Source organism: Neofelis nebulosa, chromosome 11, assembly GCF_028018385.1.
Source record: "Neofelis nebulosa isolate mNeoNeb1 chromosome 11, mNeoNeb1.pri, whole genome shotgun sequence".
NCBI classification, from domain to species: domain Eukaryota; kingdom Metazoa; phylum Chordata; class Mammalia; order Carnivora; family Felidae; genus Neofelis; species Neofelis nebulosa.
In genome coordinates, this window is record NC_080792.1 from 94655762 (window position 1) to 94791121 (window position 135360).

Sequence of the window (135360 nt, forward strand, 5' to 3'; positions counted from 1 at the left end):
TGCCCTATTTATTTTGCCGATTGGTTGTTCCACTGTGCGTGCCCCCACTAGAACGGGAGCCTCACAGCTACTGAGCGCCTGGTCCTTCTCTTCGCTGACCCAGCGCAGGCGCTTCCTGCCGCCTCCCGAGCCCCCCCCCCCCCCACCCCGGACCGGAGATGAGGCACCTCTGCCACCGCCTCCAGCCCCCCGCCCCGTCCCCACAGGGCCCTGCTCAAGGTTTCCCCGAGGACTGCGCTCCCTCCCCGCCCCCCTCGCCCCCCCCCCCCCGACGTATGCCCCAAGTGCTCCCAACTGTGCCAGAACCAGCCCTGGCGCAGAGCAAACGCCTGCTACCACGGATCCGGGAGACTTGCAAAGTCTGAGGAGGCGTTGGTCTGCGCACCAGGACTGCTGCTGCGAGCCTCTAGGCCAGGGGCTCAGCGGGGGCCCTCTGGGGTCCCCTGGGGTCCCCCTCGGGAACGCAGGGCCCGCGGCGCTGGCTCCCTAGGGCGGGGGTGCAACCGGGATCCGAGCGTCCGCGCCCGCCCTTCTGAGCACCTGTCGGCACCTGCAGGCTCCGAGGAGCCGCGCGCCGCGCTTCGCCCCGCCCTCGGGCCCTGCATCGCCCCGCCCCCGGGCCTAAGCTCCGCCCGGGGGACTTTTGTCCGCGCCCGGTCGCCGTCCGCAGCGCGTTGCACTTCCGCCTTCGCCCACGTGGTCCGGCTCGGGCTCGTTCCGCCGCGCCGTGAGTGGGGCCGAGCGGGTGCGCGTCCTTCTGGTTCCGGCGAGAGTGGCCGCGGCCTCCCGCACTCCGGAGGGAGAGCCGGCCGGGCGGGGCGGGAGGGTCGGGCGGCAAGGGCCGGGGAGGACCCGGGGGAGGGCCGGGGCCGGGCGCGCGCCCCCCGCCGCCCCCCGGTCGCGCATGGCGATCCGAGTCGTGCGGGCGGCGGCCGGGGCCGTGAGGAGAGCCTGCGGACCGTGCAGCCCGAGCCTGGGACCGCGTCTGCTCCGGTAATGACGGCGCGCTCGCCCGGGCCCGGTCTCCAGCCTGCGCCCCGCCGCGCGCGGCCGCGTCGCTCACGCCGTCCGTGTCTCTGCAGCTTGCCCCCCATGGCCGGGAACGTGGAGGCCCCCGCACCCGTGGGCGCCCGGCCGGAGCGCGACCCGAAGGCCCGGGGTGGCTGGCGGGGCGGGGCCAGGATCTGGGAGGAAACGGAGCAGCAGGCGAAGAAGCTCCGGAGCGCCTCGGACGCGGAGCAGCACAGGAAGCTGCCCAAACGGAAGATCGTGCTGCTCATGGGCTATTCCGGGAAGGGCTACCACGGCATGCAGGTGTGCGGGGCCGCCGTGTGCCGGGGACAGGCAGGCAGGGCGGGTGAGTCCCCTTGGGCAGGATTTCGGTTGGAACCCAGGCGGCTCTGAGCCCTGCTCCGTCCCTGGGAGATGCCACGCTGGGGGGCTTTCACGGACCTCCCGGGCGTCCAAGGGGCCCCCTCTGCCGCTGACCATCGTGTGGCCACGGGCAAGCGATTGATTCAAGCTCTTCATGCCCTTTTCTCATCCATAGGCGAGGGGGGGGCGGCTGGAAGACTCGGCTGTCTTGTTTGTCAGATACATTGAGGGTCAGAGCCTGTGGGCAAGCAGAATTCTCTTTTCTGTGAGAATAGGAGGGCCACCTTGTTGATGTCACAGAGTCCTGCGGGTCCTGGAGTCTGGTTAGGGCAAGATCTGAGGGGCAGTATTATGGAGCTTCTAGAAGTCATGGGTGTCCTTTCCCAGCACGCATTAATCCCAGGAGGTTGTTGTGCAGGCTGGTCGTGTGAACTGAAGGGTTGAGGAAAAGCCAAGGATTCCAAGTCCAGCCCTGGCTGGCAGTGTCCTGGGGTGCGCTTCTCCCTGTGTGTCCAGAGGCCTTCCTCCCTGTGGGGCTAAGACAGGGTGTCCCTCTGCACCCAGCCGCTGCAGACAGATGGGTCTCCAGCAGGAGAGGTGCTGGTTTCGGATCTGACCAGGTGGGAGGAAGCAGCACCTCGGGTGATCCCTGCTGTTGGCTGTTTTCACCTGGCTGCCCGGGGTGGGGCGTTTCTAGAGACTGTGGGTACCCTCCGGTAACTGTCCTACCTGCCATGGGTGGGGAGGAACTGCGGTGTCGTCCCCCCCCACCCCGGGCCACAAGTGTGGACACAGCACACAGGCTCCCTGTGTGGAGCATCGCGGGCCCAGGTCTCCCACCTGTGGGCAGTGACTGAGTGAAAAAAACTGCTTTTCTATTCTTTTCTTCAGAGGAACGTTGGGTCCTCACAATTCAAGACCATCGAAGATGATTTGGTGTCTGCCCTGGTCCGGTCGGGCTGTATTCCTGAAAATCACGGTGAAGATATGAGGAAAATGTCCTTCCAGCGGTGTGCCCGCACTGACAAGGTAGGCCCCGTCTCTGCGCCTCCCCCGCAGGTTCGAGCAGCGCCTGAAGCTCCTGGGCGGCGCTTGTCCTTGACTTCACAGCTTCGCGGCTTTCCTTGTCAAGACTCGCGGCTGCGAATGACCGGTGCACAAACCAGACGCACCGAAATGGAAGGAACTGAGAAGTTCTGGAGTGTTTCTAGTCCAGGTGTGGCTGGACCTCAGTGCTCCCTGCTGCCCACACTTGGTTTGCGTCCTGTTTGTGAATCCTCCTCCCTTGCCCCTGCGGGTGGCATGGTGGCCACAACATCTGCCTTAGATACAGGTGTCTCAAGCTTGCCAATTCCTGTGGGATTGTAACGTCAGATTTTCTGAAAGGGGAGAGGAAACAGGTGAAACTGGTTTTAGTGGTTTTATTTGAGTCCGTATTTCCAAGATCGCCTTCTTTCAACACGTGGTCACCATAAGTACAGTTAACACAGTTCCTATTGCGACTGTGCGTGTGTGCGCATGTGTGTGCGTTTTGGCAGTGTGTTGGGTGCTCCGTGCTCAGGGCTCATCACCACCACACTGGCCACATCTGGTGGACTGGGGAGCCTCGGTGGCCGTGGCCCGGTGCTGTCCACTCAGTCCTGAGATCGAGTCCCACTCTGTTGTCTCATTGGCTCACGTGTCTGTCGTGGGCTCGGTCACGGCTGGCGTGGCAGCTGTGCTGGGTGGTCTTGTCCTGTCGTGGGACTGGCCTGGGCAGGAGCTCCCTAAGGAGACTGGAGGGGTGCAGGGCGGGTGGGTAGGGCAGAGGGCACAGACCCCAAGCTCTTTGCTGGTAGACGTGAGACGCATAGTGTGCACCAAGCCTTTTGCCCCTGCTCCGAGACCCTGGCCCTGAGATGCCTCTGTGGCTGCCTGAGGTCACCGTGGGTCTGACACAGACACGGGTAGCTCGGGGCCCTGAGCTGCTGAATAATGCCCCCCAGGGTCTCGAGGTACCCAGATCCCCCAGGCTTGCGCGTCAGGCCGGCGGGACCCTGGAAATGGTGCTGTTGAACAGACAGGGGAAAAAGGAAATGGGGCCGCGGGTTCATTTCTTGTAGGTGATGCGGAAACACTTCAGGGTCCTGGACTCCGTTACGGTTTTCCTCTTCTTTTTAACTTTTGCACTTAGGGTTCTCTGGTTGTTTTCAAGGCAGAAAACAGCAGATATTTGCTTGCGCTGACAAAGAGCATCTCAGAGCGTGGTGCTCAATTTCCACTGTTACTAGAGACTGCTTTGTCCGGGAGTGTTTCCTCTTACGCTTCGGAGAGCCTGAAGAAACCAAACTTCTGATACTAGCATCCCAACACTCGTGCCTCCGGCCCCTGGGATGAATAAATGACGACATTTTGTTGGTTTCTATTTCAGATTTTTATTTTTTTATAGTTTTAAAAGTACTTATTTGTCTCGAGAGCACGCAAGCAGAGGAAGGGCAGAGAGACAGAGAATCCCAAGCAGGGTCCGCAGTGTCAGCACAGAGCCCGATGCGGGGCTCCATCCCAGAAACCCTGAGATCCTGAACTGACCTGAAATCAAGAGTCGGACGTTTAACCAACCGAGCCATCCAGGCGCCCCTGATTTCAGATATTTAAATAAGTACCTTCGCTGAGACACAATTCACTGCTCACAGTTTGGCTACTCAAAGTGTGCGATTCAGTGGACTCGTGCGTTTGAAGAGTGGTGCAGACACCCCTGCAGCTGCTGTCGGTACTCATCTCCCTGGAAAGGAGCCCACACCCCTTGGCAGTCTCTCCTGCCCCAGCAGTGCGTCCAGAAGGTTCTCATGTCAGCATGTGACTGACACAGAAATGTAGCGGTGCGATCTGTTTTCATTCCTTTGTTTGTTTGTTTGTTTGTTTACTCTGGACTCCTGTCCACTTCCCTGTCCCTGCAAGAGAGCACATGGGGAGGGGCAGAAAGAGGAGACACAGGATCCCAAGGAGGCTCCCCGCTAATGGCGAGAGTCCAGTGTGGGGCCCGAACTCACAAACCGTGAGATCATGACCTGAGCCAAAGTCAGACGCTTAATCAGCTGAGCCACCCAGGCACCCCTCGTTCCCATCCTTTTTTTTCCCTTAAGACTTTATTTTATTGTAAGATTTTATTTTGAAGGAATCTCTACCTCTAATCTGGGGCTCGAACTCCCGAACCCAAGATCATGAGTCCCATGTGCTTCCAGCTGAGCCAACCAGGTGCCCCTCCTTTCACCCCCCCCCCCCCGCCCCGTTTGCTTGCTTGCTTGCTTGCTTGCTTGCTTGATTTATTTAAATTTTTTTTAATGTTTTTTTCGAGAGAGAAAGCGAGAGAGCGCATGAGCTGGGGAGGGGCAGTGAGAGAGGGAGACAGAATCAGAAGCAGGCTCCGGGTTCTGAGCCGTCAGCACAGAGCCCAACACGGGGCTCGAACTCCTGAACCTTGAGATCATGACCTGAGCTGAAGTCGGACGCTTAACCAACCGAGCCACCCAGGCGGCCCCAGTTTCCCGCTTTAAACAGAACCTTTGGAGAGTGAGTTGCAGACATTGTTCACCCTGAAATCCAGCGCCCCGGGCACCGCCTCAGTGTACCTGTCGCTCCTGAGAACCCAACACTTGCAGGATCCCACTACCCGCCTGCGTTGGTTTTGTTCCTGATCCAGCACCTAAACCCGGGTTCGTGCCCGGCCTGGCCTTTGAGCTCCCTTTCACCTAAAATGCCTCCTGTACCTTCCTGATGTGATGGCGTTTTGATGAATGTCCTCAATCCGGATTTGTCCGATTGTTCTCGTGGCTCAATTCGGATAAAGGTTCTGGACAGGAACGTTACACTCGTTAGAGTTGGTTTCTTCGCGTGTGTTAAGCCTTTTTTGGAAAACGTGATGGGTCCACGGGTGCACGCAGCAGCGTGCGGCGAAGCGGGTGATGCTGGAGTGGACGCCTGGGGGTCTGCACTCGGGTGAGCACCCCAGAGCCCGCCCGCCCCCCAGGAGCACTCCTGTCCACTTCCCTGTCCCTGCAAGTTCTGCCGCGTTGACTCTCGGTACAGCTTTTAGGTGAGAGTGCAGCATCGGGGGGGGGGGGGGGTGCACATCTGGATCCAGTCATCTGTGCAGCTGGCACCCCTTCCCTGTCCAGTCGGTACCCCCTGCCCCGGTCCCCACAGGGTAACTGCGGTCGTGACTTAGGCGGCGCGGTGGTCCCCCCTTGTTGGTGGAGGACCCGCTCCAAGACCCTCGGGTGCCTGAACCGTGCACGGTGTGCGTCTAGCTCTGCTGGTTGCCGTGCGTGTACCCCTGTGATGGAGGGTGCGCCCCGATTCGGCCCAGCGAGGGAGGAGCAGCGGTGGCTCGGGCTCAACCAGGACCGTGCTGGCGGTGCGCCGTCCTGCGAGCTGCGTGAATGAATGGGGTCTCACGGCGCCTTGGTGTGCCACGCCGCCCTCCCCGTGGGGAGGGGACACGGGAAGTGCCCTGTGGTGAGGCGAGGGGGCGGATGGCGTGTGTGTGGGCCGGAGCGTGAGCCCCCCGCCCCCGCCACGTGCCCGAGCGAGGGTGCCCGCAGGTGCCCGGAGCAGGGTGGCGGATTTTCCTAGCTTTGCCTCGCGGTCTCCCGACTAAATCGTATCTTCTTCTTCCCCTAGTTTAGGGTCCCATCCGAGGGGGACTGTGTTTCCTACTTGCCTGACGCGGTGCGGGTTTTGTTGGGATTGGAACTCGTTCGCACCGTTTGGGCAGCTGTGCTGCCGGCCCCCTGGTGGGTGCAGCGTCCTTTCCAAAACCGCAGCTTCCGGCCGGTGCCTGACCCCTCTGCTTCCTTTGCAGGGCGTGTCCGCGGCGGGCCAGGTCGTGTCCCTGAAGGTGTGGCTGATCGATGACATTTTAGAGAAGATCAACGGCCACCTTCCACCTCACATTCGGATACTGGGTAAGTGCTGCGCGTGCGGGGCCCTGACGTTTCACCAGGCTTCCCTGTCCTCCTGAAGGCCAGCTGCACAGACAGACCTGGAACCACCCTTCACGTGCTGCCGCACACGCCTCGCTTTAACCAAACGCTGGACGTGCAAGTCCAGGTTCGGGAAAGTTACAACGGGCGATTATTCCCTTTTATGACAAGCCCGGTGGGGATTTTTAGTCCGATTCTCTGCTCTTCGGTGGCCTGCACACGCGGTTCACGTTCGCCCTGGTGCTGGGATGGTTGGTGTCGAACTCGCCGTCTGTTTCTCTTTGTCCTGTCTGTTCTGGGTTCCCCTTTTTTTCTGTTTTTTCTTCTGGACTAACATTTTTCGTAATTCCATTTAATTAATGATCGTCTTGGCTGCCCCGTTAGCTGTAACTTGATGTGGTTCTTCAGTGGTTGCTTTGGGGCTGAGGGCGGCGGTTGTCAGACTCTGCGGACGGCCGGGGCCGCGTGGCCCCGGGACCTCGGTCTCGGCCGCACGCGCTCCCTGACTGTACCCGCCCTACCTCCCCCGCCGGCACCCAGGCCGAGCGGCCGTGGTGTCGTCTGTGTTCGAGCCTGCCTTGCCGCTTCCCCTCAGCCCACTTGTCGTGGAGCCCGAAAACCACAGTGGCGTGGCCCTGTCCCTTCCCTGGGCTTGGCGCCGATGGGCGTGTATGGCTCCGCCGGACGTGCCGCCCTGCGCGCAGCCGGCTAAGTGACCGGCCGGTCGAGGTACAATTGCCAAATGACCAGCGGCAGGTTTAAGTATACAGTTGGGAGGTTTTGACGTACCTCGCGTCCGCGGAACCTTCTTGGGTGAGACCCGCCCTCCACTGCCGCTCTGCTTCCTGTCGCCGTGGGGTTCTGTCTGCGGAATCAGGCAGCACGCCTGGGGCGTGGGCGAGCGCGAGTCTCTTGGGCAAAGCCGCCGCGAGCTGTGGCACAGACCAGACTCTGGGCGTGAGGCGGCCAGCACCCGCCGATTGCCGAGCCCGCGTGTGCTAGCGAAGCGGGGCCCTTGTTTGTCATGGGGGGCGGGCGCTCCGCCCCCCAGGAGACGGTCCTGCGGGTGGCGCCTCGTGGAGCCCATCCTCGCCAGGCCTCCCGAGGCCTCAAACAGCGCGCTTCCATGGGAGGCTCTGCGGCGCCTTCCACAGACGGGCCCGTTTCGCTAAAACAAACACCGCGTCGCGTCCCGTCCAGTCAGCTTAGTGGTCAGCGCTCCCTGCGTGGCATCACACGCACGGCGGCCCTGTGCACAGTGCAGCTTGGCGATGCTCGGTGCGGACGACCGTGAATTTGTAACTCAAATTCCCCCCCGGAGCGGGGCACCTGGGTGGCTCGGTCGGTTGAGTGTCCGACTTCCACTCGGGTCATGATCTCACGGTTCATGGGTTCAAGCCCCGCGTCGGGCTCTGTGGGCAGCTCGGAGCCTGGAGCCTGCTTTGGATTCTGTGCTTCCCTCTCTGTCTGGCCCTCCCCTGCTCACGCTCTGTCTCTTTGTCTCTCAAAAATAATAAACAAACGTTATAAGAAAACCTCCCCGTGGGGCGCCTGGGTGGCTCGGTCGGTTGAGCGGCCGACTTCGGCCCGGGTCACGATCTCGCGGTCCGTGAGTTCGAGCCCCGCGTCGGGCTCTGGGCTGACGGCTCGGAGCCTGGAGCCTGTTTCCGATTCTGTGTCTCCCTCTCTCTCTGCCCCTCCCCCGTTCATGCTCTGTCTCTCTCTGTCTCAAAAATAAATAAACGTTAAAAAAAAAAAAAAAGAAAAAAGAAAAGAAAACCTCCCCCCGAGCAGATGCAAAGGCCACGCAGACACGACCAAGAACGTGCTGGCTCCCCCACGGGACAGGCGTCTCCCGCAGACCTGGCCTCCTCGTCTTCAGGGGCTGCCCGCTGCTTCATCCCATGATCGTTCCAGAGCATCCTGGATCCGTTTTTCTGTGGCTGGGCTTTCTAAGTTTTCTTTGTTTGTTTGTTTGTTTGTTTGTTTGTTTGTTTTTGCTGTTAAACATGCTGCTGTCTCGGTGTCTTCGCACAGAACCAACTGCTCGTAAGGGGTGGTTTCCGGTCGCGCCACGCTTCCCGTCCGCAGTGTTGTGCGTCCTGTGGAGATGAGCCCTCCCGCATCTTGACAAGCCCTGGGTTTTAACACATGCCTGTGCTTTTGATGAGTGTGTGTGTGTGCGTGTGCGTGCGTGGCTGTGAGGTTGCAAGTTGGGCGGGTGCAGGCTTGTGCCCGGAAGTCGGGCCGTGTGCGGTCCAGACGCTCGTTGGCAGGAAGTGTGGTCCTCATTTGCCCCTTCTCCCCTCAAGGACTGAAGAGGGTCACGGGCGGCTTCAACTCCAAGAACAAGTGCGACGCCAGGACCTACCTGTACATGCTGCCCACGTTCGCCTTCGCCCACAAGGACCACGACGTGCAGGACGAGAGCTACCGGCTGAGCGCGGACACGCTGCGGCGGGTGAACGCGCTCCTCGCCTGCTACAAGGGCACGCACAACTTCCACAACTTCACCTCGCAGAAGGGGCCCCGGGAGGCCAGCGCTCGGCGCTACATCCTGGACATGTTCTGCGAGGAGCCTTTCGTGCGGGAGGGCATGGAGTTCGCGGTGATCAAGGTGAAGGGCCAGAGCTTCATGACGCACCAGATCAGGAAGATGGTCGGCCTGGTGGTGGCCGTGATCAAGGGCTACGCCCCCGAGAGCCTGCTGGAACGCAGCTGGGGCGAGGCGAAGGTGGACGTGCCCAAGGCGCCGGGGCTCGGCCTGGTCCTGGAGCGCGTGCACTTCGACAAGTACAACCAGCGCTTTGGCAACGACGGGCTGCATGAGCCGCTGGACTGGACCCAGGAGGAGGCGGGGGTCGCGGCGTTCAAGGAGCAGCACATCTACCCCACCATCATCAGCACCGAGCGCCAGGAGCGGTCCATGGCCCGGTGGCTGGGCACCCTGCCTGTGCATGACTTCGATGCCACCGCCCACGCGGCAGCCAGCCTGGGTGCCAAGGTGGGGTGGGGACCAGGGGCTGGAGGCGGGGGCCCCGGGGCCGCCACAGGCCTTCCCTTTCGGGAGCTCGGCCGAGCTTCTAGCCTGCTCTGCACCGGTGTCCCTGTGTCCATCATGCAGACAAGCAAGCTGAGCCCCAGAGGGGGGGGGCCACGGGGTCACACCACTGCAGACCAGCAGAGCCGGGGCATTGGAATGGGTGGCTGGTGACCCCAAAATGTTGCTTGGTGTCCGCTCCCCGCTCTGTGCTTAGTGACCTTGGACGAAGGCTGTGCTTGGTGGCTGGCCTTCCGATTGGTGAGAGGGAGGTGTCAGGGTGAGCCCTGCTGGGTCCTCAGCACGTGTCTGTTGTCACGCCCGCTCCGGAATGTCCCACCCGCAAGATCCTGCCAGGGCCATGGCTCGGGGGCGGCTCATCCCTGCCAGCTGCATTTAGGACGGGGCGTCTGTTCCAGGCCCTGGAGCTAGTGGGTCTGCGGCCGTAGGTCTCTCCCCTGCGGGTCCTGAGCCGGTGTTCTCGGGGCCGTCATCTAGGCGTCCACAGAAACACTGCTGCGGGCACGCCTGGGGTTGTAAACTGGTGCACGCGGGTGACTAGGCAAGGCGAGTGGGCCAGGTGTGGAAAAGCAGGTGTGCAGGTGGGGTCACAAGTCGTAGCGGTGTCTGCGCGGCGATGGGGATCGGTGGAGGCTGGCCGGCAGGAGCGCCCCTGTTCCGTCTCCCCGCCACCAGAGAGTGCCACTTCGGGTGGGGGGGCGGTGGGCCATCTCCGGGAGAGGGCCGCCTTGTGCGGGAGGGTCATGTGAGGAGGGGCGGGGAGGGCCACGTCGGGAGAGCCCCAAGTTTTTCCAAGAGAAAGTGGCATTCTGGAATTTTAAGTGAAAATTGCCACTCTAATTTGGCAGGGGGTGGGGGTGGGGTAGGAGGCGGCGCATGCGCAGATCTGATGGGGGGGGGTCAGGGCGGGGGGGGGGGGGCTGGGCCCGCCCTCTGCTCGCCCTTGCTGGAACCACCTTTGGCTGCTGGCTGGCTGGACACCTTGAGAGAGACCTTCCACATCCCGTCCCTTGTTCCCCTGGGTCCCCCGCCCCCCAGGGAGGCAGGCGAGGACACGTGTTGGCGCTCCTCCCCGACAGGGCAGGCGGGGGGGGAGGGGCCCTGGTGTGCGTCCCCGCGGACCGCCCCGCCCCACCCCCACTTTTGCTCTTGTTCCACAGGCACCCAGCCCCCTGGGAGACAGCGACTGAGGCGGCGGCCGGCCCACGGGTGCAGGGCCATCCTCGCCGACCCAGGGAGCCGCGCCGCGGCCCCGCAGCCTCAGGGTCCCGAGACCTGCGTCAGGTTGGGTTCCGTCGCCGGCAGGACCTGTCGCGACTCTGTTTCCAGCTCGTGCAGTAACCGCTCACACCTCAGCACGGAAAGACACTATTTTTTTAAAGAAGCAGTTTTCTTATTAAATAAGTACAAACTTTGCCTAAGGCACCCCTTGTTTTACGTTTCTATGTGTTTTGCGTCCGGAGAGGGAGGCAGCGGCGCGTGCTGTAAAGGGACAGAGTATGACGCTGGCAAGCTGAGCCCAGACCCGCGCCGGGCCCTCGGGGTGGAGCTGGGCAGTGCGGCGGCGCCAGAGAAGCCGGGCAGGTGGCCCTGACCCCGGAGCCGCCCACCCAGCCTCTGCACACGGCCTTCACCCGGTCACGTCCGCCCCAGTGCTGCCCACGCTCCTGCTGGGGGGACTGGGACAGAAGAGGGACAGGGCGGCCCCTCCAGGAGCATTCCTGGCAAAAGGCCCACCAGTAGCCTTTTCTCTCGTTGGTCAAGAGCGCGTCTCGCAGGCTGGTCTAACTGCGAGGGACACGGGGGGATGCATTTTACCCAGTGGTGTGCCACATGGCACGGAACACAAGTGACCTGTTAGCAAGAAGAGGGGGATCGGGTGACGGGTGGGCAATTGGCAAGTCTGGAACAGTTCGCGTGGCGGAGGGGTGCGTTTTGTATGTGCATGCTTGTGTATGTGCGTGCATACGATGCGTGTGTACCCCTGTGTATGTATGCACAAGTGATTGTGTGCGTGGTGCCTGTGTGTACGTTCAGTGTGTGCATGTATATGATGCGTGTGTGCCCCTGTGCGTGCACGTGTGATTGTGCGTGCGTGGCGCCCGTGTGCACGTGATGTGTGCCTGCATGTGATGCGTGTGCACTCCTGTGCGTGCACGCGTGATTGCGTGCTTGAGTGTGTGTGCGTGGCGCCTGTGTGCCCATGAGATTGTGCATGCCTGTGATGTGTGGGGTGTGTGCATGGGCATACTTGGGTGTCCAGGGGGGCTGGGCAGATATTCTTGAGGTCTTCTTGAGGGTTAATAGATGGGGTAGTTCGAGTAGGATCAGGAAGCCCTTTGAGGATGCTGGTGGTGACCTGGGGAGGCCATGTGCAGAGGGTGAGTGAGGTGTGTGTGGGGCCAGGAAAGTAGTTGGGCCTCCTGCTGCCAGGTGGATGGAGGTGAGCACAGAAGGGAGGATTTGGGGCTGACTTGAGCTTAGTTTGAGCACTGATGAGCTGGGGCGATTGACAGATGGAGCCCCCGGGGAAGGTGGGTTTGGAGGACGTCTGGAGGTTGGTTTTAGGCACGTCAATGTCCCCTGTGATAGCCAGGGTTCTCTACTAAGTCATTTCTGGGGGCAGAAATGAGCCGAGTAGCTACTGGGACCTTGGGTTTTCCTGTGAAAGGACACGAGGTCTTGGTTGGAAGATCAAACCACTAGAGAAGGTAACTCCCAGTTGTGACTGCAGGTAATTAGTGGGTGACCCATTTAAACCACCTTGGAGGACTCATGGGTACGTGGTATTTTAAAGTAATCCATACACTTGGGGCAGCAGTGCAGAGGAGAGCGGCTGCCTTCGGTCCCTCGTTCCCAGGGCCTCTGCAGGGCCCCTGCTCCTAGTGGTTGCCGTGGCTCCTCCCAGAGAGCTCTGCATGTGTGAGCCCCTCTGACCCCTCTCTTCACACCGATGAAGGCTTACGAGGCACACTGAACTCTCATCTCGACATAGCGTGGTTTCAGAGACATGAGCATCTGCGTGGTCCTTGCTGGTGGCTCATCTTGTAGACGGCCCCGGTCTCCAGCCTGCTGCTGGGCGTTTGTCCGGGCATCGCTGTACCTCCTTGTCCACATGCGAGTATCCCCAGATGCAGAATCAGTGGTCTGATGGGTCTCCGATGGCCACTTGGTTTTGATAGCTCTTGCCCTCCATGGAAGGTGCTTGACATTGGACCCCTGCCAATATCACATGACAGGAGCTGCCCTCTGCTCCTCCTCCAGAACCCCAGGGGAGCAAGCCTGACCTTGGGGCGAGCCTCTGACTGGGTTGCACGATCCCTGAGCGTGGGAGGCCCCAGGAAGCTAAGGTCAGAATCTGCATAGTCGGGGTATCAGATGCCAGCATTCAGATTCAAGCAGGAAAGCGGTGTTATCCCAAGGATGCAGGAAGGCAAGAACCCGCACCTCCTTTCCCTGGCCTGGCCCCTGGATGAGGGAGGATCCCGGCCACCTGCCAGATCCCCCGTTGGCCAGCATGTGGGGTGTGCACACGAGTCAGCCACCGGGGACACGTTGGGAAGCCATTTCAGCCGTATCAAGACTGCACACGGGTTTCTGGAGGGGAGGGTGTTATGCTCTGGTTCTGTAGACTTTCTGTACAGGAAATTTGGAGCTTACAGACCGGGGGGTAAGGTGGGAGGCTCAAGGACCTGGATTCGTACTGGACCAGGTCTGGAACGGTTTCCAGAACAATACGGAACTGACCCACTGAGGCACCTTTTCCTCATGCTCCCTCTGGAGGTGGGGGGACAGGAGTTCCCAGAGCTCCCGGCCCACGGCCACACACGTGGAGCTGCTGACAAGCTGCCCAGGGCTTTGGCCCAGGATGAGGGGTTCGTGTCAAGAAGTCACCACTGTCCACGGCTCCAAGTTGAAGGCAACCCACCACTGGGCCTCCCTTGCAGGGGAGACCCGAGTTCTACAGCCCTGCTGCAAGTATGGCCAGGAGCAGCGGGAGGGACGTGGTCACCTCCCTTCTACCTCCAGTGTCACACAGATGCGGCAACAGAAGGGGGCTAACTCCGCCGGGACCCTGGCGGTGAGGGATTGTGGCAGGTACGTTGTAAGTTTCCAGCCTCACCAAGCAGGAGAGCCTTCTGAAGGTTAAAAGAGCCAGACCCCAGGGCGCCTGCGTGGCTTAGTCAGTTAAGCGTCGGACTTCGGCTCAGGTCATGATCTCGCGGTTTGTGAGTTGGAGCCCCGCGTGGGACTCTGTGGCTGACAGCTCAAAGCCTGGAGCCTGCTTCGGATTCTGTGTCTCCCTCTCTCTATTCCTCCCCGACTATTGCTCTCTGTCAAAAATAAATAAATGTAAAAATAAATAAAAATTAAAAAAAAAAAAAAAAGAGCCAGTCCCCACCCAGGCAATTCAATCTGAGGGAAGCTGTTCTTTTCCATGTGGTTCTGGAACAACTAGTAAGTGCAGCTGCCCACTCGTCTCCTTTTTGTTATTTTTTAAATATTTATTTTGAGAGAGAGCAGGGGAGGGTCTGCGAGAGAGAAACAGAGAATCCCAAGCAGGCTTTGTACTGTCAGCACAGAGCCCGACACGGGGCTCGAACTCATGAACCATGAGATCATGACCCAAGCTGAAAAGTCGGACACTCAACCGACTGAGCCGCTCAGATGCCCCTCTTGTCTCCTTTTTATAGCCAGATTTTAGTTTTGTTTATTCTAAGGATTTTTAGTTTAACACCAGAGGGCCTTTGCACCTGCACTTTGCCCAGGCACTTGACTGCTCTGGCCTTCATTTTTGTAAATGAATTTTTTATTGAGATATAATTCACATACCATACATGCATCCTTTCAAAGTACACAGTTCAGTAGTTTTTAGTAAATTCACAAAATTGTGCAACCATCGGCGCTACTTAATTTCACAACATTTTCATCAACCCCAAAAGGAAATCGCACGGCCGGTGGCAGTCACCCCCCACCGCCTCTCCTCAGCCTGCCGCAACCACTAACCTACTTTCCACCTCTGCGGATTTTCCCATTCTGCACCTGAAAAAAAATTTTTTTTAATGTTTATTCTTTTTTTTTATTTTTTATTTTTTTTATTTTTTTATTTTTTTTATTTTTTAATATATGAAATTTACTGTCAAATTGGTTTCCATACAACACCCAGTGCTCATCCCAAAAGGTGCCCTCCTCAATACCCATCACCCACCCTGCCCTCCCTCCCACCCCCCATCAACCCTCAGTTTGTTCTCAGTTTTTAACAGTCTCTTATGCTTTGGCTCTCTCCCACTCTAACCTCTTTTTTTTTTTTTTTTCCCTTCCCCTCCCCCATGGGTTTCTGTTACGTTTCTCAGGATCCACATAAGAGTGAAACCATATGGTATCTGTCTTTCTCTGTATGGCTTATTTCACTTAGCATCACACTCTCCAGTTCCATCCACGTTGCTACAAAAGGCCATATTTCATTCTTTCTCATTGCCACGTAGTATTCCATTGTGTATATAAACCACAATTTCTTTATCCATTCATCAGTTGATGGACATTTAGGCTCTTTCCATAATTTGGCGATTGTTGAGAGTGCTGCTATAAACATTGGGGTACAAGTGCCCCTATGCATCAGTACTCCTGTATCCCTTGGATAAATTCCTAGCAGTGCTATTGCTGGGTCATAGGGTAGGTCTATTTTTAATTTTTTGAGGAACCTCCACACTGCTTTCCAGAGCGGCTGCACCAATTTGCATTCCCACCAACAGTGCAAGAGGGTTCCCGTCTCTCCACATCCTCTCCAGCATCTATAGTCTCCTGATTTCTTCATTTTGGCCACTCTGACTGGCGTGAGGTGGTATCTGAGTGTGGTTTTGATTTGTATTTCCCTGATGAGGAGCGACGTTGAACATCTTTTCATGTGCCTGTTGGCCATCCGGATGTCTTCTTTAGAGAAGTGTCTATTCATGTTTTCTGCCCATTTCTTCACTGGGTTATTTGTTTTTCGGGTGTGGAGTTTGATGAGCTCTTTATAGATTTTGGATACTAGCCCTTTGTCCGATGTGTCATTTGCAAATATCTTTTCCCATTCCGTTGGTTGCCTTTTAGTTTTGTTGGTTGTTTCCTTTGCTGTGCAGAAGCTTTTTATCTTCATAAGGTCCCAGTAATTCACTTTTGCTTTTAATTCCCTTGCCTTTGGGGATGTGCCGAGTAAGAGATTGCTACGGCTGAGGTCAGAGAGGTCTTTTCCTGCTTTCTCCTCTAAGGTTTTGATGGTTTCCTGTCTCACATTCAGGTCCTTTATCCATTTTGAGTTTATTTTTGTGAATGGTGTGAGAAAGTGGTCTAGTTTCAACCTTCTGCATGTTGCTGTCCAGTTCTCCCAGCACCATTTGTTAAAGAGACTGTCTTTTTTCCATTGGATGTTCTTTCCTGCTTTGTCAAAAATGAGTTGGCCATACGTTTGTGGGTCTAGTTCTGGGGTTTCTATTCGATTCCATTGGTCTATGTGTCTGTTTTTATGCCAATACCATGCTGTCTTGATGATGACAGCTTTGTAGTAGAGGCTAAAGTCTGGGATTGTGATGCCTCCTGCTTTGGTCTTCTTTTTCAAAATTACTTTGGCTATTCGGGGCCTTTTGTGGTTCCATATGAATTTTAGGATTGCTTGTTCTAGTTTCGAGAAGAATGCTGGTGTAATTTTGATTGGGATTGCATTGAATGTGTAGATAGCTTTGGGTAGTATTGACATTTTGACAATATTTATTCTTCCAATCCATGAGCAGGGAATGTCTTTCCATTTCTTTATATCTTCTTCAATTACCTGCATAAGCTTTCTATAGTTTTCAGCATACAGATCTTTTACATCTTTGGTTAGATTTATTCCTAGGTATTTTATGCTTCTTGGTGCAATTGTGAATGGGATCAGTTTCTTTATTTGTCTTTCTGTTGCTTCATTGTTAGTGTATAAGAATGCAACTGATTTCTGTACATTGATTTTGTATCCGGCAACTTTGCTGAATTCATGTATCAGTTCTAGCAGACTTTTGGTGGAGTCTATCGGATTTTCCATGTATAATATCATGTCATCTGCAAAAAGCGAAAGCTTGACTTCATCTTTGCCAATTTGGATGCCTTTGATTTCCCTTTGTTGTCTGATTGCTGATGCTAGAACTTCCAGCACTATTTTAATGTTTATTCTTGAGAAAGAAAGAGACAGAGCACGAGCAGGGGTGGGACAGAGAGAGAGACACAGAATCTGATGCAGGCTCCAGGCTCCAGCCGACAGCACAGAGCCCAAGGTGGGGCTTGAACCCACAAACCGTGAGATCATGACCTGAGCTGAAGTCGGATGTTTAACTGACTGAGCCACCCAGGCGGCTCTGCACATTTTATATCAATGGAATTACACGATATGTGGCCTTCCACGTCTAGATTCTTCCGCTGAGTACTGCTTTCAAGGCTCATCTATGTTGTAGCAGGTGTGCTAGACACCTGCTCCCTTTAATTGGCTGAGTAACAATCCATTGTATGGACACGGGCCACATTTTATCCATTCATTTGGGTTGTTTCCATTTCTTGGCTGTAGCGAGTAACACTAAGAGTATTTGTGTGCATGTTTTTGTGTGGACATGTGTTGTTAACTTTCTTGGCTATACACTAAGGGAGTGGAACAGCTGGGTGATATGTCAGCTCTGTCTTTAACTTGGAGGGGTGCCAAACTGTCTTCCACAGAAGCCGTATCATTTGAGATCCCCGCCAGCAGCGTCCGAGGGTCCCAATTTCTGCGGCCTCACCAGCACTTACTTTTTCCAGGTCGTCTTAGCAAAAGAAGGGGTTTTGGTCTGGATGATGTTGAGCGAGGACTCTGTTCTTTTGGGACATATCCACTCAAGTCTTTCGCCTGCTTAAAACTCCTTTGTCCCGGGGTGCCTGGCTGGCTCCGGTCCTGGTCTCGGGGTTGTGGGTTGGAGCCCCTTACTGGGTGCAGAACTTAGTTAAAAATAAACTATGTTAGCTAACTTGACAATAAATTACATTTAAAAAAAATGGTATGAGACACAGATGTAGTCAATAAACTAATTAAAATGCAAAGAAAGAAGAAACTTTAAATTTTTTTTTAAGTTCAATTTTTTTGAGAGAGAGAGAGACAGAGAGAGAATCCCAAGCAGCTGTCAGTGCGGATCCAGACGGAGGGCTCAATCTCACGACCATGAGATCACAACCTGAACGGAAATCAAGAGTCGGGGTGTCAACCCACCGAGCCATCCAGGTGCCCCGCAAACAAGCTCTTTAAAAATCGTTTGTTTGTTGATTGCTTGAGTTGTGAGCTCCCTGTCTGTTTTGGATCCAACTCGCTTATCGGGTGTATGCTTTGCAAATATTCTGACCCCTGCGATGTGGCGTCCCTTCTCAACAGCCTGTGGAAGCGCCAGCGTCCCGGTTCTCACGACGCGGGGTCTGGGGACGCCGCTCTAGCCCCGCCCACCCTCGGGGCCGAAGCGACGGCTGTGCACTCCTCCACGCCGGTCCGCCAACGGCCCGTCGGCCCGCCCCTCTCCCGACCGCTCTAGCCCTCTGGCCGTCTCGTCGCCTCCCTCCGTGCTACGTCACTTCCGGCTCGCCGTAGCGGGCGCGCCGCCGCTTCCTCCTCCCGCGGTCCCGGATGCGCCTAGCGGAGCGGCGCCGCCTCGACCGCCGCCCCCAGGCCTCAGCCGGACGCGGCCGGAGTGCGGTCCAGCCTCGGGTAGGTGAGGCCGCGGCGTGACCGGGGACGCTGGGGGTCGGGGTCGGGAGTCTTGCCGTTCGCGCCCGGCCTTCTTAGAGCCCTCCCCCGCCAGGACCGTGTAGTCGGGGGCGCGCCGGGGTTGGGGGGAGCTGCCGGGAGTTGGGGGGGCGCTGGCGCGGGGGCGCCGGGGGTGGAGGTGGCACCGGTTTGGCGCAGAGACGCGATACGCGGAGACGGGATCGCCGGGGGAGGGGCGCCGGGAGTCGGGCCTGGCGGGGGTGTGTGAGGGTCGCCGGGGCTGCGGGAGGGAGCGTTGGTGCGGCGCGGAGACGCGGCCCGCGGTGACGGGGCGCCGGGGTGGGTGGGGGGGCGCTGGCGCGGCGCAGAGATGGGGCCCGCGGTGACGGGGCGCCGGGGAGGGGGTGGGGAGGGGGCGCAGAGGCCGGTGGCGGCGCTGGCGCAGGGAGGTGGCCCGCCGTGATGGGGCGCTGGTGCAAAGATGCGGCCTGAGGTGACTGGGCGTCCGGGCGAGTTGGGGGGCGCCGGCGCAGAGATGTGGCCCGCCGTGATGGGGCGCCAGGGCGAGTTAAGGGGGCGCTGGCGCAGAGACGGCGCCCGCGCTGACGGGGCGCCCGGGTGGGTGGGGACGCCGTGAGGGTGGAGGAGGCACTGGCGCGGCTCAGAGACCCGGGTGCCAGGCGGGGCGGCTCTCCAACCCTCACTGCAGGCAGGCCGCGGGGTCCCGCGTGGTCTCAGTTAGCTGTTGGCTTGGCTCGATTTTTGTTTGGTTCTGGAGTCTCCACGTCCGACATACTCAGCAAGGATAGGCATTTCCCCGGTGCACAGGTCCTCCTGCGCGAGGCGTCCCTCCTTCACGGATGTGGGAACAGGTGCAGAGGGAAAGTGACTTGTTCGAGTCCTTCTGTGGGGGACACCTGGGCCGATGCAAACCCAGCTCATTTGGACGCGGCCGCGCGCCGCGCACTAGCGTAGTCGGAATGTTCGAGGCTCCGCTGTGTAGCCAGCCCACTTGGGCTCCTCAGATGGCTCAGCCTTCTTACCGCCAGGCCTTTGCGCTGGTTGTCCCCCGTGCCTGAGCACTTTTCCACAGAGATCGGGAGCCCTCCGTCTCTCCTCAGATGTCACCTGATCAGTAGAGAGGAAGGGGACAGCCAGTGCTAGTGGGTGCCCATCCCTGCTGTTGTAGATGTTTGAGTCTTTCTGTATTTTCTGATTGGCTTTTGAAGTGACACATGCAATAGAACGGTTTTGGTAACTGTTTTGAGTGGAGTCGATAAAACAAATATGCTCTCTGAACGGTTGCAGCAAATGCAAAACTGTATTTTGAAACGGAATGATTCTGCCGCCTAAAGAGAAGCACAACTGATGTTTTTTTAACGGCGCTTTGTTCTGTCCGTGTAATTTTTTTTTTTAATTAATTTTTTTTTTTTTTTTTTGAGACAGGGAGAGACAGAGCATGAACGGGGGAGAGTCAGAGAGAGAGGGAGACACAGAATCGGAAACAGGCTCCAGGCTCTGAGCTGTCAGCATAGGGCCCGACGCGGGGCTCGGACTCACGGGCCTCGAGATCGCGACCTGAGCCGAAGTCGGACGCTTAACCGACTGAGCCTCCCAGGCGCCCCTGTGTAATTTTTTTTAGTAAGATTGTATAATGCGGTTTTATGTGCTTTTATAAACACAGGGTGATGACACATTGTTCCCTCCCGGGCTAGCTGCTGGAGGTGCTGCAGCGTTCACGGCCGTTATTTGCTCTCTCGTGTCGGATGCACCGCGGCTCGTGTGCTCTAGGCCACGGCTCTGATGTTGTCTTGTCTTGAGTTTATCTTCGCTGCAGCGTATTTTGTCACGACATACAAATCTTCCAGCCACCGTTTCTAGGTCTTAGTTTCCTCTTACGCCAGATTTAGAAAAAATCCTGTCCTTCCCGTCGCCACCTTCTCTCCTCATTTGTCTTGAACCAAGTTCACTGAAGCTTTTGGTCCCACCTCTCCTCTGGAAGCGCTCCTGTTGGGGTCACCCGAGCTGTTACATTGCCAGGGCCCCTGTGGACAGCCTTTGACCCGGCTGCCCTTGGCTTCCGCCAAACTCCGTCTCCTGGCGGTGCTGGGACGCCACCCTGCTGGTCCTCGTACCTGGCGGGTCGCTGCCTCAGTCCCTCTGCCGGCTCCTTCCCACCTGCCTCGTATTAAACGTTATAACGCCTCAGGGCAGTCCCCAGGCCTCCTCGCCGGTCTGTACAGCCAGGCGGTCCCTGTGTCACGGCTGTAGCTCCCACGCCAGCATCGCCTGAACGTGCAGCTCCTGCCTGGATCTTCCCGAGCCAAGGTCCACGCCACACTTGCACTCGTGTGGCACCTGCCGCTGACACGCTGTGGCGTTTCATTTGGAGGCAGGTCCACATTTGTGGCTCCTCAGCTCAGGCCTCTGGCGTGATTTGTTTTTCTTGCACGTCCTAAATGTGACCTGTCAGCACTTTCGGAGTAGAATTCAAGCCTGGCTGCCCCTCACTGCCTTCTTGGCCACGGTCCCCCTCTCTTACCTGGGTTATTCTCCTCCCTGCTTTACCTGCTCACCTGAGCTGTTCTGCACTGCAATTTCAGCAAAGCAGCTGGGTGACGTTTTTATTTTGGTTTTTTTTTTATGTTTATTTAACTTAATTTTAATTTTTTTTAATGTTTATTTTTGAGAAAGAGACAGACAGACAGACAGACAGAGGGGGACGGGCAGTTAGACAGGGAGACACAGAATCTGAAACAGGCTCCAGGCTCCGAGCTGTCAGCACAGACCCCGACGTGGGGCTCTCACTCGTGAACCACAAGATCGTGACCTGAGCCGAAGTCGGGCATTTAACCGACTAAGCCACCCAGGTGCCCCCGTTTATTTATTTTAGAGAGAGAGAGAACGCGCACGTGCCGTGAGAGAGGGAGAGAGAGAATCCCAAGCAGGCTCCACGCTTTCAGTGACGAGCCGGACACAGGCCTCAGACTCATGAACCGAGAGATCATGACCTGAGCCAGAGTCCAGCGCTTCACCGACCGGGCCACCCAGGCTCCCCGAGTGACATTTTAAAAACAAATCAGGGGCGTCTGGGTGGCCCGGTCGGTGAAGCGTTAGACTCCGGCTCGGGTCATGATCTCTTGGTTGGTGAGTTCGAGCCCCGCCCACACCAGGCTCTCTGTTGGCAGCGTGGAGGCTGCTTGGGATCCACCGTCGTCCTCTCTCTGCCACTCCCCTGCTCACGTGTGCCGTCTCTGTGTCTCTCTCTCAAAAACAAACATCAAGACAAGACAGGAGTCATACTGTGCATCTCTTTTCTTGAAGCTCTCCATGGTTTCCCGTCTCCCTCGGGAAGAAAAGCCAGAGAAGTTCTTCGGGCAGTTCATGAAGTACCTGGCGACCAGGTCCTTACTGCTACTTCATGTCCCCCGCACCTTACTCCTTGTCCCCCGGCCCAGCCACACCTGGCTCCGGACCCGGGCGAGCCCTGGCCCTGTGTGGAACGTCGGGTCCTTATGTGGTCTGACTCTTTCTTTTCAGAAGCCCCTCTTCAGACGGGCTTCTGTGGGACTCTGCACCTTGCCCACGTCACTCACTGTCTTTGTCCCTTACCTTGCCACAGCTTTGCTGTTGCGCTTGTCTGCCAGCTACAGCTTCGCGTGTCGCCTTTCCCCCTTGTGGGTGCGGGAACGACGCTGTGTTCACTCTCGTACCCCCAGTGACTCACATAGTGTCTGGGGTAAGCGTGTAATAAATATTTATTGAGTAAAAATATTAATGAACAAATTTTTCTCTAAAGCAGGAGGATTTGGCAGGAACTAGGCATACTAGGTAACGAAGGATTCCGGGGGATGCCGAGGAATAGAATTCACATGCTTAGAAGAGGGAAACTGGCTCTTCCAAGAGGGACAGGCACACGCAGGAGGTGACGCTTGATGCAGGGAGAGAGGAGGGGGAGAGAGTCAGGTGGGAGGTGGGGGGGCTTGGGGCGTTCAAGGAGAGAGTCTGTCACCCGACCCTGCATTCAACTGAGGTTGAATGTCCGGCCGCCCGTCGCGTCGTCCGTAGCGCCGGTTCTGTGTGCGGGAAGTGAATTCTCTCTGTCCGTCCCCCTGCCCCCATTTTTATGTCCCTGCTCTTGCACGGGAGGGGAGCTTTCCTTCTCTGTCAGGGGCTTTGTGGCTGCCCAGCGGGGCCTCTGGGGTCCGCCACTCGTCCCGCTCTTGCGGTGCCCGAGGCTCTGCAGTCCCGGAGACGGGGTCTCGCCTGGCCTGCTGCCTTCCTCAGGTTCTGGCTGAGGCAGCCGAGCCCTTTCTCGGGTGGGAGGGAGCCTGGCTCTGCCCCTCAGCCTCCTGGAGAGGGACTGGGTGCCCGCTGCCTTCGGGGGCCGAGGTCTGGGCCTCACGTGTTCCCCTCTGGGCTGAGTGTCCTTCCGGCCTGTATTCTCAGCCCCGCCCACTGCGATTGCTGCTTTATTTCTGGTCAGTGGAATGTTTTATCTTGTTTTGGTGCATTAGGGTAGCAGTAAGTTTTTAAAATCATTCATGTACTGAGTGGGAGGGAAGGTCTTCGCATAACCTCACGGCCATCTCACTTGGCTTTCTGAGAGTTTTGACAGATGTGGTGTCGTTTCCGTAATAGTCAGGAGCCACAACAACGTCTTCACCCCAGACAGGTCCCCAGCGCTGCCAGCCTACCCAGCCCCTCCCGCCAGCCCTCGGCAGCCACTGGTGTCTGTCCTTTCTGGGCTGGCCGTGTGGACGCTCTCGAGTCTGGCTTCTCTCTCGGCGCGTCGTGCGTCTGCGCTTCATCCGGCTTCCGCCTGTCCCGGAGCTTCTTTCCTCCGATGCTGAGTGGCGTGGCCGCGCTTGAGCCGCTCCCCTGCTGAAGGGTGTTCGGGTTGCGGCTGGTCCTCTAGTACAGGCAGCGCGTGAGCAATTCACGTTGCGTGACGTCCACGCGGCACGGAAGCTCTCACGGGTTGCCGGAGTTGCCCTTCGCTCTTTTCTCCCCGTTCTCGACGTCCTCCCCAGAACGAACTGATGGGGTGTCCGTTCCTCCGGGTTTCCTTCTGTGCATTAGAAGCGGGACCACGGTACGCCTGAGGGCGGTGTTTCTCACAAGGGACTGAAAATGGGTGCTTGGGAGGAGGGTGAAAAAAGTATTAGGACAGTGGTTTAGGCCTCACACAGGGTCAGGCGCTTCGGTGGATATGTGCCGTGGCTGTGGGATTAAAATTTCACAGGGGGTGTGGGGGGATTCGGAGAGAAATGGCTAAGCAGGGCCTTCAGGGGCTGTGGGTAAAAGATTGAGAAACAACGGCAGTACGGTGAGGCAGGGGCTCGCACCTTTGTGACTTGTGAGGGGAGGGACGTCTTCAGTTTGTCCGGACTTTTCCTCTCAAGCTGAGCTAGATCCTGTCTGCCTGGGGAGCACGGAGCTCTGTGCTCCGTCAGGTGTAGGACCTCCGCCACTGCCACGACTGGAGACCCTTGGCGTCCTGGCCTGTTAAGTTAGAAGGGACGTGGAGGTCTCGGTCCCCGTTTCCGCGCTGTGGCGCTGCGGCACGACGCAGGGAATGCCACGTTGTTTTAAAACTCTGTTTAGCCTGCTTTATGACATTTGGAATTCACATACCTTAGGAATGAGTATGGAGCCTTCATCATCGGCTCTGATCAGGGCCAGAAAGGGTGAACGCTTTGTTGGTGTCTGGGACTCCGGTTACAGCCCTTGATTTTTTCCTGTAACGTCTTACTGTGAAAATTTCAAAGAAACACGGAGGCTGAGAGGATTAGACAGTAAACTACCAACATACCCATGACCTAGTTTCTGTTAGCATTTTTCTGTCTGCCTTTTAAAGTTTTGGGAAGCATTTCAAGGGAAATAAAAGCAGTGTCTACTATGTTTAAGCCTCACCCCCTCCTTTTTTTTTTTTTAGCTTCCCCAGTGTTGCCTGTTGTATCCTTTGTTTTTGTTTTTTTTATATTTATTTTTAAGAGAGAGCGCAAGCAGGGGAGGGGCAGAGAGAGAGAGAGAGAGAGAGAGAGAGAGAGAGAATCTGAAGCAGGATCCAGGCTCTGAGCTGTTCGGCGCAGTCTGACATGGGGCTCGAACCCATGAACCGTGAGATCATGTCCTGAGCCGAAGTTGGATGCTGAACTGAGCCACCCAGGTGCCCCCCCACCCTTGTTTTTGGTGTTTACCAGGTTACTTAGGGGAGTACTAGCCGCCTGCTAGAAAGCACTTCTCCTGGGGGAGCAGAGAGCAGGGGGCACTCTCTGCAGAGGGACGTTATGGAGAATGGCAGTGCTTTCTTGGGAGAAGAGGGAGGTTTCACGTGGCTGCAAATGGGTGTTTGTGGAAGGTCCTTGTGGCATAGCTGCTGCTACCGTGGGTTGGGGTTCGGTCTCCATCCTGGCCCTGGCTCTCCTTAAGCTGCTTCCTCACAGAACCGCAATGTGGTGGTGCTTGGATCTCCCAGGCCTCAGATCCGATCTGGCCCGCACCGAAGGAGTTCCTGTCCTGGCCTGTGGGGGCACAGCTCACCCGGAGCCCCAGCATCCTTCTTCACCCCGGTCTTTTTTTTTCCTCTTTAATTCTTTTTTTTTTTTTTTCCTCATATTTACTTGGGGGGGGGGGGGGAGAGAGAGAGAGAGAGAGAGAGAGAGAGAGAGAGAGAATCCCAAGCAGGCTAGCATCGTCAGTGCAGAGCCTGATGCAGGGCTTGAACTCACGAATGGTGAGATCATGACCTGAGCCAAGATCAAGAGTCAGACACTTAACCGACTGAGCCCCCCAGGCACCCCCACCCCAGTCTTTCTTTTTTTTTCTTTTTTAAGTTTATGTATTTTGAGAGACAGAGCAGAAGAGGGGCAGGGAGACAGGGAGAGAGAGAGAATCCCAGGCAGGCTCTGGGCTGTCAGCACAGAGCCTGACGTGGGGCTTGAACTGACGAACCATGAGGTCATGAGCTGAGCCGAAACCAAGACTCGGACGCTTGACTGACTGAGCCCCCCAGGAACCCCCACCCTGCTCTTTCTTTTAAAGAAAAAATTTTTTTAATGTATTTATTTTATTTTTAAGACAGAGACAGAGCATGAGTGGGGATGGGGCAGAGAGAGAGGGAGACACAGAATCCAAAGCAGGCTCCAGGCTCCGTGCTGTCAGCACAGAGCCCGACACGGGGCTCGAACTCACAAACTATGAGATCACAGCCTGAAAGTCAGGCGCCCAACCGACTGAGCCACCCAGGCGCCCCTCACCCTGCTCTTTTTTTTTTTTTTTTTTAATGTTTATTTATTTTTGAGACAGAGAGAGACAGAGCATGAACAGGGGAGAGTCAGAGAGAGAGGGAGACACAGAATCCGAAACAGGCTCCAGGCTCTGAGCTGTCAGCATAGGGCCCGACGCGGGGCTCGAACTCACAGACCGTGAGATCATGACCTGAGCTGAAGTCGGACGCTTAACTGACTGAGCCACCCAGGCGCCCCTCACCCTGCTCTTTCTTAACCCACTTGTACTTGTGGCTGCCTGCTCGACTCCCCCGCCTCCCCTCCGTCCCTTCCCCCGCCCCCTGCTGGTTTTTAGGAGTGTGGGGGTTGGGTGCACATCAGCTTCTCTCTGTTTGTAGAGAGGCTGCGGTGAAAGGAGCGGCTTTAGTTAATCTTCATTGCCTCGATTTGTTTTTATTCGCAAAGTTAACCTTAGTTTGAAATTCAAATAGCATTAAGTGAAGGTCTGACTACTCTTTCAAAGATGGGTAAGGTTAACACAGTCAGGAGCCCCTGTCCTCACATCTCCTAGCCCTTCTCGAACCCTTTGTCTTCTGTGGAGGCTGCTGCCTGCTTGCTGGTGGTGCGTGTCATCGTGTCCTGACCCCCTGCCCCTGGGGTCCTCCATTCTTCAAGGGTGTCCTTGCTTGTGGGCCATTTCGGTAGCAGAACTAGATGTGTTTTAAGGGGAAAAGCCGTGTTTATACTGACTCCTGGTTCTTGTCCAGCAGCACGGAGTTGTTCCATTGTCCCCTGCCTTCCCTTTTCCATTGGCGACTGTGTTGTCCTTTCTAGAGTTCCGTTGTCGTTTCTGTTTGTATTGGCTTTTAGGGAGTTCTTCGTCTTTGTTGGTTTAATTTTGCTTTTTGAAGATGTGACTCTTTCACACGATTCTGAAAATCAAAGTGATACACGATGGTGTGCATAGGAGTGTCATTGTCTCTACTGCCTGTCGCTCTGTCTACACCACCCTCGGCAGGTCATCAGCCTCCTTCATTTCTTCACGAGTACCTGTTTTACGTGAGCAGATGTTTATGGGACGTCAGTGCTCGTAGACTGTTGTAACGAACAGGACTAGGAAAGATGTTTCTCAAGAAAAAATTAGGTATGTACAGATATGTGTGTATCTGGGGGCTTTTTTTGGTAGAAGACCGTGCAGGCAAGATGTATCTATATGTCTCTGTCTTTTCCTCGTGGGCAAGGGTAGTGTTTCACACATGGTCTTTTGCACTTTGCTTATCTGACTCCGTGTTAGCCCTGCGTGAACGCACGAGAGCTTTCTCCTGCATTTGTGTGGCCGCGTGGTGCTGCACTAAATGGAGGGACCACATGGATTCAGCCCGTCTCTGAAACATGGATGGATGTGGAGTTTGGTCCTGATGTTCTGCGTTTACAAATAAAACTTTGTGCGGGCGTGTGGATGTGTTTTTGTACGGGAGGTGGATATTCAGGGCAAAGCGGAGCGGCGGCCTCAGTGCGTGCACGGCCACGTGCAGGTGTGCGCGGCGGCTCCAGGCCCGTTTGGGGGTCCCGCAGCTCCCCGTGGCCTCCCCAGCAGGCTCGCCGCCTGGCTTCTGAACTGTTCGGTCTGGTAGATGGGAAGTGACGCTTCGCCTCAATTTTAATTGCCATTTTCTGACTAGGAGCGATGATATACAGGTGAAATGTGCTTGAAAAATGCAGCTCCGTATCCTGGAGTTGTACCTGGTTTTACTGGTTTTTCGTAATAGGAAATCTCATTTCATAAGTAAGGGCTGGGAGCGAGTGAACGGAGTCAAACCTGTAGTCCACTACTTGTGAGCAGCCTCGGAGAGGTACTCCGTGTTTTGGTGGATCTCAAGGGCCAAGTCTAGGCCCTGGTTTTTGCATTTGGAGTGTTGGACTGGTCCTTATTTTTAGCAGCTGGACTGTCTTCTGACACCCCGTGTCTGCCGCTCTGGGTCCTCACAGCCCATAGGGGGCGGTGAGCATGCTCTGTGCACGGACACGTTGAGAAACACTTCCCTGCAGGAACAGCAGTGCTCCCTGCGTGATGAATGGTGCACGGCCCTGCTTTGGCCGGGGTGGGGCACCGTGACCATGGCAATATTATACCGCGGAGCTACCCGAAGCGGGAGATGGCCCCGGCCAGATCTGGGGAAGCGTGGGGGCAGAGAGGGATGTGGGTTTGGGAAGGCAGCAAGGCTCATGGCTTGAGCTCCCGACCTGTTGAAGGGGAGGAAGAGGGGTTCTGATCCCTAGCTGCCTGGACTCTGGCTGTTCCCGGATGGGAAGCTGGGAGTGGAGGGCGGGCAGCGGAAGCCGTTCCAGGCCTAAGCGAGCGGGCTCGGAGCAGCTGCTGTAAGTGTCCGGTCTCTCGGGCCCTCCACCCACCCTCTGAAGGGATCTGGCCCGGGCACCCCTGCCCTCCACTGATAACTGGGCCCAGGCAGTATTCCTTAGAGTGGCATCTTCCTGGTGTCCAGATGTGCCCCTTTATGATGTCATTGCCGCCCTGACAGAGCAGCAGCAGGCACAGATGGGCCTGTGGCTGGCACCGTCCTGCCGGTGGCACCGGTGAGTGTTGCGTGCAGCGGTCTTGAGGGCTTGCACTCGTGGTCTACTAGCCTGGTGCCACTGACCTTGGCCTCCTCCTGAGCAGTGCCCACATGGCCCATGCTTCAGGGTTGGCTCCAGCTCTTTCTGATAGACCTTGAAAGTAGACACAGCCGCCGTAAAAAAAAAAAAAATAAATAAATAAATGTTGTTTTGCCATTGGTGGTAGCTTTGCTCTCCCTTGGGGTACCTGTGGCACATTTTGGGGTAAAGCTGCTTTATGTAAGCAATTTCTTTACATTGTAGTCGATTGGCTTTATTTCTGTATCTTGACCATAAGCTCACTGAAGTCAAGATTCACTTTTTCAAAAAGCTGAGATGTAATTTACACGTAGCAAAGTTCACACTTTAGCATGTGGGCTCTGTGACTTGGGACAAACGTGTTTGTGACCATCCTCACAAATCAAGTGGAGAAACGGATCCACACCCCCAAATTCCCTCCTCCTCCTCCTCCTCCTCCTCCTCCTCTCAGGTCAGCTGCTGCCTCACCTGCAGCCCCCAGGGTCTGTCTGATCTCTGTCCCTTGGTTTTTCCCGTTCCAGGATATCACGTCATGTCAGTGACCTGCGGTACATGATCCTCGAGTCTGGCCGCTCCTTGGCGTCTCTCGACTGGTCCTGGTGTGGGCATGTCACTGGCTTGGTCCCTGCGTTGCTGAGGCTCCGCGTGTGGCTGCTCCAGCGCCGTGTGCCTTTGCCAGGTGAAGGTCAGTGTTTGTGTTTGACATGTTTCACTGGATCGCTGCGTAATTTATACTTTCAGCAGAGTGGTGGTTATATTGCATATCGGTGTCTCGCTCTTTTCACTTAACATGTTTGAACGTTTTTCGTTTTTATTACAGTCTCCATCTAGAACTTGGACACTGGATATTTCTGTCTTTTGGGGTTTTTTTACTGAATTTTACTGCAACGAATATTTTTACGCACAATTTAAAAAAATAGGTCAGTTTTCTCCGGAGAGATTCCAAGAGATAGTATTACTGGGTCAAAGGTAACGGGGTCAGATGGGTTGCTTCTGCTTTCCCAGCACCATCGCCCACCCCGTTAGGCATGCTCTGGGCTCTGAGCCCTTTGAGATCTCCACTCCGTGTCCCCATCTGCCTCCCACACCCCCTAGCGGGTTGGCAGGGCGCCTGCTGTGGGATTTAACATCTCGGCCAAGTGGGCCTGGGAGGTAGTTATTTCCGTGCGTGTCGCATTCATTAGTAGTGAGGTTGGATGTTGTCCTTCCAGCTGCTTAAGTACATGTTTTTCTTTCGTGAACCTTTGTCCTTGATTCATTTTTCTGTGGGGTTTGAGTGTTTTTCAGTTTACAGGAGTGCTTTCTGTGATACTGGTTGTAGTCCTTTGTTGTAATTACCCCAAATAGTCATGATTTTGATGATTTACTTTTGAGTTTTAAACATTTTTAAATTGCGTGTTTTCAAATCCATGTGTCTTTTCAGATACAACTTTACCGCGTTAAGTTTAGGGACTTGAATTCTCTTCAGAGCTTTAGTAAGTATTCACTTTTGTGTTCTTTACATATTTCCGTTTTGACTTTCCTACGTTTGGTAAAAAAAACTTGGAACGTTAGCTTGTAAAGTGCTTCATTTATTTTGGTGAACGATTTGTGGTGACACTTTAAATGGGGTTTTCACCACGTGTCAGTGATCCGTTCCCCCTCACTCTTACCTTCCCCTGGTTTTGTGAGTTGTGAGACATAAGAGAGTCTGTTCCTGGCCTCTGTTTTCTCTCACTGCTCACTCTGGGGACGTATTGTAGGGAAGTAACCGCAACTGTGCTCCTGTGTGCGTGTTGACCCTGTAGTTCTGTCTTTGTGCCATTTCCGCACTGGTCTTCGGTGCGTGCTTACGAGGACCAGGCGCAGAAGCTTGTTCTGAGAGCAGCAGGCATGCCTGAGGCCCCTCTGCGGGGCGCCTGTCGGGGTGGCTGCTCGAAGCCTTCCTCCCTGTGACCCTGATTTCCCGTGTAGACGCGTGCTGCTGCTGGCCTGTGATCGTTGGGCTCTGTCTTCAGAGGTGCCCGCCGAGCACAGAGTGCCGTTTCTGCTGTTTAAATAGGCCCTGATTTTCAGCTTCCTCAGCCTTTCCTCGTGTAGCCGTACGTCCTGTGGCTTCTGATTGCATGTATCCGTCTACTCCAGCCGGGACCTGGGGCTGTGGGGCACTCCACGCACATATGTGTCTTTGTCAGCTTGATAACTTCTGGTTTATGATGTTCGCATCCCTACTTTCTGTGAGATGAGCTATGAGGACGAGAGGGCCGGCCCTCTTGCTCGTTTTGGGGGGCAGGGATGGGAGGAACACCCAAGAAGCGGGGAGCCAGGTGGGAATTTCAAACCACGGAAGGGTGTTTCTGTGCCTGTGACCCTGCCACAGCAGGAAGCAGACAGCCGTGGGGGGCGGTGGGTCGGGGGGTGGGAGCTGTGGGTGGCATCCTGTCCCTTGCGGACATAGACTCTCTAGCCGGGTCTGACTTGGGAGCACTTTGGGGTCCCACCTCACCACCTGCTCAGCCCTGTCCTGAGAGGTGACCCCCAGCGGGTGTCTTCCTCTCCCCCAGCACCTCCCTAGTTCTGTGCACGAAGCAGTTTTTGGGTGGGAGCCCTTTGAAGCCATGGTACCGGGCTCAGACAGTTTGCAAACCTCTGAGGGAGACTCTCCCCAAGCAAGGGCCCTAGTGCCCACCGTTCCCCTTCTCTCCCTGAGGTTTGAGGCATCTTCCCGTTTTGTCCTGGCTCCCGCAACAGGTCTGAGGCGAGGCTTTGGCCCCAGGCCCGGGCCCTCTCTTTTAGGAGCTTAGAAGAGACTGTTTGTCTGATACGTAGTGGGTGCTCTGTGTGCTGGCAGTTGATGTAGCCCAGAAGTTGGTGGGGGCTGGTGGGGTGTTCTGTTCTGGTCATGGGGTGATGGCAGCATACAGCCCGCGCCTCTACTCGGCAGCGGTCATGCCCGCCGGTGAGCGGGGCGCCATCCCTCCACCGTGTGTGGGAACAGAGAAGGGCCGCGAGGCCAGGGGAAGGCCTCTGGGGAGAAACGTACCCGTCACCGGTGCCAGTGCCGAGTTCAGATCCTGCTTGGCCTCGAGCTGGTGATGCCGGTTACCGTCCATGGTAGCTGGTTGGGATCACCCGCCTACGGCCAGGCTGTGCCCTGGCCCTGGGCGCAACCGTGACCCCAAAGGACCCGTTCCTCGTCTGTGCTGAGGGACGTCGGCTCCAGCGCCGTCTCTTGCGTGGCTCGACGAGAATCTCAGACTCACTTGCGTCAGATGCCGGTGGGAGCGTGCCTTCAGAATCTCTCTCTGGTGCTGCTTAATGGCGCTCGTAGTAAGTGCCGATCAGACGGTTACACTTGACTCAAGTAACTCGATTTTAACTTTGGTTTTTTTCAGGAGAACCTTAAGTTGGATTAAAAAGGGGGGCGATAATGCACCATGGCAGCGGCCCTCAGAGCGTCCAGCACCAGCTGCAGAGGCCCCGGGCCTTCGCCAGCAGTGAAGAGGAGCAGCAGGCCCACCCAAATCCACCCCAGTCCCCGGCCACGCCCTTCGCGCCGTCGGCCAGCCCGTCTGCGCCTCAGTCGCCCGGCTACCAAGTGCAGCAGCTGATGAGTAGGAGTCCCGTGACCGGGCAGAACGTGAACCTCGCCCTTCAGAGCGTCGGACCAGTGGTGGGGGGAAACCCCCAGATCACGCTCGCCCCTCTGCCGCTCCCCAGCCCCGCTTCTCCAGGTTTCCAGTTCAGCGCCCAGCAGAGGCGCTTTGAGCATGGCTCTCCGTCGTACATCCAGGTCACTTCGCCGCTGTCACAGCAGGTGCAGACTCAGAGCCCCACCCAGCCCAGTCCCGGGCCGGGGCCGGGCCTGCAGAGCGTGCGGGCAGGCACCCCCGGCCCCGGCCTGGGCCTTTGTAGCAGCAGTCCCGCCGGGGGCTTCGTGGACGCCAGCGTGCTGGTGAGGCAGATGAGCTTGAGCCCGTCCGGGGGCGGGCACTTTGTGTTTCAGGAGAGCTCGGGCCTCGCCCAGATGGCTCCGGGCACCCAGGTGCAGCTGCAGCACGCGGGGGCTCCCATCGCGGTCCGAGAACGGAGACTGTCACAGCCCCACGCGCAGTCCGGGGGCACCGTCCACCACCTGGGACCTCAGAGCCCCGCGGCCGCGGGCGCGGCCAGCCTGCAGCCCCTGGCCAGCCCCGGCCACATCACCACCGCGAGCTTGCCCCCCCAGATCAGCAGCATCATCCAGGGGCAGCTGGTCCCGCAGCAGGTGCTGCAGGGGCCGCCGCTGACCAGACCCCTGCTGCCCGGGGTCGGGGTCGGGGTCGGGGGGGCTTCGGCCTTTGGGATGACGTCCCCGCCGCCCCCCACGAGCCCTTCCAGGACCACGGTGGCCCCGGGCCTCTCCAGCCTTCCTCTCACATCTGCGGGGAGCGCGGGGGTGAGGAAGGCTCCCAAGAAGTTGGAGGAGATTCCCCCGGCCTCTCAGGAGCTGGCCCAGATGCGGAAGCAGTGCCTGGACTATCACTACAGAGAGATGGAGGTGTTGAAGGAGGCCTTCAAGGAGTACCTGATTGAGTTGTTCTTCTTGCAACACCTCCAAGGGAACATGATGGACTTCTTGGCTTTTAAGAAGAAGCATTATGCTCCGTTGCAAGCTTATCTTAGGCAGAATGATTTGGACCTGGAGGAGGAGGAGGAGGAGGATGAGGAGGAGGAGGAGGAGGAGGAAGAAAAGTCTGAGGTTATCAACGACGAGGTGAGAAACGGCAGCGTAACAATTAGAGGACCATGCTACGCAGATTTGAGTCTAGGTGACTGTTGTTGACGTGTAACCTACGAGCCCGGGGTGTTTCTAGGATGTGGTCTCATCAGGATGTGATCCGGGAGTAGACCCAAAGGCATATTTTGTTGTTTCCTGAGGTGGGGGGGGGGAGGGGGGGCAGTTCTGGATGCTGGCAGGAAGATGCAGGGTGGCCCCAGGAGCACTGCTGTCCAGAACTGAGCACTTTCATCCAGAGAAAGGTGGTCCCGTTTCCCGAGGGCTACCCTGGCACGACCCAGCCTTCCCCTGTGCTCGGCTGGTGGCATGGGTCTTGGCCGGCACTGAGGCTAGAGGTGTGGAGACCTTCTGGCTGCTTGTCGGGGTTTCACATTTTACTCCTACGGGCCCACCTGTTAAAAACCCCACACATGTGGTTTTTATTTTTATTTTTTTTAATTTATTTATTTTTTTAACATTTATTTATTTTTGAGACAGAGAGAGACAGAGCATGAGCAGGGGAGGGTCAGAGAGAGAGGGAGACACAGAATCCGAAACAGGCTCCAGGCTCTGAGCCGTCAGCCCAGAGCCCGATGCGGGGCTCGAACTCACGAACCGCGAGATCATGACCTGAGCCGAAGTCGGACGCCCAACCGACTGAGCCACCCAGGCGCCCCACATGTGGTTTTTAAAGAAGGGATTTGAATCACTAGGTTTTTATAGAATACCAGTCATGATTTTAAGTCACTAGGTATATTTGTGTGGTGCCTTTGTGATTAAAACACAGTTGTTACAGCAAAATGAGAGTTTTTCAATTTTTAGAGGTAGTCTTCATTTTGAGAAATTAAGCAATTTTTTTTTCAATGTTTATGTATTTTTGAGAGGAAGAGACAGAGTGTGAGTGGGAAAGGGGCAGAGAGAGAGAGGGAGACACAGAATGTGAAGCAGGCTCCAGGCTCTGAGCCGTCAGCACAGAGCCCGACGCGGGGCTCGAACTCACGAGCCTTGAGAGCGTGACCTGAGCCGAAGTCGGACGCTGAGCCGACGGAGCCACCCAGGCGCCCCTTCAGTTGGAGAAATTAAACTCCCATGTGTGCAAGTACCTATCGAGTAGGATCTCTTTCAGATAGTGAAGTTTTCGGGTGCCCGGGACGGGTGCTTGTGAATCCCCCAGTTGAGGTTTTTCATTTCCATAGTGATCGCTGAGACCCTTTTACTTGTACTTCCTGAAAAAGAAGCTGATGAAAACAGGGCGGTAGTGAGGGCTGCTGTAATGTGCTGTACTTTGTGCCTTTGTGTTGTGTAGTCTACAGTACGTTGGTGGGACTGACTTTGTTTTACGATGCAGCTCAAGTAATCGAACTCACTGTCAGCTCTTCTCCTGCAAAGAAATCCGCCTTTGCTGACCAAACGCTGGTCTCTTTGCTCTGCCGTCCTCGTCGAGGTTTACGGACGTATCTGTGTGGCTTTGCCATTGTGTGTTTTCTTTTAACACCCTTTCCAGAAAGGACCATTTTTATGTTCCAAAAGTTTATATGACTGTTTTGAGGACGACACCTCTGTTGCCATGAAATAGTGAATTTCAGTTCTCTCTCTGGACTCCAGCGTTGTCCGAAAGGATCAGCCCCCCCTTATCTGTGCTAGCGAGGAAACAGTTCCCTTTTTGCACCTTCCTGCTGAGACAGACGCAGTAGGCCCCGGGGCGGCCGGCACGCAGCGCGGGTCGCCCGTGAGGGTCTCGGGGCTCTGGCGCCCGGACACCGCCTGCCGCTTCCCCGTTGACGGTTCGAAGCCGCAGAGGGTACGGGTGCCGCCCCGCGCTCAGACCGGAGGCGTGCGGCCGAGTCAGGTTGTTACGTGGCGAGTCCACCGTGAGTCAGTTCGGTGTCCTCTTACGGGAGGTAATGCAAAAGCGTTCCATTTTAAACACCAGACGTCGCCGAGCTTATCAGCGATAAAATTCTGACAAGATTTTGAGCAGTCTTAAAAATTATGTTGCCTTTTTTTCTCAAAATATTTCCTCTCAGGTAAAGGTTGTGACAGGAAAGGATGGGCAGACTGGTACTCCCGTTGCTATAGCAACCCAGCTTCCGCCAAATGTTTCTGCTGCTTTTTCAACCCAGCAGCAACCGTTTCAGGTACTTTTCGATGGTTCTCAAATGTAGCCTCATCCCAGACTTCCCTCCATCCAGATAATTTAACCTTCGATTTACTATTTGCTCTTCAGCATTTTTGTCCAGAGCCCATTCCTTATTTTTAAAAAGTTAAAAAGCCTTCCTGCATATAAGATGATAAAATTAAGTTGCATGAGTCAATGACAGCACAGACCTTAACGCATCATCATTTTTTGTGTGTCGACTGTAACGCAGTGGTAGCGCCAGCATGCATGTCATTTAACACCGTCCCGTTGAATGTGTGCTCGGGATTCCTTGTGCGCTGTGTTTTAAATGTCTGGTTCTTTCTTGTGTCTCCTACCTGTGTTTTTAAGAGCAGTGCAAAACAGAACAAGAGAAAAAAAGGTGTAAGCAGGTGGTAACTTGATGTTTTCCGCAGCCGGAAGAAGCGCTGAAGGGAGACAGTCTGGAGTCATCAGGACTGTAGGCTCCGCACGGTGTCCACGGAGGGCGAGCTGAGTAGCGTTAGTTGTTTGAGAAGCAGATCTCTCAGTGTGCCATCGGCGATGCCGAGAACCCGAAAGCAGAGATCAGATTCTACTAGGACGGAGTGGGCGGTTCTTGGGTCTGAAAGCACGAAAGTGCTCTCGTGTTTGTAGTGACACTGTTTTGTAAACAGTTTTTTTAGTTTTAAGTTTGCCACAGTTTCAAACGTACGTGTGAGTTGCAAAAACAGTTTTTGAAAGAACTGCCTCTATGTCCTTTACCTGGATTCCCCGGATGTGCACCTTTTGCCCCTCTGTGGTGTCTTCGCTCTCTCCTCCGTGTGTCCGCACACGTTTCCCCCGGAAGTGGGTGACAGGCAGGTGCCCACGCCAGGCCATGCGCTTTTATCCCTAATCCTCAGCATCTGGTAGGGACGTTGTTCCCTTGGCTTAACACGGTACAAGTCGCATCAGTGCTACGACTAAGCCACGGCCCGCGTGCAGTTTTTGTCTCTTGCCTCGATGGTGTCCTTTATACAGCGGACTCTTAAACAGTGCAGGGGCACCGTCCCCCTCGCACAGTGGAAAATCCACATACGGCTTTTGACTCCCCCAAAACTTAACTACCGAGAGCCTATTGTTGACCGGAAGCGTTACAGACAATATAAGTAGTCGATTAATACGTTCTGTGTGTTATGGGTTTTATATATCGTGTTCTCACAGTAAGCTGTAGAGGAGGAAACCCTAAGGAAGAAGAGAAAACACAGTTGCAGCACTCTGCTGTCGCCAGCAATCTGCACAGACATGGGCCTGTGCATTTCAAACCCGTGTTGTTCGAGGGTCAGCCGTAGTGGTCTTACCCTAGTCTTGGGTCATTGACAGTGCTTGGTTGTCATGTCTCCATTAATGTTGTGGCACGTCTTTAATCTGGGCTGACTCCTTGTGTTTTTCTTTCTTTCTTTCTTTTTTTTTTTTTTTTACTGTTTGTTTATTTTTGAAGCAGAGAGAGACAGAGTGCCAGCGGGGGAGGGGCAGAGAGAGAGGGAGACACAGAATCCCAAGCAGGCTCCAGGCTCTGAGCTGTCAGCACGGAGCCTGACGTGGGGCTCGAACTCACGAATCACAAGATCGTGACCTGAGCTGAAGTCAGATGCTTAACCAACCGAGCCACCGAGGTGCCCTGCTGGCTCCTTGGTCTTTCCTGACCTTCACCATTTTTAGTTGAGGCTGGCTGTTTTGTAGAATGTCCTTGGAGAGCAGGTTGTCTGACGTGGGCCGTGTAGTGTTGAGAGGAGTGCCGCAGAGGTGGCCCGTGCCTAGGTCACGGCCGTGTCGGGGCCGTGCGGTCCACGGTCCTGCAGCCGGTGACGCGCACTCTGACCGCTGGGGGAGGACGGCGTCCACCAGGCTTTTGCAGTGGAAGTTCTTCTCTTTCCTTTGGTAAATGGTGAGTAGTTCGGGGAAGATACTTTGAGACCGTGTAAATATCCTGTATCTCATTAAACTATCTTTCCAAAATCCGATTTCACCTTAAAGCTTGCAAAATGGATCGTCTAGCTCCATTGTTCCTTCTGCACTTACCAGTTGGCCATCTGCTGTTAACGGTGCGCTTTCTGTATTTGTTATGTAGGTTTTTATTTTAATCAGTGGATTATGTCACTGATGGTACTTTTTTTTAGCCTTATTTAATTCAGTGAAACTCGCTCTGTTTTGTCTCTAGTTCTGTTGAGTTTCTAGTTCTGTTCTGTTTTGTTTCCGGTTCTGTTGTGTGGCCACCATGGCGGTCCAGAAACCGCTCTGTCACCCTCTCTGAACCTTTGCTCTCTGCCTCTGTGGTTTTGCCGTTTCCAGAATGAAATCTAGAGGGAGCCCTACCGCATGTGGCTTCTGTCGCTGAGTGTCCACGCTATGCCATTTACCAGTAGTCTTTTCTCGGTTTGTTTATTCGTTCACCCTTTGAAGGACACTTGGCTTGTTTACTTAGCGCAGCTGCTGTCACTGTTCGTATCCAGCCTTGTGTGTGTGTGAACCTAGGCCTTTGTGTCCTGTGGGTACGACGCAACCTCAAAGGAGGACTGCGGGGTGTTGCTGAGTGTGGGTTCGATCTCAGGAGAAGCTGCCAAAGTCGCCCGGGTGGGGGGGTGGGGGGGGCTGTTCCGTGCCACGTTCCTGCCACCCCCCCCCCCCCCCCCCCCCCGCCGTGGCCTCTGGGCCCCGTATGTCCTCTCTGGTCGTGCTGACATGTGTGCAGTGGTTCCAGTTTGTGGGCTCAACTGGCCAGCTGGGTATCTTCTTTGGGAAAGTCTTGGTGTTTCTTTGCCAAGTGTTGTAGTTGAATCGTGTGTGTCGCTGTCGTGTTTGAGAATTCTTTGTATCGTGAATGTGAGTTTCTTGTCAGGTACAAATTTGCACATGTTTTTCTCCTATTCTAAGGCTTATGCTTTTCTTCTTTTACACTATTTTTCACAGAGCAGAAGTTCTACATTTCGATGCACTGTTTTACCGTTTTTTTAATCTTATGGATTGTGCTTTTGGTGTCGTATCTCATCTCTTGGTTCAGCCTGAGGTCACAGATATCGCCTGTGATTTCTCCTGGAAGTTGTATGGTCCACGGTCCCCTCTGAGTAAAGTTGTGGATGACGAGGCAGACATACGCAGAGGTTCATTTTTCTGCGTGTTGATTTCCTGTTGTGCCCGGACCGTGTCGTACACCCACTGTTCTGCTTCCCTTGCGCTGACTTTGCATCTTGGCCGAACATGAGCCGACTCTTGTCTGTGTGGGTCTCTTTCTAGACTCTTCGGTCTTCTCTTCGTGTGTGTGTCTTTCTGCCAGTGGCACACGTTGTCGGCCACCGTAGCTTTGTAGGAAGGCTTGAAACCAGTGTGGGTTCAACTTGCTTTTTTCAAAGTTGGTCTGGTCATTCTCATAGAAATTTTAGAATCCGCTTTGTCGCTGTCTACGGAATTTAGATTGGGATTGTACTGAGTCTGTTGACCAGTTTGGGGAGGAGTAGTGTCTCCACCGTATTGAGCCTTCCAGTCTGGAATATGCCGTGTCTCTCTGTTTTGGTCATTTTTTGTTTTTGTCTGTGTTTTGTACTTTTCAGCATGCTGATTCCGTACCTATTTTGTTAGATGTGTAACCGAGTAGTCCAGTTTTTCTGCGGTACTGTAAATGGCAACCAAAAAAGAATTTGAGATGTTCCTTGCAAGTGTATAAGAATACAGGTGATTTATTTGAACCTATGTTCCACAACCTTGCTGAACTCTTTTATTAGTTTTAGGAGCTTTTCTGTAGATTCCGTGGGATTTTCTACATAGAGAATTGTGTGTGCAAAGGAGGCAAGATTTCTTTTTTCCCTGCCTGTATGCCCTTTATTTATTTTTGTTTGTTTTGCCTTATTGCCCCGGCAAGGGCTTCCAAATATGCTCTTAAATGGAGTAGTAAGAGTAGACATTCTCACCTTCCTCCCGATCTTTGAGGGAAAGGATTTCGTTTCTCACTGGTGGGCCTGATATTTGCCTGCGGAGTTTATAGACGTCCTTCACTGGGTGGAGGGTTCTTTATGTCTAGTATTGATCGCGAATGGCTGTTGAATTTTGTCAGATGCTCATCTGTTCGTGTGATCATGTGATCTTTCTTCTTTGGCCCGCGAGGGTGGTGAGTTCCGTCACATCGAGGTGTAATCTGTTGGAAGGACGTGCGCAGATCCTGAGCGTTAGGGTTTGTGGGCTTTGTCAAGTGCCCGCGTTGCCCACCTCCGCTGGGCCTCCTCGTGCCTCCGCCGTCGTCCGCTGCCCGTTCCCCTCCCCCTCTTCTATTGCTGTGTGTTTTGATGGTCAAATGGCAGGTGATGTGGAGACCTTCGAGCTGGCCCTCGGGCGCCATTGATGTGTTTGTGTCACTCTCTGAGCCCCTCCTTCCTTGCCAGCACAGAGCGTTTAAGGTTCATCCTTTGTATTCCTCGACCCAGCCCAGACTTCGTTTCTGCACGGTTCCGGTTCCCTCTGGTGGGGGATAGTAATTTGGCCCTCAGACGCGTAGGTGCTTCTTGTAACGAGTCCGGCATGATCGAAGTTAAATTCTTTACGTTTGAGATCGTGGGAACTTCTATCAGCAGCGCGTCTTTCCGTTCATGCTTAGCAGAATGGAACGCATTATCGTGTTTATAGACGGGTTGATAAATGTTTGCCTGAGGACGGGGGGATGGGAAGGCAAGGAGTGCCCGTCAGCTTACGAGAAACAGGTGCGGTCTCCACAGTGACACAGGTGATTAAGCCACTGTCACCCGCCACCACACTCACTAGGTTTCCAGAAGTGGAACTGGACAGAATCTGTTGACGTAGGTCAGTGGGATTCTCATCTACTTTTGGCGGGAATGTAGCATGGAGGTGTGTGGGAACATTTTGCGTGACCTGAAAAGGTGGACACGGGCAGACCCTTTGTCCCGTCAGCGTGCCGTGAGGAGTTCTCGAGCGTGTACACCGGAGACCAGCTACGGTAGTGTTCCCCGCAGCGCTGGTCCTAATCGCCCCCGCCTGGAAAGAACCGGACGACCCCCAGCAGGAGCCCAGATCCGTGGATCGTTCACGTTCATACAGAGGAGTGCTGACGAGAGCCACCGGTGGGGAGGGGGGCGGCCGTGGTCCCGACGCCCGTGGGTGTGTGTGGGGCTCAGCCACACCTTATGGAGCGGAAGGGCTTACGGGAGGTTCTCTAGGAAGCAGAGCCCAAGGAGTACCTTGTGGGGGGGAGTCTGAGCTGACGGCGTCCCGGGAGGCGCACACTCGTGCACACTCGGCTCAGGTGGCGAGTCCCCGGGCGGGGCAGGGGGCAGGGGCGGCAGTCTGAGCCTCGTGAACAGCCCATGGGCGGTTGCCGTTACTACTCTTAATTTTTTTTTTTTTTTTTCAACGTTTTTTATTTTATTTTCGGGACAGAGAGAGACAGAGCATGAACGGGGGAGGGGCAGAGAGAGAGGGAGACACAGAATCGGAAACAGGCTCCAGGCTCCGAGCCATCAGCCCAGAGCCTGACGCGGGGCTCGAACTCACGGACCCCGAGATCGTGACCTGGCTGAAGTCGGACGCTCAACCGACTGCGCCACCCAGGCGCCCCGTTACTACTCTTTTCAACTGCGTGTGTTCATTTTTCTCCTTTCCCTTCTCCACGTTTTATTATGAAGAACTTCAAACAGAAAATTTGAACAGTGTTCAGTGAACAGCCATATCCCGCTATTTAAATTCTCATCGATTTTACTATGCCTTTAAGGTCACATATGCGTTTTGGGATATTTTTTTTGTGTGCGTGATATATTTTGTAATCAAATATTTAAGAGACTACGAGAGGAAGACCAGGGAGTCTCCAGTCTGAATTACAGGTCTTTGAGGCAAATATGACTGCGTGCCTCAGGAAACAGGAGAATGGAGTGTGTGGGCAAAGAGTTGAAATGAAAACACGTCCCTTGTTTTCTTCGGAAAAAACATCTCAGTTTGAGTTTTATTATTTACAGCTAGTAAGTCGTAGAGTTTTTATATTGTCTAATCTGTATCGACCAATGAAACGCTAGAAATAAATTCAGAATTTTTTGTGTTGCATATGTATTAATTTGCTTCCAGAAAATGCCGAGGCAGCGCTATGGGTAAGAGGTGTCCCGTGCACAGTAATACGTACACGCGCGTGTATGCGCGCACACGTGTTCACGAGAAGAACCCTTGTAAGTAGTAGCTCTCAGTGATTTTTCTGTTAGGAAGTGAATAATTGCCCACAATTCCGTCCTTCTGACACAAAGGTGTTGTATGATATACGTCAGTTGACGCGGTGTATTTACTCTCTTTCAACCAACTCTCGTGTTTTATTTACTTTCAGTTGTTCTCATTTTGACAGCTCCGAACATGCCATCATTTGGAGGAACTGTAATTCACTAAACCGGTTTTCTAAGTGTAGGTTCTACCTTTGCCGTTTGGAAAAAACTCAGGCGCAGCATCAGTGAATCAGGAAAGTCTGTCTGTGCTGCTTGCCGTGTGCCGTCACTTGGTTTTCCGCCGACAGTGGACACGCAGCGGCCCGGCGTTACTTGGCCCGGCCGGGACAGTTAAGCATTCTGAGAAGGGTTTAAGACGGAGTCTCAGGATGACTTTCGTTATTTGCGCCCAGTTTGAGGATTTTTATAATAACCTGATCGGTTGCCAGTTAAACTCTCCAAACAAATACAGAGTTCTCAGTTTGTGTATTCGTTTGCTTCTAGAAGAACTTGAGGCGTAATTCTATTAGAGCGCAGTTGTTTACAAGAGAATACTGTCTCATTATTTAGATTTTTTTAAAGCCTCCTAATTGGAGATTATTTTTCAGTGATGACGGTGTTAGAGAAAATGAATAATTACAGTCCCGTAACCTTACCCTACAGATGCTCTTGATTCTTCCGTGTGTGTCCATATCTTTATGTGTATCGTCACAAGCGTGTAGGTATAGACTGTGCAGAGGTTGGCAGCTTAGCGTGCTGCCACAGACATGCCGTTAGAAAGCACGAGTGCTTGTCCTGTCTGTGACGTCCTCGGTTTCCCTGGGCCATGGGTGAGCCCGGGGAGGCCGCCCGTGGAGCCTTGGGCTGAGAGAGCGGGAGCCGTCTCGTCCACGGCCCTCCCCACTCCCGAGTCCTCACCCCATTCTGACTTAGTTTATGGTTGGTTGGTTGGTTGGTCGGTTGGTTGAAATTGCGTAGAAGTTTCCCCCCCGGGGACTGCCAGCTGCAATGACCGCTTCGTTTCTTCCTCAGAATAACTTGTCTGTTCCTTGCTCGGTGGCAGACCATCTTTTCTACAAGCTGCATTCCTGGTTCCCTCCATTGTTCCGTTTCTTGCCATAGCTTCTAGATTCCCTGCAAATTATGTTGTGTTCTATGGATACAGTCCGTTCTGATGTTTTCTCTTAAAATGGGGACTCAGAATTCAGTTCCATCAGAGACCGTCTCTTTTCTCTGTTTTCTGATTTTGTTTTCAAGAGTTCCAATAAATGATTGCTAACTGAAATCAGGTTTGTATTTTAAACACCGCAGCTTCTTTCCCAGTAAAACGCCCATGAAGACAGCGTAAAAGGAAGCGAAGTCATTCCGAAAGCGAGAGTTGGTGGCAGTGAGGAAGCCGGGACGAGAGAGGCTGGCCCTCCCTGCCCGGGTCCATGAGGAGCACGGGTGGTTTTGTTTCGTGACGTCCAGTTTTCCAGCTTCTTCGTGTAGACACGCAGCCTCCCAGCACCGTTTTCTGGAGGACTTTCCATTCCCTCTGGGTGCTGTGTAGCCTTGAGGACGTGACCGGGTAGCATACGTGCGCGTCTCCTGGGCTCTGTCCGGTTCTTGTTGTGCGCCACCCTGGTCCCCGGCCCTTTCCAGGGCCGCAGAGTCTGGTCCCCTCGTCTCCTCTCGGGACTGCTTTCAGTTCGCTGAACAGCCCACTCTGCTGTCCAGGGAATTCTTACTCCAGATATTTTGTTTTTCAGTTCTGGAATCTCCATTTGGTTCTCTTAATAGTTTCTTTTTTCTGGTCGAGATTTTTTCTCGTCCTTCGTTACGGTATGTTTTCTTTATGTCTCCGTGCATACTTGTTAAAGCCACTGTGGAATCTTTGCTGCTGATTCCAGTATTTGCGTTACGCGGGGTCTGTGTCCGTGGACTGTATTCTGAGTGTGGCTCGTGTTTTCCTGTTACTTTGTGTTTTTGGGTGATTTTGAATGTCACGAACGACAGGTTACAGATACTCGGGATGCTGTTAGGGTCTTCTGAGGAGCACTGACTGTTTAGCTTTCATAGTTACCGTGTTTGAATCTTAACTGTGAAAGCCTGTGTCCCGAGTGAGGGCCCCTGAAATCTCAGTGTGGTTTTGTCGGCCTGTGCTTGGCGTCTTTGTTTTGGCGTTGTCTTAGGAGAAAGCCAGAGATCAGCAAGAGAACTCGGGGCCTCCCTGTCTCCAGCCGTCTCCTGGGGTGATTCCCCCTTCCTTCCTTCTTCTGTGGCCTCCTGCTCTCTGTCCTGGTGGCCTTCAAGCCATTGAGTCTCTGTGTGTCTGGTTCTGAGCTCCTCCGTACGGCACACACTGGGGCCTGCCCTCCTGCCGCAGACCTCCTGGTTCGCTTCCCCGCTTGCAGGCGTCCGGTCCTATCCTCCAGGTTTATGTCTGTCGGGAGTATGTGTAGTCCAGTAGGAAGCACTTGGCCGTTACTGGAGACACAACCCTCTATCGGTTTCTTTTATTTAACAACAACAACAACAGCATTTTTTTATTACAAAGGTAGTATATGTTCATTGTAGAACGTTTGGAACATTTAGAAAAGTACACACACATGCACACACACAAAGTACAAATTGCCTGTAATCCTGTCCCCAGACGTAGCCACTGTTCACATATCGTGTGTTTTTCAAATCATTCTTTTCTTTCTTCTCCTTTCCTTCCTTCCTTCCCACATCTTCACTGAATGCAAATGGGGGTGCTCCTGTCCCATTGGGTCAGCCACTGCACCTTTCCCCACGGGAGGCCATGCCCTGCAGCGTGGCTGGTGCGGGCAGCGTGGGGCCCTCCCTGGGACAGCAGGCCCCACAGCCCCCGCAGGCCATCATGGGGCCCATGCCTTGTTCAGGGCATGTGTAACTTGGCCTTTAAAATGGTTGGCTAAGTAGAGTGGACAGAGTTGAATTGTTAAAAAAAAAAATTAGCAACTGGTGATTGGTGAACATCGTCCTTAGCATTTAGCATTTAGGTTGGTGGAGAGATGTGAATGGTGTGGGCGCCCAGACTTGCCTGGTACCTGTCTTGCTTGGCCAGTAGCTTTTCATTTGAACATCTTAAATCAGCCAGCCCTACGGTGTAGAACAGATGAGTATCAAGCGGGGCGCTAACTTGCAAAAATGCCGTGTGAGGACCCAGGTTTATCGGATGGTTGTCTGTCAAGGAGGGTTTTAGGGTCATCTTCCAGGCGGAAGAAAATCGCAACCTTCCTTTTTGTTATTCAGCTTTTGGTTTTTGGTGGGGGGTGAGTGATGGCAGGCAGTGTGATGGACAGGGAGGCCGAGCTGTCGGATTTAGGACTGGTGTTTCCCGACACTGGCGGGTCCTCTGCTGTCGCTGTTGGTGCAAAGCCCGCTCGTCTCTGGGGGAGTGTGGCCCTGCATTGATAGGAAACTCCGTTAAAACCAGAATAAGATCTGTCACAAGTCCTTTTTGTCCCTCCAGAGGTAAGTTAGAGCTTGAGGCTACTTGTTACATATAAATCTACGTCACACGCAGCGGGCAGATAATGTGTCGGCAGAGACTAGTGAGGCCAGTGTGGAATAATCACGATAGTTCGGTTTATGCCTGTTCTCTGAGGCACCTACGTGATCAGAATCTCATGTTTTCATTTTCTTTTTCAGCAGCAAGCTCTCGCGGGGGCCCTTGTGGCAGGGGCCGGAAGTGTGGGCGAAGCGGACCCCTTTAAGAGGCAGCAGGCGGGGCCCCCAGCAGGTACGTCCCGGAGCCCGGGCCTGCGCGGCCTCAGGGACCCGTTAGCTTCCTGCCGTGGGAGGTGCAGCGTGACGGCCGCGTGAACGCCGACGCACGTGGCTTGGGTTCGTTTCTTTGTACTTTGAAGGTAATTTTGTTGTTTTGACGACGATCAGCTGAAGAGAACACTCATGTGGCTGTGTGTGTGTGCTGGGGGCGGAGGTGTGCCCGTTGGATTGGGCGTGTCCGTTTTGGTTCTCTGTGCCCTGGCAGGCTCTGAGTCCTTAAAAGGACTGCGGGTAAAGCCGTCTTATTTTTCGAGTCGTTACTCATTTTTTCATGCGGAAGTTTTTCTTCCAGTTACAAAAGCCCACATTTTATGTGAAAAAGTCGGGCAGTCGCGGAAGGCGTGACTCAAGTCTGCCTCTGCTGTGGCGGTACGTCCCGCACCCCGGCCACCTGCCGGCGGCGTCCCCGCGTGCACGCACCTGAGGACGTGGAGGCGCGCTCTCTGTGACAGCTGACGACAGGGCCGTCGCTTCCTGGGCCGTCCTGTCCTGCCAGGGACCGCGCTCTCCCTGCCGGCTCTCGCCCTCGGGTGCACGGCGGGTCCTTTCCTCCTCAGACCTTTGCTGGCGCTCCCTTTCGTTACCACCTTTGTTCTTTTACGGTGAGCACAGTCGGACATCTAGTCCCAGATTGTTTTCGACGTGTCCGTCACTGTGTCTGAGGAGGAAACTCCCAGAAAGGGAATTACTCCCTGAGAGTGTGTTGGGGGTACACACGGCCCCACGGCAGGCTCGGCCTTTTTCAGGTCCGTCTGCAGTTTCTGTCATGCTCACGTTTTGACCACTTAAAAAATTTTTTTTAATGTTTATTTTTGAGAGAGACAGAGCACGAGCAGGGGAGGGACAGAAAGAGGGAGACACAGAATCCGAAGCAGCTCCACACTCTGAGCTGTCAGCACAGAGCCGGATGCGGGGCTCAAATCCACGAACCGTGAGATCATGACCTGAGCCAAAGTCGGACGCTCAACCGACTGATCCCCCCCAGGCGCCCCACATTTTGGCTTTTTTATGAAGTACGATTACTCCTTTGGTGTTTGTTAATCTGATGGGTGCAAATACCTTTTGTTTTTCTGTGGATCTCTTCAATGTAGCTTTTCATGTTTATTAACCGTTCGTGAGTCCCCCTCTGCTCAGCTGTTCATGCTCTTTGCCGTATTGTGTGTCTGGTGGCTGGCAGTTTTCCCACGAACTTGGAAGAGCTTTCCACGTGGCGGCCACATCAGCCTTTTGCCCGCACGTGTGCAGAACCCTCAGTCTCCAAGGATGTCACTCCCCCTTCGTTCACTCTTGTGTGAGACTGCTTCTAATACTTGCAGAGGTTTAATGAAAAGAAATTCTATTTATCGACCGTACCTCTTCTGGCTTCTGGACTTTGAGTCACATAGAGGAGGGCCTCCCTGTTCAAAGATTATAAAAACACTTACATGTGGTTTTTCTACTACTTGCACGGTTTTATTTTTATATCAAATTGCACCTTTTCTGAAAATTATTCTAGAGCAGTCTAAGAGGCCTCGGCTTGAAGTGGGCCACCAGGGGGCAGTTTTCCAGCACCCGGGGGCGAATGCAGGCGTTCCTCTTCAGCAGCTAATGCCGACAGCTCAAGGTAAGGCCCGGCGCCGGGAGATCTCCTGGCTCAGAAAAAGCGTGTGCAGAGAGGGGTCTTGTGGCCCAGCTTCGGGCCGGGATGCACGCGGTCATGGCACACGGGCGAGTGGTTCCTGGGGCCCGGCCACCGCTCTGAGCGCCGGTCCACGCAGGGAGAGGAGGCCCCGCGGGTGTGCTCCCGGCCCTGGAGCTGCCGTCTCCTCGTCCTCGGGCCCCAGACACCTGCGCACTCCTTGATCGCTGCTGCAGTAGGGACCCCGGTGACCGTTCTGTTCCGCCTGATGCTAGCTTGCGAAGGTCGAGCGCCCGTCTTTCCTCTCTCGCGGGCTCACTCCTGCCATTGGGTTTACGGGGCCAAGTTGCCACCAGTCGGATTCCCCACCGGGAGTGTGTGATGGCTGAGGCGCGGGTCCGTGACGAGCAGTGGGTTGCTCGGGACTCCAAAGTCAGCGCTGCCGGGACTTCTCCTGTCTTGCAGGAGGGATGCCTCCTGCCCCTCAGGCCGCTCAGCTCGCCGGACAGAAGCAGAGCCAGCAGCAGTACGACCCGACCACGGGGCCTCCGGTGCAGAACGCCGCCAGCCTGCACACCCCGCCGCCGCAGCTCCCTGGCAGGCTGCCCCCGGCCGGCCTCCCCGCCGCGCCCCTCCCGCCGGCGCTGCAGTTTGCTCAGCAGCCGCAGGCGGTGGAGCCCCACGCGCAGCTCCAAGTCCCGGCCAAGGCCCAGCCGCCGAGCGTCCCTGTGCCCGCGCCCCCGCCCGGCCAGCTGCCCGCCCCGCCGCCGCAGCCCGTGCCGCAGGCCCCGCACGCCCCGATGCCTGGGAAGGCTCAGATGCAGGCCGCCCCGCTCTCCCAGCCGCAGGTACTTGGTGGGCACCTGTCCTGTCGGTTAGAACAGGAGCAGAAGCTAAGCGTGCTCTGGGTGGGGCATGTGCCACACCGCCATCGCGGGGTCTGCCCGTGGCTCGCCGTCCCGCTCGGAGCCAGTCCCCCGCTCAGCGTCGTCTTACCCGGCTCTGGAACCACAGTCAGGTCGTTGAAACACCAGAGAACAGAACAGCTTTGGTTGCTGGTTGCAGTTTAGTGGGAGCTCAGAGGGCCGCGTGGCCGTTGTCCCGGCTGACGTGGCCAGTGGTGTGGGAAGGGTGCCGTGGGAGCGCCGGCCGGGCCTGCTGCCGGGCCCTCTGCGGTGCTCTGCGCTCCGTGAACCTGTGTTTGTATCCATCGTGCTCCTCCTCCCCTGCGGGTTGCTGTTTCTGAAAAGCGTGTGGTGAACCGCTCACCGTGCCCGAGGGGCGGCGGGTCCCTGAAAGTGAGCGTGAACCACTGGGAGCATTGCGGGGAGCACTGCGGGGTGGCCGGTGGTGTTCTCGGGGAGCTGTCTTAGCGTGTATGATGGAGCCCCCTGGGAAGGCTTCCCCTCCCTCTCGCCATTTCCCTTACGAACAAGGGGGTTTCCTTGGTGGCTTTCGACTCAAATGCTTCGTGGCCGCTCGAGGTTGATGGTGAGGCTTGAGCTTGTGTGGAAACGGAGCGACAGCAGTCACGGCTGCTTTGTGCTCGCCGCGGGCCTGCCGCTGCGTGCCTGCCGCCGCGTGCCGTGCGGAGCCTTCGTCAGCTCTCCTTTCTTTCGTCTGCCGGGCAGCCCTTTGCCGTAGGATCTTTCTTGTCCCTGTTTTGCCATAAGAAGGCCCGAGGGGCCGCGTACCTGGGCGAGATCCCGCAGCCTGCGGCCGGAGGAGCTGCGGTCTGCACCCCGATTGCGTGCGGGGCCTCTCGTGTGGGCCCGCGTCACGGCTGCGCGCGCCTGGTGGAGGAGGGTGCTGCCGCCTGGGCAGCCGAGCCTCCCCGGGCCACCGCTTCCCTCGGAGCTTTGTGCAGGCCAGCCTCCGGGTTTGGAACACTTGGTCTCTCTGAGCCGCATGCTGAGGTTTCGCCTGGATTCCGCGACCCGCCCTTGTCGATGAAAGGATCAGCTCCTTACAGACCCCACGGAAATCTGTCCCTTGTGCCCTGGCTAGAGGCTGACGGACCTTCCCTGTGAGGGCCCAAACGGCAGGCGGGAGAACGCGTCAGGCCTGTGGGCTGCACGGTTTGTGCTGCAGCCTCTTTCCCCCGCCGTGGATGCTGAGTGGCCCCCGAGCACGCACGTGAGGGCCGTGCCCGGACCTCCAGCGCCTTCTCTCCACACGGTGCGGCCGGTGGCGGGAGGACGCTGGAGGCCCGCGCCTGCTTGGGTGCGGTGTTGCGGTCTGTGTCTTCCCGGGTTCCAGCTTGTAAATGTGGCGCGTTGGCAGCCGTTGGCGCTCGGCCCTCTTAGGCTGCGCCGGCGCCTTGCCCGCCCTGCTCCCGGCGCCCCCACGGAATTCCCGCGTGAACTGGGCTTTGTCTTCGGTCCGGGAGGAGGGCCCTCTGGTTGCACACGCTTTGACGTACGGAGAGGGTGTCTCACCCGACGGCCTGCCTGCCATGACAGGGGCACAGGGGATTTGTATTTGCTTTCCAGAGAAAGGGTGCAAGGTGACCACTGGGTAGTCTTTAGTTTAGAAGAATCTTATACAATTAATTCTAAAAAAACCCCATAAAACAGAAAAGAAAGTGCTAGGAAAGGTAAAAACGAAAAGAAGCTCCCGTGGGATAGCCAGCGCGTGACAGCCCATCTGTGACGTGCTGCGTGTGTGTGTGTGTGTGTGCACGTGTGTGTGTGCGCACACGTGTGGGCCTCGTTCACACTGCCGCAGGAGGGGCTCCGGTGTGCTCGCCGATGTGGGCGCACGAGCAGGGCTCAAGTCTCCTCTTCACTTCCGGCCTGTTTTCTGCCCGCCAGGCGGTGGCGTCCACCAGACCACCCGTGGACCCCGCCCAGCCTTGTCAGCGGCCCCCACCAGCTGCCTCTTCTACCTCGTCCCTCGCTCCCGCCAGCGGCTCTGGCCCATCGCCAGCACGGGCCTCCACAGGGAACAGACCCTCCTCGGCAGCCAGCAAGTCACTGTCTCCAGTCACCTCCCGGTCCCCAGGGGCAGCCGTGTCAGCACCCCCGAAACCGCAGAGCCCAGCTCAGAACGCCGCCCCGCCCCAGGACAGCTCTCAGGATAAGCTGGCAGAACAGATAGCACTGGTAGGTGCGCTTCAAACCATCTCAAGAAGGTTGTGACATGTGTTCCAATTTGTGAGGCGCATTTGATCTTAGTTTCTAAGGATGCGGTAGTTTGAAACTGAGCGCTTGGTAGTGAGGACGGTCGAACGTAGTTTGTGGTCGCTTAGAGACCAAGGTTACAAGCAGGTTGTCTTTTTTTGCATTTTTAAAAAACTTTTTTTAATGTTTATTTCTGGGAGAGACAGAGTGTGAGCAAGGGGGTTGGGGGGTGGGGGGAGGGCAGAAAGAGAGGAGGACCCAGAATCCGAAGCAGACTCCGGGCTCCAAGCTGTCAGCACAGAGCCTGACGCGGGGCTCGAACCCACGAACCGTGAGATCGTGACCTGAGCCGAAGTCGGACGCCCAACCGACTGAGCCGCCCAGGCGCCCCTTGCGGAGGTCGGCTCGGGAGAGAAGGTCCGTTCTGTGCCGACATCACAGCCTGTGCTCGCCGTGGGCTGCGGGTGAGGGTCAGGAGGGCCGCCCAGGCCGGCGTGGCCGTGGCCCAGCACCTAGTTAGCACTTGCCATTTGTGGGGTGACTAAGCGGTGGTGTCGTTAGACTTCGTCAGGGGAATCTAACCCGTCAGAGTTGGCAGGATGCCGCTGCCCCGGTGCTGCCGGCTGTCCTCTGTCAACCCTGTGGCCCTGTGTGGCCAGTCTTGGGCGATCGGTTTCTCCCCTCCCCGGTGGTTTTGGAGCCAGGGCCAGACGTGTGTCGTGTCCCTCGTAAGCGCTCTGACACGAGCGTCGGCCTGTGCCTTGTGTCCTTGATTCTGGGACGGGGCGGGAGCCTTCGACCCTCGTGTCCAGTCTTGTCTTTCTTGCTGAGGCTTCGTGGACGCGGGGTCAGAATTAGCGGAGTTCGCTTCTGATCGTGTGCCGGACGCCCCCTCCCCTGCGCTCCCGGCAGGAGAACCAGATCCATCAGCGCATCGCAGATTTGAGGAAAGAAGGCCTGTGGTCCCTCCGGCGACTGCCCAAACTGCAGGAGGCCCCGCGCCCCAAGTCGCACTGGGACTACCTGCTGGAGGAGATGCAGTGGATGGCCACGGACTTCGCCCAGGAGAGGAGGTGGAAGATGGCCGCGGCCAGGAAGGTGGGTGAGGCCCAGCGGCTGCGTGGCCCATCTCGAGTACGCCGCCGTGCGTGGTGGGGTCTGGACCGGGTCTCGGAGGGGGCCGGCTCCTTCGTGTGAGGAGCGTTTTGCTGTTGTCTGGAAAGCGACTGCCCTGTGGCTTCTTCCCGAGGGGCCAGCGCGGTCTCCCGTGGCTCTGGGATTCGCGGAACGGGATGTAGGTTCCCTTTGTGGCCAGTCTGTCCCAGCCCTTGGAGCGAGGATGCCCGGGGTGAGGCGGGGTGGGCGCCGAGCAGGCTCAGGGTCGGGAGCGGGCAGAGGCTGGTCAGTTGGTGGGCAGCTTGGGTCCCGGCCCTGCCTGGTCTTGTGGTCTGGTGTCCCCCTCCCGGTTCTGGCGGAGGGCGGGTCTCTTCCTCACCAGTTCCAGAGCAGGCACCCCGTCCTGGGGCGCCGCCAGTAGAAGGCAGTGCCGGTACTGGGAGTGTGGACAGGGACCAGAAACGTTAGGTCTCCGCATACGAGGCAGCTGTGTCCTTGCTCACGCGTAAGTGGCACCGGGCCCTGCTCTCACGCTGCTGCATCACTGTCTGTCCCTCAGGGCCAACTCTTCCCTTCTTCCCGTGCCCTCAGGCCTGGGGGGCGGTCCTGTGTGCCCTGCTGTCCACCTCCGTCCCCTCTGCTGTCCCCACGTAGGTTTGGTAGAGGGAACCCGAGAGCTTTGGAAGCAGTGGGACGTGAGCATAAAAGGTCTTGAGTCCCGTTAATGGAATTTCAGAGAAACCTGACTGCTCCTTGGGCACATCTCACAGAGGAGGGTGGGCCTGAGCGTGTGGGCACCGGGTGGATGGGGCAGGTGGCAAGCCACCGAACCCTGCGCTGTGGCCACGTGCTGCCCCTCTCACACGGCCCCGTGCCGAGGGTGTGATCGGACCAGGATGTCGCCCCGAGGAGTCGGTGTGTGGGTGGCCATCTGCAGTGTCCAGCTGGCCCCCAGCTTGGGGTCCCACAGCCGGGCGTGCTCTGGCTCGTAGTGTGTCTGTTTCAGGTTCCTTATCGGCACCTGTACTTTGTTTAACGTTTGTTCGTTTCGAGGGAGAGGGAGAGAGTGCAGGCGAGAGTACGCCCGCGTGTGAGTGAGCCCACGTGGCAAGCAGGAGAGGGGGAGAGGGAGAATCCCAAGCAGGCTTCACGCTGTCAGCACAGAGCCTGACGGGCTCGATCCCACCAACCGTGAGATCGTGACCTGGGCTGGAGTCGAGAGTTGGGTGCCCAACCCACTGAGCCACCCAGGCGTCCCTCTCAGCACCTTTTTCCAGGACTGCTGGGATGACGTAAGAGCATTTGTTCTAGAAAGCAGTTTGGGATTTAAAGCAAAAGCCTCGAAAAATATGAATCACCTCCCCCCAGCATGTTTCGTGCCTTGCAGTTAAATACATCTTGCCGGGGCGCCTGGGTGGCTCAGTCGGTTAAGCATCCGACTCTTAATTGGGGCTCAGGTCATGATCTCAAGGTTTGTGGGATCGAGCCCCGCGTTGGACTCTGTGCTGACAACTTTCTCCCCTCTCTCAAATGACTAAACGTTTAAAATAAATAAGTGTATGTTGCTGCACTTGGGCAGCGGAAGGGATGCTTTTGTTACAAACGTTACTCCACGTTTGGTGGGAAGGTGTGAATCGCATGTCAGATGGAGAAAGAAGGCTGTAACACAATTTGGCGTTCTTTCTGGAGAAAAATAAGCGTGGTTAGCAAACGGCACTTCGTGGACGGTCAGGCGGGGTGTCGGCGGGGTTTTTGCTGGCGCCGCATGTCCCCCGCGCCCTCAGATCAGACGGAATGTGTGAGCTCCCAGCTGAGAAGTTCCTGTGCTGTGCGGACGCGCCTCCTGGGGCGTGACTCCAGGCTCTCGACCTCTCGTTTGCTAGCTCGTCAGGACTGTGCTGCGCCATCACGAGGAGAAGCAGCTTCGTGAGGAAAGGGGAAGGAAGGAGGAGCAGAACCGATTGAGACGAATTGCTGCCTCGACTGCCAGGGAAATAGAGTGCTTTTGGTCAAATATTGAACAGGTGAATCCTGAAATTTAAACGAAATTTAAGTTAAACCTAACAGCACCGACTGTGCCTTCCGAGCACGCCTGACCGAGTGGCCCAGAGACCCAGGCGGGGAGAGCCCGCGGCGTGGTTGGCCGTGGGCGTGAGTGCACGGGCCCTCGTCTGCCGCTGTGGGTGCCGTGTGCTTCGCGGGGCTCCGAGGGGCTCTGCGGCGCTGCCGGCGCGTCCGTTAGCGTGGGCGCTGTCCCGGGAGACGGCTCCGCCTCGCTTCCCGTCGCGGGCAGCGGAGCTCTCGCCACCCGGTGGGACGCGGGCAGCGGGTGGCTGCAGAGAGCCCGCAGCGCTACGCCGAGACCTCCGTCGTCAAGTGCCTCGGGGGGAGGTTGGGACGGCTGTGCTGTCAGACGCCGTGGCAGGACCTCCAGAAGCCCCCTCAGTGCCGTCTGTGTCCCACTCTTTGCGCCTAGGTCGTGGAGGTGAAACTGCGAGTGGAATTGGAGGAGAGAAGGAAGAAGGCCTTAAATTTGCAGAAGGTTCCCAGGAGAGGTAGGACTCTCTTTAAAAGTCTTCACCGTTCCCGGCGCCGCGCTGGGACCCCGCCGGCCCGCTGCTGGCCGACGTGGCGGCACCCAGGGTGCTTGCGCGTTGGTCTGAGCATCTGCTCGGCCCGACACTACACGTCTGCCTGCGTGGCCGCTCTGCGGCTTAGCTCAGCGCTCTGAGGCACCCCCGGGCTGGTCCGCTTTTGGGGTGCTCTCAGATTGAGGGTCTGAGCCAGTCACCTGGGGCTAGGCCCGGACACTGGGCTGAGTTCTCCAAGGCACTCGCCCCCGGTGGGGCCCCGCTGTGGCTGCTGGGGGGTCTCCGCGGCTCTCGGAAGCGGCTGCCCCATCATCGGGCACTGGCAGAAGCTGCTGCCCTGGGGGGCGGGGTGGCACGGGTGGCGTGACGGCCCTCCTGTTGATGAGGAAGTCGAGGCAGAGTGGTGGCCTCTGCTCAGTCCTACGGCCGTTAAGATTGTAGAAATCACAGAAGACAGGCTTTGCCACCTAGCCTCCCTGTCCCTCTCCAGATCAGAGACGTCCGGAGAGCGGCCAGCGCACTTTGTAGGTACAGGGGTGCGGGCTGGTTCCCAGAAGAAAGGAGCGGAACTCATTCCTGCTGTATTCCTCCCGTGGGGAGGTGGCAACAGGGTGCAGCCTGCACAGGCAGTGTCAGTGAAAGCGAATCATGTTCCCTGTCTCTAGGAAAAGAGTCGAGACCTAAGGGGCTTGATGTCTTGCCAGAAGCTTTCCTGGTAAGTTGAGGAGGGCTGCTGTACGGGGTAAGAGTGTGGAAGCCGTGTGCGTGAGACGTGGTGCCTGGGGTTTCTCCTCTTGTCTGGAGAAACGTGGACGCCTCTGTAGTGTGCCCTTCTGTTCAGAGTCGGTTCACTTTGGGGAAGAAAAGTGGTTCTTCTCCTTGTTAGGCTCCCATGGGGTGTTGATCTGGGGACATGGGAAGACGCGGGTGGGACTGTGGGGTTAGTGTCACCTACCTGCTGTCTGGCGCCTTTCCTGTGCCCAGACTGCTTGTCCTGGGCTCACCAGGGCCTTCCCGGGAGCACGCGAAATGGACGTTTCTGCTTCGGTGTCCCATTCTTTGTGAATTTTATTCTGTGTTTCAGGAGTCAGCACTGTCTGGAAGGAAAAGGAAAGCTAGCACATCCCTGACCGATGACGAAGGTCTGTTCCCCGGTACTCTCTTCGCCGTCTGTGTGACGAGCCCTCAAACTGTAGGCCAGGGGCATCCTCAGTGTACTCAGGGTGCCCGGTGGCCCAGTGACTTGTGTCACGGGACCAGGCGCCTTGGAGGGTGGGGGAGGGGACGGTGGAGGAGGCAGAGCGCAGGACCTTTTGTGGATAGTTCGTTTGCGCAGAGGAGCCAGCTGGGAAGGGCAGAAGCTGGTGGAGGGAAAGCGCCGGCTAGTGGCAAGGCCCCGGGGGGGGGGGCTCGTGTGCGGATGGCGGGTGGGCCCGCAGCCGCCCAGAGCCTGCCTCTGTTGAGGGTGAGTTGCGGGGTTCACGGAACAGCAGGCCGGGCAGTGGCTGACTGTCGTCTGAAACGGGCGATGACAAGGCTCGGAGCGACCCCGAGCGGCAGGCTGGTGGGTTGTGCGGCGGGGTCAGCCGACGGACGAAAAGCGTGACGCCGCTCCATGTGCCGCTGGGGAGGTCTGTCGTGTCATGAACCGGGCTGTGTTTCGCAGCCCGAGGAGGGAGGTGAGGTGCGGTCACTGGGTTCCTGCTCACTGAGGAAGCCTGCGCTCGCTCGCCTACCTCGAGGGGCGGAAAGGCCCAGCTCCCTGCTGGCTGGGTGAGACGGTGGCGGAGCCTGGTAGCGTCTCGTGAGCAGGTGGGAAGACGCGGGGAGGTCTGTTTCCCTGACACCTGGCGGGGGCCGTTTCAGTGGAGGACGAGGAGGAGACCATAGAAGAGGAAGAAGCCAGCGAGGGGGCCGTGGACCATCAGGCGGAGCTGTCCAGTTTGGCCAAAGAAGGTAGGCCGTGAGCGTGGTGCTGGGGGCGCTCAGGGCACCGGAAAATGCACGGAAGTGCGTGTAAGATCGTGTGAGACCAGCGACCCCCCGGGAGGCACGCTGTGTGCCGGCGTGGGGGTCCCGCCGGGCAGCCTCGGCCCCGCTCGCCCCTGGCGTCTGCACGCGCCGCCCGGCTCGCTTGCGGGACCGTGTGTAAATGGCATCGCGCGCCGGGCCTGTCGCTTCTTCGCCCGGCTCCTCTGTTCCCGGGCCTGTCCGGTGCTCGTGTGCCGCTTACGCCTCACGGGCTCTCCCTGCCGAGCCGCGGCCCCGGGCGCAAACGTGTCACTGACTCCCTGCTGCGTGCTGCCGGGCGTTCCGCTTGTCCCCCGTCCTGCCTCCGCGCGCTGCGGGAGCGCCCCCGTGGCCCGTGCCCACGCACGGGAGGCGGGTTGGCCGGTGCGCACCACGGTCCGCCGTGCAAGGCCGGCCGGGCTGGGGCTGCTGGTTCCTTCCGAGCCCCTCACGTCAGGGCGCCGGACGCTGTCCCGCCGGGATGCTTCTGCCGAGCCGGCGGGCTCCTCTTTTCCGTTTTGGTTTTGGGCTTCCTTTCTCTGTCATCTTGTGGGTGGTGTTTGTTTATGGCACACGTGCGTCCTTCGTGGTTACTGTGCCGGGGGCACCTCCTGGCTCGTGTGTCTTCGTTCTCCTCACGGGACCTTCTGAAGAACAGGCACCCTAAATCTTGGCGCACTTGAATTTGTCTGCTTTCAAAAACCCTGTTTTAGCCTCAGGGTCACGAGGATGTCTCCCTGTTTGTCTACAAGGTTCTAATTTTAGTTACGTGTCGATGTCTTTGAACCGTCAAGAATCGCATCTGTCTGTTGTGTGAAGACTGCGATTTTTTTTTTTTTTTTTTCTAATCCCAAAACAGATCACAGCTGTCCTGGCGCCCTTTGCCAAGCGGGTCCTTGCTAGCTGGTTGTCCCAGTCTGCTCAGCCCACTCCCCTGCCCCGGCCCTGTGCTCCCCCTGAGAACCAGCCCCCCTGCTCCCCCCCCCCCCACCCTGTACCCCCCATGAAAACTGGCCCCCGTCGCCCCCCGGCTCCGTGCCCACCCTGAGAGCCACCTGGCTCCCTCCCCGCATCCTTCTCAGGGCAGCCTCGGCCGTCTCCGGCTGATTTAGGGTACGCCTCTGATTGGCTCATCAGGCTTCAGAGGAAAACTGGTTGGGAATTTTGATCTGAACGTAGTCGAGCCGGCGGGTTGATGGCGGAGAACTGCATCCTTACCGAGTTGAGCGTTTCTAACCTCTGATTGTGGCGCGTCCCCGATCTCACAGGTCTTGGTCAGGAGCTGCCGGGCACGTTTTACGATCGTGTGTTTTTTGTTAGATTTATTTCTAGGCGTCTTAACCTTTTTTGAAATTGCAGCGAGGAATGTGTTTGTTGGCGTTGGGAGAGCCGCGGCCGCGTGACGGGATGTGACGTGCCGCGGCTCCGCCCGGCTCACGATCGCTCCGTGGCGCGTTCCCTTCCCCGCCGCGGTGCGACCACTCTTCCCGGGGAGTCTCCGCCCCGTCTTTTCTCCTCCTGCAGTGGCACACGGAGTCGGGGGCTGGTGCCGGGCGCCGTGGCCGCGGCTCGCTCCACCGCGCGGGCAGGCGCTCTGGCTCTTCTCGCGTCTCCCCGGTTCCCTTCCCGCATCCTTGCTGCCGTGGCTTTCTGAGCTCGGTGTCACCTATAGCTCGGAGTCCGTGTTGGTGCCGCACCGTGGCGCCTCTGCCAGCGTGGGTGGGTCACGGGACCTGGCCGGGGTGGGGGGTGGGGTCCGTTAGGGTGAGCTCTTTGTGCAGAAGGTATCACCGCTGTTGTACCCGCTATTCAAAACGGTTTTTGCTCTATTTTTGTTTGACTTTTATTTGATGTTTCATATTTTTATGTATCGCCAGTTATTTTCTATCAATTGCGTTTTTATAGTTATACTTATTGGTTCATAGGTTCTAGTATGTATTATTTTAGAAATTTAAAAAATTTTTTATGTGGGGCGCCTGGGTGGCGCAGTCGGTTAAGCGTCCGACTTCAGCCAGGTCACGATCTCGCGGTCCGTGAGTTCGAGCCCCGCGTCAGGCTCTGGGCTGACGGCTCGGAGCCTGGAGCCTGTTTCCGATTCTGTGTCTCCCTCTCTCTCTGCCCCTCCCCCGTTCATGCTCTGTCTCTCTCTGTCCCAAAAATAAATAAAAAAAAAAATGTTGAAAAAAAAAAAAAAAAAAAAAAAAAATTAAAAAATTTTTTATGAATAAAAATCGAGTTTCTTAGTCTCATTTCAAAGATTCTCATTTTTATAAAGAAAAGTGTCAGTAATGGGCGACAGTTACTCTTTGGAAAACATCAATGTGTCTTTAGAAAGTATGTATTTTTTCCAAGGAGTTAAAGCCAAGAAGCGGAGAACCTGTGAAGAAGGCCCTTTCCCCTTTGCCGCACCCTCCCTCTGCGTCTTCCTCCCAACTGCCTGTCACCCCTGATGTAAACTAACCCCTCTTCTCCCCGCAATCCTTTCCAGCCGAATTGCCCTTAATCGATTTGATGAAGTTGTACGAAGGAGCTTTTCTGCCCAGTTTCCAGTGGCCGCAGCCGAAGCCTGACAGTGAGGAGGCGAGTGAAGAAGAAGGTCTGTGTTCAGCCTTTAAAAAACTGAAAAACTGAGCCTTAAAGCAGAAGCCAAAACACGTAGGGGTCTGAGTTGCCTTCGTTTTCTTTTACTCTGACGGAAGAAAAAGTTGCAAGTGTGTTTGACGTATAATTTTCTGTTGATGTGGTTTTGTGAAACTTTATGCCGTATTCAGCTTATTTATCTTGAGAGAGAGAGGGAGCGAGAGAGCGAGCGCGTGCAGGCTGGGGAGGAGCAGAGAGGGAGGGAGAGAGAATCCCTAGCAGGCTCTGCACTGTCAGCATAGAGCCCGACACGGGGCTCGATCCCACCAACTGTGAGATCGTGACCTGCGCAGAAGTCAAGAGTCAGCCGCTTGACTGACTGAGCCACCCAAGCCCCACTGTTTTTATTTATTAACTTGGTAAAATTTCAGAATACCCGATCGAGTTGTGAACAGCGTAGAAATATTTTTCTCAGATTTGTAAAAGTCATTATTTTATAGGCTTAGAATTCATCATATATATTCAGGCTACGCTAGTTTTGACTTTTTTTCAGTTTCGTTAGACATTCCGAACAAACACACAGGCTGCACCCAAAAAGAGCCTACTTTGTCTTATTTTCATTCTACTTGTTCTGATCCACAGGTACAGATTCCTCTGAGCAGAGAGGCTAGGGGCGGGCAGGACCAGAGGGAGGGCCGGTGGCCTCCTTGCTTGCCGAGTTTCCCTTTCTTGGTGGTGGGGGTAATCACTAAGCCCTTAGATACCCGTAAATCTGGTGACGCCAGCTCCTAGTCGCTGCAGAGACCTTCATTCTCCGTTTTCACGCAACAGCTTTCCAGAGTGGTTCTTCAGCTGGTAGCGTCCTAGGAATTTCTAGCCACGTATTTGGTCGGTGTTGTTAGCTAGTAGAACGGATCAAAGACAAAACGTCTACTGCGTTTGAAGTATTTGGATTCTGTCAGCGCGTTCCCTTTTTATTCTTTCCATCATAAAACTCTCGCAGCGGCTACAGACCCGTTTTTCTGTTCACAGATGTGGAAGACTGCCCGGCCGAGAGCCGGAAGGACGTGGTTCTCATCGACTCGCTGTTCATCATGGACCAGTTTAAGGCCGCAGAGAGAATGACTATCGGGAACCCTCACACAAAGGACATCGCGGAGGTGACCGCTGTGGCCGAAGCCGTCCTGCCCAAGGGCAGTGCCCGGGTCAGCCCCACGGTGAGGCACCGAGCTGCCCCCCGGGGGGCGGTGTCTTGGTGAGGCCGAGAAAAGGCTCGCGACTTCCCTGTAACTGTTCCAGCTGCAGAGGTTGGTAGGCAGGCAGAGCGAACGCTGCTCTTGCTTCCCCAGGTCTCCTCTGTGGTCCTCCTATAGGCCCACCGCACGACTGATTTGACTTCACTGCGGAGAAAAGTGTCTAACGGGTAGTTTGAGGAGTATTTGGCCCGTGTGTTGCTGCAGGTGAAGTTGAACGCCCCATCTCTGTTGTATGGCGCGCTCAGAGATTACCAGAAGATCGGCCTGGACTGGCTGGCCAAGCTCTACCGGAAGAGCCTCAATGGTATATTGGCAGACGAAGCCGGGCTTGGTAAAACCGTACAGATCATTGCTTTTTTTGCCCACCTGGCTTGCAACGAAGGTAAGATTTTGTTGTTTTGAGCACCGCGTATTCGCTAAGACCGACGGTGGGCGGTGCGTCGGGCTGGAGGGTGGGGAGTGTGGCCTGTCTTCCCCTGCTCCACTGCCCTGCGCTCCGGTCCAGGACCCAAGAGACCAGGGCTCAGAAATACGCGTCGTCTGAACAAGCAGAAACCTCATTTGCGGTCCGCGCTAGATTGAGCAACTCACTATAACTCAAAATCTGACACGGTGACGACCCACTGGACCGAGTGACCCCAGTGTCACCCGCCAGTCGGGACCCGTGCCTTCCCTGGGCTGCGGTGCCTGCACCCCTGCCTCCCGACTGGGCCTGCTGCCTGGCAGTGCCTCTGCTCCCCTGCCTGAGTTCCTCAGGGAGCGGCTCGCGGACCTGGTGAGGGTTCGGGGGCCGGACCACAGCGGAGACCCCGGCCGCTTCCTCGTGCCTGACTCTTTGGACTCACATGTCACCAGTCAGGCCCCGCGGCCTCTGTAGCGGCACGTTCAGGGGCCGGCCCCCCACTCACTGCCCTCCACTCGGCCTGTGGGTCAGGAGCTTTCTTGTCCCCAGCTCTGTGCCTTTGAGGGGGCTGTAGAAGGGCACGTGCCTGGTGTCTTTAACATAGGACGGGGGCTTACATACGAGTGAGTCTGGAACAAACAGCGTGGTGGTCATGGGCACTAACACCCTCCCCCCCCATGCAGACCCCCCCCATGCAGACAAAAACCCGTGTGTAACTTTGACTTCCCTAAAACTTCACTGAGGACATAGTTAACCGTTGATCGGGGGCTGAACCAAGAGCATGAACAGACGACCAACACTTATTTTGTGCATGTGTTACGCAGCGCGTTATTAACGATAAAGTGAGCTAGAGGAAAGAAAACGTCAAGGACGTCATCAGGAAGAGGAAACAAAGTATCATGTGTGTTGAGAAAGATCCGGGTGTGAGTAGGTGAACCTGTGTGGTTCACGCTCAGTTCACACTCGTGTTGTTCCCGGGTCGGCCGTAGTGTTTCTCTTGGAAAGGAAACGTTCTGGATCCAGACTAAACGGGCTCCTGGATAGCGGAGCAGACACGTCCTCTTCCTCTTCACGGACCTTCGGAAGCCAGGAGGAGGCTCACTCAATTAGGGAGGTGGCGTCCTGCCGTGGGGCGCATGGAGACCTGGGGGGGTGCGGGTGTGGACAGGGCTTGTTCCCTCCACTCGGGGCGGTCCCCCCGCCCCGTCTGCCTGGTTGTGGTGCACTCCCCTTACCGCCGCTAGTACGCGCCTCTTCTTTGCCCTGTGTTTGGAAAGATTGATCCGGCTCAGTCAGGTTTTAAATAGAAACGGATCGACGTCAGGGCTCCTTCCTTTCTCGCATTAATCGGTTCTGGGTTTTGCCCCAGCTCGAGTCTCCAGCTCTCAGGTCCTGATAGCCCGCTTCCCCCTCAGCACGCCACCTGGCCTCGCTCTCTGGGCGTTGAGGTGAAAGGGGTGTTGGTTACCTTGTTTGTAATAGTAAGAAATTGGAAGCGGACAGCGCTTCCAAAAACGGGCTTTCGTTCCATCGGCTGAACGGACGGACGGACGGACGGATCGGTCAGTCCTTCGCGCGCTCGGCGTTCGCGTGGCGCCTGTGCTGCTGCGGGCGCTGGGCTGTGCGGGAAGGGCAGCAGTGAGCAGAGCGGGAGGCCCGCCCCGGGCGCCTGCAGAAAACCAGAAGCGCAACTGTATTCTGAACGCGGGTCTCTTAAAAACTCTCGGTTCTCGCGGTGGGGGAAGGGCACCCGGGGTTGACGCGCGTCTCTCCTCCTGGAGCGCGCCTGGCGCAGAGCTTTCGTCCGCTTCCGTGATGTCTTCGCGAAGCGGTCGTTTCCATTCTCGTTCACCTTCCTCTTGGGCGGATCTTCTCGGAACCGGAGGGGACGCTGTGCACAGGGCGAGTACCGGTTGCAGACATGCGCACTGCGTGCCGTTTTCTCGAGTCTTCTGTTTCCGCCTTCTGACCTGGTTTATGTTTCGTCTGTAACACGGAAGTTGGCGTTTGTCACGTACATGTTATTCTAATACTTCAAAACGTTATTCAGAGGACCGAGCGGAAGCGGAGGGTTTGGGGCGGTCCGGCAGTCGGGCCGGGTCCGCACGCGCCTCTCGTGTCCCGAGCAGGGTCCCCGTACAGGAGAGCTCTGCCCCGCGCCCGCAGCACGCTCACTCTACCTGGTCCTCCTTCGGCAGTTCCCTGTCGAGTCTCTCCTGTCCAGGGGCACTGGCTGAGCGGGGGGTGGGGGGGGGTGGGGAGGGGAGGGGAGGGGAGGACGCCTGTGCGTGTGCCTGCCGTGCTTCCGTGCTCGGCACGGCGCCGGGTGCCTGCTTTCTGTTACAAAAAAGGGTGACGCTTTCTGTTACAGACGAAGGTTCTGTGTCTCCTCTCTCACGTAGGCAACTGGGGCCCTCATCTCGTGGTCGTGAGGGGCTGTAGCATCCTCAAGTGGGAGCTCGAGCTGAAGCGCTGGTGTCCCGGGCTCAAAACCCTCTTGTACGTGGGCAGCCGCCGAGAGCTGAGAGCAAAGAGACAGGTAGGTGGGTGGATGCGTGGAGTACGTCGCACAGGAGGGTCTCCATCTGTGCGGAAGGCAGATTTTGCGGTGTCAGGCGAGCCTTCTGGCGGTTCCTGATTTGGAGCCCCCTAAACGCACAGATGCCCCGTGAGGCAAGCCCCCGTGCAAACGGGCACCTTCGTGCCCAGAATCGGGGGCCGTCCCTTCCCTGCTGCCTGCACGCCCCTGAGCAGCGTAAGCCCAGCGAGATCTTGTGCCGCGCACGCCCTGATGCGTGCGTGGTAAACGGTCGCCGGGCTCTGCCGACATGCGGGCCGGCTGCCGGGACACCTGCCCTGTGCCATCTGGCACCGGATCCTGAGTGAAAGTGTACTAGACGGCACTGTCGTTCGCTGAAGCTGACACACTGCCTCGTTGTCAGACCGTGACGTTGAGTAGTAGTTACTGGAAAAGTGAGTATTCTGGGATGTATTCACGTCCCGTCGCTGGTCGTTAGCTCGTTTTTGAAAAGCCTGTGACGCAGTCAGTTGCGGTGCAGACGTGCGGACGTCCCGTGACGTTCTCCGTGCGGTGTCCCCACGGACGATGGAACAGCTGGTTTCCCTCCATGGTTCTCCGTGGTGACCCGTCTTCCGGGACCGGTTGTTGACGCCTCAGAGCAGCTTCTCGGGTTGTGTCTGCAGTACGTTCGCTCCCAGAGGAAGAGCCCGGGAGGACCTGTGCCGTGTGCCGTGTGCCGTGTGCTGTAGCGGCCGGCGGTCCGGAGGAGTGGGGTGGCGGGATGAGGCGGCGGCACGGGAGGCGCCGTGCGGACCGTCTTCCCGCAGGGGAGGCGTGCTCGCGGCCGGGTTCTTGTGCCGCAGGAGTGGACGGAGCCCAACAGCTTCAACGTGTGCGTCGCGCCCTACAAGCACTTCTTCAGGGGCTACGCGTCCTTCACGCGGGTGCGGTGGAGGTGCCTGGTCATCGACGAGATGCAGCGCGTCAAGGGCATGACTGAGAGGCACTGGGAGGCCGTGTTCACCCTGAGGAGGTGGGACCCGCCCCCGCCCCCGCCCCCGGGTTCTGGTCGCCGTGCCGGTGCCGTGCCGGTGCCGGTGACGCGAAGCAGGCCGGCGGGTGTGGTCGGCCGCACGGGGGTTCCCTTCGCCCTGATGGGCGTGTGGGGCCGCGGGTCCCGAGGCGCCCGTGTCGTCCGGTCCGTCCCCGGGGCGCGCGCTTACCCGGACTCCGTGACCCCGCCGTGCCTTTCCTCTCGCGTCCTCGGGGGCGGCGAGCCCGCGGCCGGCCTGCCGGGCGAGGGCTCAGCCGCGGCCTGTGCTCGCAGCCAGCAGCGCCTGCTCCTGATGGACGCGCCGCCGCACAACACCTTCCTGGAGCTGTGGACCATGGTGCACTTCCTCATCCCCGGCGTCTCCAGGCCCTACCTGCACCCGCCGCTCAAGGCCCCGAGCGAGGAGAACCAGGACTACTACCACAAAGCGGTCATCCGCCTGCACCGGGTGGGCGCCGGGGGGGGGGGGGGGGGGGGCGGGGGCGGGAGGGAGGGAGACGACGGCAGGGAGACGACGCAACGTGCTCTCGTGTCTCGTCCAGGTGACCCAGCCCTTCATCCTGAGGAGGACGAAGAGGGACGTGGAGAAGCAGCTGACAAGGAAGTACGAGCACGTGCTCAAGTGCCGGCTGTCGAGCCGGCAGAAGGCCCTGTACGAGGACGTGATCCTACAGCCCGGGTGAGCGGGCCCCCGGCCGAGAGGGCGCGCGGCCTGCACCCCGTGCCCTCCCTGCTGCCCGGGGTCACGGCAGAGGCCGGCGAGGCACGCACGCTCCGACTCGGGACGGCCCGAGGGGACAGGTGGTGACCGGGGTGCCGCCCTGAGGCTGCACGTGCGGGTCTCGGTGGGGCTCAGGGGGCCCAGCGGGGCATGGTGTCCCCGTGAGACCGTTGTGCGTGCCACGTCCTCGCCGGCAGCGTCGTCGGGATGATGTCTGCGTGCAGCCTGTTCTCCCGGGCCGGTTCTGGAAAACCCGAGGCCGGAACGTAAGCGTGCGTTCTTGCGCCCTGGGACAGGGTCTTAGTCCCTGACGGGTGGCATCGGTGGTGCTGCAGGGGAGAGGAGGAGCCGCAGAGTCCTCCTGCCCCGGCCGTGCCCCGGGGACCGGCCACCTTCTTTCGCGTCCGGCATCTCCTCTCTCGGATGTGACTTCAGGTTACAGAGAGCGGGGTCCGTGGAGGGCGCTGTCACGCCCGCGGCGGGAGACCCGTCCTCCTCTGTGGGGCTCCCCTGGCGTTCCTTCACCGGCAGCAGACGGTGCCCTCAGGACGTCTGGGCCGTGGGCGTGCTGGGCTCGCCCTGGCGGGGTGGTGCCGGTCCTGCCTGCGGACGTGGGAGGATGGCCACTGCAGACCTGGGCTGTGTGTGGCGTGGCTCCTGCTGCTCGTAGAGCAGTGGGAAGTGACTCTTCCTCTTCGTGTCCTCTTCGTGTCCGTGGACCTCTTTTTCCCTGAATCTGTCCAGTCACACGGGAGGCGTCGAGCACACCTGTGGCCAACCCCACTTTAGCTCCCGATGCCGGACGTGCCTCGTTGCACGTTGACGCGACGGTCTGGGGTCCTCGAGCGGGCTCTGAGCTTTGCCCTGGTCACTCGGCGGCAGGCCGGGTCTCGGTTCTTGCCGGCTTCCGGTGCGCCCTCTCCTCGGCAGACCTCGTCTCCCCCCCTTTCCTGGGGCCCTGCACACCTGTCCGTGTGAGCCTCTTCCGCTCCAGGGCTTTATTTCCGGGGTCCTGGGCCTCGCTTGTGCTTCGGCCTTTTCTTCTGAGATACGTCCCTCGTACCGGCCCTCGCGTAGACAGGGGGCGCCTTACACGTTCCCCTCCCCCTCTCCAGACTCTGCTCTCCGGAGCCCGGCTTGCAGACCGTGTACCTGTCCCTGTCCCTGCCCGGCCGCTTTGCTGGGGCCCGTTTCTTTGTGGCCGAGAACGGCTCGTGTGGGGTTCTGCTGACTTCCAGCACAGCCCGCCAGCTGGCCACATTCTCCTGCGGCCGCTTCAGCTATCCCTTGAGGGATACCCGGTCTCATGAGGGCGTCCCCAGAGCACCTTCTGTCTAGACTTCCCTGTCCTCGGACGCAGTAGCCCATCACCCCGATGCCCATCTGGAAGTCTGGCATCCTCCCTGCCACTCCCTGTCCCTCTGTCTTGTCGCCTCTGCTCCTGGGTCTCTGAGGACCAGCCTGCCCTCCATTCGGTCTCCACGGCTCCTTCCCACACCTCCTGGGGACACCACGCCCTCTTCCTCACCCTGGGGGTCTCCAGCCACTGTGTTTCCCACATGGGCCTGGCCTGGCCTGCGGTTGGCCCGTGTGTCTGCCTTCATGGCTGCAGGGCCAGGGCTGCTGTCCCACCTGGGGGGCGCTTCCTCCCCCGGGTCGGGTGCTCTCGCCCCGGTGCCCGCCCTTGCTTTACGGCACTCGTGACTGTGGGGCGGAAACACGTCAACCGCTGCCCATTTAGAGTGTCGTCCTCCCCTGGGAGAGGTGGCTGGGACAGCTGTGTGCCCATTCGACCCTCCCTCCTGGCTCTCTGCCTCCCGGCTGGTTTCGAGGGAACGGTAAGTGGCTCCGAGAGTCCTGACTGCCTGGAGGACAGCGGGACGTGAGTGTTCCGGGGGGACCGCTCACCCAGACCTGGTGAGGATGCGCCGGCTGTGCTCCTGCGGTCAGCAGTGTCCACGGCGCCCACGCTAATGCCCGTGCTGGTGTTTCTCCCCGAGAGCAGGACGCAGGAGGCGCTGAAGAGCGGGCACTTCGTGGACGTGCTGAGCATCCTGCTGAGGCTGCAGCGTATCTGCAACCACCCGGGGCTGGTGGAGCCGCGGCTCCCGGAGTCGTCCTACACGGCGGGGCCCCTGCGGTACCGCTCCGCCTCCCTCGTCCTCCAGGCACTCGACGGAGACTCCCGGAAGGTCTGTGTCCGCTTGGCACCCGCAGCAGGCGCCCTGTGCGCAGCACCGGGGCTGGGAGGTTGCTTTCGGCGCGCTCGGCCCGCGTTGGAGACTCGCCTTCCCCTGACGCACGGTCTGCGCCCTGGGTCGGCCCGGGAGGGACGAGCCCGTGGCTCGACGGCTGCAGAGGAGGGGCTCCTAGCGCCACGTGCGCTCTTGGGCCGTTTGCGGGGAGCTCAGGGCACCACTCCGGGTGCCCGTTGGGGATGCACGCTGGCGTCTCCTAGGCAAGTGCCCGTCACGGGCCGTCTGACGCCTCGGGTGGGTCCTGTGCCCGCATGTGTGTGTTTGCGGGAACCTGGCGTTCTCCGCGTGCCCCCCACCCCACGCGCTGGCGGGGGGGGCTTTGGGCTGAGTCCCCCTTGGTGGGGGGCGGGGAGGGGCTTGTAACCATGCCCTTCCTGTGTGCACTGTGCGTGTGGGATCCATGGGAAGAACCTGACGCCGTGCCTGGCATCCCAAGAGCTTGGCGTAGGTCGCATTTTACTGTTTTCTCTCCCTTGTTCAGTGAGCACTGAGGCCTGCTAGGGCCCAAGCAGTTTTCTAATCACTGAACAGCAGGGAGCAAGACGCCAGTACCCGGCCTGCTTCCACCTTTTGTGTCTGGCTCGCTTCGCCGAGCGTGCTGCTTTCAGAGTTCATCCGTCTTGTGGCGCACGTCAGAATTTCCTTCCTGCTCGAGGCTGAATCGTATTCCCTCTGCGGGTGGAGCGCGGTCTGCTCACCTGGTCGTCCGTTAAGGGACACTTAGCTTACCTCCACGGTTTGCCCGCCGTGAGTCGTGTTACTGTGGATGCTCAAGGAGCAGCTTTGTGTGGACGCGGATTTTGTGTTTCTCGGGCACGCGTCTGGGTGCGCGGTTGTGGGGCCACGTGGCTCCTCCGCGTTTAACCTTTCGAGGAGCGGCCAGGCCGTTTGCACATCCCCCCGTGTGTTTGAGGGTGCGGGGGGCTCTCCGGCACCTGCTGTCCGTTTCCCTTGTCGACGTCGCGATGGGCAAGAGGCCGTGTTTCCTCGTTAGAGCACAGGTGAGGGGGTCTGCCCCCAGCTGGAGACTGAGGCCGTGCTCCCGCCTGTGCAACGCGTGTCTCCAGGGCTCCAGACCGAGCGGTGTGGCACACACCCACCTCCGCTTCCCCAGTGCGCATGGTTCTCTGCCCGAAGGCTCCCCTTCTCGATGAGGGCTGGCACTCACGCTGTCCGGTCTCTCTCTCTCTCCTCTGCTGAGTCTGTTCCGTTCCTCAGCACTGTCTTCTCCATTCCCACTGGCACTTGAGATGGTCTTAACGACGGGGAAACTGAGGCATGCTGGGGTCCGGTGGCCCGTCTGAGCCTTGGAGTGGCTTCAGGGAGCCTCCCGGGGAGCGTGGCCGCCTGGGCCTGGCAATCCTGTTTGGGATGTGCTTGGGTTCCCATCTTTTTCCTGCCTCGTGGAGCAAAACTTTTTTTTTTCCAGGAAGCGGATCTCTCTGTATTTGATCTTATTGGTCTGGAGAATAAAATGACCCGCCACGAAGCGGAACTGCTGTGTAAGAAGAAGGTGACGCGGAAACTCATGGAGGAGCTGTTCGCCGCGCCGCTCCCGTCGGGCAGGCCGGCGGCTCTCAGACTGAAGCCCAGCAGGTGTGTGGCGTGAAGCGCTGCCTCCTCACCGAAGCCCTTGCTTGGGTCCGGGCCGGCCCCCCGATCAGCCATCGGGTCGGTGATGTGTTGTCCCCCCCCCCCCCCGCCCCGAAGGGCCCAGCCCCATCGCCCCTCAGGAGGCATGCTGTGGGTCCACGTGAGGACCCGAAGGTGGCTGGGGTGAAACAGCCACGGGATGAGGATCCTCTCACTTCTCCAGAAGTCGCCTGCTTCTGGAAGCTGGCCTGGCATCCTTAGTGTCTGTGGGGGCAGCTTGTGCACGTGGCGTGCGTGGGCAGTCCGTCCCCCTGGGCAGGGCAGGGCGGTGTGGCCCTTTGCTCTCCTAAGAACAATCTGGTGGCGGTTCAGCAGCACTGGGACGTGGGAGGGGACTGTGTGGAGAGGAGGTCGGGGCGGGAGGTCAGGCTGGATCTGCCCAGCGCGTGCTGTGGTGGCCGCTGTTGGGGACAGAGGGTGCACCGTGGGCAGTGTGTGGTCGGGGGGACGTGGGGGTGGGCAGAGGGCTCCGCCCCTGGCCGCGGCACAAGGACCCCTGAAGGACATCTGAGTCGATTTTGCAGGTGCCGCGTGGCTGGGAGGGGCAGGACACGTTAGATGATGAAGTGGAAGCAAGTGGTTTGAGATGCGCTAAATCTAGCGAGTTGGAAATCCACGAAATCTCCTACTCGGGCGGCAGATGAGAAGGAAGCGAGAAAATAGGGAGCATAGCGAGAAAGGGACCCGTTCTGCAAAACGCCACCTGTTCTCGTTGCCTGTGGTGCACGTGCCTCCCTGGGCACCTGGAGCCCGCCCCCCTCCGCCCCCTTCTGTCCCCCTCCGCCCCCCTCCCTTAAATACACGACGGGCCAGCAGAGCTGCCGTCCCCGGGGGCCAGCCCGGCTTTGTTTCGTGGCTTCCTGTTGGCTGCCTCCAGCTCTTGCGTTGCACAGGGGTGTAAGAGTCTAGAATTCGCGTTGTTACGGTCTTCCAGGTAAAAGGGACGTAAAGAACACATCGCGTGTGGTGGCTGTGGGAAAGGTCCCCTGTTGTGGTTTCATCCCCATCGCCTCCAAGGCGCCCTTGCTGCTTCCACTGTGACCTGTGCTGCCTTGTCACTTGACTGTTGGAGGTGGCTCCCCCGAGCCCCTGCTCCGCTCACACTGCAAGCAGTAGCGTTGAGGCTTTTGAACGTTAGATGCACACGCTCACCGTGTCCCCCAGCCTCAGGGTAGACGGTGCCACTTGGTGTCCTGAGGGTGGTCGACGCCTCCCCGCGCCTGCGCTGAACTGCTCGTTCCAGCCGCACCGGGAGTGGACCCTCGGCATCTCGGGGTGGGGCAGGGGGGTGGGGTGCGGGCCCTCCGTGTCTCAGCGGCACACACGCCTTCTCGCCAGGTTGTTTCAGCCAGTGCAGTACGGCCAGAAGCCCGAGGGTCGCACCGTGGCCTTCCCCAGCATGCACCCGCCCAGGACGGCGGCTTCCGCCGCGGCCACCGCCGCTCCGCAGGGCCACGTGCGAGGACGGCCACCGATTGCTACGTTCTCTGCAAATCCGGATGCAAAAGGTAGGCCTCGTGTGCTGGCGCGCCCTCGGTGAGACCGCGGCTCTCTGTGGATGTGCTTCCTCGGCTTCCCCTGCCCCTCTGCATGGGCGGCCGTGGCTCTGGACGGGAACGGGCCGCCTGCTTCCGCTCTGCGGAGGACCTCGCATAGCTCGCTCGTGACTTTCAGGCTTTTTGGTTTGTTGAAACTGGAGTTTCTCCCCCGCAACCCCCCCCCCCCCCCCCCCACCACCCGAACAAGACATCGCAGTGTCAGTCGAGTCACTGTGGGCGTGCTGACGCGGATGTGCCCTGGAGAAGGCTCTCAGCCATGCGGGGAAGCATGGGTCCAGGGTTGTGTGTGACACCTCAAGAAGGCCACTCGTGCTCAGGGTCGCTTCTGTGGCCCGACTGTCGCCGTAAAGAAGGGGCGGGTCGGCTGACAGGAGGCGACCGTCGGTGTTGCAGCTGTAGTCACTGGGTCCTCAGCGTCCGGCCGGGGCTCACGGCTGCACTCGTGCTGGGGGAGGGGGGGTGGGCTCCTGCGGGACCAGCCGACCCCCGGCACCCCGTGTCCTGTGGCAGCAGACCTCGGCAACCAGCGCACAGCGGACACAAAGTTAGGGTTCTCTCACCCCGTAGGCCGCACCCCGCCCTCTCTGCAGGGAGGGTTTCTCCCTCCAGAGACGGTAGATGTTTGCTTTGCTCCTTCGAGACTCGGGTTTGAAAACACTGCGTTTCGTGAAGAACCTCTAACGGCTTTGCACAAACCAACCTTATCGATTGCAGTGGCGGCAGCCCCGTTTCAGACCTCCCAGGCCTCCGCCGGCGCGCCGAGACCGCCCGCCTCGACCTCCAGCGCAGCACCTAGCGCGGCCCATCCTGCGAAACCGCGGGCCCCGCCCCCGCCCCCGCCCCAGGCCCCCCCGCACCCGGCCGGGCAGAGCGCGCTGCCTCCGGGGCTGGTGCTCACCTCGCAGGCCCAGGCGCGCCTGCCCAGTAAGTGGCCTCGCCCCTCCCGTCCCGCCGCGTCCGGTCAGCGTGTGTCAGGAGCCTTGCCACCCCCTCTGTCTCCCTGACCCCATGCCCGGGTGCTGCCTTTCTCGCCACGCTGTCGTTTCTGGCCCTGAGTGTGCGGGGCCCGCGTCCAGGGCCCGGGCCTCCCCCATCCTTTTGCCCGCCCCCCCGCCCCCCTTCCCCCCCCTCCCACCCCCCCACCCCCCCCCCCCCACCGGGTGTCGGCTCTGCTTCCGTCCCGCGCGTGCTCTGCTGCTGTGCCGGTGGCCCCGCTCCTGCTCCGCACCGGCCGGGGGCTCGCTCCCTCGGCCGCAGGGCTCAGCCCGTGAAGCGGGTGGCACCAGAGCGACAGCACGGAGGGCACTGGTGGCGGTTGCCGAAAACCAGCCTGGTTTTTACTCTCGCTTAGTGTCACCTTGAAGCCTGGCATGAGTTACTGCTCAGCTGAGGCATCTTGTAACGATTTGGTGATGGAGACGTCACGATGTTACTTAATTTCCTTAGAACTGTTTATCGTGATCGGTGTCGTTAACCCATTTCCAAATCTTGCACGTGTCCCTGCTCGTTGTGCTGTGGGACGCGTCCTTACTGAGACAGTCGTAGGCATCATCGTTTCTCACATGCCCCGTGAGCACTTGGTGTGTGGGTGCGGCCAGTGTCGAGACCTCTCTGGGAAGCTGGGCGAGGGCACGTCGTGAGGAGACCCCCCAGTTCAGCTAGTCCCTCGTGACGAGGCCTCGTTCCGCTGCCAGCACATAGAGTGACTGTCTTGGCGAGCTGCCTGAGGGAGGGACATTTCTGTTTGTCAGGGCCAGGCGTGCGGGGGGCCGTGCCACAGGAGCTGAGCTCGGGCAGAGTCCCCCGCCGCCCTCCTCTCTGCATGGAGCAGGGCCGGGCGTCCTGTCCACACACACTTCTCTGCGCCTCCTCCTGTCCCTCCTCTTCGCTGCTTTCCGGGGGCAGGACGTTCTCCTACTCTTCCGCTAACTGTTCTCTGTACGGTGTCGCTAATCGTTCTGCCGTGGGCTTCCCGGGGGCAGTGGTTAGTGTGCATCATCAACCACTGGGGGTCGGAGCCCCGTGCTCCCCGTGCCCGTTCACAGCCCAAGGGCAGCACCTCCCTGAGTTGGGTGCACAGGACTCTGTCCGAGTTACGTTTTCAGAGCCTGTGTTCTAAGCAGTGTCGAGTCTGGCATTTTTCAGTCATCGTTCTGGATCGAATCCTACAGTCTAGTTCCAGTGAGCGTGAAGCTTTATACTTAACGCTACATTTGTGCGACGTATGTATGTCCTCAGATGCATTCCCCAGTCGTGCAAATGTTGTGGGTGTCCCGGAAGCTAGTTACCAGCTCTCTTACGCTTGCAGGGGCGCAGTCGTGTGCCTCTGTGGACTGAATTGGACACATCCTTCTTCACGTTTTGAAAGTTCTCTGAAGAGGTTGATGTTAGAGTTTCAAAGCGTATTACGAGTAGATTTCTGCCATATTTGACGTTTGCTGCTCTTTCGTTGGTTACGGAGAAAAGTAAAATATTTCTCAGTAGTTTCGTTACTATATGAATATCTGATAATTTAAAATCTCTACCAGTTATAATTAAATAAGTTAACCATTGAGATCCAATGTTAATTTTAACTTCTGTTTTCTATAAAAATATTTTCTGAAAGCGTTAGAAAGCAATCCATAAGAGACATTTCTGTGACACTTCAGTGAGCCACAGACGGTGGTTCTAGACCACAAGCGGTCGTCAGTGGAAGAGTTGCAAGTTTCCCAGAGGTTTTAACCCCCTTTTCCTCTGCATTTCCGCAGGTGGGGAGGTGGTCAAAATAGCACAGCTGGCGTCCCTGGCGGGACCGCAGAGCCGAGTTGCCCAGCCAGAGACCCCCGTGACGCTGCAGTTCCAAGGGAACAAGTTCACCTTGTCGCATAGCCAGCTGCGGCAGCTCACGGCCGGCCAGCCCCTGCAGCTGCAAGGTAAGGGCCAGCTGCCCGTGGTGACCGCAGACAGCTCTCCTGTCGGCCCGGGCCCCCCCTCCCGTCCCCAACTGCCGCTGGGACTCGGAGGAGCTCACGTCCGACACTGTAGACGGCCTTCGTGAGTCCTCCGTTGTGGGGTGTTCAGGGCACTGGCCGGGTAACACCAAAGCACGTGCTTGCCTGGAGTTGAGGCATGCACTGTCGCTGATCTGGGGTTTTTTTTGGAGGGGGAGGGTGTTGTTTTTGTCATTGTTTTTTTGATAAAATACGCTCTTTGGAAATGTTCCCTTTTTTTTTTTTTTACATTTATATTCCCATTTTTCAAGTAAGTTCTTCGCCCAACGTGGGCCTTGAACTCACGACCCTGAGATCAAGAGTCGCATGCTCTACTGACTGAGCCAGCCAGGTGCCCCAAATAGTCCCTATCTTAAAAATCAAAGTAAAAATATGTGTTAGTTTCTAATTTTAGCATGAAATAAATCGTCCTGATGCCACCAAAGAACGAGCAATTTACGGAGAAGTTACCTTCTTTCATATACAGGTTTTACGGCATTGACTCCCAGACCAAAGCCCCCAGGCCTTTGTCTGAATGGACGTGTTCCTATGGTAACTGCTCCGTGCAGAGGATGAGGGCTGTGGTCTGAGGGGCACGCGAGGATTAGCCCGAAATTACCACGTGGCAGCAGCTCAGAGTCTGAGTCCCCCTTGCCTGTGGGTCCCGGCCACAGGTGGTGCCTGCAGTGGCCTCCTGGGACGAGGTGACCCTTGTCAGCCAGGGTTGGGGCGCTCCGTATGGGCGCCGGGTGGTCAGGCGCGGGTTGGCAGAGCGGAGCCCCAGGAAATCTGCAGCAAAGACGCTGCTTGATTTGGCTTCATTGGCTCTTCCTTCGGTTTTCCGGCCAGAAGGGCAAGGCTGTCTGGCGGTGCCTCCAGCGTGTCGGAGCGCAACGTGGGGCCGCTCCTCCAGAGTAAAAGACGTCAGAAAGAGTCACACAAAAGGCCGGGTGTGGCAAGCCCCTCAACCAGTGAGGAGAGCTGCGGCATTTGGGCCAGAAACCCTTTTTAGCGGTTTCCTCATCGCGCTTTCCGGACTGGCAAGCACCAGCGTGGGGTCCGGGGGCTGGGCTCGCCCCGTGAATGGTGTGGGTCCTCAGGCTGGTGGGACACACCTTCGTGGACACCTGTTGCACCGCTGCAAGTCAGGAGCTGCATAGATGAGAGGAGCGTTTTCTTGACTTTGAGCAAAAGCGACTTTGCTCCATCTGGTGTTCGTTCATCGTTAACGAGATGTTCTCGTTGTTTCTCTAGTAACTAAACTCTGCGTTGCCTCGCTGGGAGTAAATTTGATTTTGGATTCAGTGTTTTGCTTCATTTGTTCCCCCGTGTTTGGAAGTGAGCGTGGCCGGGAGGGAGAGGCGTGCACGGCCTGCGGCTGACGCCTCCCGCCGTCCGTGTGATTGATTGCAGGCAGCGTCCTCCAGATCGTATCCGCCCCCGGCCAGTCCTACCTGCGGCCTCCAGGCCCCGTGGTGATGCAGACCATGTCTCAGGCGGGCGCCCTCAACGCCCTGGGAAGCAAGCCCCCGTCGGGCGGCCCGGGCCCTGCACCCGTGACACCGCCAGGTAGGGTGCTCGGAGCGGGAAGACTTTGCTTCCGGAGCTTCTTTCTGTGCGACTGTGCTTCCAAGGTAACCGGAAGGTGTCTGTGCTTTCCGCCTGTGGCGCCTCCGAGCCCGAGTCCGCTGGTGAGCGTCTCCGGTTTCCACAGACAGGCCACCAGCAGCCTGGGTTGTTTTCCTGCTCTTTCCCCGCACAGCTGTCTGTGGAGTATGACCAGCCTCCACTCGACCTCAGATTTTTTCTTTCTGTTCTAACGAGAGGCTTGGAATCATGAGAAATTTTGCCTGTCAACGTCACAAGTATGTTTAGTGAACATGCTTGAATTTCCCCGGGACCGGTGATGGACCAGGATTCAGGCCCTTCTCTGCCTGGCCTGTCCTTGGCCTGCTTCCCCCCCAGGGTCCTGCTGTCCTGGACATACTCATCCTCCTGTGGTCTGAGGCGGCCGAGCGGGCAGTCCGGCAGGGACCCCTCCCGACCCGTGGCCCTTGTCCCTGCTCAGCCCCGGTCTCTGTGTTGTCTGTGCCGAGACTGGGTGGGGCCTCTGTCCCCGCTCCCTGTCAGGCCCCGTAGTGGGGTCTGGAGGAGACTGCGGGGCTGGTGGCATTTGCGCATCCCCGCCACGGCAGGTGTCCCCACCTGTGGCTGGTGCTGTTTCCCAGGCCTCCCTCGCCTTCCAGAACTCGCTCCTGGCCCCTGTCCCCACAGGGCGGTCGCCCTCACCACACTCTTGTGCCCAGTGCCTGCCCCTGCCCCATCCCCTGAAGTGGCTTTTTTGTTTTTTTTAGTTTTTTTTTTAAGGTTTTATTTGAGAGAGAGGGAAGGAGAGCGTAAGTAGGGGGGGAGGGGCAGAGAGAGAGGGAGGCACAGAATCCAAAGCAGGTTCCAGGCTCCGAGCTGTCAGCACAGAGCCCATCGCGGGGCTCGAACCCGAGAACCGTGAGGTCATGACCCTAGCCAAAGTCAGACGCTTAACCGACTGAGCCACCCAGGCGCCCCAACGTGGCTGTCTTATCCCAGGTCTCTGTCAGTCTTCAGTGCCCCCCGTGCAAAGTCCCTGTCGGGATGTGCCGCGTGGCCTGGCTGACGGGGCGGGCTGGGCTGGTGGGGCGCAGATCCATCCAGCCTCAGTTTGGAGAGACAGGGCGGTGCTGGCTCCCTGCCGGGGGGCATGCAGGTGAACAGAGTCCCAGGGGACGCGTGCATGGTCACAGTGAGGATGACCACGGGTCTCCAGTGTGGGTGCCGCCTCTGGACACCCTGGGGGCTCTCTACACCATGCTGTTCAGCTCAGACGGGGGCCAGAGAGTGGGGGCTTTGCTGACGGCCCCAGAGGATGTGACACACTGCATAGAGCGAGCTGCTGGGGGAGGGGGTCCGCAGAGCCACCGGGAGCTCTGTTTTCCGACCCGTCCCTCTTGCTTTGCAGTTGGTGCGCCTGGGCGGGTGACAGTCAACCCCCTGGCCACAGGAGAACCTGGCATGGCCTCAAAAGCGGCCTCCCCCGTCGGAGGGCCGGCCCAGGTACGGCGGGGTGGCTGGCGCCCGTGCTACGTGGCTGCCCACGGGCCCCTCTTCGCGCGGAAGTCGTTTCTCAGAAGCTACTTGGGGGGTGGGGGGGGAGGCATGGTTTTTAACAGTGTCATCGGTATACATGCCTTCGAAAGCACATCGTCTCTCAATTTCAGAACTTGATTTTATAAATACGTTTCGTAACAGATGAGACTGGGTCTTGTGATTCCAGAAATCACATTTCACGTTTTTCCTGCTCCTCTGTCCGTCTTTTGGGTGTCAGAAATGCTCACCACGTTAGAGGAGAAGTGCACCCATCGGTTCTGCCTCCTTGCTGTTGCTTTTTGCCGCGGGATGGGCCGTGGGTGTCCCCGAGGACTGGCATGCGGGAGGGACGCCACAGGGCTTGGTGAGACCAGGCACCGGGCTTGCTGCTCTTCAGTGGCCGTTTTCGCCCTGTTTCCCATAAAGGAGGAGAAGACCAGACTTCTGAAGGAGCGACTGGACCAGATCTACTTGGTCAATGAGCGACGCTGCTCTCGAGCTCCCGTCTACGGCAGAGATCTGTTGCGGATTTGTTCTGTGGTCGGTGGAGAACAGGCACCTTGGCTCAGGGCTTCTGACAGCGGTCACCAGAAAGGGGCTGGGCCGGCCGGCGGTCACTCCTCACCCTCAAGCGGTCAGAGGGACCTGGTTTTGACACTGACCCAACGGCAAGCCTGCCTGCAGGACGTCATCGACAGGTGGGGCGACCTCTGTGTGTGCTTGCTCAGGGAGTCTGCTCCCCGAGACGGGCCTCCCAGGTGCCCCCCAGCAGAGCGTGTCTCCCCCTACCCCCCCCCCCCCGCCCCGCCCCCCCGTTTCGTGGCTGTTGGTTTCTCCACGAACTGTCCCTCGGAAAGTCTGTTGAGAAATTTCCGGGGGTCTCTGGCTCCGGCATCAGTCTGTCTCTTCACCTTCCGGGAAGGTGTGTGTCCTCGGGGTGCTCTTTTCTCCCTTGGGTTCCAGGCCTGTCCCCAGGGCAGCGTCCGGGTCGACGTGGGCTGGCCTGGGTGCAGAGCCACAGCACCGACCACAGCCTGGCCGTGGGGGGACTGTCCACTGTGGCAGTGAGGAGTTTTCTCTGTTGTGCTCCCTTACGTAACATTTTACTCAAAAGCCACATGGAAAACGTAACGTTGCTTGACAGGAAGTGTGTGTTTGAGATTGAAACTCAGAAACGAGCTATAGAAGAGAAAACAATCACCCGGATGCTGTGTGCACGGCCCCCTGGCCCCAGCCCGCAACTCCGCTTCCTCCGCAGCCAGCAGGGGGGCTTGGCCCATTTGCGCTCCATCCCCTGCTTTGAGTGCGTGTCCGGTCCCACCCGGGCGCGAGTCTTCTCTCCCTCCCGCTCTGTCCGTGGGGCCGGGTGCAGGCCTCATGGTCACCGCGTGTTTCCAGTGGGGACGCAGTGACCTCCAGCAGCCTGGCTCGGGTGGGCCGTGCGGTCTCACCACCCTGAAACCCCCCGTGCTCTGCCTGTCCGCCCCTCCCCTCAGAGCCCGCCGGCCCCTTGGCTGCCCTGCCCTGCGTCCGGCAGTGGTGAGCGACCGCCCCGCTGCCCCCGTCCTCGTCACACTTCCGTGGCCGGTGTAGTGGGCTCGGGTCGCTCTGACGGGCGTGCGGTGGCGTCTCACGGGGGCCGTGATCTGCGCTTCCCTGAGGACGTGCGACACGGAGCCTCTCTTCGTGGCTTTTTGCCGCGTTCTGCGGAGAGGTGTCCGTTGAGGTCTTTGGCCCATCTGGTAAACGGGTTGCTCATCTTCTCGTTGTGTTTTAAGAGTTGTGTGTGTATTAGGACCGCAGTCCTTCATTAGCCATGTCTCTCACGGACCTCTTGTCTACGGCTCGTCTCCTCGTGATGCTGGCTTTCACAGGGCAGAGTGTTTGGTTTTAGCGGAGCCCAGCTGTGTCTCCTCTCGTGGTCATGCCTTTGGGGTTGGACCTGCAAAGTCCTGGCCAGCCCCGGTCACCCGGGCTCCCCCTGCGTCGTTCTGCAGGGGTGCCCCTGTCTGCGTCTCCTATTTACATCTACAGTCGGAGCTGAGCGAGTGCCAGTGAAGGGACCGGGTCTGTGTCTAGATTCAGTCTTCCCCAACCCGCACACCTGCAGCCCCGTGTTGCGGAAAGTCTTAAGATGCACACGAGCTAAAGAACGCAGCGAGCCCCGTGCTCCCGGAGCCCGTCCTCGGCAGCTGTCAGCATCTGCGCAGTCTCGAGTCACCCGTCTGCTGCCCTGGAGCAAGGCTGTCCTGAGACAGGTTCCAGACAAACATGATTTTGTCGCGCTCTGAAAGCAACACGGTCGCCTGATCACAGCTAAAAAAGGAGCCGTTCCTGATGTTGTTAAGTGCGTATTGAGCCTTCTCATTTTTGGTTGTCTCCTAAATCCTGTCTGTGTAGTTCAAGTCCGAATCTTGGCAGGGAGGTGCTCAGCGGTCGACCACTCTCTCTCTCTCGTGTGTCTTCCTTTTTTTTTTTTATTTTAATTTTTTTTTTTAACGTTTATTCATTTTTGAGAGACAGAGACAGAGCATGAGTCGGGGAGGGGCAGAGGGAGAGGGAGACACAGAATCCTAAGAAGGCTCCAGGCTCCGAGCTGTCAGCACAGAGCCCGACGCGGGCTCAAACTCCCAAACTACGAGATCGTGACCTGGGCCGGAGTCGGACGCTCGACGGAATGAGCCACCCAGGGGCCCCTGTCGTGTGTCTTCTGATCGGGTTCTGCCGCTTCCTCTTCTTTTTCCCCCCGCCGTGGACTGTTGGTTGAGGAGACCTGGGGGTTTGCCTTGTAGGACTTCGCACAGTCTGGATTTGGCGATGGTTCCTCGAGGTGTAACTGGACGTGTTACTTTGTTCTCTGTCTCGTCTGTAAATTGCTCGATCCAGAGGCTTGATCAAGCAAACGTGGGTTGTTGCTTTGGGGTTTTTGTTTGTGAGAACGGGGATGACCGTGAGTCCCGTTAGGAAACACGGGGTGTGCCATGCGTGCGTTTGCACACGGCTGTTGCTTCTTCCGGCAGCTTTGTCGCGAGAAGGTCTTTGCTCCACTGGGAGTGCTCAGGGGACTGTGCTGGCCTCTCTGGGGGTTCCGTCCCGTTCTCAGCACTGTGGTGGCATCCTCTCCATCCCTGTGGCTTTGCAGTGAGACTTGGTGTTGGGAGGCGTCCCTCCTCCAGCTTTGTTCTTGTTTGGTGTCGTGCGGGCTCTTCTGGTCGCTGCTTGCCCACGCTGACCTGGGGCCGAGGGTGCGGGCTGTCTGCAGACTGGCCGGCTGAGGTTTGCTTTGGGATCGCGCGGAGCCTTTAGGTCAGGAGCAGACGTGCTAGTCCTGTGGGCTCTTCCGACCGATGAACATGGAATTGGTTTCCGTTGTTTTAGCTCTTTGATTTTGTCCGTCAGGGTTTTGTTGATGGATGGCATTTTTGTTTACACACACACTTGGTGGCAAGTCCGGGACATTCATCTGGAGCTGCCCTCCCGGTGCGGGTGGCCTCCGGAGGCCGGAGGGGTGGTACGTGGCTGCTCTCTGCAGGGCCCTCTTCCTGCTGCGTCTGGCTTCCCTCCTGGTGGCACGGTGGCTCTGCGGGCTCTGGGGGTCACGTCCCCTCCCCCGGCCATCCAGGAGACATGGCACCTGCATCCCCAGATGGACACGTGCACTTCATAGAGAATGGGCTGTCCCTGTTCCTGCTCCTGAGACCTCGGGGTGCCCTGCACTGCTTGTTTCCGTCCGGGGGGCCCTCATTGGCCGGCCCTGGAGGGACCCACAGCCATGGTTGTTGTGACGGGTGGTGTGGGCCAGCAGCCACGTCACCCCCGTGGGGACTACAGTTAGGCACTCTGGCTTCTCTGGCAACTCGCTCTTAGAAGGTTCTGCCCGCTTCCTTCTTGAGCCTTTGCTTCCTGAGACAGGTGCTGCCCGGTAGGGACGCTGTGGGCACCACGTGTGACGCGTGTACCTTCCGCTTCTCAGGGTGGTGTGTGTGATCCCTCCGGTGGTGGCCGCGCCCCCCTCCTTGTGGGTGGCGAGGCCGCCGTCCCTCTACAGCCACAGGATGAGGGTCCTGAGGCACTGCCTGCGAGAGCACACGGCTCCCTACGCACAGCAGCTGCAGCGCATGACGGCCCTGCGCTCCCTGCGGTTTCCCGAGCTGAGATTGGTGCAGTTTGACTCAGGTACGAGAAGGCTCCCTTTTGCTCTGCTCCTTGGTTTCGGTTTCGGTTTCGGTTGTGTTTATTTTAAGAGCAGTGTGTGAGCGAGCGGGGGAGGGCGGTGAGGGTGGGTGGGGGGAGGAGAGAGAGTCTCCAGCAGGCTCCACCGGCAGCGCAGAGCCCAGCGCGGGGCTCGATCTCACCAGCTTGAGATGGTAACCTGAGTGGAGATCGAGAGTCGGACGCTCCGCCGACCGAGCTGCCGAGGCGCCCCAGCTCTGTTCGTGAGGTGGGGTTCCCTTGCCCTGGGTCGTGAGAGACTCTTGATGGCGTTAATTTCATAGGCAAGCTGGAAGCTTTAGCCATCTTACTTCAGAAGTTGAAATCCGAAGGACGTCGAGTGCTGATCTTGTCGCAGATGGTTCTCATGTTGGACATTTTGGAAATGTTCTTGAACTTCCATTATCTCACCTATATCAGAATCGACGAAAACGCCAACAGTGAGCAGCGGCAGGTAAGGAAGAAAAGATCTTCTCTGTTACAGCTTATGCTTCAGCGTCGTTACCCAGTTTCGCCAGTCTCTGCCCTGGTTTCTCAGAGCCGTGGCGGCCCTTCAGTAGGTCTTTAGCACATACACGCCGTTACTGGGCGTGTGCGGCCCGCTGGCTGTCTCAGCGTCAGGACAGGCGGCCCGCGGTCACGAGGAGCGGGTCGGTGGGCTCCAGGAAGCAGCGGGGAGTGGAGGTGCGGGCGCGGTCCCGACGCGGTGCACCCAGTGAGCGCCGTCTCGCGCGGCCTGCCCCTCCGTTACTCGCCAGGTCGGCTAAGCGTGTGTTGCTACAGCGGGCACAGCGAGACAGACGTGCTCGCGCGCTCCCGGCGGGCGTGAGGCCGTGCGGCTCTGTAGGAGACGGGTCGACAGTGTGGGCGTGCGCCTGCCCGGGTAATTCCGGGTGGAGGGCTCAGCCCTTCAGCGCCTCCCTCCCCTCCAGAGCGACACGCGCGTCCAGCCGTGCGATGGGTCGGCAGGTCGCGTGTGTGCCGTGGTGCTTGGTGGTGTCGTGAGCACGCGCTGTCCCCCGTGGGCTGGACGGCCAGGTCGTCATCGGAGCGTTTGGAACGGCAGTCGGGAGCACGGGAGAACGTTCCCGAGCGCCGGAAGGCCTGCCGCCGGATCGTGGAACGTGTCGGCCTCTTCGCGTGCTCCTGCGCCCACGGGGCTTCCTGCCTGTGCGCACGCTCGCTGAGGAGGGCCTAGGAGGAGTCGCGGCGCGGTGTTAACCGACGAGGTTTTTTGGCAGCGATGTCACAGGTCACACGTGGAATCTCTGGGAAGAAGAGGGGTCCCCGTAGCGGTCTCTCCGGGCCTGTCTTCCCACTCCCTCAGCCTTACTCCGGAGCCTTTTGCCGTGAAGTGCTCCGGCATTGCCTGAGGGTACAGGACCGAGCACACGTCCCTCCCCAGGAAGACTCTGTGTTCTCGTGGGGCCCACGGGTTGAGCCGACAGTGCCCGTCAGGTGGAGTCAGACATCTTCCTTTTCGTAAAAAAGCGAGGCTCGGTGTCCCGTGAGGAGTGTGCGGAGAGGTTTGTGGTGAGCGGTGGCCGCGTGCACGTGGCAGGAGCCGGGACGACCAGACGCTGGCTTCTAGCTGGCCGATGTCAGATCGCGCCCACGGCATCCGGCGTTTGCCGGGGGGCGGGGGGCTGACCCCAACATCTCACTTCATCTCAGGAACTGATGAGGAGTTTCAACAGAGACCGGCGGATTTTCTGTGCCATTCTGTCGACTCACAGCCGCGCCACAGGCGTGAGCCTGGTGGAGGCCGACGCGGTGGTGTTCTACGACAACGACCTGAACCCCGTGATGGACGCTAAGGCCCAGGAGTGGTGCGAGAGGATCGGGAGGCGCAAAGACGTGCACATCTACAGGTGAGGGCGGCGGTTGCCGTCAGCAAGCCGCCGAGCCCGGAGCGCGGGAGGCGCGGGGGCAGAAGCACCACATACACGGAGCTCGAGCGCACGCTACGGCTCGCACCCCGTGGTTCTGCTGTGGCGTTTGTTTTCCCTAGCGAGTTTATTTTGAGACGGAGCGCGCGACCACGCGCGAGAGGGGAAGGGGCGGGGAGAATCCTAAGCCGGCTCCACGCTCCGTGCGGAGCCCAACGCGGGGCTCCCTCCCAGTGACCCCCGGGTCGTGACCTGAGCTGAAATCAGAGTCGGGTGCTCAACTGGCCGAGCCACCTGGCGCTCCTTGTTTTCTCCAAGGCACTTTTCTGTTCGTGCTGCTTCGTTGTCTCTGTGCCCGTTTGCTCAGTTTGTGATCTGCTTGCTCAAGATCGTAACGGAGTTAGTTGCTTCGACGTAACGCGCTGTCCACGCCGTCCGTTCTAAGTATACCCGCCGCGCCTCACCTAGAGGGCCTGCGGGTTTCTCAGTTACCGTCAGGTGTGTCTGTCCTAGGACGGCTGCGGTATGCGTTACCCTCAAACGTGAGTGGTAACCGGCCAAGCCCGGAACGGAGGGAAGTGGAGAAGGTCCTACTCTGTATCTCTAAACTCCCGGCAGCATTTATCATACTTGCGTAGTGACAAGCGTCTGCGTCCCGTCACGCGTCCTAGGTCCTAGGCCGGGCGTGCCGGCACGCGACGGCCTTTCTCGGGTGCCCTGCCGCGTGTGTGCCGGCGTGCCTGCAGTGGCGGCCTGTGCACGGTGGTGGCGTGTGCGTGGCGCCGGTGTGCAGCCCCGTGGGGGCGGCCGGCCCGGGACTCGAGCCCGAGCCTGTGCCTGTAGCCTTCGCCGAAGCGGTCCTCCCGAGGCGGACGTTAAGGAGCCGTGTTGTTATGCTTCTGAAAGTCAGTGAGCAAGTGCTGCCTTTACAGATCTCATCCCTCGGAGATAGAAGCTGACGACGTTTTGGCGGATGTCTCTCCCACGTCTTTTTAACGTTTTCCGTGGCTCTTGCCAGCAGTCCCGTGTGAGAATCCCGTTTCTCTCATCGGCATCGGGAGCCTGTCTCCGTGCTGGTAACCGTGTGCGGGTTGCGTGAGTGACGTTTTCCTGGGTGATCTTTGCCTTGTCGTTGGCCCTGCGGCGGTCATGAGCCGGAAACGGGAGAACTGTTTTACTCTCGGTAACCGTCATCCGTGAACAGTCTGGAGCAGTCTCGGCAGCAAAGGTGCAGAGTGTGTAAGAACTGAGAAGAAAACCAAGACGCGGTAAGACCCGAGTAGCAGACTGTGCTGTGTCCTGGGACAGAAACACCTGGTGCATAAAAACGTGCTTTCCCCAGAGCAGTGTTGAAAAGTAACACAGTTTTAACCAAAGCCGTGGTCGTGTTTGCCTGTATTTGTTGCACGCACGTGCACGTGCAGTTGGATGAGGTCAGTCGGTTTTAAAGTACATTCGGAGGGCGCCTGGGTGGCTCAGTCGGTTGAGTGTCCGGCTTCGGCTCGGGTCATGATCTCACGGCCCGTGAGTTCGAGCCCCGGGCCGGGCTCTGGGCTGACAGCTCGGAGCCTGGAGCCTGCTTCGGATTCTGTGTCTCCCTCTCTCTCTGCCCCTCCCCGCTCACGCTCTGTCTTTCTGTCTCTCTCAAAAATAAATAAAAATGTCTAAAAAAATAAAGTTCATTTGGAGGGAAAGCTGGTAACAGCCAACAGAAATGCTGACGAGGGTTGCAGCAGAGAGGTGCGGGAGGAGGGGAGCAGTGAACGGTGCAGGTGTGAGCCTGTGGGGTGGGGGGTGGGGGGGGGGGGCGTCCAGCCTCACAGGAGCCTGTTCATTTAGTACATGTTGCTGACGCTGTGCTGACCGTGAGAAAGGTGCCTGCTTTATGGCCAGAACACCGCCCCCAGGGCTAAGCACGGAGGCGTGGAAGTGAGATGGTGGTCAGGATAGTTGAAGGGACAGTATCTGTGGCTTGAAGGGATAATTTTTGCCGGACGGGAAGCTCAGAAGGAAGGAAGGAAAGATAGACGTATTTGACTGCAGTCAAATGAAAACTTCAGTTTTGGGTTTGTCAAAAGATACCGTAGCAAAGCTGATGCCCAGATAACAGACTGGGGGGATCGTTGGCAATCTCATAGCAGACAGAGGGTCGGAAAGCTCTGACAAGGTGAGAAGTAAAGGAGCCTTTATTCAAGAAAGGCTGGGGGGGGGGGGGGGGCGGGGACCTGAGAATCCAAACCAGCCATTCCAGCTGCCCACACGTGGGATGGGCTTGGCAGGCGGAGGTCCGGTGGCCGCCTGTGTGATGGCCGTCCTCACGCACCCAGATGGGAGGCAGCGGTGGGCGAAGCTGCTGGCGGTGCTGGTGAAGGCCGCTCCCACCCGGAGTGGGGTCGTTGCTCTGTTCGGACAGCGATTTATCAAGGTCTGCTGAGCGGAAGGGTGTGCGTGCCCTCTGTTCCCAGCCTTACCCTCCAGGGGACCCCTGTGGTGCAGGCCGTTACTGTAGCTTGTTTATACGGCACCAAGCGGGAACCAGCAGATGCCCGTGCCCAGAGTACAGCCGTGCCCTGGCCATCGAACAGCCACCGGAACCGTTGCGGGGGGTGGGGGGGGGTCGTCCCTGCAGCACGTCACTCAGGAGGGAAGCATAGCGTAGAGAAGTGCGGGGCAGCAGACGCGGCCCGCCGTTGCGTGTGCACGTGACCGCGTGAGCGGCGTGCTCGCCAGGCTGTCGGCTCTGGGGGGTCGGGTGCTCCGTGTGAGGTTCCTCTGGGGGACCCGGGAGGACTTTTCTAGGTGGAGGCTGGAGGGGAAGAGGACAGAAGAGACCGCGGTCACGGAGGCGCGGGACCCTGTGCGGCAGGGGAGCGGACACAGGAGAGGTGGCCTTGGCCACCGTGTTAAGGCGCGCCCCGAGCACGTGCAGAGCCTTCCAGCCCCTGCCGAGCACCCGCATCCCAGCCGCTCGTGGCGTCATGCTTCCCGGTGGCCCCGTGCTCATCGTACGTGTTTGTCTGTCTCGTAGGCTTGTGAGCGGCAATTCCATCGAAGAGAAGCTGTTGAAAAATGGAACCAAAGACTTGATCCGAGAAGTAGCCGCTCAGGGCAACGATTATTCCATGGCATTCCTGACGCAGGTACCTGTCACTGGTGTGTGGTCCTCGCGCCTGCCACCTGGTGACGGGGCACGTGGGTTCACCACGGACGGGTGAGGGGTCGCCGGGCGGTTTCCCTGGTGACGTGGTCTGGCGCTCCGGTCAGGCACCGATGCGGGTCCCGTGTTGGACACTAACGTGTGTCTCGTGCACAGCGTACCATCCAGGAGCTGTTTGAGGTGTGCTCTCCCACGGACGACGCCGGCTTCCCGGTGAAGGCGGAGGAGTTTGTCGTCCTTTCTCAGGAACCTTCTGCCACGGAAATCATCGCGCCCAAAATTGCAAGACCTTTCATTGAGGTGAGGACAGATCCTCCTGGAGGTGTGACCCGGGACGTGCCCTGCCTGCTCTGTGGGCCCCCTCGCTCGGCCCCGGTGCACCCCTCCTGCCTGCTTTCTTTCCATTGCAGGCGCTTGGGCTGGAAAAGCAGGGAAAGGGAGCGGCGGAGAGGGTGGGGCCTCAGGCCCCTGCTGCCCAGCTCAGCAGCCATCCCTCTGCCCCTCTACCCCTCTGCTCTTCCCAAGCCGGACTGCCTCCCCCAGGCCGCAGCCGGCCGTTCGGTCTGCCCGTCCCCACGGTCTGCAGTCTCAGCCCCTCTGACAGGCGCCCCGTGTGTGCGAGCATAAAACGCACACCTGATTCTGGGGACGGTGCAAAGGAGAGCATAAATGATCTCGTTAATACCTTTTTATGTTGCTTACCGTTGAAATGGTAGTATCTGTGTATACTGGGCTGAATACGTTTTTAACTTAGCTAGAGGTTTCAGATGGCGCACGCGCTCATGTGCTGCTGTGTAGACCCCTTACAGACCCACTGTTGGGGCCACGTCTGTCCCCCCCCCCCCCCCCCCCCCCCCGCCCTGCCTCGTGAAGTGGTCTTGCTGCAGCGCCCCTGGGCGCCCCCTCCCCTCGGCCCGTCTTGGGAGGCCGTCCCCTGCTCCCCTCCTTCCTGGGTGTTGGTTTCCAGGCTCTCGACCTCGGAGGGACCCCCGTATCCTGGGCCTCTTCCCGCCCTTGCCTGCGATGTAAAGTGCACCGGTTCTCCTGTGGGGGCTCTCCGCCTGTGTTCCCATCCTTGTGCCCTTGGTGCCCTGAGAAATTTCCACTTGGTTATTGAGAAGTAATAAATGTGTGTGTTAAATCCTCAAGAGCTTGTAATGGAAGCAAGCGCCCCGCCCCAGGAACCCCCCACCCCCCCCCCGCCCCTGCTCAGAGACAAGCACTGTGTGCGGTTCCGGGAGTTTCCTACATACGATGTCCCCTGCGGGGACACCTTATAGCTCTTCATCTGGGGGACAGATAGATTGACCCCCTTCTTTCAAAGATCGGGGTTATTTGCACAAGGCTAAAAAAGAAAAACAGCATGAAAGAAAATAGATCTTGTCCATGAGGTAACCGTCTCGGCATTAAAACTCTTGATTGTGTCCTGGGAGAAAAATGAGGCGGGAAAGCATGTGTGCGGGAAACATGGTGTTTGGGGTGCCGTTGGCTTTGGGATGTGTGTGTGCCGCTCCGTGCGGTGCACAGGCTGACGCACACTTGCTGTTGAAACGTCCTTGTTGAACGTCTTGCTGTGTGTTGGCTGTGTTCTAGGTGGCAGGGATCTAGTGTCGAGTAAAAGACACAGTCTCCCCTCCCCATGAAGCTTGCATACCGGGAGAGGAGAGACTGAAGCACGCAGGCTCTCCCTGCTGAGGCGGAGGGCCCTGTGCAGGGCGGCTGATGCCCGGTGAGGAGTGCCATGGGCAGAGGGGTGGCCGGGGGTCAGGAAGGCGGTGAGGGGTGAGGGCAGTGAGGCCTCCCGGCTCTGTGCTGAGTCTGGATCGTAGGGGCCAGGGCACAGGCTGATGGGAGCGGCATGGCCCCGTGAGAGCAGGAGGTACTGGGGGGGCTTTTGAAGGTGAAATGAGCGTGGGGGTCTGGGGGAGGCCCCTGTCGGTGTGCTGAAGTGAGCAGCCGGCACCTTGGGCTTCCCGGCACCTCTCCAGTGGGCGTGGTGCTCTTCCGGGGACTGGCGCGGGAACATGGCTCTCAGCGGAAGTTGTGATAAAGTACGAGAACGTATGGCAAGTATGCACGTCATAAAGAGCTTGAGAGGGTGCTACAGGGAAGGCACCCCGGGGACCGCCTGCCTCCTCACCACTCCTGTCCCTGAGGGCGGCTCGCTCTTCTGACCCCTGACCACCCTGGTGTCTGTGTGGGCCTGGCCTCTGGTTCTGGGTCACGGTGGTTCCCGTGTCTCCCAGCGATTGTGACTTCATCAGGTCCACTGTGGGACCGTGTGACTGTGTTTTGAGCCCTGCATCTGTATTTTCTCCGTGTCTCTTGGCAGACACCCTAACTGCATCTTGGGGTGGGGCCCCTGGGTCATCAGTGAGCATGTGACTAGCAGGTGCCACTGGCAGTTTTCCAGACTGGCCGAGCCGACCTATGCTCTGTTGGCTGCATGGGACCTGAGGCGTGGGGGTGTCGTTCCGGCCGTGTGCTGGCGGATGTGGGCCGTGTCTCTGGTGTTGTGTCGCTGCTGTCGGCCCATGAATTTGTGGACCTCCGTGTGCTCCCTGGCAGGGCAGGCACTTTTTTGTGAAGTGCCTGTTCATGTCCTTCTCCCTTTTTTGTGTTAACTGGGTTATTTCTTTTTCTTAGTGGTTTGTTGGCACTTTTTATGTGCTCTGGGTGAATCTGTAAAATACCTTTGTGCATTCTGTGGTTTGGTCATCTTTCAATGAGCAGAAACCCTGGGTCCTGAAGCCAACCAGTAGCCCGTCTTTATCATGGTTGGGGCTTAAAAAACATTCTCTTTACCCTGGGTCGTTTTACCCTGGGTTGTCTGGACGTCCTCTTTCGTTTTCTTGTAGGTGCTTCAGTGGTCTTCATATTTAGATGTGCGATCTGGAATGATTTCTGTATTGTGTGAGGTCAGGTAACATTTTAAACTGCAGATTTTGCCAGATTGCCAAGAAAAGAGGTTATACAGTTGGTAATCGATACCCCGAAACCAGAGACTGTGGGCTCATGTCCGATGCACCAGCATGCCCATCCACACCCACCCCTGTCAGGCGTGAGCTCCTTGCTGTGGGAAGGCGCCTCCTTCCTCTTGCTTGGTTTCTTGATCTGTGGTGATGCTGACCGTCTCACACGCCTGTCGTCTGTGTTACCTTTTCTGTGGGCTTGGTTTTGGCAGCTGCGGCGTAGGGTTGTTTGTCCCCCGTTCGTGCTGCGGAAGGGTTGTCGTTCATCTGAGCCGTGGCCGTGCCGGGTGCCGGTTGCCGGTTACGAGGTTGAACGAGGTGCCCCGCGCTTCTGTGTTCTCAGGGCCGGGGAGCTTTGTGGTGTGGCAGCGCTCGGCCCTTCGCTGGGGCTTGCTGTCTGCCGTGGCCGTGAGCCGCTCGTGTTCATTGCCCTCCTCTGTCACGCTTAGTTTTCCGTCACCGCAGGGAGGCTCCGTGTGCGGCACAGGCGTGTCGGCATTTATGCAGGGCCGCTCCTTTTCAAAACGCTTTTATTTAAAAACACCTGAAAGTAATTTAAACGGTAATTTCTTTAGGCCCTCAAGAGTATCGAGTACCTGGAGGACGATGCCCAGAAACCCGAGGAGGAAGCGGTGCCAGGGTCGCCCGACGGCGACGGCCCAGGGTGGAAGGAAGAGCCATCGCAGCTGGAGGAGTTAGCAGACTTTATGGAACAGGTCTGGACGCTTTCTCTTCTGTGCTCCCACTCACTTAGTTTCCGGACACCTAGACGTTTCAGCGCTTGACCCTTTCGTGATGTTTTCCACGGTCACTGTGACAAAGAATGATCCTTTTCTCGACCCAGGTGTTGGCGGGGGGTTATATAAGGACCTTCGCCTTTCTGATTTGCTGTTAACTCCGTTCAAAACGTGATTTTTGAAACAGCTTACACCTATTGAAAAGTATGCCCTGAATTACCTGGAGTTATTCCACACGCCCGCTGGCCCGGAGAAGGAGGGCAACGGCGAGGTAAGGGCAGGTGGGCGGGCTTCTGGTCCCACCACCCACGAGGGCCTCGGCTTCAGAGGCAAATTCAGCCTGAAGTAAAGGGACTTGCCAGGAAGTCAGGGAATGAAAATCCAACCCACCGGTGTGGAAAGAGACAAAAAGGAAGTCTTGGGAAACCCCAGGGAACGCTTCTCATTCGACCGGAAGTCGCTTGATGCCGGCTGGGTCGGAGGGCTAGGTGTTGGGGGCGGGGAGGGGTCCGGAGAGCCCGCGGCCGGAGAGGGGCTCGGCCGGTGACGCGGCGAGCCGGGCCGCGGCGTCGGGAGTCCCAGAGCCCCCGTGTGCGGTCTCCCCGCCAGGACGCCGTGCTGACCGCCGTGACCGAGTGGGAGGCGCGGAACGCCAGGGCCCAGCGGGAGAGGGAGGCGCGGGCGCTACAGGAGCAGGAGCACGAGCAGCTCCTCACCTACACGAGGGAGGACGCCTACAGTGCGGTACGCGGGGCGCGGGCTGCGGGGCGCTGCTGCCGGGCCGGGCCCTTCTCTGTTCCCGTGGCCGCTGCGGGAGGCCTGACCCTCGGCTGCAGGTGTCTGCTTCCCGCGGGCTTCTCCCCGAGTGCGGTCAGGGCAACGTCACCGGCGCAGGGTAGACGGTTGGTGGCCTGTGGCTGCGTCTCGGACCGGGTCGCCCTGAGCCTGCCCCTCACCCGCAGGAGTACGTCTGTGAAGGTGCCGACGGGCAGATGGAGGTCATGCCGGTGAGTGCCGGTGCCCCTGTGCGTCGGGGCGGCCGCCCTCCCGGAGCCGCGCGGCTCAGGCTCTCCCTCCTGTGCGCAGCTCTGGACGCCGCCCACGCCCCCCCAGGATGACAACGACATCTACGTGGACCCGGTCCTGTGTCTCACGTACGAAAGCACGCCCATCCCGGAGTCCAAGCTGCCTCCCGTGTACGTGAGGAAGGAGCGCAGGCGCCACCGCACGGACCCGTCAGGTGCGCCCGCGGCCCCGCTTGGCGTGGAGGCGGGAGGGTGGGTCCGTCTCCGCCAGCGGCTCCGTGGTGACCGCCCCTCGCCCGCGGAGGCGCGGTCTCCCGTCGGGTCGGCCGCCTGGCTGACGAAGGCCCTCCGTGCAGTCGCAGGCAGGAAGAAGAAGCAGCGCCACGGGGAGCCCGTCGTCCCTCCGCGCTCGCTGTTCGACCGCGCGACGCCCGGCATGTTGAAAATGCGGCGGGAAGGGAAGGAGCAGAAGAAGAACATTCTGTTGAAGCAGCAGACGCAGTTTGCCAAGCCTCTGCCAACGTTTGCCAAACCCGCGGCCGAGTCGGGCCCGGACAACCCCGAGTGGCTCATCAGCGAGGACTGGGCGCTGCTGCAGGTGAGCGCGGGGCCCCTCTGGCCCACGTCCCGTCGCCGTGCTCCCTTGGGAGAGGGCGCGAGCCGGCCGGTGGGTCTCGCTGACCCGTGTCGCCTGGAACGTCCTCTAGGCCGTGAAGCAGCTCCTGGAGCTACCTCTGAACCTCGCCATCGTGTCCCCGGCCCACACGCCCAACTGGGACCTCGTCAGCGACGTGGTCAACTCCTGCAGCCGCACCTACCGCTCTTCCAAGCAGTGCCGGAGCCGCTACGAGAACGTGCTCATTCCGAGGGAGGAGGGCAAGGTGAGCCCCCCCCCACTACCCCCCCCCCCCTTGCACCCACGGGACTCCGGCCCCCGGCTCCGCGGAGCCTGGCGAGGCGGGTCGCCTGCGCCGTCCCTGGCGTGCACCCACGGCTCTGCCTTCACGGCCGCCATCGGTGCAGGCCACGGTCCCGCACCTGGAAAGTTCCGTGTGCCGTCCGCAAGCTTGGCCCACCTTCGTCTCTTTTCCTTTCCTTTCCTGAGAAGGTGTCGGGTGAATCCAGAGCCTTTCTTTGGCTCCGTTGGCTCTCCCTCAAGAGTCTGTCGGTGTCTTCCCCGCCGGGTCATTGCCGTGCTCCCACCGGGCCCATTGGCTGCCACGGTGGCAGGACCGGTTCTGGACCCCCGTCCCGCCGACTGTGCGTGGCACGTGCGGAACGCACAGCGGCCAGGTGCTTGGCGTCTTTCCTGAGAAGCCGGCTGTGGCGGCGGCCTGACCTCTCCCCGCCCTACCCCCAAGAGCCGGCTGTGCGGACGCGCGTCCGCCTACACGCTTTTTCTCGTTCCTTGAGCCGAGCGGGCTTCTCTCCGTCATCTGCTGTCTTCACCGCCTCCCGTCTTGCCGCTCGCCCGTTTGCGTCCCGTCTGCCTCCCTTCCGGAGAACGTCCCAAGGCCTGCGCCCATGCTGACCCCACAGGGCACGTGCAGCAGAGGCCCACGCGGTCCTCGGATGAAGGGTGAAAATCACTCTATCGTCTCCGTGTTCGTTTTTCTAGAAACGTCCGTCTCAGGGCATTCGTTTGCTTTTTGTTTAAGAACAAAAATACGGACGGGTGTTTTTCACGGCACCTGTGGTGCCTTCACCGACGAGACCTCGCACAATCTCGTGTCGGGTCTGATGTGTTGGAAGCGCTACAGCCGTAGCGTTAACGCGGGAAACGCGATGCTGGCGCTTTGTTTTCCTTTGTCACACGTGAAGTTAACCCCTAGGAGAAGACAAAACACCTGTCGGGCACGAAGGTGACGTTCCGAACGCACCGTAGGCAGCGTGCGGAGGGCCGCGTGTGGGGCGCAGACTCCGCCTGGAGGGTGGCGCTCACAGACGCGGGGCGGCGGCGGCGGCGTGTTGGGTGGAGCCGGGTGGGAGCGGAGCCCCTTCACCACCTGCCACGGCCGCTGGTGTTCTCGTGACGTACCTGGTCCCCAGCCTGCTCTGCCTTTCTTCCTTCCCCGTACGGTGACGTGGGAGATGAGGTCCCGCGTTCGGGGCCTTCCCGCGCCCGTCTTGTCGTTCTGGCTTTCCTCTGATGCCGCCCTGCTCGATTTAATGGCGTCACTCAGACGACGCAGGGAGGTGCCCGTGCACCGCGTCTCCCAGCACGGCGCTTACTGTGGAGGGGTCTCGGTTCCCGTCCCACACGCTGTGTGTGACTCCCGGTGGCAGGGCGGTCGGAGCCTGGAGCCGCAGAGGACGGTCCCAGAGAGCCCTGCTTGGTTTAACTGTAGGACACGTGAAGGGGAAGGTCGCCAGCCACACACAGTGCCGGAAGCCCCCGAGAACAGGCTCCAGACACCCGCACGCGCCTCTCTCCTCTGTGCGTGCGGGCGGAGGTCTGCCGTGGGGGCAGCCACACCGGCCCCGCCTCACGCGACGCCTGCGACCGCGGGCGCCTTGCCCAGCGGCCGTCCCAGCGGAAGGGGAGTCCTCCCTCCGCGGGGCTCACATGAGCAGGCGCGTGGAGAGGCCTGGAGAGGCCTGAGGACCCGCAGCCGGCGGGTGGCAGTGCCGCCTCGGGAAGGAGGACCCACGCGCGATCTGGGAGGCCTAGCGCCAGGCCTCCGAATCAGCCGCCGCCCGCCTGACGCGCTGTCCTCGACTTTGTCTCAGAGTAAGAACAACCGTCCCCTGCGCACGGGCCAGATGTACGCCCAGGACGAGAACGCCACGCACACCCAGCTGTACACGAGCCACTTCGACCTGATGAAGATGACGGCCGGGAAGAGGAGCCCCCCCATCAAGCCTCTGTATGCTCCCCGAGCTCCCCTTCCCGCCCGTGACGGAGCCAGTGTGCGCGGCCTGCCGCGAGCATCCTCCCGCAGGCGGTCCTCGCTGGTAACCGTCGTCTCCTTTCTGTGCTGCAGGCTCGGCATGAATCCCTTTCAGAAAAACCCCAAGCACGCCTCCGTGTTGGCAGAAAGGTATTTTTGTATCTGTGACACGTTTTCGTTATGTGAAATGTCTTTGTTTTCACGTTCCCTTCGACTCAGCACGGTCAGTGAATCGTGCAGACGACGCGTCCGGGCGGTGGCTGGTTATCTCCAGCGACTGCCCGCGTGGCGTTCCCGTGACAAGAGTCTGTCCCTGCCTGCAGCCTGCGGGGTACGCTGGCGGACGGGCAGGGCAGCGGTAGGGGCTTTGTCCTCTCTCAGCCGTACCCGCCTCTATCCTGGCATACGTCGTGTTCTGCCTGGAAAGTTGCCCCGGGCGTCGGGGCGAACGTACCTGCTCTGTGAGTGAGCAAAAGAGAACCAAGGACGGACCGGAGGGCGTGGGCAGGGAGACGCGCGGTTACGAGTGAGCAGGGGCGGTGAGGCCAGGTCGGGGTCTGCGTGCGGCTGTCCGGGTGTTCGGCGCAGGCTCCCCTTGCTTTCTGAGCGTTGGACGGTTTATGACGAGGGAGCATGTGTCTAGATGAAGCCTGGGTGCCCACCTGGGCCCAGCCTTCCTGGTTGTCCAGGCGACGGTCTGCAGCATACCACGGGCCCTGCTTCCTCCTTACCCACTGTCAGCGTGGTCCCGAGCTGGCCCGTCTCCCCTGAGGCCCCGGCAGCCCATCCTGGCCGCTCTGCGGGCCTGGCCTCCGCAGGATGCTCCCCGCCTCCTGGTCCCAGGACGGTTTCCCTGAATGTCCGCATGGCCGGCGCCCGGGCCCCCCCTCGCACACCACCTTTCCCCCCTTGCCGACAGTCAGACCGTGGTCCTTTGTGTTTCTTCACAGTGCAGACCGCCTCCGCCTTCTGTACTCGAGTTGTGTAGCGCCCGTGTGTCTGTGGACGTAGGGGTTCTGGGGTCTGGGTTACAGAGCTGGCACGCGGTATGTGTTTGTAGATTAAATTAGCGGATTGATCCCCGCGACGGACCATTTACTGACACGCTGTGTGCCTGGCGCTGTGCTGGGCCCAGCGGTTCGTCAGCGAGCAGAAGGGCACGTTCTTACCTTGTTTGGTGTGCCTGCAACAAACTCAGACTGATCTTATGGAGGTGGAAGGTCTGTCCCACAGACAGACGGCATGAAACAGCCCGGCAGAGGGGACCGGGGGTGCTCCTGCTGGATGTCGCTCCGATGCGAGGGCATGTCAGGTCACCCATCGTGGGGCTGAGGGAGACGGGTTACGAGGCAGGTCTGCAGGACGAGCACAAGGGGGCCCGGGTGGCTCCGAGGTAGGGGAGCGGGGCAAGCGGGGAGGTGGGCATTTCGGGGGTGCCCGGGCGGACGAGGCTGTTCAGTGTGAAGGCCTGGCTGGGGTGAGGCAAGCACTGGCCCGGGGGTCTTGGGGGCTCAAGTTAGTTTCTGTGTCTGGCTCAGGTCAGAGGAACGGGCCCCGTGTAGACAGGGCTAGAAGGTGGGGGGGAGGGGAGAGGAGAGGCCGGCATGCGGGCCCGCAGCTGGCTGTCCTCTCGGAGTCTCGTGGCAGCGGAGGGTGAGGGTCCGCAAGGAGCCGGGGCCGGGCCAGTGGCCCAGGGGAGGACGAGCTGTGGGGGCCCCGCCTGGAGCCGGCTGGCCCAGGGAGCCCTGTGTGCAGGAGGGACCACCGCCAGAGGAAGGCCCAGGTGATCACGTGAGAGCAGGGGCAGGGCGGTGGGATCTGGTGAGACGTCCCGAGCGGGCTGGCACGAGCATGGGGGCGGTGAGGGGCTGACGTGCAGGGGCACCCGATAGGTGCGGCACGGCCCGGGCCCTGCTAGGGAAGGCCCAGAAACGGGGAGGGCGTCCTTGAGGCTTGAAACAAAGCTGGACTCTCTGTGACAGCAGGCGTCGAGGAGATGGGGAGGGAATAGTAACTGGGGGGCACCCCCCCAGGAGCAAGGGCTCAGGATGGGGAGGGCTCTGAGGGGGGGCCCACCCTCCCCCTGGGCTCCCCCTGGGCTCCCCCTGGGCTTTGCCGGTCAGCCTGGAGCCATTGGGAGGCCAGCCGGGGGTGTGGGCGGCGCTAGGCCCTGATGTTAGTTGTCGTGGACACAGGGGGACATCTGGGGGGCCGGAGTGGGGCCTGGGGACACAGGGCTACTGATGGCTCTGCTGGTTGGGGGAGGGGAGGCCCGCCTGGAGCAGGTGGTTAGCCGTGGGGCGCACGCACACGTTTCAGTCCCCCGATGTACCGGGCACTGTACCGGCTGCCGCTGTGGTAGACCAGACCTGCCTCCTGGAAGGTTCTCTGTGGAAAGGGAACGGGAGACGTGGTCTTGGGACGACTCCTGCAGCTTTTTTTCTTGCGAGGGGGCTTGGCCAGAGCGGCCTCCTGGCACCTGGCTGCTCAGGCGGTGAGAGCCCCCTGCCTTTCTGGAGTACTCCGGTCCCCCCGAGCGTGTCCGTTTATCTTCCTCATCTGCTTTTGTGTTTCAGCGGCATCAACTATGACAAACCGCTGCCTCCCATTCAGGTTGCATCTCTTCGAGCAGAGCGTATCGCCAAAGAGAAGAAGGTGTGGATGCCGGGGCCCCCGGGTGGGGCCAGGGTGGGGGGGCGTGGGGGGCGGGCTCCTCCCCACGGCTCCGCTCCTCTCCTCTCCTCTCCTCTCCTCTCCTCTCCTCTCCTCTCCTCTCCTCTCCTCTCCTCTCCGCCTCTGCAGGCGTTGGCCGATCAGCAGAAGGCACAGCAGCCACCCGTGGCGCAGCCCCCGCCGCCCCCACCGCAGCCGCAGCCCCCGCCGCCCCAGCAGCCACCCCCGCCTCTGCCCCAGCCCCAGGCAGCGGGTGGCCAGCAGCCCCCAGGGCCACCGGCCGTCCAGCCGCAGGCCCAGGCGCAGCCCCAGGCACAGCCCGCGCAGCCCCCGCCGAAGGTGCCCCCGGCCATCACGACAGTGGGCAGCGCCGCCGTGCTGGTGAGGGGACACCTCTCCCTGGAGACGGGGTCGGTGCGGAGGGTCTGTTTAGACACAAGCACGGCTTACTCAGGAGGCGGAAGGCCCAGCTTTGCCCCGGCGGGAGCGTGCAGCCACAGGGGGCGCCCTCAGCCGCGCTCCGCCCGCGCTGGGCTCCGTGGCTGGGCTGTCGGGCAGGGTAGGAGGTGGGGGCCGCCGGGAAGTTTGGGGCTGGGCCGAGTGAGGTGTCGCTGTGAGGGCCCACGGAGGCACGGGGGCCATTGGTGTCACCATGCAGACTCCCTTGTCCCGACCCTCGCGCCTTGCCTCGGTGCCCGTGTGGGCGTGTTCCCGCACACACGTGCGCACGGGTCTCCGGTGCCCGTCAGGGAGAGGGGTACAGTGACGCACGGAACAGGGAAAGAAAGGCTGACTCGTGATCCCACATGTCCTGTGCTGCTGTCATTGTGCTCCGGTGTGCTCCTCACCGTGTGCGCCCACGTGGCCTGTCCCCATGCGGTGTGGACACTGGAGTCACACGTGGGGAGAACGCCTGGACCTTTTTGGGAAGCGCCACTGCCGGGCGTGGGGGTCGTGGGTCCTCGTCTGTAGCTGCGTCCGCTGTGGTGGGCTTGTCGCGTGACCTGGACGGTTCCTCCGTCAGAAGGCTCACTCGCTCACGGAGCCCCTGCTCCCGTGGCCCCAAGGGCACAGTGGTGGGTGGTTGGGGAGGGACTCTGTGTGCGGCCCTTGTGACGGCAGTCTGCGGGCAGAGAGTGGGCAGCAGCTAGCATGGAGCCTCGGGCTTGGCGATGGTGGGGGTCGGGACGGCTGGTGTGGCCGGGGCCCCGGAGGAAGGGGGCAGGAGTCGGCCGTGGGGCTGTGGAACTAGGCACGCGTTTGGATGATTCCGATGAAGTGGAAACACTCGGGGGTTTGACGCAGGGAAGAATTTGTCCTGAAATCCAGATGCTTTTGCTTTCGGCAGGCGGGAGCCATTAAAACATCCGTCACGGGGACAAGCATGCCCACAGGTAAGGGGTCAGAGACGCCCCCGTGAGAACTCCCTGCATCCCCGTGCTCCTGCCTCACAGGTCTCTCCCCTCAGGCACAGTGAGTGGAAACGTCATCGTGAACACCATCGCGGGCGTCCCTGCCGCCACCTTCCAGTCAATTAATAAGCGTCTCGCTTCACCAGTGGCACCGGGAGCCTTGACCGTGAGTTGTCCCTGCGCACGGGTACCTTCGGTAGCACGTGTGACTTAGGACCCCGCGGAGCTTGTTTGTATTTATTTATTGTTTTAAAATAATCTTTACACCGAATGTGGGGATTGAACTCACAGTCCCAAGATCAGGGGCCGTACTGACTAAGCCAGGGGTTGCCCCAAAAGTTGTCTGCTTTTTAAAGAAATATCCCAGTGGGGCAGAAAGTTCCGACCCAGCTTGAATTTCCTAAGATGATGTAAGTGTTCAGGGAACGGCGTCTGCGGTGTGCTTGCTGAGGGCGTGTGTTGAAATCCCTGTAGCGGTTGTGGGAGGAGAAAGGCGGGTCGTGAGGCTGGGTCGCAGACTCCACTGATGGGGGCGCCTCATGTACCGTGACAGATTTGCTTGGGGGGACGTGGGGCCTCAGAGATGGCCACTCTTGGGGGAACCGTACAGGTGGGCATGCGAGGGCCAGGTGGGGTGCGAAGCGCAGGAGGCGTGGTCAGCTCGTGGGGCGGCCAGACCTGTGCGTGGGAAGCGGGCAGAGGGAAAGCCGTGGGGCCGTGAGACCCTCTGAGCGCAGAACCGGGAGACCTTGCACTCACCAAGACACACGCCGTGTCTGGCCACCTCCTTGCCCCTGGTGCTTCACTGTAAATGACAAAAATAAACGAGACTGAGGAGGCTCGACTTACATCTCCGTTTCCAGTTTAGTCACGTATCCAAAGACAGCACGTGCCCTGCGCGAACAGTGCCCTGACAAGTAGAGTATTGTCCCTCTTGGTTTTGAAAGTGTCTCCTACGAAAGGTGCTGCTGTAGTGATCGAGACAAGGTGGCGGTGGCAGGGCAGGTACAGCTCCGCAGAATGGGGTACCGAGTCCAGAAAGAGACCCACGTGCGCATGGGCGTTGGTTTCCATGGAGAGCGCCAGGGGGTCACAAGGGGAGAGCCTGGTCTTCTCGACGAGTGGCGCTGGGAGGCCTGCGAGACCACGAGCCGGGCCCCCGCCGGGTACGAGGAGTCACCCGAGGTGATGGTACACCCAAACGTAAAACCCGAAACAGAAGGACCCGTACACGGAAACCCTGGGAGAACAGCTTTGCTCCCTTGCTTTGGACGGAGACCAAAAGTTAGCCTTCGTGAAAGTCAACATCTGGTGCTTGAAATATATTAAGAAAATGGAACGCTTGGAAAATGCTTGTTGGCCACGTGTGGTAAAGGACCGGTTTGTGGATCGAATGAGGAGTCTGCAGTAAGAAAACAATTTCACACAGCGGACCACAGATCTGAGCAGTCACCTCCCCGAAGAAGAAGCAGGGACAACAGACGTGGACGGGGGTTGGACGTTGTTAGTCCTCAGGGAAAAGCAGGCGAAGGGCCCAGTGAGGTGTGCCGGCGTGTCTCTGAGCGCGGCTTTACAAACCAGACCCGGCCGCCCGCCTGGAGCTCGCGCTGCTGATGGCGGGGTCTTAGCGTCGTGTGGGAGATGCGGGAAGGCGGCCTGCCGCACAGCCTCGCACCTCCACGCCTAGGGTTTCCCCCAGGGAAGCGAAAGCACGCTTCTGCACGGGAAGCCTGAGTGTGAGTGCGTGCAGGGGGCTTCGTTCGTAGCCACTCGGAGAGGAAGCGACCCCAGGACTTTCAGCCGTGAATGGATGGGAGGGCCCGCTGGCACGTCCGCTCCCTCTAGGAACACCCCGCCGTGCACAGTGGGCTGCTGGCCCGCGTGACAAGGTTTGCCAGTGAGCAGCATTTCAGAAGGCCTCACGTTTAAGTAACGTGGGAAAGGCAAAACGGTAGAGACAGGAGACAATACGATCTGTATCTAGATTGCGGTGGCTGCTTGGCCACACGCACCTGTGAACACTCATAGGTTCGTGTATCGGAAATGGGAGAGTTGTACTGTCTGTGCTACGGCACAAATGAGAAGCTTTTCTAGCGTGTCATTTAGGATTACTTTACTTATTTTTCTTTATGCTTTGCAATAAAGCACTTTTGCTTTAGCGTCTTAATAAATAATAGCAGCCAGTGGCTGGGCGTGTGGCGTTACGAATGTCCTGCGTTGGCCAGTAGCCTCCTGGTGTGAGGGTGGACACCCAAGTCGTTGCACTTGTCCTGTTTTGAAAAAGACCCGTTTCTCCGTTTGACGTTTATAGGAGGTAAAGTAATCCATCCGTGACGTGTTTTTTGAGTAGCTCTCGGAGACGAGATACTCTTTGTGGCGACGTGGGAGTAGAAATTGGAGTCCCACGCGGCGTACTTCCCAGGGCTCTGAGAGACCTGCGGCGGGACCGCCCAAGAGGGACAGGTACCAGGGAGGCCTCTCTGAGCTTCCAGAGGACGGGACGACGTCGTCCACGCACGCGACTCTTCAGCACTGGGAAGGCATGTACAGGGCCCAGCGGGTGGTTCTGTTCAGGGGGCACAAACAGACGTCTGAACGGAGGCAGGGATCCCCCTTCCAGAGGGGCCCTGCGCGCTCGCACCGTGGGACGTTGAGCTCACTGGTCTTAGGGTTTGTGTGTCTGGCTGAAGGATATGGGTTTGTTCGCCGGCAGCTGGGAGCCCTGGGAAGTGCCTGAGCAGAGGTGTGCTCTAGGACAGTTCCCGTGACGCTGCGTGTGTCGCAGAATGGGACCCGAGAAGAAAAGGGCAGAGGGAAGACCGTCCCAGAAGTCCAGGAACGGGCTTCTGTTTCTGGTAATGAGGTCAGGCCTGTTACTTACGCTGCTCTCTAATGAAATGCATCAGAACCACTGGATACAGAAGACTCATCGTCTCTTTAAAAGTTTTAAGGAGCTGACGAAAAACGTATCGGGGCAAAGTCTAAGGAGGAAGAAATGCAGAGAAACTGCACCGACGTGGTGTCTGCCTTGCGGTGCCTCTTACCCGTGTCGCCGGACAGGGGACCCCGTGTGAGCCTGAGGCTCGCTCACCCCTGGGGAGTCTGGACGGAGGTGCCGACCCCGTGAGCCGGGAGCCCGGCGGCTCTTCCCAGGACGCGCAGCCGAGCCAGAAGTGAACCCCAGCTTCCCTCCACCCTCGTGCTGCCCGCAGGGCGGGGCCTCTCTCCCTCCAGAGTTGGAGTCACAAGTCTGTTCTCTGTCAGCCGGAGGGTAGTAGTCAAGTTTTAGGGCACAGTTGTGGATTTCCAACTGTGCAGGGGCTCTGGCGCCTGTGGCCCCCACACCCGTCCAAGGTTCACCATAGGGAACTGTCTGGGAATGAGAAATACGGTTACCAGGATTGAAAAAAAGAAAAACTCTGGTAACGGGCTACAGCGTGTTTACACACAGTTGGGAGAATTAGCTGGAAGAGGAGCCCCGCCCAGTGCCGTGTGGGCGACAGCAGGGAGTGCGCGAAAGAGAGTGCGTGAGGCTGCAGGAGACCGACCGGGAGCCTGTGGTGCATCGGGGTCCAGACAGGGAGGAGGGCGGGCAAAAGCAGCATTTGAGGATGCGAGTTTTCCAGAACTGAGCGACGGCACCGACCCGTCCCCGTGCAGCCCGCTGTGGGACCACGGGACGGGGCCCGCGCCCGCACGGGGCCGGCCGCAGCGAGACGTGAAAGCGGCCCGAGCCCGGCACGCCGCCTCCGGGGGCGGTTTCCTTCTCGCCGGCCGTGAGGCCGGGAGCTGCTGGGACGACAGGATGCGCTAGTGGCGGTGACGCCGCCTCTGGTGTTCCGTCTCTTCCGGAAAAACTTAGGAGAACGAGGGTACCGTGGCGTTCCCAGACGAAGACGGGTCCCGGCCGGTGGGCCCTTGCCGGTTGAAACACGCTTGAGGCAGAAGGCGGCTGTCGACAGACAGAAGGTGTGAGGAGCGAGGCGGACGCCGACCCGACGGCGACTCCGCGCGGGGCCAACAGCAGGGACCACGCGCGGGGACAGCGGCGTGTGAGCCAGCGGGGGACCGAGGGGCCGAAACGCTCTGCGGTCTCTCGGGAGGAGCACGGGTGTGCCGCCGTAGAGGAGACTCTAGCAAGCGTTCACGGGGTAATTGTAACAGAGCCACCAAAGGAATACGAGCGTGACTCCCGTGCTCGGGAGGGAAGAGCAGCAGAGAGAGACGTGCTGTGAGGGGAGGCGGGAGAGCAGGGTCGAGGCGCGTGGAGCCGGATGGCTGCCCGGGAAGCACAGAGCGCGGGGACGGGGACGGGGCGGCCGTCCGCACCGCGGGGCCGGCAGGGACCAGGGGAGTCGGTGGGGCGTGCCCACTGCTCGTGGCGGGATGCGGGCGGCCGTGGCTCCGAGGGTCCACGTGTGGGGCGCGGGGAGCGGCAGCGCCTGTGCGCGGGCGGGAGAAGCTCGGTGTGTCTGGGGAGTGAGCACCGTCGTCTGGAGGATGGCCCAAACCTCACAGCGTCCCGGGGACAAGAGTCTTTGAGGACAGCGGGGACGGGAGCACCGGCGTCTCAAACTGGTTTTCTGTGGTTAACCGACCCGCTTTAGTGGAACCGTCTCCGTCGGCACGTTCAGCCTGTCAGGCCGCTGAGATCCGGAAAGCGCTCCGTTTTCTTGGGTTCAGAGATTGGGGTCCTCTGCCTCCCACGACCGGGAAAAGAGAAAAGTGCCGAGTGACCTGACGGCCTCCCCCCGTCGCCTCTTGCAGACCTCTGGAGGCCCTGCTCCCGCCCAGGTGGTCCACACCCAGCCGCGAGCGGTCGGCTCCCCGGCCACGGCCTCGTCCGACCTGGTGTCCCTGGCACCCACCCAGAGCGTTCGTGCGGTTACCTCTGTGACAGCCTCGGCCGTGGTCACCACCAGCCTGACCCCGGTGCAGACCCCGACCCGGTCTTTGGTGACTCAGGTGTCCCAAGGTAAAGGCGGGTTCGGTTTCCCGTGTGACCCTTCTCACCGTTAAACCGAGCCGGGACCTCGAGCGGCCGTTTGTCACGGGAGGAGGGGAGGGCCGTGTGCGCGCGAGGTCTGACGGAGCCCCTCTCCAGCCGCAGGGGTGCAGCTGCCCGGGAAGGCCATCACGCCCGCACATTTCCAGCTGCTCAGGCAGCAGCCGCAGCCGCAGCCGCAGCCGCAGCCGCCGCCGCCGCCGCCGCCGCCCTCCCAGGTGCAGGTCCCGCAGATCCAGGGCCAGGCCCAGTCGCCGGCGCAGATCAAAGCTGTCGGCAAGCTGACCCCGGTGAGTATCTTGCGGGAAACCGCACGCACGCCATCCGATGCCTCGCCTTGTCGTTTACTTCCAAGTGTGTTTTGCACGGATCCGCTGTGGTCTTTGCGGGAAGCGTGCTTGTCTCGTCTTTAACAACCGCTCTCCGTACGGCGCCCCCCCACGGTCGTGTGAGCGGCCTGGTCACAGCGCTCTGGAGACGTGTCTTCCCGCTCGCCGTCTGGCGCTCCGCGCCGCAGTTCAGGCTCCGAAGTAGAGGTTCCGTCCCCAGCCAGAGAAAATGGTGACGCGTAGCGCATGGGCGGTGTTGTTCCTCAGAGTGACTTGAGTCCTGACGTTCCTGATTTTTGCCGCTCTGCACCACCTGTGCAGTCGTGTACAAAAGTACGTTCACTTTGAAGGGAGATACTGTATCTGCCACATTGGAAGAGCGCCATTGCTTGGCACGGGTAGTGAGTAGAGAGAACTGCTAGAAACAAGACAGTGTTTTAGAGTTCCAGCTAGTTCCCAGGCCTGCCACAGTAAGTACCCAACCTTGGGCCTGCCCTTCTCGCTTGCAGAGGGGCAAGAGGGCATGCCGGAGGGCTGCGGGCGGGGGGGGTGGGGGGGGGGTGTGTGTGCAAACCCTCAGCCGAGGCTCCACTAGTGAGGCCCCAGGCGCACCAGAGAAGGACGAGCCACCTGACACGGCATTCACGCTCGATCATAGCCAAAAGGCCCAGAAGTGATCCCAGAGAAAGCACTGAGCTCCTGTCGCGCCAGCCACGTGTCAGGGGCTCTGTGGCTACCGAAGGGGACAGCCCGGGTCTAGAACGTGGCCGTTACTGCAGAAGTCTGGGGGACGGCCCTTAAATTAGAAAGTTACTGGGCCCAGCTCCCTCTCCCCACCCCCCCACGCCCCCCCACCCCCACCCCCACCCCCCGCACTGCCTTCCCTCCTCCCCATGTCCTGCTTCTCCCCAGGACACGAGGGCCTGCCCACGGCTGCCAGGGCCTCCCGATCACTCACTTGTTTGCCTGTGCCTGGGCACAGCCTGCCCTCCCTGAAGTCGATTTCAGAGTTGTTGTCATTGTCCCCATGTAGACACAGATCTGATAGGAATTACACAGCATAAGTTCTCTATAAAGAAAATTGACTCCTTAAAATAGTTTTTGGGCTGTTTTGGCATCTTGATGTTTTAACTTAAAGGCATGAGACTTTTTTATCGATTGTATTCATTTGGAGACACTTCGAACAAAAAGTTGAGAGCTGATGCACGTCTCCTAATAGACTTTAGAAGTTCAAAAAGGATTACGATTTAAAGACTTTAAAAATTTTATAGGCTACAGATTTAAGGTCACTTGTTTGCGAGTGAGAGAAACCAAGAAATCTTGCTGTGAATTCACTCATCTGTCAGAATTACTGTTTCTAGTTTGCGTCAATAATGCTAGTTTTTAATAAAAGAACATTTTTTAAAAATGTCAGAAAGCCCCTAGATTGTGGTTTGCATATTGCGTATTAGCAACTGTCTACCTCGGTGTTTAATGGATAGTTCAACGGTAACTTGAAACCAAGATTTATGGATTTGGAATGCGGCTAATATTGATGAAAAGCTACTTTATCTGGGTTTTAGGAACATCTGATCAAAATGCAGAAGCAGAAACTGCAGCTGCCCCAGCAGGCCCCCCCACCGCAGGCCCCGCCAGGGCCCCCACAGCCCGCCACACAAGTGCAAGTGCAGGCCCCGCCACCCACGCCGCAGCAGAGCCCCCAGCTGGCCACGGTCACGGCCCCGCGGCCCGGAGCCCTGCTCACGGGCACCACCGTGGCCAACCTCCAGGTGGCCCGGCTCGTAAGTTCCAGTTGATACGTTTGTTTTTCCGAGGCAATGTCTTTGAACGTTTACGTGGACTGTTACTGCTTGCTCAGGCCGACGCTAGGCGTTCTGGCGGGCCTCCTAGGAAAGCGATAGGTGCACTTCCCTCCCCACGCCGCCCAGAGCTTTGGTGGGCGGGGCAGCTGGAGGAGGTGGGGAGTGAGCCAGACGATGCAGGGAGGGCCAGGCTCTGTTGGGGACGAGGCCCGCGTCGGGAGGTGGGCGAGGCCTGAAAACCAGGCTCTGGTGTCCCTGTGCTTTTGTCGGCCCAGAGACGCTGCAGAAAGTCGCAGTGAAATCAGCATCTGGGAAGAGGAGTGAGATTCGGCAAGAGCGGGTCTCATGTGCTGTGGGCCAGACACTGTCCCATCGGGCGAGCCTGTGTCCTGCTTGGGGAGCCCCGCGTTCTGGCCCTAGTGACCGCTAACGGCAGGGACCCTGCTCCGGGCCAGGTGCCGCCCTAGGCCCTGGACCTCTCACGTGATCAGTGCTCGCAGGCTGCTGCTGAGGCAGGAGTAGGGCGGTTTGAGGGTGCACTCAACTGTGCAGGTGTGCAGACTGAGGCCCACAGCTCAGGTAACTTGCCCAAATCGTACTGCTAGTCGCCTGCCACTGGGCGGCTCGGGCTGGGTGCTCAGGCTCTGCTGTGCGTGTGCCTCACGCCTGCTCTAAGGCCGCAAGACGGGTGGGAGTGGACGGGAACCGGGAAGGCAAGTGTGGTTCTGCCTGTATTCACGAGAAACGTTAAGTTCAAACAAGAGTGGGGATCACGTGCGGTGGCCAGGGTGTAGGGAAGGCGGCACGTGCCCCCTGCAGGGTCGCCGGAGGGAGATCGGCTCCGACTCTGGGGGGAGTTCCAGTGATTCGGCCAAAAACTGCTCGCCAGTTTACCTCGGGGACCTGTGTCTGTTCCCTCTAAAGAACTAGTAGGAGGAGTACCACGTGCCGGGCGCACAATCCTGTCGTTTCGGGCGTGTTAGAGGAGGGACGTACGTCCCCCTTAACTGGGGACTTTACCAAATAGTGCAGTGGCGTCCCACTCGTTGGGACAGCACGCAGCTTTGGACGATGATGTGGCAAAAGGCAGAGAAACCGACCACAAGCCACGTGCAAGTCGTCCCGCTCGCACACTTTCGCAGCAAGTCGCGAAGGTGAGAACGTCTCATGGGCTCAACGCTGGTTTTCACACTCACATGTGTGTAGGTTTAGGGTCAGCCGAGTGCTTGCACGGGTAAAGTGGATCTGTTTTCCTCTCCGGAGATGCAACATAATCGACGAGCACTCGGTAGCAGCGTGGTGACTGAGTAGCAACAGGTGGGATCCGTGGGAGAGCTTTCTGGAAGAGTGCGGCAGGGGCCACAGGAGGGGGCGGCAGGCCGGCCTTCAGTCGTGGCGGAAGGAGCGGGAGACGGCTTGTGTAGCAGACGCTGCGGGCCGGGGCTCCTCCGGGGAGCGGGGGCGGAGAGGCACAGGCGCGAGCTGCGTGGCAGGGTCTGATCGCGAGTGTGGGTGTGCAGCACGTGGGGCTCATGGAGCCCCCGTCCCCGCGCTCGCCGGTGGCGGGTCAAGCGTAGATGAGCCCGCGCCTCCGTACGTTCCTTCAGCCGACGACCACTTTTCACTTTGTGAACCCTTTCCCACCGCTTGGCCTCTTGTGGGGAAATGTTTGCACGGACGAGTGCCGTCCCGAACATCTCTGGACTCTCCCGTTATTTTCGTTGTTTAGACCCGGGTTCCCCCTTCGCAGCTGCAGGCGCAAGGGCAGATGCAGGCTCAGGCGCCCCAGCCGGCCCAGGTGGCGCTGGCGAAGCCTCCGGTGGTGTCCGTGCCCGCGGCCGTGGTCTCCTCGCCGGGTGTGACGACCCTGCCCGTGAACGTTGCCGGGATCAGTGTGGCCATCGGGCAGCCGCAGAAAGCTGCAGGTGCCTGTCTTGTGCGGCCCCTCGTCCCCCCGCCCCTCTCCCCCCCCACCCCCCCCCCCCCCCCCCCCCGCTGCGCTTAGAGCCTCGGGCGGGGCCAGCGCGTCCTCTGGCCTGATGGCCACCCGCCCTGCCGGCTTCCGTGCTGGACGCCCACGTCAAGCATGTCAGGGCAGTGCGCCTTCAGCCGGAGTGCCCCTTGGCGTCCCAAGTTCAAGGCTTGGCCCTTCATTTAACCGTTAACGTTCTGAGCTCCCCGTACCTTTACGTGAACGCCCTCGTGAGCCCAGAAGCCACGTAAGCGTACCTGTGGGGCGGCTTTGGTCGTCCCGCACGGGTCCCGCGTGGGGTTTTCTACGGGGACGGCCGTCCGTCTGCACCACCCCGCGGCTCAGGGAGCTGCAGGGAGCTTCAGGGAAGCCCCGAGACCCGCGCGCCCGCCCCCCCCCCCCCCCCCCCCGCCCCCGAGCTCTGTGACTAAGGACTTGGCCGTGTTCGCAGGACAGACCGTCGTGGCCCAGCCCGTGCACGTCCAGCAGCTGCTGAAGCTGAAGCAGCAGGCCGTACAGCAGCAGAAAGCCCTCCAGCCGCAGGCTGCCCCGGGCCCAGCGGCCGTGCAGCAGAAGGTACTGGCCTCCCGCGGGGATTCTCCCGCCACCCTGTCTCCACGCCGGGCCCGGCGCGCGCGTGGGACGGGAGGGTCCCGCGCGCCTCGCCGCCTGACGACCCCGTGCCCGAGCACTCGGGCTGCGTGCGGGGGGGGGTGGGGGGGTGGGGGGGGGGGGGCTCGGGGTAGGAGCTGCCGTGAGGCCTCCCCGGGGAGAATGTGGTGACGGGACGGGGACCCCCGGGGGGGGCCAGGAGCCTGCGGGGAGGCGGGCTGTGGAATTAATTGCACGGCCGGGAAAGGGCCGGAAGGACTCAGGGGTGGAGGTGTAGCTCTCCGCGTGTGAGTGCCTGGCCGCCCCCCCCCCCCCCCCTGGTGTACGGGACGGACCTTGTGCCCAGATGAGCCAGGCGGGGGCTGCGTCCTTGTGCGTTTGTCCACGCGGGCGTGCGTGCCACGAGGGGAGTGACGGGCTGAGGGGAGAGGGGCCTGCCGGAAGGAGCGCTGTCAGCGTCTCGCCGACTCACAAGTGTGCGAGCACGTAGCTCTGAGCTGATTCGGGCCCCCAGGCCGTGCACTGTGCAGGCACCCCACTGAGAGGAGGCGAGAGTGAGGTGCCGGGCTGCTGTGCGTACTCACTGGTAGCTCGCAGCCCGACGTGTGGGCGACGACACTCTGGTTCTCCGGGTGCGTGCCAGACCCACTGTTTTCCTGCACGGGAGCGGCTGTCGCTCCGGTGTCGGATTTCAGGGCAGGGCTGCGCGTCTTACCCAGAGGAAACTGAGGCTCAGAGAAAGGAAATGACTTGCTCAGAGTCGCAGAGCTGACCGTCGGACCGCAGGGTCCCGCGTGCGGCACACGTGTCGGACGGCTCTTCCCGGAGTGTCGCCGTCCCGCTTGCAGGGGCCTGCTGGGGGCGGAGACCCCGCCCGCCTCTGACCCCGTTGTGTCTGTGGGGATGGCAGAGGGAAGGGGCCACGCCGGCCAGGGGCATGGTTAGGGCGTGCCAGGGCAGACACATTCAGGAGGGCAGAGGGGGCGGGGGGGGGGGGGGGGTGGCTCGGGCAAGAGCCATCCTGGCAGCAGCCGCTCCACGTGCCAGATGTGTGCCCTCGGGACCTCTTGCCCCTTCCTCCCGGGTGGGCGGAGCCGTTGGCCTTCGAGAAAGGTATGTCTCGTTGGTTGCAGAGCAGTCAGCACACCCACCGCCGGGAGCCGTGTCCTCCCCTCGGAGGAGACCCTCCGAGTCCCCTCCCTGGTCCTTTCGGGCCATCCTGGGACTCGGCTCCATAGGCGTGTAGGGCGGGGCCGCTCGCAGAGCCGGCCACGCTGGGAGGCTCTGGCGCCAGGATGCCGAGGACACCGTGGTCGGGCCTGTGTCATTGTAGGGTTGACGTACCTTGGGGCGGGGAGGGGGGGCGGGGGGCCTTAGCTGTAGCGTCGGTCTGATGTTCGTGTGGCTCGAAAGACTAAAGAATACCGTGGGTGGCCACGGCCTCCTAAACCAACCGTGTAGACTGTGTGCACGGCCTGGGGAACAGTCCTCGCTCCTGGCAGAGAAAACTAGAAATGAGATTAAACCTGCAAAGGTCGTGCGTGTAGGTTTCTCGCCCTTTATGCCAAGGGGTTTTGGGTACGTGCCCAAGTCGTAAAATTAGATTCAGGAAATCGTAGGCGGGTGTTTTTTGTATCGTGGTCAAGTTCACTCACTGACGTGAGGAGCGGACACGACGCCAGGCGTACAGACGGTGTAAAGGTGAGCCCCAGCCTGGTCTCCCAGGGGGCTTGGGCACGGCCGGTGACACACAGGCGGGGCCGTGCCGGGAGCATGGGCTGGGGGTGCCGGGGGCCCTCCCGGCTGGCCCCGAGGAGGCAGCGCCTGGCCTCGCCTGGCTCTGACCTAGGGCCGTCTCTCTCCAGATCGCCGCACAGCAGATCGCTGCTCAGGGCCAGCCACAGAAGGTCACCTATGCCACCCAGCCAGCCCTCAAGACCCAGTTTCTTACCACACCCATGTCCCAGGCCCAGAAGCTGGCCGGGGCTCAGCAGGTGCAGACCCAGATCCAGGTGAGCGGGAGCGCGTATGCGGGGACTGCGCAACACCGGGCGCGCGCGGGCTGGTCGGACGCGTGGGGCGCGGAGTGACCGCCGGCGGATACCCCGAAGGCCACACGGTGGGCCTCTGCTCCTCGGAGGTGGCCGTGCCCTGACGTGCCTCGCTGGCTTTGCCGCCCGTGGGGTCGCAGCAGTGTGGCTTGGGGGCCGTGCTGAGGTCACGCTCCGGGGACGTCCTTCATGCCTGTGAGGCTCCTCCGGGAGTTAGCGGTCAACTTCCTGCTTGACGCATCCGCACGCGCCATCACTCGGCCGCCGCCGGCCGTGTGGGCTGCTCCTGGCTTCGCCGCCGGCCCGTGGCTGCTTACGGAAGGTGGCAGGAGCCGCAGAGACGCGTGCCGGGCCTCAGCAGGGGGGCTGCTTCGCGCACGTGAGCCGCGCACGCGGCCACCCGGGGTGGGGGAGCAGCGTCGTGGGGGGGGTGCGCGTCCATTGGGCTTCTGCAGCGGTCCCAGCCCCCCGGGCCTCCTCCTGGCCTCGGCCTGCCTGCGTGCCGCCGTGTCCCTCCGGCGGCTGCCGCGGCTCCGCCTGTCAGGACCCCGTGAACCGGCGGCTCTCGTCTTCTGTGAGCCACTGCCCGTTCCCGTGCTCTCCCAGCGCTGCTCCCACCCTGGCTTGTTAGCCCTCGGGGCTCTGTACTGTCGCCGTCGGCGCCCGATCTTTGCACTCACGGCGTGGTGTCTCCGGATGAGCGAAAGTGAGCGAAAGTTCTTAACTTTAACGTACCGGGACTCGTCAGTCTTCCTGTTTCTGAATGGCGCTTTCTGTGTCTTGCTTAAGAAACCCTTCCCAGACGTCCCGACGTTCCTTTCCCTTATCTTCTACAAACCTCGTAGTTTTTCATTCACACTGAGGTTTTTAACCTCGTTGGAAGTGTTTTTCCAGGTGACAGACAAACAGGGATTCGTTTGCATTTTCCCATCAGAACACCCTGTTACTTCCGGCACTACTTTTCCCCGATCCGTCGCGTGGCTCTGGCATTAAACGGTGCCTTCTCCAGCACCGCGCTCTGCGTCCGTCCCTCGTGCGTAGAGAGGCTCGGCATCCGGGAGGCAGACCCCCCACCTCGTCCCACCGGTGACATCCTGCTGCTCTTGGCTCTCTGCGCTTCCCAGTTCGAGTCAGCTGGTGAAGTTGACACGCCACAGCCACAGCTGTTGGAATTCTCGCTGGAACGGCTCGCTTCGGCACACGCACGCTAAAATTAGCCGGGTGCAGCATTCCTGGACTCTGTAGACGAATCTGGGGGAAAGCTGGTGTCTCTGCAGCCTCGACTGGAGATTCACCAACGTGATGTGTCTTTTGTTGTTTAACTTCTTTAATGCCCTTTAACTAGGTTCTCTGACTTTTTTCCAGGAAGGTCGTATCTCTTGTATCGGATTTGTTCCTACTTGGTGAATATTTCTGATGCTTCTGTAGTCATGTGTTTCTGAGTCTCTGTTTTCTGTCTGTGCCTTGCACAGTCTCTGTACCTTGACCTTTGAATCCGGATGCCTCCATCAAGCCCTGTTCCTTCGACAGTCCATCCGTGGTCTCCTGCGCTTCCTTTGTCCCCCGGCACGTGGCCCGCACAGAGCGGTGGCCGGAGCCTTGCTCTTCCCCCGCCCCTTTCTTCCTGCTTTGTTGTGCCGGTGAGGCCCGCAGAGGCCCCGACGGAGTGGACGGGAGGCTCGGCCATATCTGTTCACGTGATCATCTTTGCAAGGTCTGATTTGTTAAATCATCCTTCATTAGAGCAAGACAATTTTCTTCTTCACCTCGTTTGCTAGAAATTGTGTTCCCTTTTTTTTGTGGCGTTTTAAAAGTGTTTTTAGAGGCGCTTCTTCCCTTGGTGATCCCTCCCAGTCTCGACGCCCCGGTTCTGTCTCTGTGCCCATGACTCCAGATTCACACCTGCAGCCGATTGCTACTCCCGTTCCAGACTCTGGTCCTAACTGCCTTTGGACAGGTCCCCGGAGACGTGTGGCCTCTGCGGGGCCTTGGCCTCACCTGACCTTCGGCCTTGCCTGGGCCAGACCCACAGCAGCTGTCCTCTCTTGATCTCACACTCCAGACCCAGTCCGCCAGTGATTCCGGCTCTCTGGCAGTGTCGGGCACGGTTGTCAGGCCATCCTGTCGCTGGGTCAAGTTTACTACTTGGGTTGCTCCAGACTTCTGCGTCCTTACCGATGTCTGTTCTGTCAGTTACCGCATGGATGTGTTAAAAGTCTCTCACTCTGCTTGTGCGCTTCTCCTTAGGTTTTTTTCCATTTTTGCTTTTTTTCTTTTTTAATTTAATGTTTATTTTTGAGGGAGACAGAGCGTGAGTGGAGGAGGGACAGAGGGAGAGAGGGAGACACAGAATCGGAAGCAGGCTCCGGGCTCTGAGCTGTCAGCCCGGAGCCCGACACGGGGCTCGAACCCACAGACCGTGAGGTCATGACCTGAGCCGAAGTCGGACGCTCAACCGACTGAGCCACCCAGGTGCCCCTCCGTGTTTGCTTTTTATATTAGATCCCTTATTAGCTACATTTAAATTAAGGATTTTAATTTTATGTCTTTGCTGCTGTTGTTTCGGGAACTGTGTTTATAGTAGTTACCTTCTTGTGCGCCAGCTCCTCGAAGCCCGTCTTTGGGATTGCTTTGAGCTCTGGGTTGCAGGCCGATTTCCTGCTCCTGCTGGGCTCCCGGGGGCTCCGCCAGGGCCAGGTCCGCTGTGGCTTGAGGGTCGGTGTCCCTCAGGTAATGTCAGTCGGGTTCTGCGCCTGGGTCCCCTCCCCTGCCAGCACCAGGGCCTCCGGTGGTGCGCTTCCTCGCAGATCCCCTCCCGGTGACGGAACCACAGGGGGGCCTCACTGACCATGGATCTGAACTCGGCCCCTTGTCTGCCGCGCCCCTGGCGACCGTGAGAATCCCCCGCGGGGCCTCCTCACGGAGCACGTGCTCTCAGGGTGAGCGCCTCCGCCCGTCACTCTGGGTGCCACCGCGGCCGCGGTTTGGGACCGGGACTTCCTCGCCTCTGGCGAGTTCGTGGACGCATTTAAGATGTGTCCGTGTCACCCACGGGGTCTCCGTGTTTTCGTGGTGTGCCCACGGAGTCCCGGCCCGCTGTGTGCAAGTGGGGCCCTCATCCAACTGCCTGAGTCTTTGTTTCCGGTCAGCGCTGCGGAGGACTTGGGCGCGTTCGTTGTCCCAGCAAATCCTGTGACGATTTTTTTTTTTTTTTTTTTTTTTTTTATTTATTTTTGGGACAGAGAGAGACAGAGCATGAACGGGGGAGGGGCAGAGAGAGAGGGAGACACAGAATCGGAAACAGGCTCCAGGCTCCGAGCCATCAGCCCAGACAGAGCCTGACGCGGGGCTCGAACTCACGGACCGTGAGATCGTGACCTGGCTGAAGTCGGACGCTTAACCGACTGCGCCACCCAGGCGCCCCTGTGACGATTTTTAATACAGTGAACTGGTGTGTGCTCTCCGCGTAATTTCACGTCTTACAATGAGAACCAGCGTTTCCTTGGAGCTCTGTCGTTTACAAGTGTGTCACGAAATTTCCCATTTGCTCCAGAATTGTCTCAGGAAAGACTTAACTTCATCCCTGTTCTGTGAGTTAGAGACCCAGGCAGGAGTGGCCCGGCCCGGCCCCCAGCAGCTGCCCACTCGGGAGCCTGATCTGCCTCTCTGAACCGACAGCCCCGGGCAGACCCAAGTGGCCAGAATCCTCTTTCTGCCGCGGGACAGCCACATACGCACACGGCGAGACATTTGTGAAAGGCAGTGGCGGGGTGGGAAGCGGCACTTTGTCGGGAAGGGAGATCTCAGTCGCGATCGAGAAGAAGACAGCAGCGTGGCGAAATGTCGGCGCATCGCGAGAACAGGCTGAGCCTTAGCTGCGGTGGGCGTGCCCTCCCGGGGCACTGCCCAGGCTCGAAGAAGGGACTCTCGTGAGAATTCTGGAGACGCTAAACTATTTCATGGTCTCCTCGATTTACTTCTCTTACGTGAACCCTCCATACAAACAGTTCTCAGTAAAAGAAAAAGCGTGGCTGAGACACGAGACCAGGAGAAGCTGCCAGTTAGACCCGCTTGCAGCTTGCGGAGGCGGGCACGGTCCCCCTGCAGCGCGGCAAGCGGGGTCTCTCAGGCTCCAGGTGAGCAACCCGAGAGGGGCTCTTCTGGGTCACTTGGACGCTGTTCTGTTTTTGCTTTTTTTTGTTGTTGCCATTCACTTACTTTTGAGAGAGAGCGAGCACGCGTATGAGCATGAGAGAGGGACGGGCAGAGAGAGGAAGACAGGATCTGAAGCCGGCTCTGCACTGACAAGCCCCGACGTGGGGCTCAAACCCATGAACTGTGAGCTCAGGACCCGAGCCGAAGGCGGACGCTTAACCGACTCAGCCCGCCCCGGGCGCCCCCCGTTTGTGCTTTTTTAAGAGCTGAAGGAAAGAAAGGGGGAGAAAAGTCTCTTTCTGTGCGTACGTTCTTTTGAATTCTACATTTGGCTTTTCTTTGTTTTGTCGAAGGTTGCCAAACTCCCTCAAGTCGTCCAGCAGCAGACGCCCGTGGCCAGCATCCAGCAGGTCGCCTCTGCTTCCCAGCAGGTAGGACCCACAGACGCACAGCCCTCGGGGGGGGGGGGGGGGGGGGGGGGTCTCACGCCAACTTCTCAGTAAACGTCATGTTTTCCTTTGGGGGTTTTCACTTTCGATTTTCATAATTCGGAAACAATTCGCTTCGGGGAGGGTTCTTGAACCCTTAGGCCCGCAGGACAGAGCTGAACGTACGTGTTCGGTTCGGAAATCAGGGGTTCATTCTAGGGTCACTGCTTCACCGGTGACTTCGGATGCACCTACAGGCCGAAGCCCCCATACCTTAGTTTTAGGGAAACACTCAAAGAAAACTGCTCGCAGTGACTTTGGGTCCTAGAAGGGTAAGGACTGCTGGGGACAGTGGTGACCCTTGTCACCTAACCATCAGGCTCCTGCCTTTGTATCTGTTGCTACCAAATGCGGCCGTACAGAGCAGTGCTTTGACAAAGTATCATTCGAAGTCACGCGGGCGTGTGGATTTCACGGAACCAGCTAGTCTGAAGAGCTGATCCCGCCACCAGCGCCCCGTCGTCACTCTTCGCCTGAGAGCAGCAGTGGTTTCATTCGGTGGCTTTTTTTTCTGCTTTTGTGCAGCCGGAAACCAGAGCGCATCCTTGGATCCGTCACGTGGTTTCACGTGTCACAAAAACACTGGTGCTAATTAGGCCTTACACCCCCTCCCCACCCCCGAGAACCTTTTGTCGGCCACGTCGCTAGACCTGTGTTTTCTAGGCCGCGCGTGTTTTCTCACTGTTCTGGCTCAGGCTTCCCCGCAGACCGTGACCCTCACCCAGGCGCCCGCGGCCGGGCAGCAGGTGCAGATGATCCCCACGGTGACGGCGACGGCGCAGGTGGTGCAGCAGAAGCTCTTGCAGCAGCAAGTTGTGACGACCGCGGCGGCCCAGCTGCAGAGCCCCGGCGTCCCCACCCCGGCCCAGGCGCCAGCCAGCTCCGACAGCCCGAGCCAGCAGCCCAAGCTACAGATGAGGGTCCCCGCCGTGAGGCTCAAGACGCCCGCCAAGCCTCCGTGCCCCTAGTCCCGAGGGCGGGGCGGCCTCAGGGCGGGTCGCCGGGCGCCGCGCCCCCAGCCAGAGGCGGGTAGACGGTCTGTCGTCGAACCCGGGGACGATGTCACGTGAGATGTGCCGCACCTGCGGAGTTCTCCCTGAAGCGGGGCAGCGTAATCCTTTCCTCCCGCCACGCCGCCCCCGCCCCCGCCCCGTAGTGTGTCGCCGGTCAAAAGAGTGACGGTGGCGATTCTACCTTCCGGTTTCTCCTCGAGAGCAGCAGCACTGGGTCTTGAGGCCATTTAGAACCTCCGTTAGCGCGCCGTGTCTCACGCATCACGGTAGCCGCGTGGAGTGCGCGGTGGGTCGTAAAACACTTTCTGAAGCTGAACCGTGGTCTCTGACCGCGTCCGCCTCCGCGCGGGGCTGGACACCTAACTGAGGACCCGCTCCGGTCCTTGGAGAGGAGACAGACCGCCTGACGCAGCGCAGCTCAGACCCGAGAGGCCCAGGGCGCTCTCTTCTCTCCCTCCTGAGAGGGGGCCTGTTCGGACGTTTTCGGGACGTTTTCACCACCGACCCCCATCGGAGCACATTCGTGAAGTGTTCCCACGGTGTCGGCCGGATACCGTCTCCGGTGGAACTTTCATTCCAAAGAGCGGCCCGTGTGGCCTCCCGCAGGCCCCGCCCACGGCGTGACCGGGTTTCCGTCCCGGCACTTCCAGGACACTTCCCGCTCGTGGAGGAAGCCCGTGCTTGGACTCCGCGCGCCGCGGCGGCTCCGGCAGGCTCTGTGAGGCTCCGGTCTCGGACTGGTTTGGGGCCTGGAGTGCTCAGTGCGGGCGGGGGCCCGGCGAGAGCAGGGGTGCCTGGCATCGCCCCCCTCGCTTTCCTGCCCGTCCCGGGCGTGGTCTGCCGCCGCGGGAGACCTCCTCGAGCACGGTGACTTCTTCGCGAGCCTGTAGGCGTTGCCTGCCGAAGCGGGCGCGGTCCACTCTTCACCCTGGGCTCGCGGCAGGTTCTGTTGCCCGCCGTGCCGGGGGCTCGTCCGTGAGCGCCTGCGCTCCTCGCGGTTCTGTGGAAAGCAGAGAACCTTCTGTGCAGTATTTGGGGGCGAGGGGGTGGTACAGCTGAGGGGCAAAGGGGAGGCCCCGTGTGTGCCTCTGTTTCATTTTTGTACTACAGCGAGAAAGCAGGAGTTTTTGCAGTGGGCTCGGTCGGCTGATGACCTGCGCTCACCTGGCCGTTTTCACCCCAGCAGAAGCGCCCGCTCGGGGACCGCCTCTCTGCTCTGTCTCCGTGCCTCTTTTATGTTACTCGGTCCGGGAAACCCGGTTGTCTTAGGTCTGTGTGGGCATCCCGAGGGCATTTACCTGCTAATTCCGCGCGTTCTCCCCTCGTCGTACCGCTTGAAGTGACACAAAGGAAAGCGGCCCGTATGTTTTTGTTTCCATTCAGCGTACGTGGACGGTAACACGGGGGCATTTACCGAAGCAAGGAGGCGGCTCGTTGTTGAGCTCTGGGTGGGAATTTGGAAAGGGACTTAGCATTTCGGTTAACTCGAATGGATCCAAAGAGCCCTCTACTCTTGTTTTCTTACAACCACGCTTGTCGGTTCAGGGTGTGGCAGGTGCCGTCAGGAGGGACCACAGGGTGCTGGGGGCGCTCTGTGCATGCTCCTTCTGTGCGTGCTGAGGGGATTCCTGCCCCTCTTCGTCCCCAGCCGTGCCCCAGAGCCCCCTTGTCTTGCCGCAGCTCCTCCTTCGCACACCCCGTCCGTGTTCCCCTCGCCCTTCGTGGTGCTGGCAGTCTGCATCTGGAGCACCGGGAGGCGGGGCTGCCCGGATGGCGGTCCTCTGTTAGTCTGGACACCAGGAGAGAATTCGGAGCGTCGCTCAGAACTGACCTGGGGTTCAGAGCGTTCGTGGCGTGGAGCCCCCGCCCTTTTCTCAGTGCGTGACAGGAGTCTCCCGTCTCTCAGGGGGTCTCCTTCGCGGGTCCCCTCACACAGAATACAGAGCAGGAGACGTGTTACTTCTCTTTTCCTTAGGCGTCACCAGCAGCCCCGCAGCCCCCAGTGGTCATTCCGGTAAACCACCTCCTCCCGGTGTGTAGTTTCTTGGTCTTCTGTCGTGAAGGTTCACTGTCCGTGTTTCAGAACTGAGTATGGGGGGGGGGGGGGGGGGGGGGGAGGGGTTGCTCAGACCTCAGGTGGTTCTGTGAGCGGAATCCCGCACCGCCCGGGAGCCGGGTTCTTGCCTGGCCCGTAGTGACCGAGAACGACGGCAGCCAGAGCGCTGTCACACTCCACCCGGCCGCCACGGGGAGCAGTTCCCCATATTCTTTACGAAGAGACGTTCGCTCCCGTTAAGGGCGGGAGGCTGTGGCTAAGACCCCGTGGGGAGCGGGAAGCCGGACCCCACGCTTGGCCGGATTCGGTGCCTGTTGAGGCAGGGCTTTCCCGTTGGAGGTCTCCGCCATCTTCCGGGTCCTGCGCGACCAGACAGCTGTTGTGTTGTCAAATATAGAGCGAGAAGACGGAGATTGTAAATATTTTGTAAACGTGACCATTCGTACTTGAATAGTAGGATTTCAAAAAGGGCACCGGTACCCCGCCAAACAAAAGGTGTAATAAAATGGCCTTTTTATATGTTTGCTCGTTTTCTCTTTCATAGAAGACTAGTATTCTCGTTAAAATAAGACGCTAGCCGTGTTTGTTACATCTGTGTGAAGAAGAAACAAAGGAAAACGCGGGGTCGGAGGCAGAGGCCTGCCCGCGCCGCAGAAGGAGCCGAGCTCGCTCGGCAGTTCTCAGTGAAGGTCACGCTCTCTCTGCGGAGACCGCGCCCACTGGCCCTGTGCGCAGACGGCCCGCACGCATTACTTTTCTTTATCATCTCTTTTGCTTTTAGGTTACCTTTTTTTGGTCGTAGTTAAAAAAAAGTTGCTGATTACGAAAAATACCTACTTTTTTATAAAAAACACGCACAACTTCATACAAAGCTCAGATGGTTATTTTTGGTATCTTTTCTTCCACTGCAGAAGCGAGTCACCTGCATCCGCAGACCTGGCTGGGGGAGGTCACGGGGACCTACGACCCTTTGCCAAGTGCCTGCAGGTGGGGGGGGCGGTGGTGGTGCTTGGGACCTCTGTGCCCCGTGGCTGTGATGGTCTGCGCTCAGGCACCTGCCTAGCCATGTGATGGGGCCAGTGACTTCACTCCTCAGGGTCTCGGTTTCCTCCTGTGTCCCCCTCTCCCGAAGTGGTTGTGACATCTGGAAAGCACTTAGCCTCCGGCACCCGCACCCAGTAGATGATTTCATTGTGATTACTCTCGGTGGACAGGACCGTGTGTTTTCCGAACCGTTCCTCACCGTGGCCCTGTGATCACCACGTCTTTGCCAGCGGTACAAAAGCCTGCAGGTCTCGGGCCACAGCTGGCCCCAGGCCGTATTTCCGTGTGCATCTGAGGTGGGGCTGGGGCCACCAAGTACAGGGATTCTGCTGTCTGGCCGCAGCAGGGAGCACCTCCCACGGGTCCATTTGCCACCACCTCCAGTGCGCGGGGCGTCTAGATTCGGTTTACCGTGAAGCACGCCCCGTAGGCTTGCCCGCGGGCCACCTGACTCCGACCAGCTTTAGAAGGCTCACTCGGGTCTCTCTCTTAACTAACCTCCTGTCTGCTGTTCAGATCCGATGTCAACCCCTGGCAGCGTGCTTCCCACGCTCCACGTTAGGGGCTGTGCTCAGGGGCCCGTGGGAGACAGGAGACCTTCTGTCACAGGTTCTGGGCAGGAGTTCTCTCCTCCTCTGTCCTGGGCCTGCAGCGTTCACACCCCGAAGTAAACTAATCTTGCAAAGGTCCCGTCTGACCGGGTGAATTACGGTACGTGCATTCTGCGAAATGGAGTGCAGCCACTAGGAGCGAGGTAGGGCTGTATACTCTGGAAAGGAGAGGTCCCTCCACGGGTCGGCCAGTGAGAAGGTGCAGAACCGTCTGTCAGGACGGAGCTGCTTGTACGCCTGGATGTGCCCAGGATGCCCTGAGCTGGCGTTAGCCGCCTCGGGAGGGAGGGGGGGTGAGGTCGCTCAGGGATAAAGGGGTGCCTGCCATTTGACATACCCATTAAGGTGGTTCAAGCAGTTTGCCAAGTACACGACTTAGTCGTTTTTGAATAAGGCTCTAGAGGGGCGCCTGGGGGGCGCAGTCGGTTGAGCGTCCGACTTCAGCTCAGGTCACGATCTCACGGTCTGTGAGTCCGTGAGTTCGAGCCCCGCGTCGGGCTAGCCGGGCCGACGGCTCGGAGCCTGGAGCCTGCTTCCGATTCTGTCTCTCCCTCTCTCTCTGCCCCTCCCCTGTTCATGCTCTGTCTCTCTCTGTCTCAAAAATGAATAAACGTTAAAAAAAAAAAATAAGTAAGGCTCTAGAAATCGCATGCTCCCCACGTGCCCCCGCTGTTCAGGAGCCTTCACGGGGCGGGTCCCCACGTCTTTGCCCACCCCACGTCCTTGCCCTGTGCTGGTACACAGCACACGTACCCTTCTGCTCTGGGGACGGCCTATATTCCCCCGAAGTTCACCTTACCGTTCGGTCCTCTGTTGTCAAGTGTGTTTCGTCTTCGAGGACCAGCCCACACAGAGCACGCACGCCTTCGCTCCTCCCCAGAACGTTCTCCAGCCGCACCTTGTACTGGATACTAGGATTTTTGGTTTCCCCAGCAGCCCTGCTGTTCTGTTCTACCTCTGCTCAGAGCGTTTGCTGAAACTTTGTCACTAGTGGTGAGTAGAGGCCCGTCCCTAAGGAATGTAGTGAGAAAAGACCTCATGACAAGGGAAGGCAACCAGGCTACGTGACATCCCTCACGGCCCTATAACATGAGACCACCCCATCAGACTGTATGTCCGTATGTTACCCATAGATGGGAGACAAATCGAAAATGCATAGGGGCGCCTGGGTGGCGCAGTCGGTTAAGCGTCCGACTTCAGCCAGGTCACGATCTCGCGGTCCGTGAGTTCGAGCCCCGCGTCAGGCTCTGGGCTGATGGCTCGGAGCCTGGAGCCTGTTTCCGATTCTGTGTCTCCCTCTTTCTCTGCCCCTCCCCCGTTCATGCTCTGTCTCTCTCTGTCCCAAAAATAAATAAAAAACGTTGAAAAAAAAAAATTTAAAAAAAAAAAAAAAAAGAAAATGCATAAAAGACCACACGTGGCATCCAGGGCTCAGTTCTTCGGGTATGAACCCAGCTGGGGTGCCGACACCAATACAGTTGCTTCCCGGAAAGAAAAGCCTCAGAGTCACGACTCTCTGTGCGAGAATCCTGCTACAATGGTGGAAGTTTTGTTTTGTTTTTTTTTTTTAATGATCAACAACTTGGCTCTTTCCTTCAAGAAAATCAAAATCAATGAGTGGGATGGGTGAATTACTGGTTTAATCAGATGATGTCTATTGAGTGCATACTACACGCAGTTTGTTGTCTCTGCCCAGAGCTATAGCCGTGTGCAAAACAGAAAAGGAGGTGGCCTTCTAGCAGGCCAGACGTGACCATGCTGAGCGGCAGACCTCTGGATTTGCAATGCTGGAGCTCACCCAGTCTGCAGCGGAGACGTCAGTCAAGGCTTCAGAAGCGAAGCCGGCACACGCCAGACGTTGCCCTAGAGCACAAGCTGTGCTCTCGGACCTCCGGACCCCAGGCTGAGGCGCCTCGCCCCCAGTCGAGAAAGTAGGCACTGGAGCGCCCCTCCTTTCCTCCGCTGCCCGGCCTCCTCTTCTGACTGGGCTCCGGCCACTGCCGTATGACCGCCCCCGCCCACGTCCCCTAGGGCAGGGACGAGACGTGCGTGGTCTGTGGCAGACAGTGACCTGAGGATGGACTGGCTGGATGGCCGGGAGCACGTGACGAGGGCTGCAAGCTCCGGCTCGCGAACTGACCAGCACGGGCACGGGGACCGAGGGAGACCGAGGGAGACCGGAGGAAGAGGAGCGCGCAGGAGCCGGATGTGAGCTGCGCAGGCCCCGCCCCTTCCCGGGGGGGGCGGGCCTCGCTTTCGCCCCGCCCACTCCGATTGGCCCGTGCTGCGCCTGCGCACTGGGCCGGCCGGCACGTTGGGTTTCGTCCCCTGGTCGGGGCCGCTGCCGCTGTCTCCGCGCTCTCGTCCCCCGCCGGTAGTCCGCGCCGCGGTGACGCCTCCTACCCGTGGTGTTGACCCCGCTCCGGTGACGGCGACTCCGTCCTGGTGACGACCCCTCCCGTGGTGGCGACCCCCTCGGGTGACGCCCCCTCCCGTGGCGGTGACCCCCGCCCCGGTGACGATCCCCTCCCCGTGACTGCGCCCCTCCCTCCCGGGGCCACCGGCTGTCTTGGGGCCTGTCCTGCCCACTGGGCCCACCCGGGGGATGCCGTGGTCACGAAGGCGGTTTTCCCGAAGGTGGGAAACTCGACCGCATAATCTGCGGTCGTGGGGACCGGTTCGCGCCCTCCCTGAGGAAGGAAAAACGCTTTGGCCCAAGGGCCGCGTGAACCGTCCTTCCTCAGAGAGCGGGCGCGGCGGGAGGCTCGCGTGCCCCTCTCGGTGCTCCAGGCGCTCCAGGCGCCGGGTGTCCGGTGCGCAAGGGGGCGCACTGCGGGGGCTCCAGACCACGCTCCCACGCTCCCGCGGGTCAGAGCGCTCCCGGGGGTCACCCTCCCGCCGGGCAGGACCCTAGGGCCTCACACCTGATCTGCTTTCCCGGGGGCCCTGGGGTCCCAGCACTGCTTGCGCGCTGTCGCACACGCCTTTCTGTGCCCTGCGAGGCTGAGAGCCGTGCGCTTTGTTCCTTTATATTATGAGTCTCCATCCGGCGTTCACATCACAGGCACAGACCGAATAGAATTTTCCCCGTAAAGATAGGTAACAGGGGCGCCTGGGTGGCTCAGTTAAGCAACTGGACTCTTGATCTCAGCTCAGGTCCCGGTCTCAGGGTCACGAGTTCAAGCACCTCCTTGGGCTCCTCGCGTAGGTATGAGGCCTACGTAAAAAACAAACAAACAAATACAGGAAAGATAATGGGATGCCGGGTACTTCTGGGCGAGACTGTCCGCACACCTGGGGCTGTGGATACAAACCCAAGTGACCCAATCGTAATACCAAAACTGAAATAGAAATGGCCATTGTAACAGTTTGATCGTGATTTTCAGGAACGACCCCTTAAGCACTGTGAGGTACCCCACATTCAACCAGGAGAACAAAGTGCTTTAAGGTGGTTGTTGGTCCCCAAGGGCTGTGGCGCCTCCCACTGTGGGCGGCGAGTGCGGAAGGCCTGTGCTCAGCTTCCTTGCAGCAGAAGAGCAGCCCGGCTGCGTTACCCCGCGTGTCTCACTGCAGCTGCCCCAGAAGTGATACGTTCATTTCTGGATTCTTTTTTAACTACTTTTAATCTCAACTTTGATTTGCCAAAGTCATTTTGTGTGTGTGTGTGTCTTAGAATGAAGCATATTTTATTTTATTTTATGTATTTATTCTTAGAGCAAGCATGAGCAGGGGAGGGGCAGAGCGAGAGAGGGAGGCACAGAATCTAAAGCAGGGTCCAGGCTCCGAGCTGTCAGCCCAGAGCCCGACGCGGGGCTCGAACCCACAAGCCGTGAGATCATGACCTGAGCCGAAGTCAGACGTTTAGCCGACTGAGCCACCCAGGCACCCCTGATGGAGCATATTTTTAAGTGAGATTTTAAATGTTGTGAAACACGTCCTCATAACAAGATTCCAAGCAACACGGAAAAATCAGGGTTCCTCCCTGTGCTCTGTCCTGCCCCATCCTCCCACCTCCTCCCCTGCTTTTTCTTCTTACTTAGCAGTAGGTGTGTGACGTCTGTCCAAGTCAGGACATGGATAAACAGCATTCCACGGCAAGGGGGCACCGTCCTTCTCACTCAGTCCCCGCTGGCAGGGTTTCATCTGGGGCCTGGCCGGGGCCACGCCAGTCTCTCGTGGACGGGATCCCGTCAGCGGCAGCTGCGCTGGGACCATGGGTCACAGGGTAAGCATACTTAGATCTTACGTTAGTTGGTATTGACACGGTACCTCCCGGAAAGTCACAGCGGTTGACATTTCCGTGCGCGGTGCGGGAGGGGACCCTTTACCTCCTATCTGCTGTGCTCTTTGCCATCCAAAGGGTGAAGGGCATCCTGCTGCTGCCATTCCTGCTTTTCCCTGGTCACTGGTTAACGTCCCAGTATTCTCCCCTGCCTGCTGGTGAGGTTTTGTTTCTTTACTAATTTGTAGGAGCTCCTTGTGTATCAGAAATATTGCCCTTTGCAGCCATTAATAAAATGATGCATGTATTTTCCCCCTAATTTTTTTTTTTTTTTTTGCCTTGTTACTTTGTTTAGAGCACCTTTATGTAGTTTTTTCCTTTATGGCATCGGAGTCTCCCAAGAAACCCATGTTTACTGAGAAAGTTTTCACCATCTCAGGGTTATAGAAATAGTTTCCTAAATGTTATTTTAATAAAGGTTCTCCCTCGTCTCTCCCTCCCCCCTCCCTTCCCTTCTCCCTCTCCACCCCTCCCTCCCTCCCTCCCTCCCTTCCTCCCTCCCTCCCTTCCTTCCTCCCTCCCTTCCTTCCTCCCTCACTTCCTCCTTCCTTCCTTCCTTCCTTCCTTCCTTCCTTCCTTCCTTCCTTCCTTCCTTCCTTCCTTCCCCCCTCCTTCTTCCTTCCTTCCTCCCTCCTCCTTCCTTCCTTCCTCCCTCCTCCTTCCTTCCTTCCTTTCTTCCCTTCCTTCCTTTTCTTTTTTCTTTTTTTTTTCTTTTCCTTTCCTTTCCTTCCCTTTCCATTTCCTTTCCTTTCCTTTCCTTTCCTTTCCTTTCCTTTTCAACAGGATGTTTTATCAGTTCCCTTTCTATGGTCTGTTGCTGACATAGAAAAAAAGCTATTGATGTTTCTGTGTTTCTCTTGATCCCAAGCACTTTACCAAATTCTGTTATTTTTATTTATTTGTTTATTTTGAGATAGAGAACAAGGGAGGGGCAGAGGGAGAGGCAGAGAGAGAGAGAGGGAGAGAGAAAGAGAGAGAGAATCCCAAGCAGGCTCCGCACTCAGTGCAGAGCCCAACCCCATGAATCTGGGATCATCACCTGAGCCAAAATGAAGCGTCAGACCTTCAACCAACTGAGCCACTTAGGCGTTCCTCCTCCCTTTTTTTAATGTTTATTTCTTTTTGAAAGAAAGTGAGAGAGAGACAGAGAGAGGGAGACACAGAATCGGAAGCAGGCTCCAGGCTCTGAGCTGTCAGCACAGAGCCTGACGCAGGGCTCGAACCCACAAACCGCAAGATCATGACCTGAGCCGAAGTTGGACGCTTAACCGACTGAGCCACCCAGGCGCCCGGTTTTTTTAAGTTTATTTATTTAATTAATCTTTACGCCAAATGTGGGGCCCGAATGCACGACCCCAAGATCAGGAGCTACACACTCCTCCCGCGGAACCAGCCAGGCGCCTCCAAATTCTGTTATTTTTATAATTTTTGATCTCTTAGGTCTTGTAAGCATACAATCATAGCATGTGCAAATAATGATAGTTTCAGTCCCCCGTTGTTTAGTTTTTTCCTTTTCCTCACTGCGGAAGCCTCTGCCGAGCGTTGGATGAGAGGGTGAGACCCGCACGGTCGCTGCGCTCCCAGTTTAGCAGAACTAGTGTCTGTGCGTCAAGAGTAACGTACTCGCTGTTGAGCTTGGGGAGCTGGCTTAAACAGTGTTTTGTGGGCATACATGTTATTGTGAATTTTTTTTAGGACTGGCTGCTGATTTTATAAACTATCATTTTGTCATCTAGTGGTTTTTAGCTTTAAAATGGGCGATAAAGTTAGTGAGTTTCCTGACATGCTAGTCTCTTAAATTTGGGGCCTCCCTCCCCTCTGAGGACAGCATACTGTTCTATTCGTGTCTGCTGGGCCCCATTTACTCATTTCTTAAAGCAGTTTTTATATCCATACAGATGCACATTTTGTCTCGCCATGAGACTCTTTGTATGGCACCTGCTGTCTTCCAGGCGAGCCCTTGGGAGGGGGGCAGTTGGGTCCTGTGGTCAGTGTGGGTTTGTGTTTAACTTGGAAACAGAGTGCCGGACCGTTTCCCAGCATGGGCGTCCCTGTCGCACATTCTGAGCAGCGGCGTCCGAGGGCCCGGCTCCCCCGCTGCCCTGCCGCGCTGTGAGGTCGGTTCGGGCACGTCCTCGGGACCCGCCGGGTCGGTGTCTCCTCGCCCTCCCAGGCCCCACCCACACATCTTTCTCTGGTGAAGTGTCCGTTCTAGATTTGGGGCGACGAGTTGTGCGGACCCATCCCGGTGCTCAGCTCACGGCGGCAGCACGCGGCCCCCTGGGGTGGGCAGGTGCCTTCGAGGCCTCCGTCCCCGCTGCGTGCGCTCGGCCTCAAGGCCCGCTCCTCGGTCGGTCGCTGGGGCAGGGGTGACAGCCTTCAGCGCCCGTGCCAGGGTGCTGATAAATACCACGGCCCAGGGCTTTTTTTATTTAGGATGATGTTCGCTTGTTGGTAATTCTTCGCCTTCCAGGCGTCCTCAGCCACACGAAGCGGGTTCTGTTCTCGTATTTCCCCGCGTGAAGTGCTGTTGGACTCGGGGCTAATTTGCTTTCCAGGGTGCGTTCCGTGCGAAGACCCCGGACAAGAAGCGGTTAATTGCTCTGGAAAGACTCTTCCGTTTGCCTGACTCTGAGAAGTACGCTGTGTCAGACACGCAGGTTCGCTCAGGTCACGATGTGTTTCCGAGGCGTGGACACTTGCAGTGTGTGTGCACGCGTGGTCCCCCCCCCCCCCCCGCTGCCCCGTGGGCGCACTCGGGTGACTGCGGTGAGGGTGCCCGCGGGTGAGCCTGCCTGGCTCCCAGCAGGGCCGCAGCACAGCTCCAGGGCGGGCTTTCCGTCTCTGCAGCCCCCTGTTGTTCCGGAACAGCGTGTCGCCCGAAACCACCAGGTGGCAACTCACTTCTGTCTCCTCTTCAGTGAGGTCCCGCCTCCGCCGTCTGGGTGTGAAATGCAGGTTTTGCTCAACTTTGAGAAACTCTCTTTTCCCCTTTTCCCCCTCCCTTCCCTTCCCACATTTCCCTCCCAGGTGCTCCCGTTGCTATAGCAACCCAGCTTCCGCCAAGTCTTTCTGCTGCTTTTCATCCCAGCAGAAACAGGTGCTTCTGGCGCCCCCCTCCCCCCCCCCCCCCCCAGCCTGCCCCCGCTCAGATCGGGGATCCGCTGAAGCCCAGTGCTTTCCAGGAGTCCGTGCTCTGAGGTGAAGCGGGGCGTCTGGAGGGCACTCCGTGGGGTGAGTCAGGTTCTCTTTTCCTGCTGCAGGGGGCGGGGGGGGGAGGGGGGTCTCCCATGTGTCAGCCCCCGTCTGTCGACCTTGCAGCCTGAATGGTTTTCATCCTCAGTTGCTCATCTGCTGCTTTTTCTGTGACCGTCCCCTCTTTGTGATAGACTTTCCTTCTCTCTCTCCCCCCTTTGTCTGCTTTTTAAAAAAGAAGTAAATTTTGGGGGTGCCTGGTTGGCACAGTCGGTTGAGCACCTGACTCTTGATTTTGGCTCAGGTCACGATCCCGGGGTCATGGGATCGAGCCCCGTGTCAGGGTTCATTCTCTCTCTCTCTCTCTCTCTCTCTCTCTCTCTCTCTCTCTCTCCCTCTCTCTCTCTCTCTCTCTCCCTCCCCCCCTCCCTTAGATACAAGTAATCCATCTGTCCATCATCTATCAGGCATCCCCATCCTGCCTGTCGACCCGCCTCTCCTTGTATCTCTGTGTCTCACCTCTTTCCAGAGTCCGGTCACAGAGGCTCAGTCCTGAGCACCGTACGCACGGCTCCCAACAGGGTGTTTTCCTTGCACAACAACAGGGCTCTCAGCGCCTGGCAGCTTTGTGCAGCTTCCCCGCTGTCGGGAGACCCTCCGCAGCGGGTTTGTGTTCAAGCCAGGACTCGGCCGGGGACCGCAGGGGCCACGGGCGGGGGGGGGTTATAAAACCCAGATCCCTCACTTTCTGTGGACTTTTCTTCTGCTGTTCACGAATCGCCAAGTTGTCTGTGCATGAGAAAGGGCTCGTCTCTGCCTTCAGACCCTCTGCCCTGTCTTTTCAGATCTTGGATGACCGTGTGTGAAAAACTGGAGCTTTATTTGTTTCCAAAACATTTGTGATGCTCTCGTGTTTTACTCTGACTGCTTTTCTAAGCACCAGACTCGGTGTTGACATCAGGTTTTGTGGTGGTTTTTTTTTGGTAATGTTTATTTTTTTTTTTATTAAATAAATTTTTTTTTCAACGTTTTTTATTTATTTTTGGGACAGAGAGAGACAGAGAGAGACAGAGCATGAACGGGGGAGGGGCAGAGAGAGAGGGAGACACAGAATCGGAAACAGGCTCCAGGCTCCGAGCCATCAGCCCAGAGCCTGACGCGGGGCTCGAACTCACGGACCGCGAGACCGTGACCTGGCTGAAGTCGGACGCCCAACCGACTGCGCCACCCAGGCGCCCCAGTAATGTTTATTTTTGACAGCGTGAGCGGGGGAGGGGCAGAGAGAGAGGGAGACACAGAGTCCGGAGCAGGTTTCAGGCTCCGAGCCGTCAGCACAGAGCCCGATGTGGGGCTTGAACTCGTGAACCACGAGATCACGACCTGAGCCGAAGTCAGTGCTCAACTGACCGAAGCCCCAGGCGCCCCAACATCAGTATTTTTGACGTTTTACCCTCACGCTTGTTGGCGGATAGCAACGGTTCTTGCGCAGACGCTGCTTCTAAAGCCTCGCCCGGTGCGTCGGTCTTCAAACAATCAACAGTCACAAAACCAACGATAAGAGTTTTTTGTCCTTTTTGGCAAGTTCAGAAGCTAATGTGGAGTCTTTCTGGAATTTGTACTCCATCGGCTGGTAGATTTAAGCTGTGAAGTCTGGTTCTTTGTCACAGACGTGGACGTGACCGTAGGCAGAGGTCCCTGGGATTCCGTATGAAATGTGTCAGCACATGTTCCCCTTGAACAGTCTGTCTTGTAACCGCACACCCAGGGGCCCCAGGACCTGGGCGTGCGACTCCCCCCCGGTGCTAACGGGTGCCCCGGCTCACCCGCAGGAAGCAGACGGGCCTTTTCTCCTCTTCAGTTCATCAGGTGTGGACAGGTGACTCCTGCGGGCTGGGGCCAGGGCGCCCTGTTTCGGGGATAATCGGAACCTGTTCGTTCCTACTGAGAGGGCGTCGGTTTAACACCATCCTGATCACTTCGGCCCGTGGGTGCGCTGCAGCGACAGACGCGATGAACACGTTGTCTGGAAGGCCACACGAGCACGCAGAGTGGCACTACCTGGGCCGGCCGGGGGGGGCCCGGGCACTGGCGCCCGGCTCTGCGTCGGTCAGCGCACCCACCGAGCAAACCTGCGGCCGACTCCCGCTCCCCTGTCATACCTGCGGGCTGGGGAGTCGGACCGTTCCGCGACAGGCACCCAGGCCGCGGCAGGTCTGCTCTGACGGAGGCTCCTCCCGGGGGCTGTCGTCTAGACGGGCATGGGCTCCCCGCCCGGCCACCGCTCTGTCATCGAGCAGCCCGCGCTTCTGACGACAGCGTGAGCATCGGAGCCGGGCCGGCTTGTCTTGTGCTGCGATCGGCGCGGGTGGCACAGAGCCTCCCGAGACCACGGCAGGTGGCCAGCCACCTGCGGATAGGCCTCCAGCGCTGGGGGACTTCCGGAGCTGCTCCCCGAGGCTGGTGCTGATGGCCCCCGGCAGGCGGTGGGACTGGGGCTGCTCCAGACTCTGCCAGACGCGAACTGGGTTTTGGCAGTGGTGCTTTTGTGCCTCGTTTGTTTCCTGGGCCACGTGTGCCGGCTCATGATGCTCGTGCTTAGACTGTATCCTGCGGTCGGTTAAAAGCCAGACTGACGAGAATCCTCGTGTACTTTCCTACCTCTCTCCACGTGGAAGCATTCTTATTTTCTCTAGAACGATGTTTCTAATGCTGTGTCCGCAGTTCACGTGGTGTCAGTATGCTGTGAGGTAGGGGTGCGGCTCCAGAACCCTCCGCTCTGGCTGTGGGCACACTGCTTCCGGAGTTTGCTTTGCAGGTTGGGTGCCGTGAGGTCGGTCGGGCGCTCAGCTCAGCCCTGGCATTGCCCAGCAAGCCGCTGGCCGGTGTGTGAGCCAGGTCCCCCGGGAGGCTGGGGGCGCGCCTTCCGGGATCAGCGCCCGTCCACAGAGGCGCAGCGGGGAAGACACACGGGAGCTGTGGATGGTTTGGCCGCCTGGACGGGAGGGCCGCGTGGTGGCAGAGAACAGAGATGCGTGGGGGGGGGGGGGGGCGGTCACTGAGCGCGAGGAGGCTGCCCTGGGGATGGTGACACACTGATGTGGAAAGCAGGGAGCGGGCTGGGGGGACGGCAGAGCTGTGGGGCACACCCCACGGTCGGCCACGGGCAGAGGTTAGGCACTCCGCTTCTAGAAATTACCTGTTGTTGTGAAGGTAAAATAAAATCTTTTAAATTGGCTACTTTGAGAGCTTTTGGAATTGGAACAAGCGCTGCAGAAATGACTTTTTTAAAAATATGTGATCGTGTCATAGAAGAATTCAAATTTTTTTCTTTACTGGTTTCAAGTGCACAGCTCGGGCAGGAAGCACACCCACACTGTTGTGCAGCCGTCCCCGCCACCCGTCTCCGGAACGTTCCGTCTCCGGAACGTTCCGTCTCCCACACTGGAGCCCTGTCCCCACTGAGCACCCCTGCCCCCTCCAGTCCCTGGTGCCCACATTCCCACTTCCTGTCTCTGTGAAGCGGGTGACCCCGGACACCTCGTAAAGGTGGGGTCACACGGCATGTTTCCTGTGATGGCTCATGTCACCCGGTGCTCACGGCCCGGCCCTGTGGCTGCAGCTCCAGGACAGATGTGCCGGACAGGACAGCCAGCAGCAGCACGACCCGTCCACGGGGCCTCCGGTGCAGAACGCCGCTGTGGCCCCGACGTGGAGGACAGACCTGGCCCCGGGCCCCAGTGGTACATACAGAGCCGGTCGTCACTGCCCCGCCCCCGCCATCCGGCCACATTGCCCCCTGCTTGTGCTGAAGATCCGTGTGCCTTCCAGGGTAGATCTCATTGGTGAAAGTTTTCGTTATCAAGCACTCAAATGTTTAGGGCCACGGGGCAGCCTTTGGTGGAAGCTTCTAGCAGAACAGGAAGCACAGTGAGCTGTCCGAGCAGCAGAGTTGGCTGATGTCGTGAGCAAACCGGCTACTTCCTGGACGTGGCCCCCGCTGGCCACTTTGTCTCGTCCACGCTCAGCTCCCCGTGCGGACGGGCAGCCTCGGTCCCCAGAGCTCAGGACGCCACTGTGGTGGCCCGGCCCCCAGACGCTCCCAGGACAAAACTACAGAGCAGATAAAGCTGTAGGAGAAGGCTCGCAGCGGGCCAGGCAGTTTGATGAAGCTGTTTGGAGAGGTCTGGAAATGTTTGCGTTTCTTCACTCTGGCCGACTGGGGCAGAAGAGATCTTCTGAAAAGTCGACCTGTGCACCTAGCTGGTGGTCACCAGCCAGCTCAGGTCCAAAGGCAAGGAGGTGACTCCAGACGCCCCTCTCTCCTGTCTCTCCAGCCCCTCCGGGCTTGGCTCCCCGGCCCCTGTTCCCTTCTCCCTGCTGCCTCCTCTCTGCTCCGTATTCCTGCTCGGTGCTCTGCCCTATGGCACTTGTGGTCACGTTTAAGCCTGGGAGCAGGGGTGAGGTAGGGAGGGGCGCAGAGGCTTCAGGGGCTCGTGATGATTCTTTGCTACTTGGACAGAAAAGATGTGCTTAGCTTTACCTTCGAGGAGTTAGTTCCTTAATGTGCCCCATGTTCACAATAAGTCCCAATTGCAGAGGTGAGTCTGGTGAGGACAGTCGCTGGGGCCGGAGCACTTGGTGTGGGGCAGGTGGGGGCACGCCCGCTGGCCGGGGAGCCAGCACAAATGCACACATCGCATCCCGTACGAGGAGCGCGGGGCGCCTGTCCTGGGGACACAGAGAGAGCCCGGCCGCGGCTGTGCAAGTCCAGACAGAGGGGATCGCCAAGTGCACTCAGTCAGGAAATAGAAGCTGGGGGGTTAGAATCTCGGAGATTTCGAAATAACGTCAAGGTTGTCCTTCTGATCCTCTAATCAAACAAAGTGAAAACTGCACTCAGTTTTTAAGTGATTTATCCCGGGTCATGCGGAGAGTTGGAGGAGAAGCTGGCATTTACACCTAAGCATCAGGGCGCCTGGGGGGCTCAGTGGGTTAACCTCTGAACATCTCAGGTCATGATCTCACGGTTCGTGGGTTCGAGCCCCGCGTCGGGCTCTGTGCTGACAGCTCCGAGCCTGGAGCCTGCTTCCGATTCTGTGTCTCTCTCTCGCTCTGCCCCTCCCCTGCTCACACTCTCTCCTAAAAGTAAACATTAAAATAAATGAACAAACCTGGGGCGCCTGGGTGGCGCAGTCGGTTGAGCGTCCGACTTCAGCCAGGTCACGATCTCGCGGTCCGTGAGTTCGAGCCCCGCGTCAGGCTCTGGGCTGATGGCTCGGAGCCTGGAGCCTGTTTCCGATTCTGTGTCTCCCTCTCTCTCTGCCCCTCCCCCATTCATGCTCTGTCTCTCTCTGTCCCAAAAAAAATAAATAAAAAACGTTGAAAAAAAAAATTAAAAAAAAAAAATAATAATAAATAAATAAATAAATGAACAAACCAAAACATCACCGCAGTCAGGGTGTGCATCTGAATACCGCCCTCCCTCCAGTGCATCTCAGGGTATGGAACGACCTTCTTTTTTCTTTTTAACTTTATTTATTTTGAGATAGAGAGAGGACACTAGTAGGGGGAGGGGCAGATAGAGAATCCCAAGCAGGCTCTGCACAGGTCGGCGCAGAGCCCAAGGCAGGGCTCGAACTCACGAACCATGAGACCATGACCCGAGCTGAAGTCGGATGCCCAACCGCGACCTTATTTGCTATCGGCGGCGAGGGAGCTCTGTGAGTGTGTGCTCGCGGGACTCTACACTGAACACTGCGCTCTCTGCGTGCATTTATGTGCCCTCTCATACACTGACACTGTTTTAAGTATCTGCACACTATGTTTGTAACATTGTAAACAAAGCTAGAAGAAAAGATGTTACACTCTGGAGGGATGCTGTCACGCTGGCGTTACATAGGTGTGATACGACTGTTTTTATCAGCTTTGGGATACTGCTGAGTAGATCTCTTTTGCTAAGATTTCACTATGAGAACATGTGCCTTGAGTAGAGTAATCTGGGATTTTACCTCCTGAGAAGATTTGTTTGTTTCTCGATGGCGCTGAAGTACGACCTTGTCCCTACATCTATGGTGATATTGTAGATACGATCTCTTTGTGTAGAGACACATATTTCCAATACGTTAATTTTTGTCAAAGGTTTTCTGTGCTTTAAAGAGTTTAATACTTACTTTCAAATATTCAAATGCTAAAACCTACTCATGATCAAAACATACTTCGTATGATTTCAATTTTTAAAGTTTCTTTGACGGCTGGGACCGTAGTCTGCCTCAGCGAGGGCTCCACGTGCGCTGTGGCTGGGTGTGGCGCTCCTGGCTGGTGGTGTCACGGGGTCCCGAGTGTTCTTGCTGACCGACGGTCGCTCTCCCTCCTCTGCCCGCGGGGACAGGGGTGTGGCACCCCTTCAGCAAGCGCGAGGGAAGTGGCTGGCGGTGCATGCGGGGCAGGGACCAACAACAGCACAGGCTGGCCCTGGGAGGCACCCCCCTCTCCCCCAAGGTCCACGGCACACGGTGGGGGGCAGGCTCCCCGATCGTGAGGCTCGCCTGTGTTTGGTCAGCGACAGCAAGCACAGAGCATAGGAAGGTTAGGGCTGACGGTCATCATGACGTGCAGGTGACGCCACACAGGGTGTGAAGTCTGCAGTCTGGGAGCATCCTGCTTTTCATTAGGGTTTTGGGGTTTCTCGGGAGCCTCTTACAGCAACTAGTTATCCAGAAATTGGCTTACATCTGTCCTGAGAATTTGTAATCTTAAGCAGAAATTGAAAACGCATTAGAAGACTATTCCAGTGCAAACAAATCCCCTTTGTGAAGGTCGGGCGTGTAGTTTGTATTCAATTCTTAGTGGATCCTTCGGGGGTGTTCCAGGAGACTATTCATGAAATGACATTTTGGTAGTGAAGCTAAGGCAAACTCATCGGAAGGAGGCACAAAACGATGATGAGACCCGTCGCGGTGCCTCCTGAGAGAACCTGCCGGAGAAAGCATCTTGAACGTGGACTCAGTCACACAGGGTGGACCTCGGGCCAGTCCTGCTGTGGAGCCAAGGCTGCGTCCGGGTTGTGCGGTTCCTCTAGGATTGTTCGAGACTGGATGGGAACGTGGCCCGGGGCTGGGAGGCCGGACGCGCGTGTGCCTCGTGGACTTTAATAAAGAGCGGAATTTGCAGCAGCCAGACAGACATGCTTTATTAAAGGGCTTTAAAGTTCAATTGAAGGAACAAATTTGAGAAAAACACTTAACAGGAGATTTTTCATACGTTCAGGGTTATGGAAGGTACAAGACAGTGAATGAACTACACGTGAGCTTTAGGTAACAGATCTGGGTAGACCCAAAGAAAGTTATTTAAAGACGCAACGTTTAAGAAGGTCTGGCAGCATTTGTGACGCAAACGACTGGTGCAGAGACCCTGGGGCGAACGGAGGTGCGTGTGCTGGGGGTGTGAGCAGACAGGCTTCTGGAGGATTCCGCGAGCATTCGGCCTCCGTCTGCAGCATCACGGCTGCCGCTGCTCAGAGCAGGTCCCTGGGACAGTCGCACGGGGCTGGAACACGGCTCCCGTGTCACAGCGTCCATGCAGAGGGTACAAACCTCAGAGGCACGCCGCCCGGGCCCCACGACCTGCAGAGAGGAGAGCGCCCCGGGACCGGGCCGGGCTGCGGGGCCCCGTGTACTTCCTGCTCTATCAGGAGTGCTGAGTCGTGGCCGAGGACGTTCCCGAAAATCACGTTTGTCTCGTGCATTGGCTCGGGCGAGGCTGCAGGCTTCGGAGGCGCCGGAAGGTAGGGAGGTCTCTCCTCTTCGGTGTCAAGTGTGTCCCGTTAAGTTATTTGCTCCCGAAGCAGACGTGCAGGGCGTGCTCGGGGCAGAGGCTGAGCCCGGGCTCCGGAGCCTGACGTCCGCCCGCGGTCAAGGCGGAGCTTCTCTGGGCGCCCGGTCCCCAGCGTGCAGCGTCCGGGGGCCTTCACCCCGGCGTCCAGACCCATCGGAGCCCCGGAGACGCCCGGGGCTGGTGGACGGAGCTGGTCTCCCAGGCGCTGGGCCCCTGGCATCACCAGCAGCCCCCGAAGCCGCAAACCCGGTGTGGATCCTTAGCCCTTCACGACAGCAAGGCCCCCCGGGATGGAGAAGCGTGGGCCCTCGGGGACGTCCCGTGGGAGGGGGAGGCCTGAGCAAGGCGCCTCGTGTCCTGCCCGGCCAGGCAGTCTGCCGGTCCGAGCAGACTGGTCTGCCGGACCCAGGCACCTGCCGACACGCTCCCGGACCGCGGACCACGGCGCACGGGCTTACGCTGGGGCCCCCGGGCCCTTCAGGCTTCCTGGTGGAGGCAGCCCACGGGGAGAACTTGCCACAAACTCGTCACTACTCAGCCGCAGGTCTTGAGAAGACTTCAGGTCACCTATGGCCACCAGGTCGCTCACGCTGGGCTGGTATCTATCTGCCTTGTCCCCGCCCCTAAATACCTCGCTGTGGCTGAAACAGTGGAGGACACGTCTTTCTCCGTTTGCACCTCGCCCACTGGCTGTGTGTCCCACCCAGTCAGGGTGCGGTCACCTGCCACCTGCACGCGGCATCAACGCGCGCCCGACTGCGGCTGTCACAGGTGCAGGTACGGCGTTTCCCGGGGAAGTCTGATGGCCAGACATGTGGCCTTCTAAAGGCCCGGGGACGTCCCGTGCAGACACGGGTGGAGCTTTCTGGCCTGGGACAGGGACGCGGGTCTGTCTGCGTCGGGGCCGCGGACGTAGAAGCGGCGGTTACACGGGGCACTGTGTGTAAGTCCACGGGGAAGCGACAGCTGAGAGCCACATCCACGCTTCCTGCCGGTCACTCGGTGTCCGCGGCCCCTCGTGTGCCGTGACCGATGGAAGCATACCTCTTCTTAGAGCACGCGTGGCTAAAGACAGAGAAATGCACGAATCTTCGTCCTATTGCCGGGAAAGTAACAGGTCCCAGATTAATCGCACCGAAACTCATCGCGTCTTGAGATCACACAACCACTTATTTCACAGAGATCGAAAAGCTTCTGACCCAGAAACGTGGCCGTGGGTCAGAACGCCATCTCCCCCCGCCCCCATCAGAGGCCTTGGGCGAGGACGCCACACTGAGGACCCAGTGAGGCTCGAAAAGACCCGCTGGACCAGCGCGACGTGGCCCCTCTGGTCCTCCGTTTGCAGAGTGGGAATGTATCCACTCACACTCCTTACCCTTAAATACCGTACGTTAGGATTGTACTCGAGGGTGAAGTGATTTTTATCTTTCAGTCAGTGGGTCATTTAAAACAGCGAAACAGGCGCCTGGAGGGCTCAGTCGGTTAAGCGCCTGACTCTTGGTTTCGGCTTAGGGCACGATCTCGTGGTTCGTGGGTTTGGGCCCCATGTTGGGCTCTGTGCTGACAGCGTGGAGCCTGCTTGGGATTCCCTTTTCCCCCCTCCCTCTCTGCCCCTCCCCCACTCGTGCTGTCTCCAAAATCAACGACGCAACCACACAAAATGGTTGAGGATCCGCTGACAGCCTCCTTCCCGAGTTCTGATGGGAGGTGGCGGTTCGTGCAGAGCCCCGTCCGTGCCCAAGCGTCATCTGTTGGCCACGTCCGCGTCTCCCGAGCCAAGAGCATGACTTACGTCCCTTCCCTAGTGCCCGGTCCACCCACTGTTAGGTACAGACGAACGTGAAATCGGGCAGCGGGCGCGAGCCTCACTGCGTGAAGGAAGAGACACCCTGCGGGTGGGAGACGAGCCCCCGGGGAGAGGTCTCCTGAGCCAGCCTGGCCTCGTTTCCCTGGAGTCAGGGGTCTGTCCACGCGGAGGCCCAGGAAGAAGCCCCCATCGGCGAGGCTGGCTCCGGCCCACGGGCGGCTCACCCGTCCGTCCTCGGGGAAGCGAGAGCCATCAGGTGATTCGGACCATCGGTCTCGCCGCCACGCAGGCGGTTCCGGTGCCCGTGGTGGCGGTGCCCCAGGGTGGACGTCGAGCGCCATCCGGCTCCGGCCGTGGGCGAGGCCTCAGCCGGCTCAGCGGGTCCCTGGCGCAGAGTGAGAACACACGGGGCTCACAGGCCCCTCCTGGCCCTGAGCACCTGCAGCCTGGCGTCTCTGGCTCGTGCCGTGTGCAGCACGTACAGACGCGTAAGCTGGTTCTGCGCGGAGGACGCTGGTTTTTGTCTCTAAGGGGTACGACGCGTTTAGCTGGAGATTCCCAGCTTGAGTGCTTCCTACCCCTGCCACACGCCCCCCGTGGGCAGCCACGCAGCCCAGCCTGTGCTCCGATTACCCTGCTGGTTCCTTCAGAACAAAGGACTACGGCCCGACCCTGGTTTGTAAGGTTGTTTTA

At 58.7% G+C, this 135360-nt stretch overlaps 3 protein-coding genes and 1 non-coding gene across 18 annotated transcripts in view; 3 read left to right on the plus strand and 1 right to left on the minus strand.

The window, feature by feature from the left end:
• Positions 1-629: 629 nt before the first annotated feature.
• Positions 630-10821, plus strand: PUS1 (pseudouridine synthase 1). Of its 3 annotated transcripts, none has more exons than XM_058691537.1 (6): positions 630-727; positions 1083-1314; positions 2266-2403; positions 6215-6317; positions 8648-9339; positions 10557-10821. In XM_058691537.1, the coding sequence occupies exons 2-6, from the start codon at positions 1093-1095 to the stop codon at positions 10584-10586; spliced, it is 1185 nt and encodes a 394-aa protein (XP_058547520.1). In that variant the 5' UTR covers positions 630-727; positions 1083-1092; the 3' UTR covers positions 10587-10821. The 3 variants fall into 3 exon arrangements, with proteins under 3 accessions (XP_058547520.1, XP_058547519.1, XP_058547518.1); XM_058691536.1 differs by having other exon boundaries at positions 667-745; XM_058691535.1 differs by lacking the exon at positions 630-727 and adding an exon at positions 829-993.
• Positions 10822-18009: 7188 nt separating this feature from the next.
• On the plus strand, positions 18010-113927 carry EP400 (E1A binding protein p400). Of its 13 annotated transcripts, XM_058691539.1 has the most exons (56): positions 18010-18127; positions 28536-28699; positions 29438-29489; positions 31389-32749; positions 34780-34890; positions 44753-44843; positions 46386-46493; positions 46974-47356; positions 49322-49612; positions 50543-50728; positions 52630-52770; positions 53223-53301; positions 54003-54052; positions 54422-54479; positions 55204-55293; positions 57836-57943; positions 58960-59144; positions 59388-59565; positions 61989-62125; positions 62971-63140; positions 63435-63609; positions 63704-63840; positions 65888-66074; positions 67570-67736; positions 69132-69301; positions 70067-70276; positions 72100-72264; positions 73735-73890; positions 75317-75411; positions 75871-76142; positions 79418-79620; positions 79941-80110; positions 81331-81527; positions 84574-84685; positions 84859-85002; positions 88250-88390; positions 88599-88682; positions 89021-89155; positions 89374-89418; positions 89498-89651; positions 89793-90034; positions 90144-90317; positions 92167-92303; positions 92421-92477; positions 94904-94982; positions 95130-95380; positions 96345-96394; positions 96469-96578; positions 101180-101387; positions 101517-101707; positions 103309-103527; positions 105278-105473; positions 105972-106096; positions 107998-108144; positions 112692-112769; positions 113522-113927. In XM_058691539.1, the coding sequence occupies exons 4-56, from the start codon at positions 31424-31426 to the stop codon at positions 113792-113794; spliced, it is 9348 nt and encodes a 3115-aa protein (XP_058547522.1). In that variant the 5' UTR covers positions 18010-18127; positions 28536-28699; positions 29438-29489; positions 31389-31423; the 3' UTR covers positions 113795-113927. The 13 variants fall into 13 exon arrangements, with proteins under 13 accessions (XP_058547522.1, XP_058547524.1, XP_058547521.1 ...); XM_058691541.1 differs by lacking the exon at positions 29438-29489 and having other exon boundaries at positions 95130-95381; positions 96349-96394; XM_058691538.1 differs by lacking the exon at positions 29438-29489.
• LOC131490672 (small nucleolar RNA SNORA49) lies at positions 80975-81105 on the plus strand. Its single transcript, XR_009251183.1, has one exon. It is a non-coding gene; the product is annotated as a small nucleolar RNA SNORA49 (small nucleolar RNA).
• Positions 113928-135339: 21412 nt separating the features above from the next.
• DDX51 (DEAD-box helicase 51) overlaps positions 135340-135360 on the minus strand; it is a 5330-nt gene continuing 5309 nt past the window's right edge. The window contains exon 15 of the mRNA XM_058691551.1: positions 135340-135360. This exon is cut by the window's right edge and continues 668 nt beyond it. The gene's annotated coding sequence lies outside the window, so the exon portion shown is untranslated.

What these genes read in the sequence shown, in the direction of transcription:
- PUS1 (XM_058691535.1), top strand. Translation starts at nt 905, where the DNA reads ATGGCGATCCGAGTCGTGCGGGCGGCGGCCGGGGCCGTGAGGAGAGCC. An exon ending in GGTGTGCCCGCACTGACAAG is followed by an intron (nt 2,404 to 6,214) that starts GTAGGCCCCGTC and finishes CTTCCTTTGCAG; the next exon opens with GGCGTGTCCGCGGCGGGCCA. An exon ending in ACCTCACATTCGGATACTGG is followed by an intron (nt 6,318 to 8,647) that starts GTAAGTGCTGCG and finishes TCTCCCCTCAAG; the next exon opens with GACTGAAGAGGGTCACGGGC.
- EP400 (XM_058691539.1), top strand. Translation starts at nt 31,424, where the DNA reads ATGCACCATGGCAGCGGCCCTCAGAGCGTCCAGCACCAGCTGCAGAGG. An exon ending in TGCAAATCCGGATGCAAAAG is followed by an intron (nt 69,302 to 70,066) that starts GTAGGCCTCGTG and finishes TATCGATTGCAG; the next exon opens with TGGCGGCAGCCCCGTTTCAG. An exon ending in TTCCGAGGGAGGAGGGCAAG is followed by an intron (nt 90,318 to 92,166) that starts GTGAGCCCCCCC and finishes ACTTTGTCTCAG; the next exon opens with AGTAAGAACAACCGTCCCCT.